We start from the raw sequence: 131,991 nt of genomic DNA, 5'->3' as shown, positions 1-131,991 counted from the left end.
TCTCTAAAACTACTCGACAGATTTCTACTAAATTTAATACAATTTTAGACAAAAGATGAATACATATACAGATAAAATAGAAACAAAATCTATCGAGTAGTTTTTTAGATATTTGATGTTGAAGATTTCACTGTTTTGTGAAACGAAACCAAAATTTAACTCTAAATATCTCTAAAACTACTCGACAGATTTCTACTAAATTTAATACAATTTTAGACAAAAGATGAATACATATACAGATAAAATAGAAACAAAATCTATCGCGTAGTTTTTTAGATATTTGATGTTGAAGATTTCACTGTTTTGTGAAACGAAACCAAAATTTAACTCTAAATATCTCTAAAACTACTCGACAGATTTCTACTAAATTTAATACAATTTTAGACAAAAGATGAATACATATACAGATAAAATATAAACAAAATCTATCGAGTAGTTTTTTTAGATATTTGATGTTGAAGATTTCACTGTTTTGTGAAACGAAACCAAAATTTAACTCTAAATATCTCTAAAACTACTCGACAGATTTCTACTAAATTTAATACAATTTTAGACAAAAGATGAATACATATACAGATAAAATATAAACAAAATCTATCGAGTAGTTTTTTTAGATATTTGATGTTGAAGATTTCACTGTTTTGTGAAACGAAACCAAAATTTAACTCTAAATATCTCTAAAACTACTCGACAGATTTCTACTAAATTTAATACAATTTTAGACAAAAGATGAATACATATACAGATAAAATATAAACAAAATCTATCGAGTAGTTTTTTTAGATATTTGATGTTGAAGATTTCACTGTTTTGTGAAACGAAACCAAAATTTAACTCTAAATATCTCTAAAACTACTCGACAGATTTTTACTAAATTTAATACAATTTCAGACAAAAGATGAATACATATACAGATAAAATATAAACAAAATCTATCGAGTAGTTTTTTAAATATTTGATGTTGAAGATTTCACTGTTTTGTGAAACGAAACCAAAATTTAACTCTAAATATCTCTAAAACTACTTGACAGATTTTTACTAAATTTAATACAATTTTAGACAAAAGATGAATACATATACAGATAAAATATAAACAAAATCTATCGAGTAGTTTTTTAGATATTGGATGTTGAAGATTTCACTGTTTTGTGAAACGAAACCAAAATTTAACTCTAAATATCTCTAAAACTACTCGACAGATTTCTACTAAATTTAATACAATTTCAGACAAAAGATGAATACATATACAGATAAAATATAAACAAAATCTATCGAGTAGTTTTTTAGATATTTGATGTTGAAGATTTCACTGTTTTGTGAAACGAAACCAAAATTTAACTCTAAATATCTCTAAAACTACTTGACAGATTTTTACTAAATTTAATACAATTTCAGACAAAAGATGAATACATATACAGATAAAATATAAACAAAATCTATCGAGTAGTTTTTTAAATATTTGATGTTGAAGATTTCACAGTTTTGTGAAACGAAACCAAAATTTAACTCTAAATATCTCTAAAACTACTTGACAGATTTTTACTAAATTTAATACAATTTCAGACAAAAGATGAATACATATACAGATAAAATATAAACAAAATCTATCGAGTAGTTTTTTAGATATTTGATGTTGAAGATTTCACTGTTTTGTGAAACGAAACCAAAATTTAACTCTAAATATCTCTAAAACTACTCGACAGATTTTTACTAAATTTAATACAATTTTAGACAAAAGATGAATACATATACAGATAAAATAGAAACAAAATCTATCGCGTAGTTTTTTAGATATTTGATGTTGAAGATTTCACTTTTTTGTGAAACGAAACCAAAATTTAACTCTAAATATCTCAAAAACTACTCGACAGATTTCTACTAAATTTAATACAATTTTAGACAAAAGATGAATACATATACAGATAAAATATAAACAAAATCTATCGAGTAGTTTTTTAGATATTTGATGTTGAAGATTTCACTGTTTTGTGAAACGAAACAAAAATTTAACTTTAAATATCTCTAAAACTACTCGACAGATTTCTACTAAATTTAATACAATTTTAGACAAAAGATGAATACATATACAGATAAAATATAAACAAAATCTATCGAGTAGTTTTAGAGATATTTGATGTTGAAGATTTCACTGTTTTGTGAAACGAAACCAAAATTTAACTCTAAATATCTCTAAAACTACTCGACAGATTTCTACTAAATTTAATACAATTTTAGACAAAAGATGAATACATATACAGATAAAATATAAACAAAATCTATCGAGTAGTTTTTTTAGATATTTGATGTTGAAGATTTCACTGTTTTGTGAAACGAAACCAAAATTTAACTCTAAATATCTCTAAAACTACTCGACAGATTTCTACTAAATTTAATACAATTTTAGACAAAAGATGAATACATATACAGATAAAATATAAACAAAATCTATCGAGTAGTTTTTTTAGATATTTGATGTTGAAGATTTCACTGTTTTGTGAAACGAAACCAAAATTTAACTCTAAATATCTCTAAAACTACTCGACAGATTTCTACTAAATTTAATACAATTTTAGACAAAAGATGAATACATATACAGATAAAATATAAACAAAATCTATCGAGTAGTTTTTTTAGATATTTGATGTTGAAGATTTCACTGTTTTGTGAAACGAAACCAAAATTTAACTCTAAATATCTCTAAAACTACTCGACAGATTTTTACTAAATTTAATACAATTTCAGACAAAAGATGAATACATATACAGATAAAATATAAACAAAATCTATCGAGTAGTTTTTTAAATATTTGATGTTGAAGATTTCACTGTTTTGTGAAACGAAACCAAAATTTAACTCTAAATATCTCTAAAACTACTTGACAGATTTTTACTAAATTTAATACAATTTTAGACAAAAGATGAATACATATACAGATAAAATATAAACAAAATCTATCGAGTAGTTTTTTAGATATTGGATGTTGAAGATTTCACTGTTTTGTGAAACGAAACCAAAATTTAACTCTAAATATCTCTAAAACTACTCGACAGATTTCTACTAAATTTAATACAATTTCAGACAAAAGATGAATACATATACAGATAAAATATAAACAAAATCTATCGAGTAGTTTTTTAGATATTTGATGTTGAAGATTTCACTGTTTTGTGAAACGAAACCAAAATTTAACTCTAAATATCTCTAAAACTACTTGACAGATTTTTACTAAATTTAATACAATTTCAGACAAAAGATGAATACATATACAGATAAAATATAAACAAAATCTATCGAGTAGTTTTTTAAATATTTGATGTTGAAGATTTCACAGTTTTGTGAAACGAAACCAAAATTTAACTCTAAATATCTCTAAAACTACTTGACAGATTTTTACTAAATTTAATACAATTTCAGACAAAAGATGAATACATATACAGATAAAATATAAACAAAATCTATCGAGTAGTTTTTTAGATATTTGATGTTGAAGATTTCACTGTTTTGTGAAACGAAACCAAAATTTAACTCTAAATATCTCTAAAACTACTCGACAGATTTGTACTAAATTTAATACAATTTTAGACAAAAGATGAATACATATACAGATAAAATATAAACAAAATCTATCGAGTAGTTTTTTAGATATTTGATGTTGAAGATTTCACTGTTTTGTGAAACGAAACCAAAATTTAACTCTAAATATCTCTAAAACTACTCGACAGATTTCTACTAAATATAATACAATTTTAGACAAAAGATGAATACATATACAGATAAAATATAAACAAAATCTATCGAGTAGTTTTTTTAGATATTTGATGTTGAAGATTTCACTGTTTTGTGAAACGAAACCAAAATTTAACTCTAAATATCTCTAAAACTACTCGACAGATTTCTACTAAATTTAATACAATTTTAGACAAAAGATGAATACGTATACAGATAAAATATAAACAAAATCTATCGAGTAGTTTTTTTAGATATTTGATGTTGAAGATTTCACTGTTTTGTGAAACGAATCCAAAATTTAATTCTAAATATCTCTAAAACTACTCGACAGATTTGTACTAAATTTAATACAATTTCAGACAAAAGATGAATACATATACAGATAAAATATAAACAAAATCTATCGAGTAGTTTTTTAGATATTTGATGTTGAAGATTTCACTGTTTTGTGAAACGAAACCAAAATTTAACTCTAAATATCTCTAAAACTACTCGACAGATTTGTACTAAATTTAATACAATTTTAGACAAAAGATGAATACATATACAGATAAAATATAAACAAAATCTATCGAGTAGTTTTTTAGATATTTGATGTTGAAGATTTCACTGTTTTGTGAAACGAAACCAAAATTTAACTCTAAATATCTCTAAAACTACTCGACAGATTTCTACTAAATATAATACAATTTTAGACAAAAGATGAATACATATACAGATAAAATATAAACAAAATCTATCGAGTAGTTTTTTTAGATATTTGATGTTGAAGATTTCACTGTTTTGTGAAACGAAACCAAAATTTAACTCTAAATATCTCTAAAACTACTCGACAGATTTCTACTAAATTTAATACAATTTTAGACAAAAGATGAATACGTATACAGATAAAATATAAACAAAATCTATCGAGTAGTTTTTTTAGATATTTGATGTTGAAGATTTCACTGTTTTGTGAAACGAAACCAAAATTTAATTCTAAATATCTCTAAAACTACTCGACAGATTTGTACTAAATTTAATACAATTTTAGACAAAAGATGAATACATATACAGATAAAATATAAACAAAATCTATCGAGTAGTTTTTTTAGATATTTGATGTTGAAGATTTCACTGTTTTGTGAAACGAAACCAAAATTTAACTCTAAATATCTCTAATACTACTCGACAGATTTGTACTAAATTTAATACAATTTTAGACAAAAGATGAATACATATACAGATAAAATATAAACAAAATCTATCGAGTAGTTTTTTTAGATATTTGATGTTGAAGATTTCACTGTTTTGTGAAACGAAACCAAAATTAAACTCTAAATATCTCTAAAACTACTCGACAGATTTGTACTAAATTTAATACAATTTTAGACAAAAGATGAATACATATACAGATAAAATATAAACAAAATCTATCGAGTAGTTTTTTAGATATTTGATGTTGAAGATTTCACTGTTTTGTGAAACGAAACCAAAATTTAACTCTAAATATCTCTAAAACTACTCGACAGATTTCTACTAAATTTAATACAATTTTAGACAAAAGATGAATACATATACAGATAAAATATAAACAAAATCTATCGAGTAGTTTTTTAGATATTTGATGTTGAAGATTTCACTGTTTTGTGAAACGAAACCAAAATTTAACTCTAAATATCTCTAAAACTACTCGTCAGATTTCTACTAAATTTAATACAATTTTAGACAAAAGATGAATACATATACAGATAAAATATAAACAAAATCTATCGAGTAGTTTTTTAGATATTTGATGTTGAAGATTTCACTGTTTTGTGAAACGAAACGAAAATTTAACTCTAAATATCTCTAAAACTACTCGACCGATTTCTACTAAATTTAATACAATTTTAGACAAAAGATGAATACATATACAGATAAAATATAAACAAAATCTATCGAGTAGTTTTTTAGATATTTGATGTTGAAGATTTCACTGTTTTGTGAAACGAAACCAAAATTTAACTCTAAATATCTCTAAAACTACTCGACAGATTTCTACTAAATTTAATACAATTTTAGACAAAAGATGAATACATATACAGATAAAATATAAACAAAATCTATCGAGTAGTTTTTTAGATATTTGATGTTGAAGATTTCACTGTTTTGTGAAACGAAACCAAAATTTAACTCTAAATATCTCTAAAACTACTCGACAGATTTCTACTAAATTTAATACAATTTTAGACAAAAGATGAATACATATACAGATAAAATATAAACAAAATCTATCGAGTAGTTTTTTAGATATTTGATGTTGAAGATTTCACTGTTTTGTGAAACGAAACCAAAATTTAACTCTAAATATCTCTAAAACTACTCGACAGATTTGTACTAAATTTAATACAATTTTAGACAAAAGATGAATACATATACAGATAAAATAGAAACAAAATCTATCGAGTAGTTTTTTAGATATTTGATGTTGAAGATTTCACTGTTTTGTGAAACGAAACCAAAATTTAACTCTAAATATCTCTAAAACTACTCGACAGATTTGTACTAAATTTAATACAATTTTAGACAAAAGATGAATACATATACAGATAAAATAGAAACAAAATCTATCGAGTAGTTTTTTAGATATTTGATGTTGAAGATTTCACTGTTTTGTGAAACGAAACCAAAATTTAACTCTAAATATCTCTAAAACTACTCGACAGATTTCTACTAAATTTAATACAATTTTAGACAAAAGATGAATACATATACATATAAAATAGAAACAAAATCTATCGAGTAGTTTTTTAGATATTTGATGTTGAAGATTTCACTGTTTTGTGAAACGAAACCAAAATTTAACTCTAAATATCTCTAAAACTACTCGACAGATTTCTACTAAATTTAATACAATTTTAGACAAAAGATGAATACATATACAGATAAAAGAGAAACAAAATCTATCGAGTAGTTTTTTAGATATTTGATGTTGAAAATTTCACTGTTTTGTGAAACGAAACCAAAATTTAACTCTAAATATCTCTAAAACTACTCGACAGATTTCTACTAAATTTAATACAATTTTAGACAAAAGATGAATACATATACAGATAAAAGAGAAACAAAATCTATCGAGTAGTTTTTTAGATATTTGATGTTGAAGATTTCACTGTTTTGTGAAACGAAACCAAAATTTAACTCTAAATATCTCTAAAACTACTCGACAGATTTCTACTAAATTTAATACAATTTTAAACAAAAGATGAATACATATACAGATAAAATATAAACAAAATCTATCGAGTAGTTTTTTAGATATTTGATGTTGAAGATTTCACTGTTTTGTGAAACGAAACCAAAATTTAACTCTAAATATCTCTAAAACTACTCGACAGATTTCTACTAAATTTAATACAATTTTAGACAAAAGATGAATACATATACAGATAAAATAGAAACAAAATCTATCGAGTAGTTTTTTAGATATTTGATGTTGAAGATTTCACTGTTTTGTGAAACGAAACCAAAATTTAACTCTAAATATCTCTAAAACTACTCGACAGATTTCTACTAAATTTAATACAATTTTAGACAAAAGATGAATACATATACAGATAAAATAGAAACAAAATCTATCGAGTAGTTTTTTAGATATTTGATGTTGAAGATTTCACTGTTTTGTGAAACGAAACCAAAATTTAACTCTAAATATCTCTAAAACTACTCGACAGATTTGTACTAAATTTAATACAATTTTAGACAAAAGATGAATACATATACAGATAAAATAGAAACAAAATCTATCGAGTAGTTTTTTAGATATTTGATGTTGAAGATTTCACTGTTTTGTGAAACGAAACCAAAATTTAACTTTAAATATCTCTAAAACTACTCGACAGATTTCTACTAAATTTAATACAATTTTAGACAAAAGATGAATACATATACAGATAAAATATAAACAAAATCTTTTGAGTAGTTTTTTAGATATTTGATGTTGAAGATTTCACTGTTTTGTGAAACGAAACCAAAATTTAACTCTAAATATCTCTAAAACTACTCGACAGATTTCTACTAAATTTAATACAATTTTAGACAAAAGATGAATACATATACAGATAAAATATAAACAAAATCTTTTGAGTAGTTTTTTAGATATTTGATGTTGAAGATTTCACTGTTTTGTGAAACGAAACCAGAATTTAACTCTAAATATCTCTAAAACTACTCGACAGATTTCTACTAAATTTAATACAATTTTAGACAAAAGATGAATACATATACAGATAAAATATAAACAAAATCTATCGAGTAGTTTTTTAGATATTTGATGTTGAAGATTTCACTGTTTTGTGAAACGAAACCAAAATTTAACTCTAAATATCTCTAAAACTACTCGACAGATTTCTACTAAATTTAATACAATTTTAGACAAAAGATGAATACATATACAGATAAAATATAAACAAAATGTATGAAGTAGTTTTCGAGATATTTGAAGTTAAAGATTTTACTGTTTTAAATTTCTTATATTATATTCAAATTGGATTTTATTAAATTATATTCAAATTATATTTCTTTTCGTATTGATCAGCTTTTCATTAATTCTGTACCAAATGGTGGAGAACAGTTAGCTCTATAACTGATATAAATCGCAATGTTTTAGTGATAATAGTTGGCGAGATTTAGATGGTTGAAGTTTGGAGGGTTTGTATTTCGTTCAAATTTCAAATTTTTATATCTCTTTTGGTATTCAGCATATTGATTTGTCCTAGATAGATATTCTAGAAGCATTTTAATAAATATATCAGGTTTACCAACAATTACCTAGTAAGATATAAAGAATTTAATATAAATTACTTATTTTAATTAAAACAAAAAAGAAATAAAGAGTAAGATCAAAGGAAAAACGGCATTTAGCAAAAAGTGCTTTATAAAAAAAAATGTCTGAATTGGAGGGTCGGAATGAGGGTTGTAAACGAACAGGTTTATAAGGGAAATTATATATAATGCTTAGTTTGAAACAAAAATATTAACAAAAAAAAAAATGGAAAGGTTATTGGAAATCTCGGAGCGCCGCTGGAAAATTAAACTTTTCCGTTTTTCCCCGAGAGTATGGAGACGTACAACTTTTCTTTCTGCGTGTTTATTTTTGTTTTGTAGTTAATTAAAATTTTCTAAACAAACTGACCTTTACGTCAATACCAAGCAGTAGCCTTGAAACAGGAAGTAGTATTTTTCAGCGTTTGGGGCGAGCATTTAGGCGTTGCGTTGCTTCAGCATCATATTTATACTGGCCACATTTCCGGTTTTTAGGTGGATTCATCTACCGGAAGTGCCAGTTTAATGAATTTTTTTTTCTCGAAAGTGGCTTTCATACTGTTGTATTACATACAATTTCATTTTGGGTAATTTTTCTTGGAAAGTGTATTTTATGGCAATTTCTTAAAAATTTGGTAATTAAAATTCCAAATTTGAAAGAAAAAGCAGCTGACCGGAAGTGCCTTAAGTTCTTTAAGCGAAGAAAATATAAGAAGTGTGGCTATTAAATAACGAGACTGATGCTGCTATGCATGCGCCAAATCCTAACTATTCGACAGCTGTGCAGTGTAAAGCCTTCTCTTTCGATTGTAGCGTCTCACGTGTTTTTGTAGTGAAATCTTTCTTACCGGAACCGTCTGTTTGTGTAAGAGGTGTTAGTTTCCGTTTTGCCGAAAACATGATGCTACACATTTAGTAGAGCAACGAATTGTCCTGAAATTTCACATCAAAACTTGGGTAAAACCGCTACTGAAACTTATCTTTTATTAAAAGAAGTTTATGGCGATCAATGTTTAATCACTTGCGCAAGTTTTTGAATGGTTCAAGCGTTTCCAAGATGGCCGAAAAGACGTCGGAGATGATGACCGCCCTTCCACATCCAGAACGAATGAAAATATCGAGGTGCTTCAAAGGTTGAGGTGCTTGCTCAACTCCGTGAAAGAGTAAGGAAAAAAAACTACCTGATTTGTGGTAGAACAAGTCATGGATTCTCTCCGTTAAGACAACGCGCCAGCTCACACTGCATTGTCTGTCGCAAGACGTTTCTAGCCAAGTACAACATCCCAGTTTTAGGCCATCCGCCTTATTCGCCTGACCTGGCCCCATATGACTTTTATCTCTTCCCCAAAGTCAAATCTGCATTAAAAGGAACAAGATTTCAGTCCGTTGAAACTGTGAAAGGAAAAGCGGTACGCGTCAAGCAGGAGCTCACAGAAAAAGACTTCCAGCACTGTTTCCGAACAATGGTAAATTCGCATGGAGTGTTGTAGGGATAGGGGAGGGGTGTATATTGAAGGTGAGAATAACTAAATATGTATAAATTTAAAATAAAATGTTTTACAGCTGTAGTCTCGTCATTTAATAGCCACACCTCGTATATCTGGTTCTCCTTTAAGTGGATTTATTGACCAATGAATGTTTGATAATGGCGAAATCTTGTGCGCGTATTGGATATTCAGTCTTAAGGACCAGGTGCATGTTTGTCACGCATTGTGCGTGCTGAATTGGAAGGTTCCAAGGGGGAGATCTAGGTCTTTACGAGAATGGGTAAGTCGCTTAAGCTCCACAGAACTTAGCCGGGTAAAGAAGAGGAAGGATTTGGAATTTAATTACGTGGCAGAGGGTAGAAGACTTATGTTGTTGGAAGTGAGACTTGCTGGATATTGGCTGAGGAAGCCAAACAAGAATTGATGGGTTTCACAAATCGAGATGAAGCTCTTTTCTCTTAGTGTGGGTCCATTGCTTGGAAGTTGAATGTAAGCTACTCTAAATTCTCTGCTAGTTTAAAAGAAAACTGAATTAAATTTCCCTGGGCACCTAATGGAAACTAATCAGGAGATGTAGACGTCTCTTACTTCTATCCTGAAGGTTCTAACTCACAAATTTCCTCTAAAAGTGGTACTGAACCCTTTCCAACATTATACAGTGAAGTGCCATTTCCGGAAGGAAGTAAGCAATCCATTGAGTAAAGAGGTAGTTTCCCATGGTGAGAAAATGTTTTAAATTCATCTTTAGCAACACATGTAACCCCTTCAACAGAGTAGCCAAGAGAATTGTACAGAATGCTACCGGAAGATGACCTTCTTAAAACGCATATTTCCGGCATAAACACGCTAAAATCTACAGCATTACAATCCCTTTTCCTACTAGTAAGAATTTTAGAAACTTTAGGAAAAATTTTTGAGAGGGAGGAAAAACTGAAAAGTTCTAGCAGTTAGTGTGATGTGAATTAAAATTGACCATAATCAAAGTGGCACATCCGGCTGGTAGCACCTAGAAGTATTCTTTCTATAAGTCCCACTACTGAAAAGTTAGTAATTTTACTAAGTTTTCAGGAAAAGCCCAAAGTTTTTTCTAGTTTTCCTTCGAGTGCGAGCTAGCTGTTTGTGGGGAAATACCACCAGTACTCAAAGTGAGAAGTGCTTACAACACCGGAAGCGGGGCCGCAATAAAAAGAAAGGTAAAAGATTTAACTTTTAGCCAGGAGCTAAGCGTGTCTCAAGCAGGTGGGAGGGGGTGGAAGACTTTATTCTCAGATAAAAACTTAATTAACCCAGAGCTTAGCTGAGAACTTTATAAGTTTTCTGTGTAAAGACCTAGAGAAACTTGTTCAACTTGTGGAAAAGTTGCAATACTTTCAATGACCGATTATTTAACCCTCAGAATCGATATTTAACACTCGATATTTAAAAAAAAAAATTGAAAACATTGCTTGAAAATTTAGCAATTTATTGACAAAAGTTCGCTAAAAATTGCTGACCTTCTTTGTTTAAGAGAGAGAGAGATCAGGATTTGGGAATTTCCATCTGGTGGCCCAATATATTTTGCTAGTGGGTGGGGCCGACCCATTTAGCAGATAGGAAACATTACGCACATGTTTTTAAAATTGAATTTAGGGCACCAAGTAAAGCGTACCTAGCCATTACTGGGATCTGTACACCAATAATAGATGGCGGCGGTGCTGCGTTCTGCTGGTGGGTAAATAAACAAGTCGGCCGTAAATCATCCACTCGCTCATGATTTGATGATGTATGTTAGTGCAGAACTAATGTACTCACACTGTCTCTCTCTATCTAAATCTCAGTCTGCCCTATCAGATTAGGCCAAGTGCCCTCCCACTTGACGCGTAGTACAGTTTTATACAGTATGTCTGTTCGTAGCCACTTGTCCATCTGTTTTTTTTTTTTTATTTCCTCTTTCTGTACCAGCCAAAAGGAAGAATAGTGATCTTGTCAAAGTTTCAGTTTCGATTTATCATTGATTTTTGAGGGTTGAGTCGAAAAAGAGTTTGTGTCTGTTTATGTATGCAGCAATACTCAAAAATAAAAATTTTGCAGCAATTTAAAATTTGATATCAGATTTAGAGGCCACTACAATCGAACCCGACAATAGACTTTTCGACAAAATCAGCCTGCAGGTAGTGAGTGCCACTGTAACAATCGATTTTTTTGGATCAGTATTGTTAAGTATTGGAGGGGGAAAAAAAACCCTGTTACATTCTGAAAAGCAGAAAAACAGCAATAAGTTGGCTGCCAGAATATGGTATTAAGTTTTCATTGAGTAGTAAAATAAACATGTCAAAACCTGCAAAATAAATTTTTTTTTTTTTTTAAATAAAGAAAACATGATAAAATCAATTTACAGACTAGGCCATTGTTGGCTCGTATGAGACGCGCTTCGGAAAAGTGCGTGCACAAAAATTAAATAAAAATAAATAATTTTCAAGACGATGAAGAAAGCGCTTTCTCCAGTCTGATGTAGTTTATATACTGGAACACTCATGGCTCCAAAATGGAGTGCTTCGCTTGTAAATAGATTTTATGGAACAAAAGGAGCCATGGCTGAATAGACAAGGAGAAGTGATGTTAACAAAGTTGAGTAGCTTTTAAGTTCCGTCTCCGACAGAGTTGGTCTCTCTCTCTTTGAATAAGTCAACTTCTATCAGTCATTAAGTTCAACTCTGTTCTAGACGCACTTCCTGTCGTGTCTGCGGCAAATCATCCATAATAACTCGCAATAATCGAAACTCTAAAGTGAGAACACTCACATGACTCTGTCTAACTTCCAGTTCCTTCATCTTGTTTAATCTGTAAATCTAGAAAAACTTAAAAAACCGTACGAACTTACAAAACTTAACATTTGCTTTATTTGCTACTGTGGAGAGCCATTGCTGTCACACTGTCCTTTTCGACTTAGTTCAACTTCTGAGTCAATACTTAATTAAGAAATTAAATAATAATGAAGTAACTTAAACAGTTTTTGAGAGAGGAAGATGATATTTCCTAAATATCCAGAATTGTTGGCTTGGCAAGCGGAAAGAAACTCATCTGGATAATTGGAAACATGTTACCTGTTTTTCCCCCCGGTCCTGCCCCTCCTCCGTGTTCCTGTTCCAGGAGCCCCCTCCCGTCTTTTATCGATTCTCTTCAAGGACAAAGGCGTCCCCCCCGCCCAGAGGCGTCTTAGAGTTGCCTACCGCTTTCAGCGCCCTTATTAGATTAAGCCTCTTATGACTTAGTCGGTGTACTCCAGAAACAAGTACTTCATTTATACCAAGCAGTGGTTTATTTAATTTGAAGTAATGAGATCATATTCAGCGGCTCGGTTCTGCGACCCAGATCTTGATTGGTATTTCCGTTTTTGTTAACGCGGGGGGAGAGGGTAATCTGCTCTGTGCCAGTAGTAAGAAGAGTATGGCTGATGGGTGTTCAAATGGGTAGAGTGAGAAGCACTCTTTTATCCTTGCTGCTTCAACCTCTGACGATAGATGTAAATACGAAGTCAGTTAGAGTTAAGGAAAACTGCAATGACGTATGAAATCGATGATAATAAATATAATTGAATGATAAACTTGCTCAAAATAGCGTAAGTTTTTTTATTTCCTGTTTCCGCTTGAGGCATTTATTAGCGATAGTTCCGTTCACGCTTTGCTGGTTTTTTGGGGGGGAGGGGGCATGAGTGAGAATATGAAGCAGAAAGTTTTCCAAAAGTACATCCCACTGGAGTAATTCTGGAATTCTCCTGTAATTGCAAGCTCTTTCTCTGTAATTCATGGAGACTTACAAACAGAATATAAAATGCGATATTAGTATGAATAGTCGATTTTAGGCTCCTCTCCCTAACTTGGATGTACGTACAAACAGACAAAAGGCAGAGTGAGTAATAATAATAATAAAAAAATTGATATTTCCCAACTTAGTATTATTTCCATAGACTTGTGGTCTCGTTTGCTCTGCTAGAACTTAGCAACAATGAATATTCTGTTATCTCAAAGCTTTACCATTGATTAAAGATTCTGATTTTGATTTCCTAGACTCTTGGTAATGTGTATTAACAAAAACCTATGATTAACAAAAAACTCCGTTTGGTCTTGTTCAGTTAGTCTATAGCGTTATTGGAACAAGACAAAGAATGTTCTATACACGAAGGAATATTGAGGTGTTGAACGGGGAAGGGGCGCTGATAATGAAGAAATTCAGGAAGTGGGAGATACCCGATTTGGAAGTAAGACGAGACGCTCATCACCGGATCTCGTACAATCAACAAAGTATCGACGTGCCTAGAATTTTCCATTTTGTAGTCAGGGTAGTTGCAAACAGACAGACAAACCAATTTATGGTAGCCACGATTTTCACGATAAAAACATTTGAAAACGTATTTTCCTTGTAAAAACTTCTTTTTTTTAAAAAAAAAAAAATCTTTTATTGGAATTTACAACTGCAACGATTGTTGCAACAAGCAAATATGGTACCTGATAACAAAAAATAAAAGAAAATCATGAGTGGAGAAGGCACCCAGTGGTGTCACTCTAGTAACGTGCTTTGCTCTCACGGTAAGAGTAGATCACGAGGCCATCTTCTCTTCAATCTCCTTAGAGGATTACCTGGCATAATGTGGAGGAAGAGATAGGTGTTCTATGTAGAGGGTTAGGGATGAGCTGCTTAGAGAGGAATTGAAATTTGAGAAAACGAGTGTTAGCAAGATCTTGGTAATGAAAGGGATTTTGAGGTCATTATCGATAGTGGAGGTTAGATACATAGAATGGAGCGTTAAGAAAGTATTTTTGGACTGGTAATGTCTGTAAGCGTAGTGAATTGGAACGCTTAGTCGATTCCCGATACTTCGATGCCGTATGACCAAATAGGTCGCAGTAACAGTAGATATAAGAGTCTTTTGTCTTGTAGGTTAAGTTTCGAACGTTTGTCAAGTAGTCGAGAAGTTTTGTAGCGTTGGTTAGTTTCTTCGTCTTTTCGAGTCTATTATGGCAGGATTCCATGACAACCGTTTGTCCCAGGTACAGTCCCAAGGTAGCGTACTTAAGTAAAAACTCAAAATAAATAATAAACCACCGGATATTTACTTCCGGTGTGAACCAAATTTTGTTTGAGATGTTCCATTTCCGGTTGTGTCGCTTTCATATTAAAAATAACTTGAGAAATCTTGTGTTGTTGCTCTTCAATAAAATTGTATCTTTCAAGTGACCGATTAATTCCACAGACTGAGTCACTACGACTTGTCCCTGACCAATCCACCAACAGTAATAATTAATTCAGTATTTGGTCATTTCGTTGACTCATTTCGCAAGAACGGATCAATAAAAAAGAAAAATGATTCTTCAGATGATTATCCATCATGGCCTCACTCAGTTCCTCATTGATGTCTCTTTTTTTTTTTAACCAATAATTTACAAAGTGAATGTCGGCCATTCATTATGTCCACCAATAACAGCTGTCGCTTCTAATCAGAACCTCCCATTGAAGTACACTGTTCTTATTGCCATCATATCGGTTACTTCTCCTTTATTACCTATAAACTTTGAGGGTATGAACTGCGCATGTCCTTGTTGCCATGGTAACACTTTCTCTTGCCTTATAAATCCAAAAATAAACATTACGTACATGTCTACTACAGGAGCCTATCTCCAGATTTTGTAACCATTGATCCATTTTTAATTTCTTTTATTGGGTTAAGAAAAAGAACCTGTGAGATAGTCATGTGAGTGTGTTTTCAGAGTTTCCGGTTCAAACTGCGGCAGGTGTTTGCGATTTAAAATAAATCCACCTCGATCTAAATGGCATTGTCCTACATTTACTGCTGAAACTGCAGCACCCTGGCTGGCTGAAAACAGGCTCTGCGTTTTTATGTGCCCACCATAGAACCCGCTGGCTCAGCAGATACCCGAGAACTGTTGGTAGTACACGTCACGCCAATAAATCTTCTACTAAGACTGGGGTAGGACTCTTGCATGAACCTCCCACTGCCCTGCCGCAGTAGTACCAATTGGATAGTCCTTCACACGTAAGACAGAGTTAACCCTTTAGAATTCTACACGCCCTTTTGCACCAAACCAAAGCGCTGGTAGAGGGGGGGAATTCCCCGGAACCATTTGTCAGTTTGAGGAGTTTTTCTTTAAGTTCAAACTCCTCCTTTCGGCTATCAACGGAAGAGTTATGGTCTTCTTCTATTGCAGGCTGCGTCAGCTACATTGCCTTTCTCTTTTAACTTTACTTTTTATCTTCCTCTTTTTACGCCAACTTACTACAGGAAATGTGGAGATCAGGTCAACTTTTGGTAAATAATTTACCAACCGGAAGTGCAAATTTTGAGGGTCGCTCTTGCATTTTGCTTCCTTTTTTTTAACCCACTCTTAAGAGCTGAACAACACAAAACTCACGAAACTCAATAGAAAACACAAAATTTGGTATTCTGTTTTTTTGTTCTTTGTAAATGCGTCTTTACAGCGACGATTTTTTCAGTTTTTCACGATTTCCCAGCAAAATCGCTGCAGCAAGTTTCCTCGAATTTTCAAGTTTCTCTTCACCACTCTGCATTGTACGAGCCTTCCATTTGTATTTATAGCTTTGTCACTTTTTAATATTTGTATCTTTGATTTAAATCGTCTGAGAGCATTTATTGTCATCGATTTTTGGATTTTCATTGTATCATTAGAGGTGTTTTTCATCCGTGTTTTTTTGTCACTCACTGCCAAGGAATAGCTCACCAAAACTGGGACAGTAAGAACGGTGGGTAAAATAAGAGGAAGGATATGGAGCAGGAAGGTTTTTAAAAGCAAAAGGAAGAGCTTTCCAGTAAAGAAGGAAGTCCTCGCATACAAGAAGGCTACAAAAACGAATTTAGACCAATTTTAACTTATTTTTGTAAGTCTTGGACTATTAGGCAAGATTGGAAAGTCAACTGCAAGTAATCCTGAGAAAATTTTAGGTTGAATCAGAAGGGATTGAGTTAGAAATAGAATGTAAGAAGAGACCTTGGTTGGAATCTTCCGTAGAAAGTATAAGGGAGTGACTAGATAAAGACTATTATCGATAGAAAACTGTGCTTTGATGAAATAAACTAAAGAAAACTAGACTAACTTTTGACTAAGTTTTCAGTAATGGTGGTGTGAATCGATGAATAGAGCAATTGTGACATCGAGCGATCGATCTGTTGGTTCGATTTGTTTGTCTCCAAAATCCTCCGTCTCCAGTCTTCTTTACGGCTAACCCCACCACAGCTTTCTCTCTCTCTCTCTCTCTCTTTCTCTCTTTCTCTCTCTCTCTCTCTCTCTCTCTCTCTCTCTCTCTCTCTTTCTACGCTATGGTGGGGGTTGAGCGACGCCCAAGAAGTCTTGGCTTCTTATTCCCGGTAAGTTTTTAAGTTGTAAGTCTGTCGTTACAAAAAAAAAAAGTATATGGTTCGTCCAAGTAAGCAGAATGTTACGAGAACTGGATAACCATATCTGTTTATAAAGTCATAGTGGAAGGAAGAAGGCCACCGGAACGGGATTTGAAGGAAAATCCGTAGACTACGCGTGGGACGGGGTAGACTACTGCGAGAAGAAGCCTGGATAGGCCTTAGTGGAGAGGACTGTAAGGCTTCTACGCAGTTAGAACGGTTCAAGTAGAAGGTATTATGTTGGTATCTATAAAGAAACCCCCCCCCTCAAGATCTCTATCGATGTAGAAGGTATATTTACCAAGCCCTTCTGGTAGTTGTACGCCAAGTGGGCGTACATTCTGCTGTCGATAACGGTGCAGGGCCAGGGTAAGATAGAGAAAACTTGGTCTCCGAGCGGGCTACATTCAAGAGGCACATGTATTTCCTGACTGGGGAAAATTGCTTTCATCCAATTTAGTGGCGTTCAGCGCGGGCACGACGACAGGGTTGAAGGTTAGACATTGTATGCAGATTCCAGTTTCCCAGGTTGATGGGTATGTGGAGGGGGAATCTTCACTAGGTTGAATGGAGACGTTAAGTGTGTAAGAGAGAGAGAATTTCCACCTGAGATATCGTTTCACTAAACGAAGCTACTCTCTGAAGCGTCACAACTACCCAGCTCGTCTAAATACTGACGTCACAGCTTCCTTAACTATCCTGGATTTTATCAGCTATCTGTAACTAAAAATAGATGCTGTTTACCCTCATCTTCTACTAGATAACGCACAATTTCCGGCGACCATTAGACTAACATTGTCTTTCGTGATTTAAAAAAAAAAATCTTATTTTGTTTTTATGTTAATAGATGTATCGCTAGATCATCTTGATCTGTTTAATACGAGTAGTTTAATAGACGTAATGGGATTATGTAGTATGATGTATGGGGAATGTCGATGTGCGGTCATCAATAAATATAATTTTTTTGCTTTATACAAACGTTTCGGTAATTTTTACTATCTTCTTGAGATACAACTACAGTTATGATGATATAGCTCTACATCAAACTTCACAAACTTTTTTACAATATCCTGAAGAAGGTAGTAAAAAATTACCGAAACGTTGGTATAAAGCAAAAAAGTTGTTTTTATTGATGACTGCGCAACTCGGTATTCCCCAAAAATCATCTATCAACAACGGGTCGAAAATAAACCAAAGCCATCATTATGTAGTATGTAGTTTGACTAGATAAAGTGAACAATTCTGTCATCATAAACATTTTATGACGGTTCATCGCCAACTGTAATTCAGTTTTGGATTTTGCATCTTCATGAGCCTTGTACTTGTCTTGAAGATGATTTGCGTGAAGATAAGCCCAGCCCATACGAATAGAATTGAAAACTGAGCAGTTGCATTTGAGGAGATGTTTGTTGGACGTTCGACATTTAAATTGCGGACATCTTAAGCATATTCAGACAGAAGAAGTAGTGCATTACGTGTTGCATGAAGAATTAGGTTTGGGGAAACCTTTAAGAGAGATGATTTCGGGTTCAGTGCTGTCCAAAAAACAGATGTGACAGATCTGAAACAGACTAGAGTCCTTGTAAAATCTTAAGAAATTAAATAAAACTCAAAACGTTGGGAGTTTGAAGAGTATTGATGAGTTCGAACCTTTAAGAATAGCGGACAGAGGAAGTCATGTGAGTGTGCTCAGCGGATGTTTTGTTCTCTGTCTCTAATTGGATGAAAAATGAAACTTCTACATGATCGCAAAGCGGCTCCTAACCAGCAATGTCCAGCTGATGAATCGATTAAAAAAAAACAAACAAAAGAAGCGGTTTGTTGACATTTAATAACTCCGGAGACGGCATGAGCGGCGTTTGTACATTGCGTCATAAAGAACATAAAGACACAGGCCGTTTGTGATGGTCTAGTTAGGACGTCTCGGGGGAATGGGATAGTGGCGTCAGCGTGCCCATCGATCCAGTCCGGCCGCCGTCTTTGGACCAGACCGACCGACGACTTGCCTGCACATGGGGGCGCCTAGACATCCCCTAATAGCGCCAGCTATCTACTAGACTAGACTGACACCAGGCCTAGTTTACTTTATTCAAGGTTGGTTTCATGGCAAAAACTGTTTTTGGAAACGGTTGGATGATTCGTTCATTTCTGACGGTTCGTTGACTTCTAAAACCACAGAACTTCCTATTCCAATTGTTTCGTTCTCTTTCGTCTAATTTTCGAAATTAGAGTTTTCACGTATAATTATGTTTTGAAACCCTCCTGAATACGCGAACCAAATGAGCGACTTTAATGAAGCGATTTCTCAGGCTATACTGAGTGATGACGTTTGTTATTGACGATTTTTACAGCGATAGATTGCCTTCTAGGGTGGTTAACCTTGAGTCCGTCAGGTATTATAATTACCTCAGGTTTTCAGCAAGTGGAAGATAAGAGGGTGCAAAATAAGGATACAAACCATGTCTCTTGGTAATTGGAGAATTGTCTTTCAGTCTGAAGTCTTTGCGATTGTTTGTAGAAATTTGGGATGAATAAAACGCAACTTATCTTCTAAAGGAATTGGCATCTGCTGGGCTACTCAGATTAGATTAGATTAGACTAGGGCGGCCTCAAGGCCTTCGCCACTGCGACCCCTTTGGATCTATTGTGGCTCCACTCACTCTAAAGCTCACCCTCCAGACCTGTCCTTTTAATCAGACTCCTAATGCTGGAGAGCGACTCTTGGGTAAAGCTCACAGGCCTTGGTTTTTCCTCCCCGAGCAGTAACATCCTTAGCCACACGAGCCCCTCATACTGACACAACACGTGCAGTGCCGATTCCTCCTCTTCCTGACCGAACCTACAAAAGGCTATCATCTGCCAGGCCCATGCGATGCATGTGTTTTCTGAGTCTGCAGTGGCCCAGTTAATAGCCCCTACAATTATCCTTATTAAGGCCCCACGGCCTTGACGAATTAATTCTACAGTCAGCCTCGGCGAATAGCTTTTAATAAACTCCTTCGCCTGTCTCTGCCCAGTGGCAAAAATGGGCTACTCAGGCTGCGATGAAGGTACTAAAGTTTTGGTGACTTCAACTTGACATTGGTGCAAGAAGGTTCCCAGACTACTGGAGGGCATTTCTTCTAGCAAGGATGTTCTTCAAGGTCTTTCGGCAAATAAGTGGTTGATAGGTTAGGCACCACTAATCCTCTCTCCACTGGCCTCTGGACTTATCCTGTAAGACTAGCTTCCAAGAAATGGACGTCTTCCGAGCATAAATCCCCCTCCCCTCGTTAATAACTGCAACAGAAAAGAAGGAAAACAAAATACACACTATTACGTCGTAACATCTGGAGTACATATTGAGCCACAGGAGGTGACAGGAGATTGTTTGTATGTAAGTCACGTTTAACATTAGTTTTCATAATGAGTTAGGACTGTTTAGAAGTTGGTCTGTCAGTCAGTCTCTCTCTCTCTCTCTTTAGAGATACCCTATCACCACTTCCTGTGCCAAACCCACTTTTGGTCCACCACTAGCTGGTACTGTTTACATATAATTCTGGTACGTTAACATCTCACTTGAAATCATTTTATCTCCAGTTGGATGATAATAGTCTTCATTTTCTTGGTTACTATCTCGTACTCCTAGTGCCAGGAAATAGTAAGATCGCTTCCGTTTCTCCAAAACAGCGTATTAAATTCACACACTCCCCCCCAAAACGAACGTTCTCCATCAAATTTGGATGTCAGCATAGAAGTAATCATGAGTTCGAATTATTTATCTGTTTTTACTTTGCGTACAGTTAGCAGTATCCCAAATTGGAGTTTGCGCAGTGATGTTTCCCAATAAGTATATCACAAAAAAGGGTTCTTCAAGACGTGCTTTATCTTTATCTTCTTTTTTTTATTCTCCTCTCCAACCGGAAGGTGTAGCTGTGTGAAGAGGAAGTTAATGAAAGAGGGTTGTATTGATGAAGTGTACAGAAGGTGGCGTCAAGCCTTAATCCACTTACCAACACCTGGTGGCTAATTAGAGCACCACCTTTCGGCGCTGTTGATATTTTTCCTCTCTACTTTCCTTTTTATTAAAATTTAATTGAAGCCAAGATTGATCAAGATTTTTGCTCTGAAACTAAAAGCGATGTGGAAAATATATCAAAATTTGAAATTATAATTAATAACTAGCTGAACTTGGAGCGATTAAATAGCACGAAAGATAGAAATAATGTTCCTCCTGCAAATGTAATGCGTTCGTGCTTTTCCGGTGGTTTCCGGTATAGTACGTGGGTAAATGTGTCTCACGTAAATAAATCATTGACTTTAATAGAAAAAGCTGGTCATCTCTGCAATTGAAGAGACGATTGCTAATCGCCAAGATATAGAAGGGGAGATAGAAGGATGATACCCATCATCCACCCGGAAGACATCAGATTTTTCACTACGCGATTATTTCAAAAAGCGGAAGTGGTAAACTGTTTCCAGCATTTGTGCGTAAAAAACTGGGATTCCAAATTTCTGGGACCAATCAATGAAGTTATTTAAAAAACACAAGCACACAGACTGTGTACTGATTACTGTTGGGTGAATGTGTCCGTGGTCAAGATTTCACAAGAAAAGATAACTGCGAGAGAGTGAGAGAGAGAAGGTGAGAGGAGGGGTCGATAACCTTAATGCTGTGCTGTGCTCCATTCTTGTTTCTGCTGCTTGATAATTCATTCATAACTGTACAAAGAAATGTATACAGTGCGGGTAAGGTTATAAAGAGACCATAGGAGCTGATGCGACTCCTTCGCTCATTTGCGACCCAAAAAGTAGTTCTACAAATCAAGGTCCCATTCATAAAAAGGACCATTCAATGATTCGCTAGTTATAACCTAAGACGTTAAGAACTGTATCAAATTTAATTTTACCAATTTGAAGAAAGTTAAATTTTCCTTAAATAAATAATGTCATTTTGCGTATTATTAAAAACGAGAGCATAACATTTAACAAAATTGAAATTAAAAAAAATATCATAATTTACAAAAAGTTTGAAATAATTTCATCTAAAGACTAACTCTTGTTTTTTTTCAGCAAAATGCTGTCAAATCTCTTAAAATATTTGACGAGGATGAAAAAGTAAATGCCAGTTTCAGTGTCATGATAAACTTTATTATGCTGGAGCTTTCGACCTAGGGACTGGAAGTTAGTCCATGAACAGACAAGACAGAAGACACATAAACCGTCTAATGATGTAAAACAGTAAATTGTAAATTAGCCCTGAAGATGACCTAGTCACCCTAGGTGGAAAGCTCGGCAAAATAAAGTTAATCATGACTGAAATTGGCAGTAATTTTTCATCCTATTGAAACTATGATTCAGTCACCAAAAATAATGAACAGTAATTACAATATTTGGTCAAAGCTGGATCTCAAATCCTCTTATTTCAAGGGATGGCTTGGGCGGGGAGGGCAAATAATTTTGAGGAAAACGTCAAATTCAGAGATTTTTCATGTAACTGTAGTGCACTCCAGAGTTTTTCTTCAGTTTTCCACCAAAATACTAGATTTTTAAACCTTTTTTTCTTGAAAAATCCCTTACAACTAGGCCTATTCCTTTTTTTTAAGAATAATTTTCCCCCCTGTGGGGAGAATTAAGTTTTTTGTTTTGTTTTTTTTTTAAAGAATTTTGCCAGGATTTGAAAAAGAGTGGGCCAGACGATTTAACAAAGAAAACTATTTCAAAACTAAATTCTAGTTTGTTTGTCTTGTGTGTTCCCAACTATATTGACATTTATCGACCCCTAAAGGGGTCAGACTAAGTGTTACTTAGTAAGTCGATAAGTTCGGGCTTTCCCAGCTGGAATTAAATATTATATGGTTCAGTGAAACCAAAAAGGAAATAGGAATTTTCCTTTGATCAGTTTTTCTTTTTTCTTTTATTTTTTTACCTGTTTTTAATCCTTGTAAGAGAAAATATTGCGGACATGACAAATAGTTAAAATAGATGCTTCTTTGGAAATCATATTTCCTTTAGCAGGAAAATGGGGATGATGTTATAGTTTTTCACGGCTCTTATTGGAAATATTTCTCCAGGAAATCCAATTAAGAGGAGCATGGGAAGTTAAACTTCTCTCCAAAGTGAATCCTACCCATAACATTAAGCTGGGATAAATATGAAGCTGCAATTCCGGATTTGAAAGAAGAATCCATGACCGGATGTTATGTATATTTCATTTTTCCATTTTTCTAGATTTTCTCAAAAATAGCTTCTATGGTTTTTCTTTAAAAATTAAAATATTATCACTGATAGTGTTGTTGGTTTAGTGGGTTCGATTCCCCGGTCTAGGTCTTGGATTTTATTTAATGGTTAATATGAGAAATTTACAGTAAAGTATGTTAGGCGGTTATAGGCTAGACCCGCAAAGCTAAGATGTATTGTTGGTTTAGTGGGTTCGACTCCCTGTCTCTAGGCCTTGGATTTTATTTAATATTTAATATGAGAAATTTACAGTAAAGTATGTTTGCTAGTCGCCTCCGTCCACGACACCTAATTTGGTAGTTGGACTTAGTAAAGCTCCTCCTTAAAAATTAGGCTTTACGTTACTCAGGATATCCTCAAAAGGGATTCCTTTCCCTTATAATTCCCATTAAATCTTCAAAATCTAAATTCGGCACGGAGTAGTAGAATAAGCAAAAATTAAAGTATAAAACGAATGGAGGCTGTATTTATTTGAAATCAATTAGCAGCAAGCAATTACTACTGGTCTGTAATTACAGTATACGAAACCAGTAATTTAAACATTTACACATAATAAAGTTGGCCCCTAATTAATGGTAATTAATTGCCTCAAAATATCTGAGCTATTTATTGTGGTCCAAAGTGAAACTTAGAATGCATTGTTATGTGCACGGACGCCATGATGATGATTTGTTGCATCCCTCTCTAGAGAGGGGGGTGCCCTTGGTATTCCACAATGCACATTAATTTAGATTATGCTAACCATAGAGTACTTTATGCATCGCCCTTGATTATAACTTCCACTGTATTCTATAGTTTTACGACTCTCCACTTCCTGCCTGTCTGACGGAAGTTTGCCCAGCAAATAGTTTGATTTACTCTATCATGCTGGTCTTTGCAGAAACTTTTACCCTTTAATATGGCTGTCTCACTTCTCAACTCGCTTCTGCATTACTTATTCCAGACTTCCTATTGTCTTAGCCAATCATGACGCTCTTCTGCTTTCAAGGACTTTCCTTTTTCCAGCAAAGGGTGGTCAAGAATTTCTTTACTTCTTGGTACTGTAGTTTTACAGGTGTCAACTTATACTTAGTTCATCTCATTTCTACTCGGGTAAAGAGATCGATCCAATGCTTGATATCTAATTCAGGAAATACGATTCAGTAAAGTAAAGTAATTGCCTATTTTTTCAGGCGGGCTTTACATCCAACCACCAATTACGTGTCGTGGACGGAGGCGACTAGCAAACATACTTTACTGTAAATTACTTTTATTAACCATTAAATAAAATCCAAGGTCTCTAGACCGAGAATCGAACCCACTAAACCAACAATACATCTTAGCTTTACAGGTGAAATACAATTCAGAATATCAGAATTACCGGCACCAGTACCTCTAATTATATTATGTTCAAAACTGTTTCTTCTTAAAAGTCACCACTAGAAAGGAACTAAGAGGAATTAGTGTGTAGACTAAAAATGGCAGCTTTCCATCTTTCTCTTTTGTAATAATTCGAGACCATGCTCGCAACACTGATTCCATTAAAAAAGCGTGAACATGAATATGCAAGCAAACTATGCTAGGATACACTTTCTGGTTCAATTGCCCAGAGATACCCAGCATCTTGATAGGCTGATAAATAGCATAGATCATACTTGATCTTTGGAAGTCAAACAATGTGTGTCCGTAGCCCTGAAAGAATCAGCATAAGCATCGCATTCTAGGTTCAACTTCTTCAGCGGGGACTTCCCAGGACTTCAATTCTACATCTTTTGGTGCATAAACGAGTCTTGCATGCAAGACTCGTTTATTATTAGTTATTCTCTAATCTAGGTTAGATTTGGAGCAAAAATGAGTTTTCTACTGCAGATAACTTTCTTTTGCTCCAAACAGAAAAGATGACGCCATCAATCAAACAAAAATGTTATTATTAGGTTTATTTAATGTTAATATTAGGTAGATATTATTATTTTTCTTTTTGACAGGCGTAATATACATATCTAACATTCGCTTCGACAAGACACAAAATGCCAACTTAAAAGCTCAAAAACAAGAAATCTGTTGATAAAGTACCTTATATGGACTAAAGTTTTACTGAAAATTATGATTTTGGTGCAAAAAAAGAATTAGCTTAACAAAATAACTTTTGCTTATAGCAAGCTTAAAAAAATGCCCTAGAAAGTTCAAATTGAGCCCCAAAAATGACCCCATCACACAATATATTAACTAATCCTTACAGCAGACACAACATAAGGAACAACATCTTAAAGCATATTTAGTCTTTTGTCCCTACTAAAAACGTTAAAAAACTGTAGATAACTCCTTTTTGCTCTTCAATTGCTGTCTCTTTTTACCCGGATTTGATGTGTCTCTTTCTGGTCATAACTGCGTAGATTTTCCACAGCCTGCAGGATCACATGAGTGAGCAGTTTTCCTTTTTTTTTTACTACAATTAGATTTATAGTTTTTATTTGACTTTTCTATGAAGCTATTTCCGAGGAATAAATATCCTCGATCCCAGAGGATGGCAGGAAGAGAGAGTCGTGTGAGTGTCGTTCCAGATGTTTTCCTTTGTGAGAGAGAATAAAAAATAATCTTCATGAAAATTGAACAATTAAAGATTTTCACTTCATTCGGATTTAACAGGTGCTTCTAGTCTACTTTTCAATTTGGGGGGAAAAGTGAAATAAAAAGGGAACCTTCCCCAGGGAGAAGGTTATGGGTGTGGTTGGTCCAGGCAGGTGAAGGACTAGCCACCATATCATTCAGGAAGTATGGCGCCCTTCTCTCTCACTCACTCTCTCTTTTTTTATTATTTTCCCTTCAACTTTATCTGCACGCCCCACAAAAGGGCTTTTTTTATGTACGTACATTTGTAAACTTCTTTATGCGCTTTGTTTACTTACCTCCTAAAAAGGGATTAGGTTCTTATTACATTTTTACGAAATAAGATTTTCATTCGAATTACATGTTCTCTGAGGGGGGGAGGTCCCCTGAATCCGAAAAATACAGCTTTTTTTAGCCGAATAGCCTGTATGTTACGTGCGTTAGTAGAATTTTGTTAAAAAAATGTTCTCTGTTCCGTTTTGGGTGTTGCTTCCCTTTTTTTTGTAGCAGAACAGGAGATTTGCCCAAGAGGTTAATGGTTATCTTCTGAAAATTGGCCCTCCCACATCCTAGTATCATGTTTCTAAAGTGCCTTTTCCAAATCTAGTAAAATTTTACCATCTTTAGTGAAAATTATACTTTTTTTTTTTAATTTATTTTGTAATTTACAATCTGTATAGATTGTATACAATAAGTAAATATGGAGAGAGTGATGAACTGGTGCGGGAGGAGAGCAGGAGGAGAGAAACTACCCAGCGGTAGCACTCTCTATACGAGAGAGGAGAATGTGAGGAGGAGAATACGAGGAGGAGAGAATGATGAACTGGTGCGGGAGGAGAGCAGGAGGAGAGAAACTACCCAGCGGTAGCACTCTCTATAGGAGAGAGGAGAATGTGAGGAGGAGAATACGAGGAGGAGAGAATGATGAACTGGTGCGGGAGGAGAGCAGGAGGAGAGAAACTACCCAGCGGTAGCACTCTCTATAGGAGAGAGGAGAATGTGAGGAGGAGAATACGAGGAGGAGAGAATGATGAACTGGTGCGGGAGGAGAGCAGGAGGAGAGAAACTACCCAGCGGTAGCACTCTCTATAGGAGAGAGGGGAATGTGAGGAGGAGAATACGAGGAGGAGAGAATGATGAACTGGTGCGGGAGGAGAGCAGGAGGAGAGAAACTACCCAGCGGTAGCACTCTCTATAGGAGAGAGGAGAATGTGAGGAGGAGAATACGAGGAGGAGAGAATGATGAACTGGTGCGGGAGGAGAGCAGGAGGAGAGAAACTACCCAGCGGTAGCACTCTCTATAGGAGAGAGGGGAATGTGAGGAGGAGAATACGAGGAGGAGAGAATGATGAACTGGTGCGGGAGGAGAGCAGGAGGAGAGAAACTACCCAGCGGTAGCACTCTCTATAGGAGAGAGGGGAATGTGAGGAGGAGAATACGAGGAGGAGAGAATGATGAACTGGTGCGGGAGGAGAGCAGGAGGAGAGAAACTACCCAGCGGTAGCACTCTCTATAGGAGAGAGGAGAATGTGAGGAGGAGAATACGAGGGGAGAGATAGGAGAATAATGATTTAGGCCTTCAGCCTACAAGGAAGTCGCGGGGCCACTGGCGATTCAGTCGGCCAGGAGTATTAGGGATGTCAGAGGAAGCGAGAGACAGTACAAGAGGATTAGAACTAGTCGAAAGAGCAGTATGGATGTTAAATTTCTGAACGTGTAAAAGAAAAATCCCCTCTTGTCTTCTACTTCTAAATGTAAGTCATACGAGTTTGCCACTCCACAATTTTTTCCAAGGCCTTCTAAATCCTCTTATTGATTTATGCAAACCATGGAATAATCGATGACCCGCAATTTAGGACGCTAAAAATGAGTTTGTTCTAATTTTTATCGATTCCTAAATGAATTGAACCACAAAAATGAACTTTTGTATTTTTTAGTTATTAATCATTAAAGAGAAAAAAACAAACACTGATAACAAGATATTTTCGATTAGCTCTATTAAATATTAATTATATTTAGGCTGTTAAAAGTGAAATTATTAGCGCTAACCGCGAGGCTGGCTGGCTGCGTGACCCCTCACGTTACTCTAATCACGTTCCTAAATATTTTGTAATTGAATGATAAACTTGCTGGCTGGCTGGCTGGCTAGGTCATGCACTTTCTGCCTCAGGGCTGTTCACTTTGAAAATTATTTAAAATATTTTCAATTTGATTTCATCCAGTATCTTTGTAACTTGTTCTATCTACGATTATGTTTGAAAGAATAATCTGGTGTACCACTTCCGGCGACTTTCTATTACTGCAACTTTCGTGGGAAAGTTCCTTTGGTATTGGCTGGAAACGGAAGCGAAGTCCACCATGTCCTTAAAAATGGCCACCATAAGTTTTAGCGTTTAAGTGCGTAGGAATGTAGGCGACTGTTAAAGTGTTAAATGTGTAAGTATAGTGACTGTAAATCCTGAGGGATCGCTGAACCCAAATAGCCTGGCTCGTGCCGTCTGTCTCCCTCTTTCACAGCTTTGTGGTAAGCCTATTTATAAAATTAAAAAGCTAATCTTATGCTTTTAAGATAGAAACCAGAGACTTGTTTGATTTTCTGTTGGCCATGAACAGTTCAAAAATTGAAGAATTTTTTTTTATAACTACACGATATTTTTTTTTTAAGGGAAATACACACACAAAAAAGCTATCATACTTTCTCTTAAATCGATTAAAAATATTCGATAGATCATGGCCTGCTACCAGATCATGTACATCACTGGCTGCACTTGTACCAACAAAAACGGAATCAAAATTTCAGCTAGCCGCCCCGTAGTTGGTGGAACTGTCCAAGATCTCTGCAGACAATATTGGACGCGGGCACTGCTAATTAAATAGTTTTGCCCAAGGGGAATATCCTGCAACCTGGCTGATTCTATCCCAGACTTGATGATAATAATCTGTAATCCAGCTGGTTACTGTGGCGGAATGGTCGTGATGGGGGGGAGGAGGAGGCAGTGTAATTAACTAGTTTACTATTGCAGCCTTTGTAATATCTATGGCCACATTTCAGTTTACACAGTTACTACACATCTAAACTGAAATGTTTTAATTGGTTTTGCTTTAGGGGTATTGATTCATTACCATTGTTTAAGAACTGATTGGGTATTGACTGAGAGACCTGTCGTAGATCTAGGGTGTACTACTGTTGCCATACCCACACAGTCTCAAAATATAATTAACCCAATTATATTATTGGGAAACCCAGGAAACCGCTGTCAAAAATATCGCAAGTCTGTACATTACCTTTATTCCTTCCTCTTCGGCGCTACAGGTCCCTAAAAGGACCAGGGCCTCCTCGACCAAGGCTTTCCACTGAGGGCCTTCAGTCTCCCCACCTTCGCACACCCATTTTCCTTAAATCCCCTTCGACGTCATCAAGCCATCTCCATTCTTGGCCAACCTCTTATTCTGACGCCTCTGGGGCCTTCCATATAAAAGGCGTTTAGGGATGCGGTTATCCAAAATCCTCTCCACATGTCCTAACCAACTTAAGGGGTTATAGGCAGTCAGAGTCATTTTTTTCAAATTTTTTTTCAAACGTGTTTACTTTTTTATTCGGGAACTTTTGCGTCATATCAGTCCATGTTTAAAGAACTTATTGTAATTTTTTCGTTACAAATTTATAATAATTGTACTAATGGCGAATATTTTAATGCAACACGTCAAAAAAATGCAACCCTCTCGTGGACATGATATCTTGAGACTGGGTCATCTGAAATCAAAATTTCGAAAAGATTTCGTTAGTAGATGACTTTATCTTGTAATTGACCGAAGGATTTAGAAAAAAATTGAATTTTTAAATTTTTGGGACAACTTTAAAGTTTGATTCACGATTTTCACTAAAAAAAATTGACCATTTTATGTTTGTAAAACAAGTTCTATTCAATGAAAAAAAAAAATCCTTCGTCCAAGTACGATTTTAATATGTGTAAAAGAAATACGTAAAATTTCTAAAAGATCGGTGCAGTAGATTTTGAGATATCGTGTCCACCGACTTTGAAAACGTAGTTTTGAGAAAAACGCGTTTAAAGTTTTCAGCGGTTAAAGGTTTGCGAATAAAACCTGGGTAATCTTTTTTTCAACTTACACAGTGTCATCGATTCCAGGCCCATAAAATAAGTCCTCCATGTCTTCCAAAATGTCCAAGTTTTCCGATTTCTGTTGTCTGCGTAGGATTCTTGCCTCTCGCGTAGCAAGTTGAGCTCTGTGCTCAGCGATGGTAATTCGAACGGTCGGGGCTTTTAAACACTTTCATTCTTACAATTTTGCTCGGATCGACTTGAAATTTTAGGACAACATTCCTGAGATACTATACTTTAATATAAAAAAATAAGAAATAAATCGATTTTTTCAAATTTCTGACTGCCTATAACCCCTTAATACATTACCTTTATACGAACATCGTAAATCATTATGTTCGAATCTAATGTCCTGCAGATTCAGGACTCATATCAATATAGACTGCTGAAATCGTCCTGTACAAAATACATACAAATAACTAAGAAGTACTCTAGAACGAATTTCCTTTGTTTTCCTTTCTGAGACACAGACTAATTTAAATTTATTTTTCCTGTTTCAGATTGAATCCACACTAAACATGGAAATAGATAATATCCAGCATCCAGAGTTAATCATCCGAGCAGTTGGTACTTCACTCACATTACTGGCTAAATCAGAAGATTATTGCTGTTTTTGCAAACGATCGGGTAAGTTGTAACATTTTATTCACTATGGTTTTTGTAAAAATACGGATGGGATACTTAAAAACATCTTTTACGTCTCTTTGATTGGAGTTATCATCCAAGTACTTGCTGCAAGGTCAGGTGATGGATAGTTGTAGTTTGATCGGAGATTTTGACAGAATAAAGAGGAAGAAGTACTGTACACATTATGTCAGTGAGAACTGATTATGACCAAGAGTTTGGCTCTTCAGAGATGAGGAAATCATGTACTCATGATCTCCTCACTTGGCTCCCAAGTCTTGTTAAACAGATACTAGATCTGGGCGCGGTGTCACAATACATGTTTGGGGTCACGATGTTGCAGGCTTTTTGTTTCTTCGTAGATGGGATTCAGATGTGATGATTTTTAGATTAAAAAAACACCGTCGCTTACTCTGGTGTATCAGTAATTTTTCCATCTCCTCTGGAAAATCCAGGTCCACCCAGTGGAAATCTAAGGGTACGTTCACAACTGAGCTGTGAGCATGGATGATAGCGGAGATGATAGCAGTGAGGCATCAGCGCTTAAAGAAAAACATAATACATTCAAATGTGAGCGTGCACAACGAAGCTGCGACTAGTGACTCATACGCGCTGCTATAAACGAGCATAGATGATAGAATTAAATATTTCATTTTTCTGCTAGCTGAACTCCAGTATCGGAGCTTCAAAATGGACGTAGAAAAATTAATTAGTGCTGTCTTTACTCATTATTTCTTGTTATTTACTTTTAAACAATATTTTGTTTTTTTAAATCGTGCTTTCATTTATTTTCATGTGTATTTATTTGTTTTTTCTCAATAAAACCTTACCTAAGAGTAATCACTAGTTTTTCTTCTATGGTTACAGGATTTCCATGACAATTTTTCCTACGTTTTCTTAATTTTGACCTTATTTTTTCTAAAATATAGTCGAATGTGGGTGGACCCATCCTCACATGTACAAAACAACGATCCGGATAATTTCTAAGTTCCTTATATAAATGGTGAAATTCACCCAAAGTACTTCGTTTTTTATTTATGGGCTGTACATGATATTTTCTAAAGCGTTTTTTCTTTAAAATATACCATTTCGTTGCTGCTGAACATAAAAACTCTTCTTCACTATTCGGACATGTTACATGTATCACAGCTTCGTTGTGCACACTAATCAGCGATTATATTTTACTCTACAGTTAGCATCTCTGCTATCATCTATACTCACAGTTCCGTTGTAAACGTACCCTAAGGATTAGAAGTCCTTGATCAGCGAAGTTGATCTGGAGTTCGGCTGAGATTGATTTCGAACATTTTTCAAACGGATCAATTAGTCGAAAATGTGTACATAATATTCAGCACATTTTTTCCTTAAAAACTGCTATTTTTATTGTTACAATATACAAAAAACTGCCAGTTGACATTAAAAACCGTTACTAAGGTCTAGAAAGGTGAGGAACTGTCCTGGCTGAATTCCCCTCCTGGGCGGTTCAGTTTATGGTCGGCCTGTAATTACTATTGATTACTGTGTGTAAGTGAGTGTTTAAACTGTGACCTATTAGTTGAAAGAGTCGTGTGTGTGTGTGTAACCATATTTATAGGTCATGCGGAAGTGGCGTGTATTCACCGGAAATACATTGGTCAGAGGAGTCTTGGTGGCCGTAATAAATAAAAATAATAAAACTAAGCCAGCACGAGATAAGGGCATTATATGGCCCTTGGAGGGCGGTTGGTTATTTTTAGGGCAACGGGAGTTATTTCCTCGTAACTCCTACACGCCGATAATCGCCCACTCTCAGATTTTCCTTTTATCTGTGATCTTGAATGGAAAATTCTAGTATTTCCTCATGCTTAAAACTGAATAATGTTTCTTTCTTCTTTTTTTTCCAGATCATTGGTTTTCTCTTCTGTGAAGTGTGTGCTGCAGAGAAGGAGAAGATGCTGGAAGGAATAACTGAGTGGAAACAGCGATTACTTCTATAGAGAAAGGAGTGTACGTGGACGTCGAATTAAATCCGCACGCGTGGTTTTATAGTTTACATTTTTTAGGCTAAGCGCGCATGCTCTGTTGAAGAAGACCATGTCCTACAGTGGTACAGGCACCGAACGAAAGCGGTTCTATTGCCGCGAGTGGGTGTTCATGAAACTGTCGCATATGGTTGAACAGAGGAAAACTGGTGGTGCTTTAATTGTCGGCGGACCAGGATCTGGTAAGTCGGCCATCTGCGCAGAGATTGTCTGCCCTACGGCCGGACATACGGGCAGGCCGCAACGTTCCTTGAACAGAAGACTGTTGGCTCATCACTCATGTCAAGCGCACGACCGATCCTCCTTGAGCGTACAGCAGTTTGTGCTGAACTTGGTGAGGCAGCTGGCCAACAAGGATACACCGCCTTTCACAGCGCTTGCTGATCAACTGAGGTCCGACCCTGAGGTTAGTACATGCGTAATGTAAGGCGATGTAGAGGATTTTGTAAAGTTCAACTTAACACATTTGTATTTTCAATTTGTTATATTATAAAAACACCTCTCACTGTAGATATCAAACACATTGCATCTAATGATTGGTTCTAAATACAGCTGATTGGTTCCAAATACAGCTGTTCAATTAAAAATTATCTTACAGACAAAAATATCTTAAATGGATCGGTACGAATTTTGATTCATCAATTAAATTACTTCAAAAAGAATTAATTAGCTATTGTTTCAAATTCAGATTCAAGCAGTGCTTAGCCCGGAAGCACTTCACCAAGATCCGGACGACTGTTTCCGTCGGTCCGTACTGATTCCATTGGCTCAAGTTCAGCCACCACCTTCACAAACCTTCTTCCTATTGGTTGACTCCGTCGACGAAGCATCCTTCGCCACAGCTGGCCGGCCATCTTGTGCAGGAAGTGGTTCTAGTAAAACTGTAGCCGATCTGTTGGCTACCAGCCATCATCTGCTGCCACCTTGGTTGCTACTCTTTATCACCGCTAGACGCCAAAGTAAACATGTTGCTAAAGCGTTCTCTTCCTACAAAAGGATATGTATAGACGACCTTAGGAAATCCCAGGTAATTACAGTAGTTTATTTTCATTCACAAAATTTTATTGTAAGATAAATAGAGTTAAACTAATTATGGTGTATAATCAAAGGTTGTCCGCGATGTGCAACAATATATCCTGCTGCGACTGGAAAGCGAAGAATGTCTACGCAGGCAGATGTGCCATGGTACTGCTGAAACTCTAAATCAGTTGCATATCAAGAGTAACGGCTGCTTTCTCTACTTAGAAAGGGTACTGGACGGTGTTTCCGATGGCTGTATAGTTCTGCGAGAAGTTCGTGATATTCCAGGTACTCTAAATGGACTGTACCTGTGGTTATGCCAACGATTGTTAACTGCGAAACATTTCGCCAAGGTAGAGTTCGCTTTTCAGTATTCATTCATTCAAACTTAATAATGATCTACTCGTCACGATCTGAGCTGGACCCCCCAACTACTTTAGAAATGTTTTTCAGTATTAATCGCAGTATGCAATTCTTTCGTTTACAGGTACGACCTTTACTGAACGTAATACTCGCATCCGAACGAGGTCTAACCGAAGCAGAAGTTTCAGCAATTTTGTCTACTTGTGACAGCGGTCTGAGTAAAGAAGATTTGAAAAGAAGGTGTCAAGTGGCGAGAAGAGTGCTTAGCACGGCACCAGATCTTACTCTCAGGCCATTCCATAACAGTTTTGCTGAATGGCTGCTGGATGTGAAACATTGTACCCAAAGATATCTTTGTTCGGCTCCTTCTGGACACGCTATGATCATTATGCACCTTACCGCCAGGTAATGTATTGTACGACCGTGCTAAGTGACTTAAATCTAGTTTTAAAATTAGTTTAACCAATCAAACTTCTGTTACAGAGGGCCAACACTGTCGCCAAGTGAAGTGGAACGTCTCTCCTATCATCTGAGTTGTTTGCCAAGCTCAGTGCTGGGACCCTTGACTCCGCTTTGGCTGTTGGCGTCTGGAGCTCCACTGGATCTCTGCGACTCTAATCATCCAACCACTATGGAGTATCTGCGTGAAATTGAGGCCACTTGTAACCAGGTATGGGATACACTAGTTCTGGAAGTAATGAATGATCAGCTAGGGACCATGGATATGTTCCTTGGTACTGTTATGCCGCGGATGGTTTTGAGGTACTCAAGAGTGTAAACAAAGTGATTTTTTTTATGTGGGCGTTATCAATACCACTCAAAAAACGGGAAATCAAGCAAAATTCAGACTCACATTTGAGCTAAGTGACACCAAGTCTTTCGACAATATGGTTTTGGTCCAAATAATTAAGCAAGACCTTTACTGAAAAGATATTCAGTTTGTTTTTCAGAAAAACGGCTCCAACTTTTCTTCTTTGAACAATTTTCATGGTCTAGATCCTGTAAATTGTATTTAAAACATTTCCCCAGGGAAAATTAAGAAGTTCTGGTCAGAGGAAGTGTCATTTTAGGGTCCAGAAGGCCGCATTACCCTGGTAACACTAATTGGAATCTAATAAAAACCCAGTCTTGAAGAACGTCGTTTTGCCAGAAGTGCCTCTTTCAGAATGAAGTTTTTTAGATTTTAGCCATTTTTGAGTATAAATTCGTAAGTTTCAAGAAAAGGGTCAATGTCTAAATTGCGGGATGAACAAGTCGTGAGAAAGTTCGAGTTCACAATAAAGTTTTTTGCCCACTAGGGTGGCGCTTCAGAGTGCTTGGCCGAAACAGAATTACCAGAAACAATACCAGAGAGTCCTGGAGAAGTAAGCCTGCACTGGTTGGCTGCCGAAGGTGACCATGACAAACTGGAAGCAGCTCTTAGAGTGGACAGATCTGCACTGGAGATAACAGATAGACACGGACAGACTCCGCTGAATCTGGCTGCCAGACTTGGCCTTTATAACATTGTCAAGGTAGTAATGTGTTATTTTTTATTTTAAGTGAAGAGTTACCAAATTCAGCTTACGTATTGCGTTAAATTGCGCAGGTCCTTCTTGCGGCAGGAGCTGACGTGGATCATGCGGACTGTGACGGTTGGACGGCGTTGAGAGCGGCTGCATGGGGCGGACATACTCAGGTGAGAAGCAAAGAGACAATGCTCGAGCCCGATCTTTTAAGAATTTCTTCCTTGCTATAAGAACAAGTTGAAATTACATATCCTTGCCAGCACATTCCTCGATCAAAACCTAATAGTATGGGTGTTGGGTCTATTTTTGCACTGCTACTAAATTGTCCCCCACTGGGGCCAGATGTACCGATTGTTGATTTGAGATTATTTAACCACCAAAAAGTTGGTATGCTAGGGAGAGAAAGTACGGCAGAAAAGATGCTGGATGAATGAGATCAGGGAAGCCTCGTAGGGGTTAATGGCATAATAGAGGATTGAACCCCGAATAGAGACGAATGGAAGCGATATCGTCGAGGAATTTAACACGTATTCTCATGGTTTCAGGTGGTAGAATTAGTATTAGGAGCTGGCGCTTGTGTGGACAGTTGTGACCGAGACCAAAGAACGGCGCTGCGGGCAGCCGCCTGGGGCGGACATGCGGACATAGTTACCCTCTTGTTACAGGCTAATGCCGATGTGAGTTCTCAGTTTTTTGCTTGTAGATTTTGTGTGACACTTCACTATGAAAATTGCCAACAGTTCACCGTTTTCAATCTATTTTGCAGGTAAATAGAACCGATTGCGAAGGTAGGACTGCTTTAATTGCTGCTGCATACATGGGCCATGCAGACATTGTGGAGAAACTCTTAGACTATAATGCGGACATTAATCATCAGGACAGCGATGGAAGAACTGCACTCAGCGTTGCCGCGCTTTGTGTCCCAGCCAGTGAAGGTTACACAAAGGTTTGTTTCCATTACAGTTATAGGTTAACCTTAAAGGAGTTTCCCACTCAGCAGGTTTCTGTAATCCACCCTGTAGCTGTGAGCTTTACAAAAAGGCAAATTTAAACCGTGACAGTAGGTTGGAAACCTTCTAAAGAATTCGCTTGGAAAGTGGGGTTTTTCATCTATAATAAAAAACGCTTCTCGACTGTTAATAATCAATTGTATTGTTTTTAATGTGGAACAGGTGGTTAACATTTTATTAGAAAGAGGAGCTGACGTAGATCATGAAGACAAAGATGGTATGACTCCTCTCTTAGTTGCAGCTTTCGAAGGTCACAGGTAATACGAATACTTACTTCCCAGAAAGAATAGTATTGATTTTTAATATGTTTTTTCTTTCATTAATTGGACCAAGTTTTGATTTTCTTAGGGATGTTTGTGAACTGCTGCTTGAAGCGGAAGCTGATGTTGACCATGCCGATTCTGCCGGAAGAACAAGTTTATGGGCTGCAGCTTCCATGGGACACGCTTTAGTTGTTTCACTACTCCTATTTTGGGGTGCATCAGTGGATGCAATCGATCCAGAAGGGAGGACAGTACTGTTGGTTGCAGCTGCACAGGGCAGCGAGCCAGTTGTTAATCTCTTATTAGAGCGAGGTAAATTCATTATTTACTATATTATAGCTTCAAAAAACCTGATTTAGTTGAATGCAAGGTAGTAACTCGTAAAACTTTTAATATATGTAACTTTTTTTCTTTTTTTTTTTTCTAAAGGAATGGACGAACAACATCGTGATAACTGTGGCTGGTCTGCCCTGCATTACGCCGCCCTAGAAGGTCATTGTGAAGTGGTACGTTGTCTTTGTGCTGCAGGAGCAAGGCCCACTTGTGCTGATAACGATGGCAGAGCTCCTATCATGTTGGCCGCACAAGAAGGTCATGCTCAACTGGTCAAACAGTTGGTAGAAGAACATGGAGCGGACGTTGATCAACGGGCGCATGATAAGACCACAGCGCTTAGGTTTGTGGCCATCAACATTGCAGGTTCTAGAATCATTTTGGATTAAAAAAAATATTTATGTGGACCTGTTTTCGAGAAAACAGGCAATAAATTCAATAAAATCTAACGAAACACCAATTTTAATTTGGAATTTCTCATTTAATAAGAGTTTTAAATCGTACAGCATTCAATATAGTTTTTCATCCGCTTTGTTTTTTTTATAGATTGGCAGCTCTTCAAGGCCATCAAAGTGTGGTACGAGCGTTACTCAGCTATGGAGCCGATGTTAATGCCCAGGATGCCGATGGCAGAAGTACATTATATATTCTTGCTTTAGAGAATCGAATGCAAATGGCAGAATTCCTTATTGATCCAGGTGGTGCTGATATAGAAGTTAGAGATTTAGAGGTAAAGTAATTTATTTTTTATCCATTTACTTATAGACTCGGTCAGTACATTCTGTCCTTATTTGATTAAGTTTTCCCTAATAATACTTGTATCTATTCAAATAATATTTGCACTAAGTGTATTGTAACATTAGGTTAGAATTAACTTATGATTCTATAAAAAAAATAGAGTAGAAGTTAAAGAAAGTAAAATTGTATTCAATAAAAAAGATAAAGTGCATACTACGTAAATACTACGCCCAAGAATATACTGTTCTGCAATTCGGTTCTAATCTTTTAAAAGCATCTTTCAAATTTACATTTAAATGTAATTTCAGCCGACAACATTCATAAAATTCTTTTTATTCTTTAAACCGGAGTAATTCTCTTTTAATGAAAGTTTAGAATGAATTTTTGGATTCCTGAAATTAGGCATTCTCAAAACTTTTATTGTACAGAATGGATTTTTAAATACAATGGAATAAAGGCAATGGTTTGGTCTCCAGGTACATACAGAGAACCGAGTTAAATAATTTTATTTCAGTTTGGAAATAAATGTGGATCATTTGAGTTTGATTTTGTAAACTATTAGGATTGAATCCGTAAATTCAAATAAAGTCTATTTTAAAAATTTTCTTAGGGGCGCACAGCATTGCACGTTAGCGCTTGGCAAGGTCACACAGAAATGGTACAAATACTTCTACAAGTAGGCCATGCAGATCCGAATGCGATTGACAACGAAAGGAGAACACCGTTGCACTCTGCAGCCTGGCAAGGACATGCCCAAGTTGTACGGGTTTTGTTGGAAAACAATGCAAGAGCCGATGATACCTGTAACCAAGGTGCAACAGCATTAGGTTTGTATTTATGATTTGTGTTGATATTAATCATCAGTTTTGTCATAAATATCATCAAATCTCCCAGAATCATGTTCCTATCGTCTCTTCATCATCTTTACACAATTCTCTTCTCAGGCCTTTTCTTCTCTTCTGTCTTCTATCTGAAATTCCTCCTTTTAAGAGTGATCTGAAACACTTATCCTCAAGGGATGGTCACATCAATGAAATCTTCGAATATAAAGGTTCTAGAAGCTGTTTTTCTTTTCTTTCTTTATTTTATTTTATTTTATTTTATTGGTGTTTTCAAGGCTCCCAATAAAATTGCTTGTGTTAATTGCAATTGGTTTTGTCCAATCTTTTTTGTGAATTCACACCCGTAAAAGAAAGCGCTTAAAATGAAAGAATTATCTAAAAACAGACTTCTCAGAAAGAATTTGCTTTAAAGAAATTAATTTTAAAAAATTTCTTATAAATATTAGAAATCATTGGGTGGAGAAAGAACATTCTCAGTTTTTTGAGACCTTTGGTTGCTTTGAATCTAAAGACAACTTACTAATTTTTAACAGCTCCTTATGGCTACATAAACGGCTGGTATTCCACTTACCACTTGTTCAAATCCTTTCCATAATTTCACTTAAGTATTTTTTTTTTTTGTCTGAAAACAGGAATAGCCGCCCAAGAAGGACACGAAGAGTGTGTGAGAGTGCTACTGTCTGTCGGAGCAGATCCTAACCATTGCGATCAGTGCGGAAGAAACGCTCTTCGAGTGGCTGCCAAGAGTGGACATCAAGCAGTCGTCCGATTGCTGGAACAAGCCACATCATCTTCTGCTAACGTTGTAGTTCCTCCAAGTACACTTCCAATACCTAATGGTAATTTGTTGTATAGTTTGTCATAAGAATTAGGTTGGAGTGTTTGACGCTTATTTTTAGTGAGAGATAGCCGAATTAATGTTCTTCTTTACATTAAAACTGTGAGTCACTTTGTTAGAGAATATAGAAATTGAGCAGGACGTAGACTTCGATTAAAGTGTTCGATATGGCAGGGCATAGCTTATGCTTTATTAATTCCATATTGAGGTTCCCTCTCAGAAGAATATCAAGAATGCTTTTTATACGTAGGAGGATCTAGAAACCAGCAAAAAGATTATATAAGTATTTATTAGATCTTAAGATGTTAGATTAAGTTGGAAAGAAGGTCAAAAGATTATTTATTTAATCGGATTAATAAAAAAAAAACATCTCTTTGATGAATCCAGTAAAATGAAAAATTATATTTTAATATTCTTAAGGTTCCAAAAAAATTTTGCAGGTGCAATATTGTGTCCAAGTGCTCCGTGTCTGCAAGAGTCGCCCGATATTGCTGGCAAAAGAAGATCTCTTGTCTCCAGTGACAGTAGTAATCTTACGAATAGCACCAGGAGTTCTCATAAGGATGTTCAGGTTAATCGATTTAATCGAAGTAAAATCTATTATAAAGATAAGAAAGTTTTATTGCTGGTTTCTTTTATTATTCTGAGCAAATTCACTTTTTATGTCAAATAAACTTAAACAAGAAAAGGTTGAAACTTATTAGTACTTAAACATTTTAAAAATCCTGCTATCTAAACTACAATCCCTCTCTTTTTCCAATAGCACCCTCCGTTGGTTCCAATCCTTCCTGTCTAATCGTTCCCAATTCGTTGTCACTCCCGATAGTAATCCTTCTTCACTTCTTCCTTTGTCACGCGGTGTACCTCAAGGTTCTTCCCTATCTCCCACCCTCTTCTCAATTTACATCAATGACCTTCCTCTTTCCATCTCTCATTCCCAGTATCACCTCTATGCTGATGATTTTCAGATTTACATATCCTTTTCCCCGTCGGATTTGTTTGAAGCTGTATTTAAACTTCAAGAAGACCTCAATAATATCTCAGCATGGGCCACGAACAATAAGCTTACCCTGAATGTAGAAAAGACCAAAGCTATAGTTATTGGCTCCAACCCACTCCTTAAATCATTGGCTCCTCTTCCTAATCTTTTCCTTTACAATACCCCAATAAAATATTGTTCCTCTGTGAAAAACCTTGGTATCACTTTCGATCAAAACCTATCCTGGAAAAACCATGTTTCCCAAATCTCTCGTCATTCCATCCATATCCTTAAGCAGTTTAATAGTTCCCGTCACCTTTTTCCAATTAAGACCCGGCAACTCCTAGTTTCCTCTCTTATATTCCCCCATTTCGACTATGGTTGTTTAGTGTATGGCGGTCTTTCTGGTGATATTGAAGCTAAGCTTAAGCGCCTCATGAACTGCTTCATAAGATTTATTTTCAGCATTTCCAGAGACTCTCGCATTTCGCACTGCTACGATGAGTTGAAGTGGCTTTTTCCTGTCTATCGCCGCCAATATTTTTTGGCTTCTTTCCTTTTTCAAGTCATCCAGTCTCAAAGGCCTTCCTATATTTTTCAACTCCTTAAGTTTAAATCCTCCATCCATTCCCGTAACACTAGATCTCGCCCATCTGATCTCTATATTCCCTCTCACCGTACCTCATCCTTTGACAAGTCCTTCCTCATACGTGCTACCTCTCTCTGGAACTCCTTGCCTTCATCTGTCCGCCATGCTCCTACCCTATCCATCTTTAAATCCCGTCTATTCAGTTATCTCCTTTCTATTCAGCTTCCTCCGAAATTCTAATTGTTTTAATTTATTTCCTTAATTTCTGCTGTTTTATTATTTTATTTTTACTTTCATTTTCACTTATTATATTTTCACTTTTGTAAATATTTATTTATTTAATTTCTGTATAATCACAGGCCAAACTATTAAGGCCTCTAATTGTACCTGTGTTTATTCTTAGGGGACAATTGTCCCAGAATAATAAATTTCTTTTCTATTCTATTCTATTCTATTCTAATTTTAACTCTAAAGAGAATTAGGCTCAATATATTTAAATAATATTAACATTGTGTTGCATTTAAATATGCAGGGCCAATTATCTTTTACTCAACAGTTGGAACATTGTTCGAGAAGATCCAAAATTTTAAGTCCACTTCAATCACAACCGCCAAGTCCTATCTACGCTTCGCCGCCCACAAGTCCTCATAATCCTTGTAGTAAGTATATATTCTTGAGATAAAATTACAATTATAATAGAAAAAAAAAACATTTATATAAATAAAAACAAATAATATTTAAAGGAAACTTGTATAATTTATTGTTATAGATGATCATTTCTCACGAGATACCCACATGAGGATCATATTAGGCAACAAAACATCACCAACTAGAGACAGGTGACCAGTTCATATCCGTTCTTATTAGTTTCTAACTTTCTCATACTAGGTAAGAGAAAGAAAAGCGAGTTCCAATTTACTCGAAGAGTTTTTAGAAAGTTTGAAACTCTCGAAAAGATGATGACATTCCATGAAATATTAACTCGCTTGGTTTTTTGCTCGAACTCGGCAGCATCCAAATTTACGTGTTAATTCACGTATTACTCTTAACTGTTAATCTTTCCATAGATTATTGTCATTCCAAAACTTGAACCTATTATGTAAAACCTAATCTTTTTTTAAAATCTGAATTAAATTTTTAAAATTTATTTTCATCATTCAACTTTCAGATCGAGTAAACCAAAGAGAAACGGAATAGTAACCAATCCAGCTTTAAGAATAGTACCAGCTATTAGAAATGGTTTAGAATTTGCGGCAGGACGTTGGGGCAGTAACAATAGTGCTACACCATCAAATAGTTTTCAGTGGAGAAAAGAGACACCGCTTTAGCAAAGGTTAGACTTCTATCTTCGGTTTTACTTACTGTTTACTGCTGATGTAGGTAGTAGGTGAAAAATTGGAGACATTGATTTCTTTAGTATATTGAAAAAATGATTTGCATCAGTTTTTCTTTTTAGTACCACTTATTAAACATTTGTAATATGTGTTACCAAAATTCTGTGTCAGAAATTACTAGTAGACCCAGAATATAATGAAAAGGGATTTTAAAAAAGAATTAGACTGGATAATACAAAGTTTCTTCTTTTCCTAAGAGCAATTAGCAATTTTATTCGCTAGATGAGCAAGATAAGACTTTTGTACAAAAGAAAAGCATTGTGTTCTGAGGAGATGATGTGAGGGAGTTAGGAAAACGGTGTGATTGCAATCTAGTGCAAAGAGCTTCACTAGCACAAGGTTTTTAGTATTTTAAAGAGAGAAGCATTCCATCCCTAGGGATTGCTTGGAAGACTGGGAGCTCAGATGTTGGAGGCAGGCTGAAATTCTACTTCTGGGAGCGAAATATTAGTCTTAGATACTGCAACTAAGGGCTCAATATTAATAAAAATTAATTGCTTAAATTATATTGTAAGAAGAAATGGTTTTTTTTGTCCCAAATCAAATTTTTATTATGATTATTTATTTTATTATCTGATTACAGGGACCTAACCTATCCTGGAAGAACCTTCATTAGTTAAATAGCTAAATTAGTAAGGGAATCAAGTCGAAAGTTTGTTTCGCTTTGCAAAACTAACGGCCATTAAATTTAATGTTAGTTGTTGTATATGTATTTAAATATTATTTTTTAATTAGTTTTCAACTTTATTTTTTGTTTCATAAAAAAATATATATATATTGAAAATATGGCCTATTATAAAAAAAATTTTAGTAGCCAAGTATTTTGGAAAATACATCACAATTATTATTACTATATTTATATAGTTTTATTTTTAAAAAGGAAAAACTATTGAAAATTAGCCTACACTATTCTTATCAATCCATGTAAATAAAATCTACTCTAAAAAGAAACACATAAAATGCCTCATTTCAGATATATATAAATATATATATATATATATATATATATATATACGTATATATAAACAAACTAAATTCCTACCAAAGATTTAAAATCTCGTAAAGGTGTTTTTTTTCTTCGTAATCTACCTGAAACTCGAATCAAAGTTAGAGCCAGAGTTAGTTAATAACTTTAACCATCTTGTGTTCTGTCTTCAGTATGTTTCAGTATTAGCTGTGTTGGTTCTTGCTTACTTTGTGTTTTACTGTTTGTTATTTAATTTGTTTCAATTAATACAAATTTACTGGTACAGAAAATCAAAAAAACAAAATGAAATCAGTAATTGAAAATTTTATTTAATATTTCTGTACTTTAATGAACAAACTCTAAAGGAAAACTTCATTAGTGTTGAGCGTACTTATTATCTCCGCTTGATTTTCACGAAAATCTATTCTTCAGAATGTGTAAATCGGATATTCATGTATTTCAACGTGAAAATGTAAATGCTTGAAAATCAAGTGAAATTTTGTGCCCCGTACACCAGGTTGAACTAGCCTTAGTAAAAAAAAAAAAAAAAAAAAAAGGAATAAGTAATTCTTTGCCTCGCTAAAATAATCATTGAATCCCGCCTAGAAATACTTTTTTCTCAAACCGGGAATATTTCAATGGAGTTGTTCAATATCTGGGGATATGTGCCCATAATTGAAAACCCCCTAATAGTGGATTAGTTACCTAAATGGAACAAAAAATTTTTTTAATAATAACTTTTAGTTACACTTAAAATCTACTGCACGATATTAACCTGAACTGCAAATATAACACTGAAATAACCCTCGCACGATTCTTCCCGTAAACCAGTTAACTATTTCAACCTTGTTGGGAAAATGTGTCCCCCTACAAACATGACGAATATATTTGTTACAAAATTAACTGCCGATGGTCACTACTGAAACACGCATGACGAATATACTCCGTCATAACACAAAATTTTTTTCACTTTTTTCATGACGAATATCTTCGTCATAAACAGTTAACTTGATTAATTAACTAACGTACGACTTAAAAACCTTTATTACTCTAGTGTACATCTATACTAGACTATTACTGACTTCCGCATACCACGTGTGCATTGGAACTAGTAAGATCGGAATGAATAAGCAGCAAGTTTTCTAAAGTAAAGTGTTGCTCATTGCCTTAGGAAGAATCTTGGTTCAAAACGAAATGAGCAAATTTACTGTGGGTGCTGCAAGTACCCCACAGTAAGTAAAAGACGTTGGATAACAGACTGATAACCGCTAAAACCTTAACTACCACAGAGGTATTTCCAAACTGACAGCTAGAGATAATTTTAAATGTAGATTGTTTTTACGATTAAAAGCGGTGCATTTCTGATCAAAATGGCACATATAAGCACATAGGTAGATGATCCGAGCTTTCTTTGGATAGAGAAAGAGCTCTTAGAACTACACACTGTGGATATTTGACGGATATTACAGTATCTTCTTAATGTTGGAAATAAATGGCACTACGCTTGCAATATTCTCTCGTATCGTCAGTATTTCTGTTTAAAGTTTCGAACAAAAACCACAAACAGTAACAGATTAACCACCTTTCAAAAGATTAAAGGTAAAAATTAGTATTTCCTGATTCTAAAAGAGGATTAGTAACCAAACTTACTCTGGGATAGATTACTAAAAATTTAAAAAAAAAACACCTTAAGAACATATTTTCCTATTGTCAACCAGAATTATATTTGTAACTAGAAAAATTCTGTTAAACAAAATTATTTGGCAAATCTTAAATCAATGTGCAAATGAATATCTCTCATTGCGCATACGAAACAGTATTAGTATAGTTTAATAATATAATAAATCATTTATTATAGGGTTACCAACCTTCATTCATAAAAAATAAAACAAAAAAATAAAGTATATTTAAGTAAAAATCAATTTGATGAAATACAAAATATATTTATGTATTTGGCTGTGCATTAAATGGCTAAAATGATCAAGAAAAAGAATTGACTTTTTTTTTTTAGAATATATAATAATGTACTATTGATAATACAAAATAATAATGAAATCTAGGATTATATGCTACCACATATTACTATATACCTAAATACTGCGAAGAAAATTAAATTAAATATATATATAAATATGAAAATGCTATAGTTTTCTAGATCCAGAAAATTTCTTAATTATATTAAAAACATATACATATATATTTATAAAAGAATGTTTCTAATTTTTTATCAATGGAGATTCAATTATTTACAAATTCATAGTTATGAATTTGCGTGAAATTGCTAGCTAAAGATACTATGAATGTGTAGCGACAGTATCCTTATGGATCCATTAAATCTTGCTGGATATTAATTATTTTTTTGGAAGGTTTTGGTTATGATTCTTTCAGTTAAGTGATTATGGTTGTTCTAAAAACCTGTTTTACTTGGTTGAGTCCAAAGTAGACGTTTATCTATCCATCAGATCAGGGCCGGATTTTCCTATAGGCTAACTAGGCTTCAGCCTAGGGCCTCAAGATCAAGAGAGGCCTACATTCAAATTGTTAGCAAAATTAAAATTACACTATTCTAAAAAACAGTGAACACTAAAACACAGTGGTGATGTATTTTATTATCTCTCATGTAATTAACAAAAATGGAAGGTGAAAGGGCCTCATAAGTGAAATAGCCTAGGGCAGGGGTCGGCAACCCACGGCTCGCGAGCCGCATGCGGCTCTTTTAACCAAATTTTGTGGCTCTTCAGCCTGTCTAAAATATACGTATTGTATATTTCAATTTTATCGAAACAAATGAAAATTTCATTTATTAAAGTAAAGATATTTTTTCAAAAAGAATTTTAAATGTGATAGGTTTGAAATTGAATAGAATTATATTAAAATACAGTACGTAATTATATAGTACTGCCGCCATTTTCATTCAAACACAGGTTTAGTTATTATTTATTTGTTAATTTACTTTGCAATATGTGAAAATAAATAAATAAAACATTTAAACGTTATTGAATATCATAAAATAATAATTTGTGAATACAAATGATCTACTACAACTTTTTACACTATCATCCTTGCGGCTCTTGGTAAGATTAATTTAAATTATTTAAGAAGAAATGGCTCTCTACTTGAAATAGGTTGCCGACCCCTGGCCTAGGGCCTCTTTTCTGCATCAGATAGATAGATTTTTAAGAGTGGACCACTGTTTTCGAGGCCCAATTGTGCTTTATTTTGTTTCTAATTCAGAGGCCAATTTCTTTTTTATGTGTCGACCAAGGCAAACTTCAGATCTCTTCCGATTATAATTGCGTTGACAGATCTCAAAGCTAAGCTCTGTTGGCGTCTTGTTCTTACTTAAAAATGTAACATTATGTTTGCTCCAAAAATAACACATTTAAAAACAAGAATTTTAAATAATTGAATCTCTATTTAAAAAAATAAATAAATAAAGTATGATTACGTCTAAAAAATAAAAAAAAATTAAGGGAAGTCCAAATTAAAAAAAAAGTTTTTAAAATCTCTGAAAGCTTTAACAAAACAAGTTCAAAAAAAAAAAAAAAAAATTCTCTACAATGCGCTGAGGCTTGTAAATTATATTTTTCACTTCCAAAAATGAATTTTTAATATACAAAAACAAGACAGTTAGTTACGAGAGTGGTAGTACTGAGTGGTTAATAATGGTGGTAACAGAACTTGCGAGCAATTGAAAGAACTGTAACCTGGTATTGAATTACCTTACCTTAGTTTTTTTTTTAATACGATAACATTTCGAATTTATTACTTTTTTTTATAAACAAATGTTAACAGTGTATAATATTTTCTGTGCAAACATATTAGTTAAAGAAAATAAAATATACCGCCGTGTACTTTAGATGATTTGATTACTGAAGATAAATTATGAAAAATTAGCTTTTCATAAGAGAGGTAAGCAAAAATGTAATATGACCATTTTTAAGTTGGCTTTAACAAAAAAAAAAAAAAAATTAAGCCTTTAATAAATGATATTAACCAGTAACTTAATAATTGTGAGATTAAAAAGAAAATAAATTAACAGGGAGAAAATGTATAGTGCTTGTATATTTATATAAAAAAAAAAGGTGATTTTATTTATATAAAACTTGTATATGGAAGACTGGAACTATTTGAAAATTTAAAAGATTGGTTAAAACGTAGGTTTTTCTTTTTCTTTTTTGTTTTGTTTTAATTTTTAGACGTGAACGTATTTAGCGAGAGGAAACCAAGCCTTTTTTTTTTTGTTCTAAAATATTTTCATATTTCTGTTTCTATTTTGGTTAGTTTGAACTTGTTTAGAAACACTGCATCTTCGTTAAATGAACTAAGCCTTGTTTACGGCCAGTATCCAGTATTGTGGAAAATTATTTTCTTGTTATTTTCTTTACTTCCTTTTACCCAGATAAGGAGGAGGAGATATGTCAAATTTTCAAAATTATATTTTCACCCAGAAAATACGATTTGAGGTCCCCAGTTGATCTGCACCAGATTATATCTTGTATCTAGCTAGCACGTCCTCTCTATTTTATAGTATTATAGTAACCCGGCGTTTTCAGGTACCCAGAACTTTTAATATGGTTGCAGTAGTTCTAAACTTAATTTTTTTGTTTTTTTAATCATTAAATTAGATATTATTGTATATGTTTGAAAGTTGATAGTGTTAAAAAATAAATAAATTTAAGTAGTATATTTAAAAAAACAAATTGTACATTTTGTGTCAGATTAAAAAAAAAAAATACTCTTTTAAACACAAGATTAATTAATATTTTATAGCCAAAATGAATCTAGTTGTACTATTAAAGCAATTAGCTAACATAATTGAATGAAAATTGGATTTGCAGGAAAAAAAGAAAAGAAAATCATGAACTTAAAACAAAAACTTTACCAAAAAAGTTTTCCTTGAATTGAAAAAATAAAAATAATACTTTGCACAATGTAGATGTTGATATATAGCCTAAAAATTAGGTGGTTTCATTTTAGGTGTATAGAGACAAAAAAAAAAAAAGCGTTATTTATCTATGAAAGAACCGGGACAAAGTGTTTTACCTATATTTATAGGAAAATGTAAATTTTCAAGGCATTCCGAAGTGTTTGAATTCTTTTAAAACTTTTTTTTTATCTGTTTTCAGTCCTGAAGAGAGATTCAAAGATATGTTAAACACATATTGGGAGACCTAATTTCAAACCTTTACCTAAATATAAAATGGAATATGTCAGCATTCTCAGATGTATGGGTTTCAGGACTGACAGCTATTTACAGGAATTATGATTTATTATATAATGAATATATTATATAATAATTTATGAAATACGGGGGGGGGATAAATATTTTTATATAATTTGGTGTGGTTTTATGAAACTGTGCTGGATTGTTTGAAATCATTTATTTAGTTCGGGTATTTTGATATTTACTAATATTTTATTCAGATTACTGACTAACTCTTATGTTCCCTGTACCAATCCCCAAACAGGAGATGAAGACCCTAAGGGCTTTCCAGCCGAATGGAAAAGAGCCATTCCCCGGTCTGCCTGCAATATCTGCAGTGCGCTGAGCTCTTCCCAAACAGTCCTCCTCCTCCTATCAGAGAGTGCCTCCTCTGTCCTCCTAAGAGTACGAGTATCGGTTTTTATGTGGTATATATATATATAGTTTCTCCCAACAACCACTTCATATTTATTGGAAAAATCCAGGAGTCCAGAAGTTTTTCCTAATTTTTTTGTAAACAACTGGCCCTTTTAAGTGTTGTGTCTACTTCTTTATAAAACCTAAATTTTATTTACCTCAGAAAATTCATCTGTGACCAACACTCGAGAACACAGAATGTTGGAAGGTTTTCTCACCTCATTACAGTTCTTTTACTGCCATTTTTCTATCAGGAATCAATGATCTCAGCCTGGAAAAAAATCGTGACCTCTCTCTGTCCAACACTGTTAGAATGTAAGTCGAAAACCAAGATCTTCATCTGATGAATTCTTAGAAAAGATCCCATGATCCGTTAATTAAAGTTTCATTTTACCGGGAAATAGCAAAATTAAACCTTATTATTATTTTTCAAGTATTTCTAAAATTCCAAATCCAAAGAGAAGTTGACTTTGTTCTATTAATATTTCCTGACCATTATAATTATAATTGAATCTTTAAACAAAAGATTGTAATTGTTGTCTATTATAAGAACAATTTATTATACTAAACTTCCACTTCATTATGGATTAACGAACAATACGTCCAATTTGTTGATAATTAATATCCTGAAAATTAAATAAAATTCTTAATTATTACTGTACTAATTAAATTAGCAGTTCTTTTTAGATATTATTTATTAATTTTTTTAAAGAACATACATTTTACAGAGGAAGTAACAGGAATTTATGTAAATAAGTAATTACTATTTCTTTTAACATCAATTTTTTTTTTGTAAATTTTATTCCATTAAAATCATTTCCTCAACTAAAAAAAAAATTAATATAATTTTAAAGTAATTTTTAATTTAGTATGATAATTTTGATTTCTAGTTGTAATTTAAATAAGGCAAAAATAAATCAATAAAATCTGGCGTTAAACGAACTAATATTGTTACCAAAATTTAATTGATAAATGTAATTTACAAACAAAATAAGTTTAAAGTAAAACAAAAATATATAATTTTAAGAAATTGCAAACTTAGTCATATACTGCCAAAAACAAAGCAAACAAATTTTTGTTTTCTATTTAATTTCATTTTTAATTGAAACATATTTTTCTATTTTATAATTTTCCTTTATTTTTTATTATTATTATCAACATTATTTTGTGATTTAATGTAATTTCTTTTTAAACTATATTTTAGATTGTATGTATATTGTATGTTAATTTTGATTTTTGTATTTATGTCCGATTAAATAAAATAGAAATAATTTATTAAAGTTCCGGATTATTTATTTATTTACCTGTAATAACTTATTGAGGTCAATAACCTTGGCTATTCAATATTTTAAAAAATATATAACGTTTCGTAAAGGTTTTTTTTTTTTAATTATTATCAAAATGCCATTATTATTCCTTTAAAACTTCAAAATCATTTAAAAAAATAAATAATAGTAATAATAATAATGGTTGGAGAGGGAAGATGTGCTCCAGTGTCCCTCGGCTCCATTCTACTTCCCCGTTGGAAGCTGTAAAGGATGTAACGAGGGAGGAGGAGGAGGTGCCCTTCCGAGTACGAGAGGTTTTTATGTAACGAGACGGCGCTAATGACCAAGCTGTCGATGCGCCGGAAAAAAAATAACATAATTAAAACTGTCCGGTAGGACAGTTGTATAAGGGTTGATCGTCAAAAACTGCACGAAAAAGCGTAACGTTGAAAAACACCCAACTTTGACAATTTTTTTCTCTTTTTCTATAAAAGATAAAATTCCCAAATTTTCTTTAAATTATAGGGCAAACCCTCCTTTATCACTGTATTTATTTGTAACGACCCAGATTTAATAGGTTTCGAGAAAAAAGTTGCCGAAAATGAGCAAAAACGGCTTTTTCAAAAAATGTTCTTGTTCTTGTTCTTGTTCTTCTTGTTCTTCTTGTTCTTCTTGTTACCTTTCTTGTAAACAACGTAGCGCCTAAACGCGCGAACCGATTTTCATGAATGAGGTGTCATTCGATTCGGAATTTCATGTAGATGTGCCTTTTGGGGGTCACGGCGCTGTAAATCGATTAGGAGAGGAGTTAGCCCCATGAATGTGAGGCCCCCTTCAAAATTATTGTTTACTAATAACTCTGTAAATCTTCGCCCGATTTTGATAAAATTTGACTGGTTGAAAGGGTTAAGGATCCCCTATATAACATAATTAAAGCGAAGTTCTGCTCTTACTCCTGTTAAGGGGAAGTATTGAAATCGTTTCATATTATCATCTCGTGAACCTTTTTCATTGAATGAATGGTCATCTATTTCGAAATTTTACATAGATTTGCATTTTAGAAGTCTTGCGTTCTGCTCTTACACCTATTAAGAGGAAGTATTGCAATCGTTTCATATTATCACAGCGTGAACCTTTTTCATTGAATGAATGGTCATTTATTTCGAAATTTTACGTAGGTTTGCATTTTAGAAGTCTTGCGTTCTGCTCTTACACCTATTAAGGGGAATTATTGCAATCGTTTCATATTATCACCGCGTGAACCTTATTCATTGAATGAATGGTCATTTATTTCGAAATCTTACATAGATTTGCATTTTAGAAGTCTTGATGCTGTGCATCATGAGGAGAGGAGTTTGCCCCGTGCTAGTAAGGCCAACACTAAAACTTATTCTAATGACTGAAAATTGTAGGCCAATTTTGATAAAATTTAGCAAGTAACATTGGTTAAATCTTCCTTACATGGTAGGACCATCATGCTTTTAACCTACTAAGGGGAAGTACTGCAAGACATCGACGCTTGAACCGATTTTCATGAATGAAGTATTCATTCTAAATTTTGGGTTAAATATTTTTTGGGTTATTCTAAATTTTACTTTAGGGATCTCAACGTCATACACGGTACAGGAGAGGAGTTAGCTTCACCAATTATTATTAACAATTAAAACTGTCCGGTATAACTATAAATCTTGGCCCGATGTTGTTAAAATTTGGCAGAAATTAGGGATTAGGGCTTCCCTGTTTAACATTAAATTGCCATCCTGCTCTTACTCCTACTAAGGAGAGAGATTGCAATCGATTCTAATTTTCGTACCGATTTTTAGGAATTAAATTACATATTAAAACTGTCCGGTAGGACAGTTGTATAAGGGTTGATCATCAAAAACTGCACGAAAAAGCGTAACGTTGAAAAACACCTAACTTTGACAATTTTTTTCTCTTTTTCTATAAAAGATAAAATTCCCAAATTTTCTTTAAATCTTACTCCAAACCCTCCTTTATAACTGTAATTTTTTTGCAACAGCCTAGATTTGATAGATATTGAGAAAAAAGATGCTGAAAATGAGCAAAAACGGCATTTTCAAAAAATGTTCTTGTTCTTCTTCTTCTTCTTCTTCTTCTTCTTCTTGTTGTTGTTACCTTTTTTGTAAACAACGTAGCGCCTAAACGCGTGAACCGATTTTCATGAATGAGGTGTCATTCGAGTCGGAATGTTATGTAGATGTGCCTTTTGGGGGTCTCGATGCTGCACATCGAATGGGAGAGGAGTTAGCCCCCTTTATGTAAGGCCCCCTCCAAAATTATTATCATTAATTACTCTGTAAATCTTAGCCCGATTTTGATAAAATTTGGTAGGATGACAGGGTTAGGGCTCCCCTACGTAACATTAAAGCGACGATCTGTTCTTACACTTGTTAAGGGGAAGTATAGCAATCGTTTCAAATTATCGAAACGTGAACCGATTTTCATGAATAAAGTGTCATTCGAATCGAAATTTTGTACAGATTTGCACTTTAAAAGTCTCGACGCTGTGCCTCATAAGGAGGGGAGTTTGCCCCACCCAAGTAAGGCCCTTTCTAAAACTATTATTACCAATATTTCTATAACGGTTAGTCCGATTTTGATAAAATTTAGTAAGAAGAAGTGGTTAAAGCTCCTCTACGTGGCTGTGAAGTGCCATCATGCTTTTACACCTACTAAGAGGAAGTATTGCAATCGTTAAAATTTTCAATGAGTGAACCGATTTTCATCAATGAATTGTAGTTCGATTGAAAATCTTTGCCTCTTTGCCTTTTAGGGAGAAATACTGTAATCGCAGTTTATTTTTCTTACTCCTCTTAAAGGGAAGTACTGAAATCGCAGTTTAATTTTGCTATTTACGTACAAATTACCTTCCTATTTTATTCAAAACGCTTTCTCAAAAAAAATTGTTATTGAGGATGGCTTGGGGACCGCAACTATAATCATTCTTTAAAAAGATCTGTCCAGTGGTAGTAACTCCGACTTATCACCTTTTCAGGTTATAATGATAAAATTAAATTTATTATTCCCAATTTTAATAAAATCTGTAAAGCAGATATGTAACTTTGCAAAACATACAAAAAAGAAAATCTGTCCAAAAGGTACAAAAATCTCTTTAACAAAAACTTACAGTTTAAAATGTTAAGTATAAGGGTTGATTAAACGCCAAAAGGTACACAAATCAGCTAGTACCCAACATTTCATTAATACTTCATTGATATTATTTTAAGTAATTTTACTACATTAATTTTCATTAATATTTTTTTGAATTTATTAGATGTTTCACAGACCCTTATGCTGGCCAGTTCATTCATTTTCTTTTTCTTTTTTTTTATGATTTAAGTCGCTTCAACAACTTCAACAATCTGCGGTTATTGGCGCTCGCAGCTTTTTTCAGTGCACTGCCGGCCTCCGGACAGTGTTCTCTCGTTACAGACAACTCTGTCCATCACCCGGACAGTGAGCTGTAAGAAGCTCTTAGAAAGAGAAAATCTAAGGGTCAGCAGCTGGATTCGAACCCGGAACCTCCACGTGGGAATCCAATATGCTAACCGCATAGCTAATCCCTTCCCTTTGTTCATTCATAATATTTTATTTTTTTGTTATAATTATGATAAAATGTATATTATATTTTCGTAATTAAATAGGTACTTTATTTTAGCTTTATTCCAAATTATTCTTCTGATTTATCTTTATTATGCTCTTTATTCTGAATAGTCACATATATCGTATGTATGTACATGCACGTTAAAGTAAAAAAAGACAAAGGCAGAGTCGGCTACTATTTAAATTTGAATCACGGATTTAAAACAATATTTCAGTCTAGAATTCGTCTTTCCGAAGTATTCGTGAGCACAAATAACGCGTAGGTAATATCAAGTAAATTATTCAGCAATAATTATTCATTTCTCAATTGTAATTTAATTTAGTCCCTCTAATTTTACTTATAGTAAAATACTGGAATAATTATGTTAGCTGTCATAAAAATATGCATATCTTATTTATCTTATTACAGTCAATCTAAGTTAAATGGTGTTCTACTTGAACAAATATTGTGTAGATTAAAATGGCCAGCATAAGGGTCTGTGAAACATCTAATAAATTCAAAAAAATATTAATGAAAATTAATGTAGTAAAATTACTTAAAATAATATCAATGAAGTATTAATGAAATGTTGGGTACTAGCTGATTTGTGTACCTTTTGGCGTTTAATCAACCCTTATACTTAACATTTTAAACTGTAAGTTTTTGTTAAAGAGATCATTTGATTTGAGATTAAATGTATAGATTTATCTTTTAGGTGTTGATGGAACAGAAGCTGTATTATATACCTAACTTCAGGCATTAGCCCCACGTAAGTGGGATCTCCTCAAATATTATTAAAACTGTCCGGTAGGACAGTTGTATAAGGGTTGACCATCAAAAACTGCACGAAAAAGCGTAACGTTGAAAAACACCCAACTTTGACAATTTTTTTCTCTTTTTCTATAAAAGATAAAATTCCCAAATTTTCTTTAAATTATAGGGCAAACCCTCCTTTATAACTGTAATTTTTTTGCAACAACCCAGATCTTATAGGTTTCGAGAAAAAAGTTGCCAAAAATGAGTAAAAACGGCTTTTTCAAAAAATGTTCTTGTTCTTGTTCTTCTTGTTCTTCTTCTTCTTCTTCTTCTTCTTCTTCTTCTTCTTCTTGTTACCTTTTTTGTAAACAACGTAGCGCCTAAACGCGCGAACCGATTTTCATGAATGAGGTGTCATTCGATTCGGAATTTTATGTAGATGTGCCTTTTGGGGGTCTCGATCCTGTACATCGAATGGGAGAGGAGTTAGCCCCCTTTATGTAAGGCCCCCTCCAAAATTATTATTACTAATTACTCTGTAAATCTTGGCCTGATTTTGATAAAATTTGGTAGGATGATAGGGTTAGGGCTCCCCTACCTAACAATAAAGCGACGATCTGCTCTTACACTTGTTAAGGGGAAGTATAGCAATCGTTGCAAATTATCGACACGTGAACCGATTTGCATGAATAAAGGGTCATTCGAATCGAAATTTTGTACAGATTTGCACTTTAAAAGTCTCGACGCCGTGCCTCATAAGAAGGGGAGTTTGCCCCACCCAAATAAGGCCCTTTCTAAAACTATTATTACCAATATTTCTATAACGCTTAGTCCGATTTTGATAAAATTCAGCTCGAATAAGTGGTTAAAGCTCCTCTACGTTGCTGATGCTCTTGCACCTACTAAGAGGAAGTACTGCAATCATTTAAATTATCAATGAGTGAACCGATTTAAATCAATGAATTGTCGTTCGATTAAAAGATCTTTGCCTCTTTGCCTTTTAGGAAGAAGTACTGCAATCGTAGTTTATTTTTCTTACTCCTCTTAAAAGGAAGTACTGAAATCGCAGTTTAATTTTGCTATTTACGTACAAATACCTTCCTATGTTTTTCAAAACGCTTTTTCAAAAAAATTGTTATTGAGGATGGTTTGGGGGAACGCAACTATAATCATTCTTTAAAAAGATCTCTCCATTGGTAGTTACGGTTCCGACTTAACACCTTATCAGATTATAATGATAGAATTGTTTATTCCAAATTTTAAAAAAATCTGTAAAGAAGATATGTAACTTTGTAAAATAAACAAAAAGGAAAATCTATCCAAAAGGTACAAAAATCTCCTTAACAAAAACTTACAGTTTAAAATGTTAAGTATAAGGGTTGATTAAACGCCAAAAGGTACACAAATCAGCGAGTACCCAACATTTCATTAATACTTCATTAATAGTTAAGTAATTCTACTGCATTAATTTTCATTAATAAGTTATTTTTTAGAATTTATTAGATGTCACAGACCCTTATGCTGGCCATTTTCGTCTACAAAATATGTGTTCAAGTAGCACTGTAGATTGACTGTAATATCTAGTTATCTATAATAATGAAACTATTAATTACAGGTTAAAAAGAAAAACGTTACAAAAAATAAAAAAAAATTATGAGGCTAAAAAATTCAAAACTTTTTTTTATAAAAAACTTACATCAATGATTTAGTTTATTTTATTTATTTATTTTTATTTTTAAATAAAAATCGTCGGTTTAAGTTCATTCTTCGATTAAATTAATTGTTATTTTATGTAGTAGTCAAACGTTTATAATAGGTAATAATTATCTGGCTTTATCGCAAATAATATAGTTTTCTTCAATTACGAGTACATTCTCAATCTAGGTATTCATCCCACAATGTTGTATATATGTAATATAAAGTAAATAAGATATGCATATTTTTAGGGCAGCTAATTATTCCAGTATTTGACTATAAGTAAAATTAGGGGGACTAAATTAAATTACAATTGAGAAATGAATAATTGTTGTTGAATAATCTACTTGTTATTAACTGTGTGTTATTTGTGCTCACGAATATTTCGGTAAGACAAATTCAAGACAGTAGCCTACTCTAACTTTGTCTTTTTCTACTTTAACATGCCTGTACATATTTATGTGATTTATCATAATTATAACAAAAAAATATTATAAATGAAGTGGCCAGCATAAGGGTCTGTGACATCTAATAAATTCTAAAAAATAACTTATTAATGAAAATTAATGCAGTAGAATTACTTAACTATTAATGAAGTATTAATGAAATGTTGGGTACTCGCTGATTTGTGTACCTTTTGGCGTTTAATCAACCCTTATACTTAACATTTTAAACTGTAAGTTTTTGTTAAGGATAATACTAGGGAAGGGACTAACTGTATTAGGGAATGCTGGATTCCAACCCGAAGATCACTGGTTCGAATCCAGCTGCTGTTCCCTTAGATTTGCTCTTCCCATGAGCTTCTTACAGCTCACTGTCCGGTGATGGGCAGAGTTGTTTGTAACGAGAGAAGAGAGTCCTAAACACGGCTGTGTGTTGATAAATACTCCGGGCGCCAAAAATAACCTTGACGCGTCTTAAATACCAAAAATAAAAAAATAATTAAAACTGTCCGGTAGGACAGTTGTATAAGGGTTGATCGTCAAAAACTGCACGAAAAAGCGTAACGTTGAAAAACTCCCAACTTTGACAATTTTTTCCTCTTTTTCTATAAAAGATTAAATTCCCAAATTTTCTTTAAAATGTAGGGCAAATCCTCCTTTACAACTGTAATTTTTTTGCAACAACATAGATATAATAGATTTCGAGATAAAAGTTGCTGAAAATGAGCAAAAGCGGCATTTACAAAAATGGTTGTTGTTCTTGTTGTTGTTACTTTTTTTGTAAACTGCGTAGCGCCTAAACGCAAGAACCGATTTTCATGAATGAGGTGTCATTCGATTCGGAATTTTTTGTAGATGTGCCTTTTGGGGGTCTCGACGCTGTACATCGAATGGGAGAGGAGTTAGCCCCCTTTATGTAAGGCCCCCTCCAAAATTATTATTTCTAATTTCTCTGTAAATCTTGGCCCGATTTTGATAAAATTTGGTAGGACGATAGGGTTAGGGCTCCCCTACGTAACATTAAAACGACATTCTGCTCTTACACTTGTTAAGAGGAAGTATAACAATCGTTTCAAATTATCGAGACGTGAACCGATTTTCATGAATGAAGTGTCATTCGAATCGAAATTTTGTTCAGACTTGTACTTTAAAAGTCTCGACGCTATGCCTCATAAGGAGGGGAGTTTGCCCCACCCAAATAATAGACAAAAAGAAAAATCTATCCAAAAGGTACAAAAATCTCCTTAACAAAAACTTACAGTTTAAAATGTTAAGTATAAGGGTTGATTAAACGCCAAAATGCACACAAATCAGTAGGTAACCAACATTTCATTCATACTTCATTGATATTATTTAAGTAATTTTACTGCATTAACTTTTTATTAAATTTTTTAGAATTTATTAGATGTCACAGACCCTTATGCTGGCCAGTTCATTCATAATCTGTGACATCTAATAAATTCTAAAAATGTGAAGGAAAAGTTAATGCAGTAAAATTACTTAAATTTTTATAACTAATTACGTTGATTTTTACTCACCTTTTATTATTATATCAAAAAACTTATAATGAATGAAATGGCCAGCATAAGGGTCTGTGACATCTAATAAATTCTAAAAAATTTAATAAAAAGTTAAGGCAGTAAAATTACTTAAATAATATCAATGAAGTATGAATGAAATGTTGGTTACCTGCTGATTTGTGTGCATTTTGGCGTTTAATCAACCCTTATACTTAACATTTTAAACTGTAAGTTTTTGTTAAGGAGATAATAATAATATAACTTACGTAACCAGAAAAGAATCCTTTACAATGCTTGCTTGTCTGAAGACAAACTTGTTTACCTAATTAGGTTACACAAAATACCGTTGGAGTGCAGTAAAAATAGTCATGAATAGGAATAGTTTCAAAAAAATCCGCTAGAGAGCAGCACTAAGCAGATATGTTCAAAAATTAAGATTAAAATCGTCAGTAGTACATATGTATGTAATCAGTGATTAATCCAGTTTCTTAATATTAAATTTTAATGTAGTTTTCTTCAATTATATTCTTAATCTCCTTTCTTCGTTAGGAAAGGTGTTCTTCCTTAAATGTTACGTATTTATTACAAGCGTTGTTTTTTTGTTATTAACTGGTGCAGTTTGTGCTTTCGTATTCTGCTGTAGCAAAAAAATTACAAATTTAAATAAAATTGGCTAATACTTTCGTTGATGTACAGTAATAGAAAATAGAAAAATGAAAAATACAGATCTCCCATTTTATTACAGGCCAAAAAGGGCGTGGTGTGACGTACATGGAAAGTAGGCGTGGTTTAATAAACAGTTCTCGCTTCTGATTGGCTGTGAACCCAACCTACTTTTCACACTTCCATTCTTCACATTGATTGGCCTATTCTTTATTGGTAATTATTTATATGAAAAATAAGAGTTAATTTTTTTTTATTAATTTTTCCTCCGTAGGTATTTGATGAAGAATCAAATAATGCAATAAAAAAATTTCTTAATAAAAGCATGAAAAATAATAGATTTGTCTCGCTTAATGTCTTGTTGTCTATGCAAATAATGTAAAGGTAAACAGAACATTGGGAATAATGGTTATTTTCTTGTGATGTAGGTTAAAGAAAATTTATTGGTTCATGTTTCATGTTCACCTATTGATCTCCACCAGTTTGTATGTTTATTTGGATAGGACTGAAATTTTCGATAAGATTTAGCAGTAAATAGTTTGATCCTCATATTACGAACAAATATTAAATGTTTGAAAATGGCCACCATAAGAGTCTATGCTATGACAAAAAGGAAGAAAAGGACTGCTTCATTTTATTAAGAAAATATTATGTAAATTCTGTCTAGCGGCATTTATTAAAACTACTAGAAAACTTTAATCTTCCGCCGCTAGATAGCACGAGATCGCTCCATTTTAAGTTTTCTTAGCCTGTTACAGCGAATTGAATAAGTTTTAATTGAGCTAATGGCTAAATTAGTGACTATTTTTTTGAATGTGAAAAAAAAATCATCAATCAGCTGGTAGAAGAAGGTAGAAGATTCATTTAATGTGATAATTTCATCATCATAAAAGTTATTTCACCGCTGTCTTTATTGTTTTTAACTAATGGTACTGTTTTATAAGATCCTTTTATCAATCGTTTGATCTCCAGAAGAGCCTAACTTTAAACGAAGAAATTTTTTTTTTCAATATAAAGCTAGATAATTCTTGTTAAACGGTTATTCGTCAAACGACCTAAATCTAGCCGGAAAAATAAGGTACGTAATAACAATAATTAGACCAATTTTAATGAACTTCCTGTGGAGATAATGTTGAAAATTTGTACACCATTTTTTTTTAAAGGAATAACAGGTAAATACAAAAAAGGGATTGACATTGACTAATTGGGTAAGGTTGAGTAATATTTGGTGCTTCGTGTTATACGCACAGCTGATCTCACCTTGTAGATAGGTTAAATCATCATCCAGATTGCTATCTGATACATGAGAACCCAGCTGCTGCTGGCAAGTCCCTGAAAGGATTTTCAATCCAACTTTCCTTATTGTTGTCCTTGGCGTGTCCAACCGACAGGCTCTACTCCAATCAATTAGTTTGTTTTCTTTTATTGGATACATAACAAAATATATTCTATAGCGACTGCTTTTTACATGTTTAAACAGGCTTAGTTAGGGTCAGGGTTTCATAGTTTCCAGTTGTTTTTTTTTAAATAGCAATTTCAAAAATAAACGAAAATCTCCTTCTTTCAACTGATTGTGGGAAAAAAGCCGAAGTGGATAAGTTAGCACGCTGAAGTTTATAGATATGGTTTTAAAGATCATCCAGTCTTGCGCGAATATCTTGTCCTTGAAAACTACACCTGCAACTTTTCGTTTAGCAAACCAGAATGTCCATCAACTTTATTGACCTTTTTCTAAGGGGAAAAAAAAACACTTTTAGTGGCTCCATCATTCTACTTCAAAGCGTTCAACCGGACGGTGGCAGTGATCACTTTTACATTTCATTTAAGTGCTACTATGATATCCGATAATTTGCTTTTCCACAACATCCGCTTCCTTAAATGCTTTGCTGGAAAACGGGTCCAATTGCCTTTTTAACTTTTTACAAACATGTACATCTATTTTTCCGTTTGAAATATACATATTTCTAAAAGCGGCGATCTTACAAAAAGGAATGGAGTTGAACTCTTCTTTAAGGTGTCATTCTAGTTCAGGTTTAAACTTGCACTATATCAAAGAAAGAGAAATGTCTATCCAACCTCACAATAAGAAGTAGGATGAACTAAGACGTTAGGTTTACCAAATAATGGCTCAATCGTTCACTTGTTTATTACCGAGGGTCGCCAATGTGATGTCTAAGGTCGGCGCCAAATAACCTGCTTGCTTTTTCTTAAAAATAATAGATTGAGTAGGTAATAGAGGGAAGGGATTAGCTATGCGGTTAGAGTATTGGATTCCCACGCGGAGGTCCCCGGGTTCGAATCCAGCTGCTGGGGCCCTTAGATTTTCTCTTCCTAGGAGCTGCTTACAGCTCACTGTCCGGTGATGGACAGTGTTGTATGTAACGAGAGAACACTGTCCGGAGGCCGGCAGTGCACTGGAAAAAGCTCCGGGCGCCAATAACCTTAGGATGTTGACGCGCCTTTAACAAAGAAAAATAAGGTAATACATATTAATGGCACAAGGAAATTCTACGCTCTGCAAAAAGTAAAATTGAACCAGAGGAAAATGTAAAAAATATTTATTGGCATAATAAATACATTACGACTGAAACTGGCGACTATTATGTCTTCATCCTATTGTAAAAAATATTTCATATTTTAATTTGGAGGTAATCTGATGCAATCTCAATTATCGAATGAAAAAATTATTTTAATAAGTAATAAATTAGTTAGAGGTGAAGATAAAATTAAGAGATTTATTTAGCTGCTTACTGGTTGGCAAAAAACTGTCCTTGCTTGTTTCCGGCGGAACTGCAAGGCCCCTTGGGAGGCTAGAGAGGTTCTGTTCTTCACCATCCCTAGTCTGCCAGGTCACCTGGCCAACTCAAGGAATGATCCTCTTGGGAAGGAGGCTCTTGCTTACAGGCGTTGTCCTTACGCCTTCCCAAAGAGGCTGATTGAGGATCTCTTATTGCCTTTATTTTGTGCGTACGCTCAGTTTGCCGATGTCTGATGTGTATGATGAGGAGGGTCCAAGACCTGAAAATAAAAAAAAAAATTCCAACTTTATACTTTATTCAGAAATATTTCCCTCGTGAGGAAAAGCACCGTAATCGGGCAGATTTTCGATTTTCATTGGACGCTGCAGCTATCATCAAGAAAATCTTTAAAACATAAATAGTCCATTCATCAACGTGGTACTTCCGGTTGAGTGGTTTTTTTTTGTATTTCAGGAGCAACAAGAAGATCCTTGGTGCTGGAGCTTTTTGAAGAGCACTGCCGGCTTCCTTGCAGTGTTACCTCGTTACAGGCAGAAGCTGTAAGAGTTCTCTAGATAGAGGAAATCTAAGAGCCAGCAGATGAATTTGAAACCACGTTGGAACTTAATACAGAGCTAATCCACTTCCTGTTCGGTTCGCAAAATTACAGTCGCTCGAGTGGAATAAATCGTCACTTAAACTTTCAAACTCCTCGATTTTTCATTTTTTTGAAATGCTGTCTAAAAAACTCGAAGCAAATTTCCTGACTCAAAAGAGATCAAAACGGTCACATTTCCGGAGAGAACTCTATTTCACGTGATTGGCAATAATTTTGACATAATCGCCATATTGTCCTTCAACGAAGAGAAGTGGAAGAACCCCAATCAGTCTCTACATTCTTGACACTTAATTTGTTAAAAACTTTAGTAGTTTCGGATCTCCAGTAATCCTTCATCAATCTTTAAAACCTGTGAATTAATTAACAGCCATACAAGCAGGGCCGGACTTAGATGAAAAGAGGCCCTAGGCTATTCCACTTATGAGGCCCTTCTACCTCCCATTTTTAAGTTTGTAAATTCCATGAGAGATAATAAAATACATCACTACTGTGATACATCACTAAAACAGGGTTTTAGTGTTCACTGTTTTTAGAATAGTGTAATTTTAATTTTGCTAACAATTTGAATGTAGGCCCCTCTTGATCTTGAGGCCCTAGAACAGGGATGGCGAACCTTTTTGAGACGTGGGTCAAATTTTGTTCATTTTTATTTTTAATACTAGCTCTTGGGTCACTAATGCTCATTTGCATAAGTTTAAAATTTGTTAAGTTTAAAAATTTTAAACTGAAAATTTTCAAAAAACTAAACATCTTTAAAATTCAGTTGGTTTAACGGATAAAAGGGGTACGAAACATGTGCTATGGAAGTCGTCTCTTTTTACAAACATAACTGAACAAAACCTTACAAAAGTGTGTTTTATCTGAAGAAAAATCTAAATATGGTTATTTGCTTTGGGTTGTCGATTTTTTTTAACAAACAAAATATGAGTAAAATTATACATTTTATTTGATATTTTGTAAACACTTTTGCTTTATTTCAAACACTACAAAAGCATTTGTCGTCATTTGCGTTTTAGACCAGTAATGATCAAACTAAATGTTATAGATAGCATTTAAATTGCTTTTGTGTCAATGCGTGATTGAAAAAAATACCGATAGAATATAAATTATCCACAACAATTAGAAAATCAAAATCAACCCGCGTAAACAAACAAATGGTTGCCTAGCAATTGTCGGCCAGTGAAAAAGCTTGCACGAGTCAGTGTCTGACCCGCGGGTCATAGGTTCGCCATCACTGCCCTAGGCTGAAGCCTAAGCCTATAGGAAAATCCGGCCCTGATTACAAAGTGTTAGCACAAGTAATATCACTACAGTACCTACCAAATTCGTAAAGAGCAGTTAGAATACCGGTAATACTGACTAAGATGGTACTTCTAGCGTTTAACCCCCTTTTTAGCACCGTTTCAGAGCCATATTAAAATTCCTAGAACGTCGGCGAAGTCCTAAGTTTGCTAACACATGTCAACTACAGTAACTGGCTGGCCGCGCAGTTTCTTCCTGTGGAAATTAAAGTAAACAAAAACGTGTGAGATTTGTTCACATAATTTATTTTCTACCCAATAGATGGATAAATAGACTGTTACCATAGAAACCCAGAAAAGGAACTTCATATTCATCATTCACAGCTTTATTTATTAATTTTTATATATAAATATAAATAAATTTTATTTTCAAGTTAAAGCCTTCAATTAATTTAAAAAACTATTTATTGAGAGATTTTTTGAAAATTTAGGAAAATATTTGTACAAATTTTATTAATTGATTATAGAAATTAACGCGGGAGAGAGGTGTATAAAAAAAAAAAAAAATAGCGCGGGCCAAAAACCCGCTGCCACTCTAGCAGCTGACCTCCTAGTGGAGGGGATGAAGGTGTGCGGTATGTCTGTACGAGGTGTGTTTACCCCGCGCGCGCGAGCGAGTTAAACCCCCGCGTCTTTTTTACTTGTCGTTTTGTTGGCGGTTCATTCTTCATTCAGTTGCACTCTCTCTGCTAGCAAGTGTGTTGATTGCGGTAGTTTCCACAGTGTTATAATATGTTCGTAACGCGAACTTTATTCTAATCTGCAAAAAAAATTAAATTATAAAATTAATACTTCCTTTACTAACTTCTTTTTCTTTTTAACGGTGTTCACGTTAGGTCGTGTTTGTGATTTTTTTTTTTTTTTTTTACTTATTATCTTGCAGACACAAAAAATTATATTGAAAGTTGATAAAAAAATAGAATACTTGATCAAAAATGTCTCCATACCAAAGGACAATGATGCTTCCATTGCCCCAAAGTCCCAAGGTGAACTTATCCTTCGCCGACATCCAGCTGTCCGTGTCGAACGGTACTTTCAACAAAGGTAAGCACTAAATTTCTTAACTTAAATTTCCTACATAAAAAAGCAAACTTGATTTTTTGGTATTCACATAACTGTTTATGTTTAAAATTTCACAATTAACTTTTTTAATTTTTTATGTAAAACTTTTGTGGTTTAAGTGTTTTCTTTTCGGTCCAAATTCGCCTAACATGTGAAACTAGAGGGTAGCAGGGTTATTTCTTTGGAGGGCTATTGGAGAATCTTCAATTATTCTCTAGAGTTAAACATCTTCATGCAACAGACAATTCTGAAGTAGTATTTTTCAGAAGTAACTCAAGTGTGTTGGGTTAATTTTTCTCCAGCTAGTAGCCGCTAAAGCTCACTGTACAGTGATCAGTGTTGCCAGCAACGTGAGAACATTGACCGCTTACTCTACAGATGTTTTCTCATCTAAAATAGAATCAAGGAAAACAAAAAAAAATTACTTTCTGCATACGAGTAAATTCACATTCCATTAGCTCTGGGAAAGTACGTTTGGTAATTTCCAGGCGAGCTTCCTTGAGGCAAGACATGGGCTGGATTTTTGTGGTTGTTTCAAAATTCAATTTTTCCCACATAATTCTCGCGGTTAATGTGATTTCATTGATATATTTATTTGTAATTAATCAAGCCATCTTTGTTACCTCGGTTTTTATAGTTTTTTGTTTTTGGAGTTCCTAACAAACTGAGTTCACCTCCTTCTCCGAATAAATGTTTTTCCGCGCAGAAAAATGTTGTAGACTGAAGGAGCGAATTCTAGACTAAGTTAGCAGGGCAAGGAAGTAGTTCAAACTCGAGTACATTAAATTTTGAGGCAGTCTTAACACTGAGTGTTCTTGCTGCTAAAGAACTTCTTTTCTGATGACCAAAGAAAGAGGTTCCTTGCGATTAGACTCTATCCAATTGTGCTGCACAGAGATCAGCTTCGGGTACTAATTCGAACTGTACCATTCCTTCAGATGTTCCACCAGAGCGGTTTTGTCTCGTTTGCGAAAAGACTGGCCAAGAAGTAGCCCTCTGTGTTTGAGTTGTTAAACTATAAACAATTTTCTTCGCTAGCTTTATAAAAGTATTTAAAAGTATCGCTTGGATTTACATTTTAGGGTTGGCCATATTTTAAAACCTATGTGCGTTTTTCTGAGGTGACAAAAGAGATTGTGCACGCGTTCAATGCCATGCAAGTTCCCATTTTGAGGTCAAGTTGTTAGAAGATCAGCTTTTACAGCTTCTCTGAAAACACAGCTGGGTCAAGGACCATGCTCGCCCCGACATTGCCTTACTTTTAACGCCTTCTCTGAAATTGCTGCTAAACTTACACTGTACAGCACGAATTTTTCAAAGCATGGACCTCTACCTCAACGTTCCCAAGTGCTTAAGCTTCAGCTATTGCTGTGAATCTTTTTGTTTAAACGTTCAAAATTTTGTACACTCATTTTACAAATTTTTTAAAATGAACTTTATGGACATAGTCGGCTAATTACTGTTACACACATGAACAGTTCATTCAACAAAAGCAGGCTTTTCGCGCAATTTATTATCAATGAAATGAAAATGAAATCAATAAAAATCTTTTCCCACGAACAGATTTTCGACATCCTTGGAGCCCAGTAGAGCTGCGCCCTTCGGTGGACCCCCCCAAGAAATTCGACTGTAATTTAGCGATCTAAATCTTTCTACCTGAAGTCCTATTTTTCTAAATAATTTTTTTCCTCCGGCAATAGCTGGATCGATTTTTCCATAAACTTTCATAGACTAATTGGCATCACTGCCTTTTTTACAAGCTGTCTGCGAGAGCAATAATGATAATTCGTACTAAATTAAAATCAATTTATAAACAAACACAACTGCAACTATGGATTCCTGATAACTGGGATATCAAAGTCAGTGTAATTGACCCTACCCACCAATCGATAATAGATATCGTAGTTATTTCTAGTTTTTTTCAAATTATTTACGATACTTTTCGATGTTTTAGATCCAATCTAATTCAACTGCTCCACTCTTATTTAATAAAATCTGTTATTTACATTTTCAATGATTACCACCGGAAAAATTCATGTAAGTGTTTTTACTTTCGTTTACTGCAGGAAATTCAAGCATTTCTGTATGCATCAGTTTTTCCTGATCAAGTTTTCATCGCTAAAATCCTAATATTTAATTGTTCCCACATCCCAAAAAAGTGTTTTTTTTTTCTCCTGTAGCGGGCAACACTGTTCTATACTTTTCATTTCACTTACTAAAACTATTTGTTGCAAAAATTCCTCAAGCAGTAGTGCCAACTTTAACTTTTTTTTAAAAAAAAAAAAGTCGAAAACAGTTTTCATAGATTTTCTTCAAATCGATGGTGCTCATCTACAGCTGAGACTTTAATTTAAAACATGTAAATTCAATTGAGGTTATTTCTGGGAAAGAAACGCCATCTTCTCTAAAGCAAAGCTTTTCCGGCCCACGTCACAAGAGGAAGTCATTGAGAGTTTACAAGTTCGTTTTTTTTTTTTTTTTTTTTTTTTTGTTTTTTTTTTTTACAGCTTTTATCGTTATTCATATTTATTCCAATTGAGACCGAAAGTGAATTTTTCCATGTTCAGAGTGCATCACGACCTCTTAATTCAATGAGAATTCAACACTGGACACTTGATCGCAACGAAGCGAGGAAAAACAACTTTACCAGATGAGTTGATCAAAACAGCTGAACAACTATAAACAGTCCCAAAAATAGATCAAACTTTCATCAATGAAATAATTTAGAGAAATTAAATTAAAGTCAATTAAACTGTTTTTACGACAAGCTAGCCCGTTTGTTGAGAAATAATAAAAATTATTACATGTTTGTCTTTAAATATGCATCTCAATTCTCATTTCCTCTGGAGCTCATCGAAAGGAGCTCAATTCACGCCTGAGGTGGTTTGACGTAATCGATTCAACAAGAACTTCGATGTTCATTAATATTAATAATATTTAATGGAAGATAAGGTCATTTTTTTACACGGTAACGGCTCCGTGTCGGTAAGCCCAACTAATCGAGTGCATGTTACAAAACCAATAGTGAACTAATTGAGGGCAATAAGAGTACTACATCTTTAAAAGGAAATTGCAAAAGTAAATAAATCGATAAATCGATTCAGTTATGGCTCTTGCAGTTGGCTGATTATGTCCCTCCCACACTATTTCCGCTTCCCGTAGCTAACTGTCCAGTGATGGATGATGTTCACCAGTAACGATCATAAGTACTTTCCCGGAGGTCAGTAGTTCTAAAATAAGGATTAATTAAATAACCAAATCTCCAAATTTTGAATAAAAGCTGTAAATTGGTAATGCCATTTTACGAAATGCATTTTTATTTTTTAGAGATTTTTAACGGAAGTTTTTAAAAAAGAAAATTCATAATAGTGTCGTCAACTTTCTATTTTTTTTTGTGTAAAAATTCAAAGTATTTTAAAAGAATTCCATTACATAATCGGCATTAAGGGAAAGTCATGCGAGTCTTCTTCACGCAAGATCCGGGAAAACCTGGGAAATATGTTTCCACAAAATAAAAATCTCAATTTAGGAAACTATTGTAGTAGTTTTCTCTCTCTCTCTAGGAGCGGTTGAAGCGAATCCTTAAGAGTTTACAATCGTCCATTCCAGTCAGATATTGCTCGAGATAAACGCCCAGATGACGGGTAATTGGGTTAACGGGAAATGATAAACCACCACAGCCCCTCCGCCTCCTCTAGCTCCCATTAATGAAAGATACTCTTTCTTTTTTGTAGTCACAACACTATTTATTATCTGATAGATATGAATTTTTATTTGTGCTAGCCTCCCAGATGGCAACTGGTCAGTTTATCGAATTATAATTGTTGCTCGTAATATATTTGTTTATCAGATCCAAGATTGGCAACAATGATGTATAATAAAAATAAAGAAAACAATGATTAACGGATTGCCTCTGGGATTATTTTGGTAATTAGGTACTTCCGCTTACACCGTGTAAAGAGGAAGTAAGCGATCGTGGCAAATTTTCTTTATTTTCTGTTTTCATCGGAAGGAAACGTGTTTTCATGTTTCCTTACTTGACTTTCACTAGCTACAATTAGGTAAATTCTAAAATTTTTAGATTTTCTTAACGGTGGTTTGCAAAATATATTTAATTTTTCCATAAAATACATTTTGTTCGCTTTGTAAAATAGAAAAATTATGCCCAAATGATACAATAATACGTTATAGAGCAATGTTTGTGTAGAGATTTGTAGATTGTATTAGGAGGGCGGTTCTACCAAAAAAGAGGGGGGGAAGGAACGCAGGCAATCCAAAATGGCCATTGTTCCCGGCATCTCATGAGGAACACCGGGGCTTTAAAACCAGTAAATCCGTCTAAGAGTTTCCGGATGGCAGTACAATGTACTAATAAAGTAGTGACAGGACACTAGGGAGCATGACGACTCAATCGCCCCAGAGTGGACTGGGATAAACCTAGTAGGTTCTGGTTAGATACCACAATCTCCGGGAGCAAAACATTTAACCTCCCGAAGACGTGGAATCTAGTTTTAGAATAAACGGGACACACCTCTACAAGCAATGTTTGTGTACACTGTTTATGTACAGGAGCTACCATTTCCAGGAAATCCTCTCAGTAAAGTGCTACTCACGAGGCTCCTTCTTCTGAGCTCAGATTTTAGCAACACGTTAATCTAAATCACAACTTCAGAGGAAAATCTTTCATTATCTTCTCATTGATGACGTCCTCTATCGAACATTCCTGGAAATCTTACGGATACCGACACAAACTTACACACTTCCAGTCTAAGAGGTACCACACAACGGATATTTCCGGTGAAATCTCAAAATCTGTACGATTAGAGCGGGGGGAATTGAGTAAATTAATTGCCCATTATTTGAGGCGGGCCTTAACGTCCCCATCTACCAATTAGGTATCATGGGACGGGAACCAAAGCACAGACTTCGCTATTATTTCCTAACCAATAATAAATAACTTCACACGAGATCTCCTACAAAACCACTCTTCGTAACCGCCCACAACAACCACCAATCAATCGATTGCAATACCGAGTAAAGATCTTGAAATCGATAAACAACCTCAAACCTCTAATGAGTCATGGTGACGCTGATCACTTTCCTATTTACGAAAACATTAACTACCTTCAATTCTTCGCAATAAAATCTTGACAAGATTTATATCCTATTTTAATGGTTTTATAAGAAATATAATTATTGTATTTGACAGAAATTTTATTGTGATAATTTTAATTTACAAAGAAGCAAAATCTATTTAAATAGTGGTTCTCCTTGACAAAGAACTAAAAATTATTATATCTATTAAACTGTCAATTCAGTTTTATTATCAATAATTTATGTGCCATTTATGTTGCGGTGTATTGACACAGTCCCTACTGGGAATGTCAGTGAAATATCTAATAATCAATTACTATGCAGGACTTAGAAACGTAAACTATGCTGACTTAGCGCTTTTAAAGGGAGCTTAACTGCATCTCTCCCTGAGAAAACCGCTTGAAAACAATAAAATATATGGAAAACAGTTTCACATAAATAACCTTTACAGCGTTCCGATCGATATTTGAATAAAAATTTAGCTAAAAATCTAAGAATTGGGACTTTCACCTATACTTACGAGGTAACAAGGCCAAGTGGTACTTTAGGTGGAAGGCTTCCCCACACTGTTCCAAAAGTTCTATCTGACGTGAACTATCCAGGAAAAATGTTACAAATCTAAGATGTAAATGTACAAATATGCCAAGTAATATGCCAAGATTTTAGAGAAACAAAAAAAAATTATATACGTTGAATACTTCAGGGTTGAAATAAACACAAATCTAACTTAAGTATAGTTTATTCACTTAATATGTAAACGCCAACGCTAACATAAAAGAAACATAACATAACCTGCAACACTTACCACCCCCAAAACGGTCATCCCTTCTCATACACCCTCAACAGTGTTGCCACTCGCATACCATACATTTAAATTTACCTATATTAGATCCTTTATGAGAATTACACAAAAATTGAAAAATCAGTTCAATAAAGTTCATTTCTGGTTGGCTGATCTTTTTTTTTTAAAAAAAAAAAAGAAAAAAAAAAGTCGATTGACGTATCGATACTAGTACCTAAAATATCAAATAAGGTTTTCTACGATTATGTTGGCAGTGCTCTCCACCAAAAATTAACACTCACATAAACATACAAACAGAACAATTTTTGCTGACCTTTTGTAAATACTTAATGAAACTCAAAACTTATTTTTAATTCTTCAAAAATTAAAGTGAAAATGAAATATGGGGAGGAGCCTTTAAATTTAAGTTCAGCCAATACAAAACAACTTAGATTGACGTAATATCTGTGTATGTTGCCTGATCAGTATGCAAACTAAGCAACTAAGCTTGCCTGTCTCTTAAAATTTATATTATCTAAAATCCATTTTTATAAAAAAAACTTACGACGAAGGCCGTGTTATTATGACATTAGCTGAATCAAAGAGATAACCACTGCGTCAATAGAACCCGTCAAACCGGGTCAAACAATATAGGGGTGCTATTTTTAGTTTTACTTCAATTCTTCTGCAAAATATGGACATGAACAGAGTTCACGTTGAAAGCGGAAGGAATTGCATTCAACATCCCATCATGGTGAAGTCTTGGGTAAAATAGTCCAGTATTGACCCAAAGAAAACTAAAAAATGTGTTATGAACACACTCACATGACTTTCCCTTGTCCCAGGTGACGTAATTAATTAAATTTTATTGAAACTTACAACATTAAAACTGTTTCCGGTAGGATAGTTGTATAAGGGTTGATCGTCAAAATGAGCACGAAAAAACGTAACGTTGAAAAACACCCAACTTTGACAATTTTTTTCTCTTTTTCTACAAAAGATAAAATTCCCAAATTTTCTTTATAATATAGGGCAAATCCTCCTTTATAACTGTAATTTTTTGGCAACAACCTAGATCTAATAGGTTTCGAGAAAAAAGTTGCCGAAAATGAGTAGTTTACATATACTTACTAAAAATTAGCTCCCTTCATTATTAGACTTATACACTTCAAAGGTACCCCATTTCCGTAAAAATCGCTAAAAACTAAACAATCTATAGCGTCACTTCCGGTCAGCTGTTTTTCTTCAAATTTTTGGTATTTTGTGGACATCTTTAGGACCAATATTTACCAATGATGAGTCCTCACTTTGCAGGGAAACCGGGAAAGCTTCCGGTTTGGGGATCCATCTTGTCCTCAAAGAGCCCCTTAATTGAGTTTACCAAGAGACAAAAAATGTTTCTAATTAAAGTTTAAATTAAAATTTGAACTTCTTGGGTATAAATTTTTAAAAACCACTATTTCCTATTCGGGCGAATCGCGAAATGATTTCCGGTGAAAATCTACACGATCTCCAACACTTCCTCTAAGCAGAGAGAGACAAAGAAGCCGTGGGACAAAACTAAAATTCCCTTTTTGAGACTAGTGTTGCCAACATCTCAATGTACTAGCCTTTAAAGTCTCCTCATTGAAGGAGTAGTTTTTCAGCTACACTCACAAAAATACTCGTAACATTATTTGTGCCGGAAGTTTGATTTAAAATACAAAAATTTATCCAAGGACTTAACAAAAAAATTCGGCATGACTCCGTACGTTAATAAAGTATTCAGTTATATTTGACAAGGTTGAATAGACCTTCTCAGATGAAATCTTTTAGGTAACCTTCTCATTAACAATTTTTTTTTTTTGAATCAGTAATCTTGTTTAAATCTATAACAAAATTTGAATGAAATAAGCGTCTTAGAACACTGCGTTCAACTTAAAAATTCTATTCAGTAAAAATCGCGAGCCTGAGAAAATTGATTTATCGATTTGCTTAAAAATTTGGAATTTCAGCAATCTTAGAAATTACTTTTACATCATATGGGCCGTGGAATACTCAATTTGGGACCTTGAAACAATCCATGTACCATTCTCTTTCCATTAGTAACCTCCCCCCAAAAAAAGATGACGTAAGTTTTAGTTAATAACCGGAAACTAACGATTCAAGTAGTCCCAATGTTAAACGTTATGTAAAATAATAAAGTTTCTTAGAACCCGCGTAGAGGATTGGGATTTGCGAATTGGCGAGTTTTCACCAAGACAATATGAACCAACCGGATGTTCTCAGTAACCGTTGAGATTTTTCCAGAAAAGATTCTAACGATTTTCTTTTGTTTAAAAGAAAACAAACTGCATCTATGCAAATCTATAGCTTCTATTTCAGTGATTCTCAACCACTCTGCCGCGAAAGTTTTGAAGTGTGCCGCCAAATTTTAGACATGCATACAATAAAAATTTGTATATTAAATTGTAGAAGACGATATGAGAGTAGCATTATCATCTATAAGACCAAATATAAACTGTAATTATCAAAAAAACATCAAGCTCAAATTTCTCATTAAAAGTATTCTTATTATTAACTTGTAATTAATCCCTTAATAAACATATACTGTTCATTTTTTGTAGTACAATATTATTTTATTTTATATTGAAAATAAACATAAACTATTTTACACTGGGTATTATGGGGATAAGTGAAATACTTTAAACTTATCTTATTGTTAGTGTACCGCCCCAAATTGGGAAATTGTTAAAAGGGTGCCGCCGCGACAAACAAAAAAGGGTTGAGAATCACTGTTCTATTTGATTATGGCACTTTTAGGAAGGGGGTGTTCTTTCCTCTACTGGTACCGTTTTAGTATATTGTACGATTCTTACACCTGAAAAATGTGTCTGAAATTTCAATAAAACAAATTTCAATTGGCTCTAGAAGAAAGTAATGTGAATGTTCACTCAAATTATTAAGTTCTAGTTACTTAGTTCTACATAGTTAATTCCTAGACAATACTTTTTTACTAGATTTCAGACAGAACCAAAGTGAGCTCTTACGTACAGCGTTTTCTGTCGACTTAGTACGGCGCTATTTGCTGTAGTTAATTCAGAAATTAACTCAGAGTATGTACGTAAGAATGTAATGTGGAAATTGCGTTACTCAGTACATTATGTAATGCACCATTTTTTGTGCACTTACCGGTCGGCTGTGTATTGTTCGTTTAATATGAACACCTGGTGCAATTTTTTTTTTTTTTTTGTGGCCGGAACTCAATGAATACTAGATTTTTTTGAATTGGATTCTAAGATTATGTACTAAGAACTTAAGGGCGATTGCAAAGGCGTTGATCATTAGATAAGTGCGTATTGCTCTGCACTGAAAGTCACTAGAAACGTCTTAGGACTAATATCAGAAGATAACTTCCGGAGAGTTTAAAGAAAGTGATGCTGCCTTTCTGCCAGGAGGTACATTGTCCCGAAATGGTGCACTTTTTGTGGGTAAACTTACTATCTCGTAAAAGAGAGCAATGAAAAAGTGAAAAAAATCTATAATGGCAAATATAAATTAAATTGAGATGGCAGTTGAAATATAAATTTTGAGTTTTCTATTAATTTTCTTTATTTTAAATTATTTAAAAACTTTTACAGACTGAGGAAACCTTAAAAAGAAGGTTACTTCCGATCAATAGTTTCCTTACCTAGACTCAGAGGAAGTTAAAATGGGTTCATGGGTAAATAATTGGTAAATTTAAGTTTTTCCTACTTGAATTTATGGCAGGCCTAATACTAATAAATAAAAGAGTTAAATAAAAACTGCATGTTAAAAAAAAAAAGTTAATAAAATCGTTTTAAAGTAGCCTAATAGAGATTTTAAGTGATCTACTAGAATTTAAATGTAATTATTTCAATGTAAAGAAATATAATTATTTTTCTAAGTCTATGTACAACTATATAACCTTACACAACGTAGTTCAATTGTAACCCCTCTCCTATCACGCGTAACAGAAGTATTCCTAACAGCTGTTCTAGAGATAGGTTACATTAAAAATAAACATGGCGTCGTTAACAATAAAATACAAAACATTTATTATAAAACTGGATAAAAATAAAAAGCTAACAAAAATATTTCAAAGCAAACTGGTTTTTTCTTTTTTGTTTTTTGGAGTGATTAAGAACAGTCTGTAATCTTAATAAGAACTGGTTTATTTTAAAAGAGAAATAACAATGTTTCGCCACATTGGCAAGTGTTCAGTTTTGATTTTTCTTATTTTAACAGGAGGGGGCTACTCTTTAGATAGGATTTAGAAGGTGTTATGTCAGCAGGCATGTGTCTGAATGACTGAATCTCACAAAGGAATCAGGAGGAATTCAGGAAGAATCTGGTTTGGATTATTTAGAAATACGATAAACAGAACTGTATTATTATTTTTCTTTTTCTCGTTTATTTGTGCAACAATCGGCGCCACTGTAGCCGAGCGGTTAGAGGCGAGACCTGCGAAGATAATATGTATTGTTGGCTTAGTAGGTTCGATTCCCCGGTCTTTGGGCCTTGGATTTTATTTAATGTTTAATATGAGAAATTTATAGTAAAAGTATGTAAGGCGGTTATAGGCTAGACCCGCAATGCTAAGATGTATTGTTGGTTTAATGGGTTCGATTCCCGGTCTTAGGCCTTGGATTTTATTTAATGGTTAATATGAGAAATTTATAGTAAAAGTATGTAAGGCGGTTATAGGCTAGACCCGCAATGCTAAGATGTATTGTTGGTTTAATGGGTTCGATTCCCGGTCTTAGGCCTTGGATTTTATTTAATGGTTAATATGAGAAATTTATAGTAAAAGTATGTAAGGCGGTTATAGGCTAGACCCGCAATGCTAAGATGTATTGTTGGTTTAATGGGTTCGATTCCCGGTCTTAGGCCTTGGATTTTATTTAATGGTTAATACGAGAAATTTATAGTAAAAGTATGTAAGGCGGTTATAGGCTAGACCCGCAATGCTAAGATGTATTGTTGGTTTAGTGGGTTCGATTCCCTGTCTATAGGCCTTGGATTTTATTTAATGGTTAATAAAAGAAATTTACAGTAAAGTACAATATGTTCGTCCACGACACCTAATAGGTAGTTGGACGTTAAGCCCCGCCTGAAAAAATAGGCGATTACTTTACTTTACATTTTTTTTTTTTTTGTGCAACAATCAGCGCATCAAGGCTATAAATAAAAGTGAAACCAAGATGCAAACGAATGAAGAGGTTATCCGGTGGTAACACTGCAAAAAACTGAACTATTAATCACTCTCTTCACTAGAGAGGAGATGCCGTACTAAGATGTAGAAAGAAGATTTTGGAGCTACAGGATTTGCAGGTTGAAGTCGTGGAGTTTCCTGTATCCGGTTTTGGCGATTTAGGTGAAAAAAAAGAATGTACAGTTCCGATTAGAGACATAAAAAAAGGAGAGTTTACTTCAGGATCGAAGTATTTTAGATTGTTGAGATTGAAGTCTTCGAAGATATGGTGCGTTTGGTTGGAACCCCACAGCTCCATTTCATACACCCAGATATGGGTTTTAAAATAGAAGTATAATAATTAGTCTTTTGTCGTCAAGAAACAGATTCGATCAATCGTCTAAGAGTTTTTTGGGTTGTCGAAAGAATCGATTGGGAATTCTAAGATTCCTTTCTGTGTAATCTACATTTTACCCCAATTAAACCTTATTTTGGGGGCATCAATTAAACCTAATTAAAGGAATAAAACATTTAGGTAGATTATTTAACTGGTTATTTAGGTTTTTCGCCAAACCTTTATGGTTAAAACCAAAATGCCATATTATACCATTTGTCTAGAAAGTACTTAGGCCATGATGTCTAATAGCAGGTTAGTCGGAAGCCATCAGTGTGACCATTAACCTGCGACATATACACAAACAAACACAGACAGACGCGTTCACAAATTTAAACACGATTGAAATGCTTCCTCTGTAACAAGCTGCAAGAAAAGATAATTAGGACATGTCGTAACATGTCGTAAGTTGAAAACAAATTACCTTTCCTAATTAAAGGCATTTTAATTTAAACAGAGATTTAAACAGGGTAATCATAGAATATTATATCTACCCTTGGGCACAAAACCTGATTGTTCTTCTTCTTTCCTGTGTATGCAGGCGGACATGAAACTTGTATAAAATATAATTACAATTACAACATTTACAAATATTAATATTACGCAATAGTTTTTTTTTTTTTTTTTTTTTTTTTTTTTTTTTTTTTTTTTTTTTTTCCTGCCGGCGCATCGACGTCTATGGCCATTAGCGCCCACCACACATTATCTCTTTTCTTATTCAATGGCCACTAGAGCTGGGATGGTACCTATTGGCCTATCGGGCTACCACATACATATCTTGCATAGCAAGGCAAGGTGGAGCCTAGGCTATCGGATATCGGACCGCGCTCCCCTCTTACATCATCGAACTGGTCGACGAGGGGGAATGCGGTTTCGCCGATGGTACCATCCCTTAATTCTTAAACTCACATTTGGTCAAGAATCAATCTATTAAAGTAAATTATTTGGGTTTAGCTTCAACTAAACATATATACTATATAATCACGATGCCTTATCCGCTTCAAGTATATAGTCTATCGTAAGGAGGCTATTTCCGTAGAATCTAACTCGAGTGTGCAGTACTTTTAACAAATGTTCCTGCACACTCTAAAAGTGGGACCTAATCCTAAATGAATTTAAACCTAAGGGGGGTTGAAATACTTTTATAAATTTCTTTCAACCCCGGATTAAAAGCCTAAATCTAACATTCGTACCAACATTCTCGCAATAAATACACTTATACTGATAAAATCATTCACACCAATAAATACATTCATGCCAATAAATACACTCACGCTAATAAATACATTCACGCCAATAAATACACTTATACTGATAAAATCATTCACACCAATAAATACATTCATGCCAATAAATACACTCACGCTAATAAATACATTCACGCCAATAAATACACTTATACTGATAAAATCATTCACACCAATAAATACATTCATGCCAATAAATACACTCACGCTAATAAATACATTCTCGCAATAAATACACTTATACTGATAAAATCATTCACACCAATAAATACATTCATGCCAATAAATACACTCACGCTAATAAATACATTCACGCCAATAAATACACTCACGCTATTAAACACAACATACTACTCAGTCATACAAGGGGAAAGTACTCGATATTCCTTTCCCCTTTAAAATTTCTAAACTAAACTAACCTAATCTATACCTAAATTTTATTATAATAATTTATGTTTTTCAAGAAATCAAATAGCCTCCTTACATAAGGAGAACCCTCTCGAAGAATTGCGCGTTTGTCATGTGGCAGGCCTGCTGATTCCCTCTGAATTCGCAGTGCCTGACACCCTTCCAACACGTGCGACACTGTCAGCCTTTCTCGGCATCGCGGATTACGCAATAGTTATTTACAAATTGCATGAGTGACTTTTTAATAACTGATTTAATTCATCATTAATTTTAGATTATTTAAATATGAACACAATTACAATTATGATAGCAAGGGAATTATATGAAGGTTGTTCATGAAATCATCAACAATTACATAGAATAATATTTATTGCAATTGATTGTCAAAGCAACTAGGCTCATTAATTTCTACTTTAACACGTTTTTATAGGAAAGAATCTCTTGAGCGTGCTAGAAATTCTGATAAGTATCTATTGTATCGAGCTTTAATAGAAAACAAGGAAGATTTCGGTACTCATTGCGGGTTGAACTCAGTGACTTGTTTTAATTTATCTGATCTGAGTTTGTGGTTTAAACTCAAAGGGGAGCTCTTAAATTTAAATAGAGTCCCGTGGATGGAGAGGGATTCGGACAAGGAGTATTGCCAGGTGTGTAATCTTCGGCAGCCTGAGACTCTTTATCACTTTCTTGGGGAATGTCCAGCATTTGTTGACTCACGAAAAAGGTTCTTCGGCTCTGATCTCATTTCTGGTGGATTTATTGTTGAATTGTTTTCCACGTCAGATCGGTTATTGCTTAAATTTGCTCGTCATATTTGGGGCATAAGAAATTTAAGATTGTCAAACTAAATACCGTATGTACTCTTCACATAAGGAATGTACACTTTTTTAGGCAGTATAATTCAGAGAATTTAATAATTTTTTTTTCTTTCTTTCTTTCTTTCTTTTGTCTCTTTTTATTTTTATGTGATCTTATTCATTTCCTTTTCTATATATTTTTTATATCTGTATTTTCTTTGTTTTTGTGTAGAAGTTTCCTAATTTATATTTTACTTATTACATTATTGTAGATATTTTAATTTTTTTTTTTTTTCTTCATATCTTTTTTTTTTTTACTTAAATTTACATATTACTTTGCTTCAATTGCAAATAGTTATTTTATTTTTGTATGTAATTATGATATTGTATTTAAGACAAACTCCGGCAGACGGTCTAGCCATGCCTATTGTACTTATTTTTATATATCAGTTTTTGTATTTATTTTCTTTTGTATAAATAAAGTACTATTTAAACTAACATAGAATAATATTTATTGCAATTGGTTGGCTGTTGCGTGCTGTACGTCACTAGTGTACCTAAGAAATGCAATTTTAATTCGACTTTTATATACAACCTTATTAATCGCGTTCGATATGTACGGAGGATGCGAGCCATCGATATGTACGTAGGCGGCGAGCCATCGATATGTACGGATGAGGCGAGCCACTCCTGGTCTGAGCGAAAAATATACATACGAGTACTTAGAACCGCTGTACTGTGACCGCTTCATTATCATTCTTTAGATCTGAAAGTGATGGTGTATGCAAATGTATTCAGAAATAAATGGACGCAAAAAAAATTATAGCATTTAGGGCATTAAATTTCATATACGTATAAGATTTACATATTTATTGCATCCTGTATTGCATCTTACGAAATGAATATAAAGAGAATATACAATGCAGTCTAACAGCAACATCCGCTGAGGCGTGATGAAAGGTGCATAGTTGGGAACACTCCAGGAGTTAGGATCTGGATTGATCAGATAAGGAGACAGTTTAAAGCCGGGTGGTGGATTATTAAGATAGAAACTGGAAGAGCTGGAATGAGTTACAGGATTAGGAAGATTTGGGCGGGAGGAATCGTAAGCGGATTAATTCTGAAATAAAAGGAATATTGAGGACTTACTGGAGGTTATTGAAAGGAAACGTAGAAACGAGTATTGTGTAAGGATTTTGGATTAGAAGTGGACATTATCCCGGTGGATGTCAGAGAGTTTGGTAGATCCACAACTTTCGCTCAGAATATCCATATCAGAAGTGATTCTGGATTGTCACAGTTTCTCTGTCGTATGACTGAACAAGTGAGGGAATGCCATTGTCCAAGTAGCGGTCTCAGTTGATGCTGTATCTTCTGCGAAAACCTCAAATTAAGGCATAATTTTATCACATATTTTTCATCAAGAATAAGAACAGTTCTCCTAAATCAATTGGATCAAATTTTCAATGACTACTTTTCACCAGTTTTCCCGAGTGTCAGAAAGTGTTTTCTTTTTTTTGAAAGTTGGTGTGTGTGTGTGTGTGAATGCGAATGACTACCTCAGAATGAAAAGCCACAGCAGGGAGCTTGAAACTTTAGATTTTGTCTGCGGATTTCCTCTGGACTTGACCATTACTTAGTGGTGAAAATTTCCCAATACTGAGTGCACCAAATCACAGTTTGTGACATTTACCACATTTTTCTCGAAATCAACTCCAAGGATCCTCCTCAAACTTAGTCCAGTTAGTGTTGTTCAATTGAGGTTCGAGCTGAAGGCTGAACGGAGTCTAGCTTCGACTCGAGCATTTACGGCTTGAGCCTTCAGAGCTCGAGCCTTATAGCCCTCGAAGCTGGAGCTGGTGAAGCTCAAGTTGGAGGACGCTCACAAAGCTGGAGTTGAAGGCTCTCACAAAGTGCAAGCCTTTTTTAAATTCTCAAGGAATGGCGGAGTAATCAATGAACAACGAACATTTTTGAAATTATTGTATTCATTTATTCGAAAAATATGTTTGAAAAATTCATTAGCTGCTGTAACTTGATTAAAACTGTCCGGTAGGACAGTTGTATAAGGGTTGATCATCAAAAACTGCACGAAAAAGCGTAACGTTGAAAACCACCCAACTTTGACAATTTTTTTCTCTTTTTCTATAAAAGATAAAATTCCCAAATTTTCTTCATAATATAGGGCAAATCCTCCTTTATGACTGTAATTTTTTTGCAACAACCTAGATTTGATAGATTTTGAGAAAAAAGATGCTGAAAATGAGCAAAAACGGCATTTTCAAAAATTGTTCTTGTTCTTGTTCTTGTTCTTGTTCTTCTTCTTCTTGTTGTTGTTGTTACCTTTTTTGTAAACAACGTAGCGCCTAAACGCGTGAACCGATTTTCATGAATGAGGTATCATTCGATTCGGAATTTTATGTAGATGTGCCTTTTGGGGGTTTCGACGCTGTACATGGAATGGGAGAGGAGTTAGCCCCTTTTATGTAAGGCCCCCTCCAAAATTATTATCATTAATTACTCTGTAAATCTTAGCCCGATTTTGATAAAATTTGGTAGGATGACAGGGTTAGGGCTCCCCTACGTAACATTAAAACGACGATCTGCTCTTACACTTGTTAAGGGGAAGTATAGCAATCGTTTCAAATTATCGAAACGTGAACCGATTTTCATGAATGAAGTGTCATTCGAATCGAAATTTTGTACAGATTTGCACTTTAAAAGTCTCGACGCTATGCCTCATAAGGAGGGGAGTTTGCCCCACCCAGGTAAGGCCCTTTCTAAAACTATTATTACCAATATTTCTATAACGCTTAGTCCGATTTTGATAAAATTTAGCATGAAGAAGTGATCAAAGCTCCTCTACGTGGCTGTGAAGTGCCATCATGCTCTTACACGTACTAAGAGGAAGTACTGCAATCGTTAAAATTATCAATGAGTGAACCGATTTACATGAATGAATTGTCGTTCGATTCAAAATCTTTGCCTCTTTGCCTTTTAGAAAGAAGTACTGTAATCGCAGTTTATTTTTCTTACTCCTCTTAAAGGGAAGAACTGAAATCGCAGTTTAATTTTGCTATTTACGTACAAATTACCTTCCTATTTTATTCAAAATGCTTTCTCAAAAAAATTGTTATTGAGGATGGTTTGGGGACCGCAACTATAATCATTCTTTAAAAAGATCTCTCCAGTGGTAGTAACTCCGACTTAACACCTTTTCAGGTTATAATGATACAATTAAAATTTATTATTCCCCATTTTAATAAAATCTGTAAAGCAGATATGTAACTTTGAAGAACATACAAAAAGGAAAATCTATCCAAAAGGTACAAAAATCTCTTTAACAAAAACTTACAGTTTAAAATGTTAAGTATAAGGGTTGATTAAACGCCAAAAGGTACACAAATCAGCAAGTACCCAACATTTCATTAATATTTAAGTAATTCTACTGCATTAATTTTCATTAATATTTTTTTGAATTTATTAGATGTTTCACAGACCCTTATGCTGGCCAGTTCATTCATTTTCTTTTTCTTTTTTTTATGATTTAAATCGCTTCAACATCTAAGGTTATTGGCGCCCGCAGCTTTTTTCAGTGCACTGCCGGCCTCCGGACAGTGTTCTCTCGTTACAGACAACACTGTCCATCACCCGGACAGTTAGCTGTAAGAAGCTCTTAGAAAGAGAAAATCTAAGGGTCTGCAGCTGGATTCGAACCCGGAACCTCCACGTGGGAATCCAATACGCTAACCGCATAGCTAATCCCTTCCCTTTGTTTATTCATATTTTATTTTTTTGTTCTAATTATGATAAAATGTATATTATATCTTCATAATTAAATAGGTACTTTATTTTAGCTTTATTCCAAATTATTCTTCTGATTTATCTTTATTATGCTCTTTATTCTGAGTAGTCACATGTATGTACGAGTATGTACATGCACGTTAAAGTAGAAAAAGACTAAGTAGAGTCGGCTACTATTTAAATTTGAATCACGGATTTAAAACAATATTTCAGTCTAGAATTCGTCTTTCCGAAGTATTCGTGAGCACAAATAACGCGTAGGTAATATCAAGTAAATTATTCAACAATAATTATTCATTTCTCAATTGTAATTTAATGTAGTCCCTCTAATTTTACTTTTTGTAAAATACTGGAATAATTATGTTAGCTGTCATAAAAATATGCATATCTTATTTATCTTATATTCCAAATATATAATACTGTGGGAAGACCTAGATTGAGAATGTAATTGAAGAAAACTATATTATTTTCTATAAAGCCAGATTAATTATTACCTATTATTATAAACGTTTGACTACTTCATAAAATAACAATTACTTTAATCGAAGAATGAACTTAAACCGACGATTTTTATTTAAAAATAAAAATAAATAAATGAAATCATTGATGAATGTTGGTGTAAGCATTTTTTTAAAAAAGTTTTTGAATTTTCTAGCCTTATATTTTTTTTTTATTTTTTTTAATAAAGTTTTTCTTTTTAACCTGTGATTAATAGTTTGTTGATTAGATATTACAGTCAATCTAAGTTAAATGGTGTTCTACTTGAACAAATATTTTGTTGATTAAAATGGCCAGCATAAGGGTCTGTGAAACATCTAATAAATTCAAAAAAATATTAATGAAAATTAATGCAGTAGAATTACTTAAATATTAATGAAATGTTGGGTACTTGCTGATTTGTGTACCTTTTGGCGTTTAATCAACCCTTATACTTAACATTTTAAACTGTAAGTTTTTGTTAAAGAGATTTTATTTTAAGAAATGAATTTATTAATTAGTTCAAAATAAAATGCTTCATATAAAAGAAAAAACAAAAATTCGAGCCTTTTGAGCCGAGCCTTGCAGGCTCACCAAGCTCTCTGTGAGGCTTCAGCTCGAGCTCTCCGGCTCGAACCTCCCGCTGAACTCTGAGAGCTCGAGCGCTCAAGGCTCAAAACTTATAGTCTTCTAGCTCAGCTTTTGAACAACACGAAGTCTAGTTCATTGAGCTCCATCTATTGATCAAAACACTTTAAAATTTAAAACCATCTTCCAGGGAAATGCCGCCGTTGAAGGAAGTGATAGTTGGCTTCCGGCTAATTCCAGAATAAGCCGCTTACAAAAAAAAATGATAAAATATGTAGCTACAATTCCTGAATTTGAAATTTAATTGTAAAACTTGAAATTGTCAAACTTGCTGTTATAGAGCTTTCTTTAAAATCCCAATATATTTATTATATTTTTAAAGGAAAATTTGTTTTACGACAGTTTGCATGGGGTGGGGAAGTGAGGAGTACGCTTCCCTCTATCTATGCGCCATTTTAATATAATGTATGCGAGGTGCAAACTGTATGAGAGCTTGCAAACTGTAATTAGTTTATCTCCATCAATTAAATTCTCTGTAATTGGAAATTTTAACTTTCTCAAGGGCAAAATTAATTTATTTCAAAAAATTTTTAGAATTCAGTTTTAATCTCCATAAATGTAAATGTTCTTAATTCACTAATATTAATAAATAATATCAGTGTTGCCATTATCAAAACTATTATTGTTTGATTGTTTGTTATTTTTCCCCCCCCCAACTAAACCTTGGCCAACCTGTTATTATACTCTTGTTATATTTCATCAGTGCCAGTTCGTTAAGAAAGAAAATACGTATTTTTAACTTTTAATTTTCCATAAATTAATCGGATGGACTCTGCTATTTATTCCAAAGTATTATCCATAATTACTGGCCAGTTTATTCGTTTATTTATTTGGTGTTGGAGGTTAAAGTTTAAAGTATTCTGAATTTAATCATGGGAAATGATAATGACGTCCATTAATGAGTTGTTATTAATAACGAGTATATGGTTTGTTCTAATTTCCTGTAATGTGCGATTATAAACAATTAAATGAAGGTAGAGTCGATTCTCAACTTTCTCACTAGTTAGTTAACTTACAATAATCTCTATTGGGGCGCCACGGTAGCCTGAGCAGTTAGAAGCGAGACCTGCGAAGCTAAGCTTTATTGTTGGTTTACTGGGTTCGATTCTCGGTCTTAGGCCTTGGATTTTATTTAATGGTTAATAAAAGAAATTTACATTAAAGTATGTTTGGCGGTTAGAAGCTAGACCTGCGAAGCTAAGCTTTATCGTTGGTTTAGTGGGTTCGATTCCCGGTCTTATGCCTTGTATTTTATTTAATGGTTAATAAAAGAAATTTATAGTAAAGTATGTTTGCGAGTCGCCTCCATCCACGATACCTAATTTGTCCCGCCTGAAAAAAATAGGCGATCATTTTTTTTTTAACAATCTCTATTGTTATCACTTATTACAATACCAGAAGATTTTTACATAGTTATCATTTAAGTTCTGTCACATGATAATTCTATAAAATTTTCTTTATATTTTATCGATAATCATGTAGCTTTTCCTAAATTTTTTTTTGTAGGAGCAGGATTTAAAATCCAATTATCATTTGTATTTTCGGGTTTTGGGAAAATACTCCATGAAAGACAATTTTAATCCTGTTAAATGTGCTATTATATTTTCTCGTGTATCTCGAGGCAGACCAATTAATACTGTACATATTAACAACTTTACTGGATAATATTATTAATCAAACTAATTTTTATGTATTATTGGTAAAAAAAACGTTTCTATAATATTTTTATGATTTAATTTTTTAAGTCCACCATTATGGATTATTTTTCGTGTACCACCAACCAGCTGATATATATAATTTATATTTATTTATACTATGGAATTGGTTAACAACCCCGCTGATGTTCTTAACCAAGTGTTAAGTCTTTTATTTTAATTTTATAATTCTATACTTTTTGCTTTCTTTTGTAATGTTTTGAATTTTGTAAAATAGAAAACTCTAATAAATAATAGAATTATAGGCCCGGACATAATGTTCAAATGGCACGTCTTCCAACAGTGCCATTAATCGATGAAGTGGAATAATTAAAAACTTAGGCAATTGTTCGCTAAGTTTAGGCAAAGTGCCTTTCTAAGTCAGCCAAATCTAATGCTTGCGCTAATTTTTTGGTTCTACGTATTTTAGAACAGAAAATCTCAAAACCTGGATATCCGGTGAAAAACTCAGAGATTTTTTTTTTTTACCCTTTCGTAGTACTTCCGCTTACGTAAAAGGAAGTAAATAAAAATACCATTAGGAAATGTTAGCATTAAAAGTAAGTCTAACTTGGTCAAGGATGACCGTACGTTTGAATTTTGTAACTTCCATTGGAATGGAGCTTGTAATTTTAACGCAAACAATGCAGTGTAAATGTATTATCTATGTAAATCTATTTTATATATATATATATATATATATAATCTAAATTATTTATTTCTTTATATAAATACGTAATGTAAATAATGGCATGATTAAATATAATGATTGCATCACTTCAAAGTGTCATCCTAGTTGGTCTTGATAGATGTCGCTAAGTCATTATTTTCCCGATCTTATGAAATCACATTTCAAAATAAACGTCACGGCCTTTACTACGTCACTCAACTTCTGATTACGATAACACTGCATACTGTCATTGCATTTAATTGCAATATAATTTTTTTTTTTTTTTTTCTAGATTCAATTATGTGGTTAAATTGCCCCATTCAGTAATATAAAATTGTGTATATTAGTGAACAATGGCGCAACCAGCATTTTTTGCCCGGGGGAGAAGTCAGTGTACAATTTACTCTTGCTCCGTAAACAATTTTCACTTTCAAAAACTTGTTACCTGTGGTTAACTTTTTGTTTTGTAAACAACGTAGCGCCTAAACGCGTGAACCGATTTTCATGAATGAGGTGTCATTCGATTCGGAATTTCATGTAGATGTGCATTCTAGGGGTCTCGACGCTATATATCCAATGGAAGAGGATTTAGCCCCTCCCATCAAGAGGGTAAAGCCTTCTCTAAAACTATTATTACTAGAATAACTCTGTATATATTAGGCCTACTTTGATAGAATTTGGCAAGAAGAAGCGATTGGTTAGAGCTTGCCTACGTGGCACATTAAAGTGCCATCCTGCTCTTACACCTTCTAAGGGGAATTAATCCCTAAATCTTTAAAAATCGTTAAAAAAAAAAACCCCTAAGAAAATAAACATTCAAAATGGCGAGGAACGATAGGCAAAACATGACCCACAATTTTCTTTTACGTATTTCCGTAGAAAATAACCATTATTCCCAATTTCCCGATGACCCTTGTACTATTAGTACAGAAAACAAGACATTAAACAAGAAAAATCTTTAATTTTTCATGTTTTTATTGAGAAAAATTTTTATTGCTTAATATGATTCTTCATCAAATACCTACGGAGGGAAAATTAGTAAAAAAAATTGAACTTTTTTTTTTTCTTAGAAAAAATTACCAATAAAGAATAGGCCAATCACAATGAAGAATGGAAGTGTGAAAAATAGGTTGGGTACAAAGCCAATCAGAAGCGAGAACTGTTTATTAAACCACGCCTACTTTCCATGTACGTCACACCACGCCCTTTTCGGCCTGTAATAAAATGGGAGATCCGTATTTTTTCATTACTAAGTATTAGACAATTTTGCTGATTTGTGTTATCTTTTATCGTTTAATCAATCCCTGTAAGTAAGTTTTTAATATTATTATTAATACGTATGGAATGGAAACCAAATTTCCAAATTTAAAGAAAATCATCTGATAAAAAACTGCTATATAACTAAATACGCCAAAATTCTAAATGTACACTAGTGATCATAGTGTTTCAGACGGAAGTTGCTGTACTTATTGTGCAGCTAAAAATTCAATTTAACGCAGTGCCTTTCCTCTAATGTGCCATTACATTGAATTCGACAAATTCACAACCAATTTAATAGTGAGAATGAAATATATTATATTTACTTGACCGGAAGTGCAAACTTCCTTAACGACTTCTTGTTCGTGTTTATCAATGGTATAATTGGATGGCATAGATTTTGTTTGGGAATTCTTTAGACGGAAGTTGGATTTGCTAGAGGCGTTCATGGACATCCGGTTTTTTCCTTATTCTATTGCCATAAACCTACTGTAAAAATGTTTATAATTCGATAGTGAAACCTTGGACTAGAAATTGTATTAATAAATTGAAAATCTTGCTAAGATAATAAATGTTCCAAAATATAATAGCGAAGTAAACTATGTCTAAATTTTGACAACACTAATCTTGCGATTATAATACATATTTTTTATTTTATTTTTGTTGTTGTTGTTGTCTCCAGACAATTATGGAGTTCCTGAGTGAGTCCGCCATATTGAAGAACCGGTTTTTTTTTTTTAGGGATCAGTTGGCAGTTGGACAACCTTTCTGGATCACGCATACCACCCCGTGATGCTCTTTAAATTCTCCCAAGATCTCATTAGAATAGCTTTAGCTAACCATTGCAGTAACCAGTTTTGTGTTTGAAAAACATGCAGACACACACACACACCAACACACACTTATATAAAAAAACTAGTTTGAACTATAATCATAGTAGAAATAGAAATGTGCGTTTCTAAAAATAGTTCCGCTAATAAAAAGGAAGTATGTTGAGATGATAGCTAAATTTAAAAAATTTAGTTTTCAACGGAAGTGAATTTTTCGATGTCCCCTGAACACGAACAAAATATTTTTAGCTCATACAATATAAACAGTATATCACCAAAACTGGTTACGATAAAAAGGTCAAACATAGTATTCTTACTTAAATTAAGAAAAACTTAAGACTTTTGGTGGCTTTGATGACTGGGCATCTGAAGGGAGACCAACGCTGTACATGGAGTCCGAGAGACTGCGTTATCATTATTTGTCGCTTAAGTTTAGATTTAGGATATTTGGTACTGGTCATTAAAAAGGAGGATCCCAGTAAATCCGGGATAATCTCAATATTGTATTAGAAACGGCAGATCAAAGAAGACTTTAGAGGGAAAGTATTTATGATAAAAGTCGTTGAAGGATTTAAGATCTCTAGTGGTTTTTCCGATCTTAGCAAAATATTAGGGCTTAGGAAAAATCAGTATCTGTCAGGTTTCACAAGCACTGCAGCTAAATGTGCCGATCTCTTATAGTTAAGTCTAAGAAGCTGAAAGCTCTCCTCTCTGCAAAGTCCAGGATTTTCCCTCAGGTGCGCTTTTACGAATTACCTACTCTGGGAGGGCTCGTATGGCTAAGGATGTTACTTCTCGGGGAGGAAAAACCAAGGCCTGAGAGCTTTACCCAGAAGCCACTCTCCAGAATTAAGAGTCTGATTAAGCGGACGGGTCTGGCGGGTGAGCTCTAAAGCCGGGGAGCCACAATAGATCCATAGGGGGTCGCGGTGGCACAGGCCTTGAGGCCACCCTGATTTAATCTAATCTAACCTACTCTGGGTTCTTTTAGTGCCAGTGGTCGTGAAACGAGCGATAGCAATAAGAGAGGACATACGATAAATGGCGGTTGCCTGTCTCGCCGAAGCAGTACCCACCTGTCATTGGTCGTATTAGAGAGTTTCCAAGGCTCATTGGGCATCGCTAAGCTTCTATGCTTCCTGAGCCTACCGGAAGCTCAATAAAAAAGATCAGATTGAGGCGGGATTAGGTCTCCTTGACCATCTAGTTATTGGAGGAAGTCTAATTCTGGCGTCTCGTAATTGATACCAGGAAAACTTGAGATACAACATTTATTTGCTCACGTTGAACAATTCTACCATTCTACGTAGCAATTAGACACTTTAATTGGCCATTATGAGACTAGGGAGATGCGACTATTCCAAGATATTGAAGCATTTAACCATGTCCTATTATAATTGAGCTGAAACATCCTAATTCTGACATTCTACATATATGCAAATTAGCCAGAGTCTTCCTCTGCAATAATCTCTGGCAACATTTTGGTTCGTAATACCTCAGACTAGTACCACCATCTATAAAGCAATTAAAATATAAATTTTAAATCAAAATAAAACGTATTATCATTTAACAAAGGAAACATTCATTTATATAAAAACAAATGTTTTTTCCTCAATTATGATAATTGCTATAAAATGGACTCTTTTCTTTTTTTTTTTTTAATTTAAGGCGCGAAACAACTCACGTCATCATTGCCCGAAGTTTTTTTTTAGGTACCCTGCGGGACTCAGTGTTCTCTCGTTACAGCCAACAATTCCATCATCCGTAAGAAACACTAAGAAAGAGAAAAACCTTTCGGCCTGCAGTTGGATTCAAGCCCGGGATCTCAGAGTGGGAATCCAGCAGGAAACCTACAAAGCGTATTTATTAGCACACTAGGCTAATCTTCTCCCTAATGGGATAATCGACAGTACTTGTGATTCGATTGTGCTCACACGCATGAGGGAAAAAAAACTTTTTTTAGCAAAGAATAGTTAGCTCTATAACTGGTATAAATAGCAATGTTTTAGTCATAACAGGGAATGAGATATAGAAGGTTAAATTTGTTGGTTTTCAATTTGCTTCAAATTTCAAACCTTTATATCTTTCTTTCTATTGATCAGAATTCAATGATTCCTTTACCCATTTGTAGAGAATAGTTAGCTCTATAACTGGTATAAATAGCAATGTTTTAGTCATAACAGGGAATGAGATATAGAAGGTTAAATTTGTTGGTTTTCAATTTGCTTCAAATTTCAAACCTTTATATCTTTCTTTCTATTGATCAGAATTCAATGATTCCTTTACCCATTTGTAGAGAATAGTTAGCTCTATAACTGGTATAAATAGCAATGTTTTAGTCATAACAGGGAATGAGATATAGAAGGTTAAATTTGTTGGTTTTCAATTTGCTTCAAATTTCAAACCTTTGTATTTCTCTTCCTATTGATCAGAATTCAATGATTCCTTTACCCATTTGTAGAGAATAGTTAGCTCTATAACTGGTATAAATAGCAATGTTTTAGTCATAACAGGGAATGAGATATAGAAGGTTAAATTTGTTGGTTTTCAATTTGCTTCAAATTTCAAACCTTTGTATTTCTCTTCCTATTGATCAGAATTCAATGATTCCTTTACCCATTTGTAGAGAATAGTTAGCTCTATAACTGGTATAAATAGCAATGTTTTAGTCATAACAGGGAATGAGATATAGAAGGTTAAATTTGTTGGTTTTCAATTTGCTTCAAATTTCAAACCTTTGTATTTCTCTTCCTATTGATCAGAATTCAATGATTCCTTTACCCATTTGTAGAGAATAGTTAGCTCTATAACTGGTATAAATAGCAATGTTTTAGTCATAACAGGTAATGCGATATAGAAGGTTAAATTTGGTGGTTTTCAATTTGCTTCAAATTTCAAACCTTTGTATTTCTCTTCCTATTGATCAGAATTCAATGATTCCTTTACCCATTTGTAGAGAATAGTTAGCTCTATAACTGGTATAAATAGCAATGTTTTAGTCATAACAGGGAATGAGATATAGAAGGTTAAATTTGTTGGTTTTCAATTTGCTTCAAATTTCAAACCTTTATATCTTTCTTTCTATTGATCAGAATTCAATGATTCCTTTACCCATTTGTAGAGAATAGTTAGCTCTATAACTGGTATAAATAGCAATGTTTTAGTCATAACAGGGAATGAGATATAGAAGGTTAAATTTGTTGGTTTTCAATTTGCTTCAAATTTCAAACCTTTGTATTTCTCTTCCTATTGATCAGAATTCAATGATTCCTTTACCCATTTGTAGAGAATAGTTAGCTCTATAACTGGTATAAATAGCAATGTTTTAGTCATAACAGGGAATGAGATATAGAAGGTTAAATTTGTTGGTTTTCAATTTGCTTCAAATTTCAAACCTTTGTATTTCTCTTCCTATTGATCAGAATTCAATGATTCCTTTACCCATTTGTAGAGAATAGTTAGCTCTATAACTGGTATAAATAGCAATGTTTTAGTCATAACAGGTAATGCGATATAGAAGGTTAAATTTGGTGGTTTTCCATTTGCTTCAAATTTCAGATCTGTATATCTTTCTTTCTATTGATCAGAATTCAATGATTCCTTTACCCATTTGTAGAGAATAGTTAGCTCTATAACTGGTATAAATAGCAATGTTTTAGTCATAACAGGGAATGAGATATAGAAGGTTAAATTTGTTGGTTTTCAATTTGCTTCAAATTTCAAACCTTTATATCTTTCTTTCTATTGATCAGAATTCAATGATTCCTTTACCCATTTGTAGAGAATAGTTAGCTCTATAACTGGTATAAATAGCAATGTTTTAGTCATAACAGGGAATGAGATATAGAAGGTTAAATTTGTTGGTTTTCAATTTGCTTCAAATTTCAAACCTTTATATCTTTCTTTCTATTGATCAGAATTCAATGATTCCTTTACCCATTTGTAGAGAATAGTTAGCTCTATAACTGGTATAAATAGCAATGTTTTAGTCATAACAGGGAATGAGATATAGAAGGTTAAATTTGTTGGTTTTCAATTTGCTTCAAATTTCAAACCTTTATATCTTTCTTTCTATTGATCAGAATTCAATGATTCCTTTACCCATTTGTAGAGAATAGTTAGCTCTATAACTGGTATAAATAGCAATGTTTTAGTCATAACAGGGAATGAGATATAGAAGGTTAAATTTGTTGGTTTTCAATTTGCTTCAAATTTCAAACCTTTGTATTTCTCTTCCTATTGATCAGAATTCAATGATTCCTTTACCCATTTGTAGAGAATAGTTAGCTCTATAACTGGTATAAATAGCAATGTTTTAGTCATAACAGGGAATGAGATATAGAAGGTTAAATTTGTTGGTTTTCAATTTGCTTCAAATTTCAAACCTTTGTATTTCTCTTCCTATTGATCAGAATTCAATGATTCCTTTACCCATTTGTAGAGAATAGTTAGCTCTATAACTGGTATAAATAGCAATGTTTTAGTCATAACAGGGAATGAGATATAGAAGGTTAAATTTGTTGGTTTTCAATTTGCTTCAAATTTCAAACCTTTGTATTTCTCTTCCTATTGATCAGAATTCAATGATTCCTTTACCCATTTGTAGAGAATAGTTAGCTCTATAACTGGTATAAATAGCAATGTTTTAGTCATAACAGGTAATGCGATATAGAAGGTTAAATTTGGTGGTTTTCAATTTGCTTCAAATTTCAAACCTTTGTATTTCTCTTCCTATTGATCAGAATTCAATGATTCCTTTACCCATTTGTAGAGAATAGTTAGCTCTATAACTGGTATAAATAGCAATGTTTTAGTCATAACAGGGAATGAGATATAGAAGGTTAAATTTGGTGGTTTTCAATAAAGCTTCATTCTTGAAACCTATATATTTCTCTTCCTATTGATCAGAATTCAATGATTCCTTTACCCATTTGTAGAGAATAGTTAGCTCTATAACTGGTATAAATAGCAATGTTTTAGTCATAACTGGCTATGAGATGTAGAAGGTTAAATTTTTTGGGTTTTTTAATACTTCTAATTTCAAACATTTATTTTTAATTTTAAATTTAGCTTGCAAGGGAGTAGAATATGAGCCTATACGGTGTTTCAGTTTAGGAGATATTAGCAGCTATCTTTTTGTTGGTTTTCAACATGACTAAAACTCAACTCTCAATATTGCCGACCACATTCATTAGATCACATAAAATTTCTTTGGTTGCAAACACTAGTTTGGTGTTATACCACTAGGGGTTAACATTTTATATCGATCAGATGATAGTAGAGCGAGGTGTTGAGAGATTAATTTTATTGTTGTTTCTAACCTAGAAATCTCTGGCTGCTATTGTGGATTCTAGTTTTGTCCAATCATTTTAAAACTGTCTTATACTGGCTCTAATTTACGATCTGAAGCATGAATGAAATGTTGGGTACTTAAATTTTTAAGCATACAAGCTTTTTTTAAGTTTTTAGTTTTTGTTGATTAATACAATAATTAATTATGATTTTACAGAATCTTTTCACCTGTTGGAACTTATATAAGCCGAGTGGATCCCGTTATTATTAGGAGTAGAATCTCCTTTCACGCAGTTGCAATTATACTGATGGCAATTGTAATTCTGGATTTCTTGAGATAGGTGGAAGGTCTTATGTAAGATCACTCGGTAATTGAATTTTGCTGTTTGTACTGAAGATTAATCTTTACTGATCTCCGGTTCCAATAACCTACTTGTTACTCCATCTTCAGAAGGTTGGTAGAATCAGATCTTTTTTGAAGTTGTACGCCGTTTGTCGTAGTAATCGCACTGGAAGGAAAAGAGGAACTGGAGTCAGGTTGTGCGGGAAATGATTTCTAATATATTTCAACTTTTTGTTGTGATTTTCTTTTATGTTGTGATCATGACGATATTGTTACTGGTAATTTTCTTTTTAGGATAAAAATCCTTCAACCCGAAGTACCACACTATTTAATGAATTTTGCAGTTTTAAGATTTTTTTTGGAAGAAAGAAGCACTTCTGAACCGTAGAAGTCAGTTTTTGAAAAGTTCTTTAAAGTACAAGCCTATGTGTATTTATGTATACATTTGTTGATCAATATCTTTTACTTGAACAATCTTCCCTGTGGATAAGGCGGGGCAAAGAACTATTAGTGTTTATTATGCGATCCTAGAGGCAGATTGTAGCGCAGTGTGTCCAACATATAACTTTACAAGTTCATAGAAAAGAAGAAGTTGGAGATGCTGTAGGTTTTTCCTTCCTTTTTACCCTGCATTCTGTATTCTTCACATCTTAAACTTTCCGTATACCATTGTTATGAAGGTTATAATGTGTATTGTTCATTGTTCAAAAACTTCATGTTTTTATTTATTGTACATATTAATAATAAAGATTTATTATCTATCTGTCGACTTTGGAGGGGCTACCTGATGACACAAACTGGAATCCCCCAACCAACTCAGTTAAGTTTAGCTTAAAAAGCTCAAAGAGAATAAGCTATGGAACGCAAAACATCTCTCAGCCCTCCTGACAGCGACCTCCAATGGCCATGATTGATGAACCTCCCATTCAATGCTGTATTCAGCCAAGTAATCGATTAAATAAATGAATAAAAATGGTAGGATTAAATTCTAATCCAATAAAACAATGTAAGTTGTATAAGGCTAAGTCATTAGGTAATTCTAATATATTGTAACTCATTACTTAAAACTAAGGCCTACTCGCAGAGAGATAATGTGCTTTTTGTTTCTATATTTTACTAACTACAATCTCCTTCGCCATCTTTTACGTTCTTAGCTTTTCTTTAAATTTCCTTTTTGTTTACCACAAGTGAGGAGTCTTCACCAGAAAACACACGCTTTGAGAGACCCTCTATTTCAAAAACAAGCTTTTTACAAAATGGTCCGCATTTGGTAAGAATCAGCTGATTTGCATTGATAATTACCGGTCAATATTAATAATAACAAATTAATATGGGCAAACTCGTTTTGACAAATTAACTCCTTAACTAGAAGTTATTAGCTTATAAAAAAAGAACTGTTTGTTATTGATTATTTAATAAATTTCACTAAGTTAGTTTCAAATGCTTAAATCGAAAAAAAAATTGCGTTATTTCTTCAAAAACTTGAAGATGGTGACATCTTCATTCCTTCTGAACTCTTGTATGGACCATCGCCTTGTTTCACTCACTCCATACTCTTCAAGAAAAAAAAGCGGCTTCATATCTTTGTCTTATTCTTGGAAAAACTCTTCACATACATATTTGGAAATAAATTATTGGTATTTTTTTTTTTAATTTATTTTGTAATTTACAATCTGTTTAAATATATACAATAAGTAAATAGGAGGAGAATGAGATGAACTGGAGCGGGAAGAGCAGGAGGAGAGAAGTTACCCAGCGGTAGCACTCTCTATATGAAAGAGGAGAATACGAGGAGGAGAGAGGAGAGATTTAGTTCTTCAGACTGTAAGGAAGTCGCGGGGCCACTGGCGATTCAGTCGGGCGAGGAGTGTTAGGGATGTCAGAGGAGGCGAGGGACTGTACAAAAGGATTTGAGCAAGTAGAGAGAGTAGTATGGAACTTTTGATATTTAGTCTTGTCGAGCTGGTTGAACGAATGGGGATGTTGAGGTCGTTGTGAAGAGTGAGGTTAGTCACCGTAGAAAGGAGCGTCAGCTATCTGTCGGAGGAGTTTTGACTGAAATGTTTGTACTGTCCTTATATTTGTAGGTTTGGCTGAACCCCACAGCTCTAGTCCTGTAAGTTCACATAGGTTTGAGAATAGTACTGTATATTAAACGTTTGAGTTCAATGGGTAATTTAGAGCGTCGTCCAAGTAGTCTGTAAAGCAGTTTCGCACGTTTCGTCATTGCTTGTCTTTTAAGTCTAGTGTGTGGGTTCCACGTGAGTCGTTTTGTCTATGTAGAGCCCAAGGTAGCGCACAAGATCTGTACTAGGAAGAGGATTGCTGTTGAAGAGAACAGGTGGACAGGAGAGCCCCGCAGGAGCATGCTGGCATTTCTGTGAGTTCATTTTAATCCGCCACTTCTTGGCCCAGGATTCTATTTTATGTAAGTGTGTCTGTAACTTGTATGAAGCTGATGAAGGATGTGTACTTGTAGCTAGTACGGCTGTGTCGTCTGCATATGTACAGAGTAGTGTAGAGGGTTGTCTGATGTGTACACTGTGTAGAGAACGGGGCCAAGTATACTCCCTTGCGGCACTCCCGCCCCCATTATTGGTACTTAGAACTGCAAAGAATATTATATTTATTACAAACGCCAAATTGCAATAATGGAATCCTTGGCCAACTAAATTGTGCACACTCATGAGTGAAAATTAAATTTGTCATGATGAAATAATTATGAATTTATGATTTCAAAATAATGGCGTGAGCTGGCAGAAATTCTAATGGAGGTGATCACGATGCAATTAGAACAAAAGCGGACTTAACTCAAAAGTCGTTGCAAATGTAAAAATAAAACAAATCTTTGCAATTACAAAAGCTTGTCTGGAAAGGACGAATTCTTATTATTTATTAATACAAATAAATTAAGTAATTTTATTTTGTAAGAATAGTTTGTAATTTTGTACAAGTGTAAGACGTTTATCCGATTAAAGTACTCCTGGACGCTCTTTATCCCTTCTTGGCGGGCATTTTCCCTTTTGATGGGGGTTGTTAAGTAAAACTTCTGTTTACTGTTTAGTTATTTGATGACTTTGGTACGCTTGCTCTACTGAAACAGAGAAAAGCTATCAATAATACAACGCTACATAAAAAATCACTTAACATTTAAAATAATATACAATATATTTTATAAAACAGGAGCCATTTGGCCAAAAGTATCAAACATGAACAAAGGGAAAAGAGTTCCAAGTTAGCAATGTTCAGGTACTCCTTGATCGTCTCGATTGTTATTCTAAAGCAAGAGCGGGAGTTTCATTCTCTGGGGCAGCTGGAAATCCAGAACAAATGCTCGATCTTGGTTATCTTTTACTTCCGACGCCTTCATGTTTCTTTTGAATTAATTCCACTATTAATAAGACATGAATTAATAATGGAGCCAAGAATTACTGTAGTGTAATAGATGGTTTAACGAGCCACAGTACAGATAAACGTTGACCCTCACTGCTGATAACTTGATCAGAGAGGGAGCCTACAAAGTAGGTTACTCTACCGCTCCAATCTGTCCGAAGAGTGGCCGACCTCCGAGGTCACATTGCGGCCGTTCAACTCTCTACACTCGAGTACAGTATTTAGATGCCCTGGATGCTTCCCTCTCACTCTTTACTACATCGCTCTTTATAAGCTTCTTCCACCTACTTCCTCTTACTCTACATGGGAAAGTATTGTGATCGTGAGATTTCCGGTTTTGAGTTTCCACCAGAAATTCAAAGTTTTGTAACTCAACAACATGAAAAAAAAAGTTGTTTTCCTCGCAGTTTTTCTGAGTGAATGATAGAACAGACAAGAACTGAACAGCAGTTACCATCTAATGCGACAATTACTTGGACCAAACTTCACACTGGCCAAGAAGGACTCTTTCTACGACCTAGAACCCTAGATGGACGTACGGAGAGGAAGTGTATGGTCCACCAAGGCGACCAATATCCAGTAAATGCAGACTCTTTTTAAACAAAAAATTCTGCGGATGTCGGTTTTCAAAGTTGAACACACCATAAAGACTTCAACATACCTTTTATTTCGAAATTAATTCGCTCCTTACGCAACCTCACAGCATCCTGTTCCACTCCCAATCCAGAAAAATCACCACGCCGCTTAAAACGGTGATCGCGGTCTCCTGATGTGATCAAGCCAGATCCTAACTCCTGGAGAATTGCAACAGTGGCAATTAATTGCAGCGGATGTGACAATTAGGCTATACTGCATATTCTCTTACAGACAGCTCCATTTATTTGTTCATTATCAATAACTTTAATCAATTCAATCGGTATAAATTTTAAATGAAACTTGTTTTTCCAAGCGTAAGCTTTGATACACTTGAACGCACATTAAAGCAAACTTTAAGAAATGTTTTGCTGCTCCATTTTGGAATTGAGGCTATTACATAAGAGTTGATTGCAGTAATGGACCACATGTGGCTAAGCTAATTGTTAAGAATGGATTACGTTAGTCTATAATGTTGTATGCATTAGTTGTTTTAGGAAACATTACTTTAAAAATTTCTGTAACTAATATGTGTTATACAATAATTTCAGACAAATGTGTATATACATATGTGCACATACCCTCTAACCTTCTTGCCTAAAACCTCTTGAACAACTTGCTTCCTACCTTCCAAGATTACCTGAAACAAAACAATTTTCTAAATAAGATTCATTGTAAAGTTGTCGCTATTGCAACAAACCAGAAATGAACAATGCATAGTACTACTTTTAAATAAGATTAGCCAATACAAACACATACTAAGACCACATAAAATACTGTCTAAATTGAACTTTGCCGTTTTATAACCTTATTTTCTAAATAACACTATCATAACCTTCTGAGCTCTACTGCTTCCCTGTGTGTAGCAATACCAGTGTTGCGTGAGTAAAGTGTTTCTTCAAACTAAGCACATTTCTAAATTATCGTACATATTTTATGTTTACTTTATTTTATTTTTTTTATCATTATTATATAAAATTGTGCGTACATAACATATAAAATTCTTTTAGCATGTAAAATATCATATATTAAGAACTTCTTTTACATATACAGAAAGGAATCTTGTCAGCAATTCCTTAATAATGATGATAAATAGTCCCTCTGCCTAACTATTCTCAATAACTGTAAATAAAGTTATTCAATCGATTCTACAATTGATTTAATAAAATTAAGCCATTGTATAATTCAATAGATTGGCAGGAATTTTTATTCAGACTAAATCAAATAACATTAATGTAACAGTCATGATTAAGCTATCTAGTCTTTTACAAACGGATTCGAAATTATTGGGACGAGGGACTGGTCCTGTACCTGAAGGCACCGCAATCAAGTGGCTCATTATAACACTACTTTGATAGTAATCAGAGGTTAGATAATAGTGATGACAAATACTAGAGAATTACTTAATTCGTGTGTAGTTTACAGTCTGTAACTCCGTTCTACTCCATGAACTCTCCTTTGATATATTCAAAATGTATGGCTACTTATAACTTCAACATTAAAATTTTTATTAATATAAATCTAACAATAAACTTACATTATTTGGTTTGTATGTCTAATGTGAAAATTAAAACTTACTAAGAACACATTAAATAAATACTTTAACCGGTGATTGCGTTTTTTTTCAAACAATCTTTTGAATTTTTTGAACTTTCTTCAATAAATTTAAAGCGATAAAGGGTCTTCAATTATCGATTGCAGAATAAAAACTTCTTCACTCGTCTGATTTAGAATATGCACACTCTGTTCTTTTAGTAGTAAGTACTAAATAAGTCGGCGATTATATTTCTACTTTCCCCTACTCTGCTCAGAGAAAGTACTGCATCAGATTTCCGGTTTGTTACCGGAAATATTCGTTTTGAAGGACTAATGGAGGTTTTTTTAACTAGCTGGACTACTTGTGTGTGCATCCATCTGTGGAGCATCAGAGAAATATGACTCAAAAACAAAGAGGAATCTGTGCAATTTCTCGCCATAATTGAAACAAGATTTGACCGCTAAATTAAGAACTTACAGAAAGTACATCCTAGTGTGGGGAATCCGCCATCAATGTTCTAATACTTTGGGACTTACATGTATTGGCAAAATGATGCACTTCTATTGTCAAGCGGTCTATGTCTTTAAAAAAAAGGGAAAAAAAAGGAAGAATAACTTACAAAAAAAAGGCTTTTTTACTGAAAACATTTTGAGAATCAACTTGTCTAAACATGTCCAGATAATATTAATCTCCTACACGAGTGTGGTTACTTAAAAGCCTGAAAATGTTAGTGGTCCAGCAGAACGCCGACTAACTTAATTTAGCAGCACTGAACAACTATGTTAATTCTGACGCAGTTTCTTTTTGGTTGAATCGATAATTCAATGCCTCCATCATCATATTAATTATTGTAAACAACAAAAAGAGATTTGACGTCATTAAGATTTGTGTCCCTAGAATCAATTATCTTTTTAATAACATAAGGTGCGCAGAATTAGATCCCCCCCCTCTCAAATGGAATCGTATTTAAAATAAATGACTTAGGTAAATGACACTTCTCTATTAGGTGGAGTGGGGGAATAGAAGAAAACAAAGTCTTGAATTGAGAGGGGGAATGCTGTCATTCTTTTGATTTATTGATTACAGTAAATTAAACTTAAAGGCATCGTACAATAGGCTACTACCTCACTGCCTATTCAATAAATTTTAATTCGATATAGAGAACAAGGTAAGTTAGTGACCATATGTGACGTCAAGGCTCTACCCGTTGCTGTTAAGAGTTTGTGTTACGTTCTTTACACATTATTTTTACGCACTTATCAAGTGTAATTCAATTCTGAGCTTAATGATTAACAGCAATAGACAGTGGTAGGAGTGATGGTCTGGCAGAATAGTGACGAGATCCATTCGTACAAAACACTTCATGAAACTAAAATCCCCAAAAAAATACATACTTCATAAAGTAGCACACCTGATTAAGAGTTCACCGTGAATAGAGTCCCGTATACGTAATTATTCAATCCAATGCTGCCAACCAAAACCAGTATTTCTAGAAAATAATAAAAACCTCTTAAGGCCCCCCCCCTCTCGAGAAATTTTAATAATAAAAAATAAAGTGTCCAGTTCCAGAATTGCGTAATATTTGGCGTAGTTTTTAGTCGTCTGCTGATTGGTTAAAACATTTATTTTTCAGCAGGAATTTTTAGAGGTATTTTCCTTGATACGCAGACTATTATAAATATTTGGTGCCCTTGACATTTACTCTTACTTTTTAGTCTTCGGTACAAGCGGAACTAGGCTAGCGACACAGCTTTAGTACTATTATTTTGTCATTTACTCACCACTTTTTGCACTTTAAAAAATGCGTATCATTCATTAGGCTAAAAATCAGGTAGATAGAAACATGCTGCATCTAAATAATGGTTATGTTTGGCAGTGCTGGATTACATCGTTGATTTTGTCCCTCATAGGACGCACGATGATTGCATCCCTGATGGGTTTCCGACTTTCATCCATCAGAGGCAGGTTAATCTGTTTGTTGTCGGGATTTCGACTTCACGTATGTTCCTATCTCGCACAAGACTCGTTGATTATGAAAAATCTCTAAACCAAACCCAAAAATCTATCTCTGACGATGAATGGAAGTGCGCAGAGGATACGATAAACGTGTCCGCTAATGACGGGGAAGGTCAATGATACTGTATTTACTTGGAGTACGTGTTACGTGGTTCTGGGACTGGCGCTTAAACAAAGCTAAATTATTTTCTTTTCAAAAATTGACGGAAATCATTCCATTCTTGCCCTTTAAACTAGAAATTTTTCCTTTTTTTTGTGGAAGTCTGTCACACCCACAGAATGATGTTCAGATAATCTTTCTTAGGATTAAAGAAAAGGCGAAAATATTTTAATAATAAACACAATAATTAGTAACCAAAAGTGATAACCACAAAACGCGTAACTTCCTTAACGACCTGTTCTCATTCATCTGCTTGACAACTTGTCACCTGCCTCTTCACCTGCACGATAATTTACTACGAATCTAGCAGCCCGTAAGGTGAAACAGATTAAAGGAAAGAAAGGAAGCGAAAAAGTATTAAGTTGAAAATGAGACAGTAAGAGACAATCTACAAAGTGACCTTGAGGCATGCAAGGACAGGCTATTAATTTTTAGGACCGCCAAAAAGAAAAAAAAATGAATCAACAAAATGAATAAAAAAGTTGAAACATTTCTTTTACTACAAAGAAACTTATAATTTCTTTTCAAGTTTTCATTTTCCTTCGACTTTTAATTTTCCTTCAAGTTTTCGTTTTTCTTTAAATTTTTAGCTTCCATAAAAAATAGAGAACATTTTAGGTTGTGTGTTTGGTTTAGGTGTTGTTTATTTCTGAGAATTACACTGTATTAACAACTACACATTGTAACCAGACATTAAATATTTTGCTAAAATACCAAATTTGCTCAAAAGTGCACCCCCCCCCCCCAAAAAAAAGAGGGCACTAACATTGTGAAAATTGGATTAAGATTTAAGTTTTGTAGAACGTTTTCCGGCAGATTTTTTTTTTTTTTGGAAATGCTAACAAATTAAATCTACTCTCATTTGTTTACAGAAAGGAAAACTGTCCTGAGAGGGGTCTCCGGCACGTTCAGATCCGGAGAGCTGACAGCAATAATGGGTCCATCTGGTGCCGGAAAATCCACGCTACTCAATATCCTCACAGGATTCTAGTGAGTACCCCGAATTATTGTTACACTTTTCTTTGTTTTTTTTTAATGGCTAATACTCTGGAGTTTTGGATTGGATCGAACTTTTGAAGGGTTAAATACTTGTGGCGATCCCACAGCGGTGAAAGTCAAGGAAAAACGGGAAGCTAGTTTGCTAACTGAATAAAGATGGAAGAGTTGAAACGAAGGGTTGTATGAAATCGCTAACCAAAATTCCGAATTGAAGGAATACGAGTCCATAAAAGTACCACTAAGTACAGCGGCTTTTTTTCTTTAATCTTCCATCAGCGCTCCTACTTTAAAGCTTTGCTACAATCTTTATTTCTTGTTTACAAAGAAATCCAATCGAATTAATACTGGATTACTTCACAAGCTGGGAATGTTGCAAGCCTGGTCGACTCCTATTTGCCTTGAACTTCTCAAAATACAGCTTTTTCTGGTTTTTGTTTTGGCAAATAGTTCTCATCTTTTTATTATGTTCTTTTCACTCTTACTACACGCGCTCACTGTGTGAGTAGATTACAGAAACATAGTGGTAGTCAAATTCTTCACATCAAACTAGTGAATCAACCCTGATGATAGAAGAAAATTCGTAACCACTTATAAACAAAAAAAAAAAAATCTGCGAGATAAACATTAGAGGGGATCCCCCCCAAAAAAATTAGAATGTTCAAAATTTGTGTCAGGTTGGCACTACTGCCGCTTCTGATAATATTCTTCAACCTGAAGTGTACCTCCACGAATTCGATTTGTTTCGAAAATATCTTCAACAAATTTTCTTTCAACTTCCTTTCTTAATGATCAAAGATCATTTCTCCATCCTGCCGGAAGTTCCCAATCAGAAGAAGTGGATATGCCACTGGCAACAATTAGAGAAGTACTGAAACAAGTACCTGCTGTTTAATTAAGGCCAGAATCAAGGATAACAATTTAGGCTGAAATTAAGTTAAACATTTATAAATTGTTTAGGTTGAATTTAAAGAGATCCTAATCAAATTCCAGGATACTACAGCCAACTTGACATGACCGCAAAATATTTATCCGCACGCACGAATTCATGTATAACAATTATAATTGTCAAGGTCTTTTCTACAATTCTTGCGAATTCCCAAACCTGCTTACTTAATCTTTTGGATTTTCCACAATGGCCTCTGTCATATTTCATGCTATTAATTACAACCCTGGCAACTTCCTCTTTCAGGCTGAACACTTCTTCCTCTACTATAAACAGACTGGCAAATCACCACCGTAATCAACCTCGTGTGTAATTTTCGTAGCGTGCGTGTACGTTTGTTTGTCGACCGTTTCTAATTGATAATGTTGTCCTTCAAGAAAATTGAGGGAAAGATATAATATTAGTTTTTGATGACTAACAATGATATGGATTACATCGCCGACTGACCTACTTCTTTCATGGTTTGTAACTTAAGTTTTGTTGGTTATAAAAAAAAGAATCCTGTACGAGGTAATCTAATCGTAACTAAACAACCACTAAACTGCACTAAGATCTGGTGCAGCACACCAAGGTGATGAAAAAACTCGCTCAAGTTCTCCGGAAAGTACCAGGAAAGCGGAAGAAGCAAGGATAACCACTCCTTTGCGGCAACTCAATCCACAGCTCCAGTGACCTCTCTAGATATTCTAGTCGAGTATTCAAGATTTCCCTGTTAACTATCTAGGGAAGCCCGTGGAAGTCGGCAAATAAGGACTTCCTGGTGCATCTTGAGCGCCACACTAACGTTCCTTAAGGAATCATAACTTGCGTCAACACTGGCCAGAAACTGTCCAGGCACGCTAGAGAAGCCTCACAAAGGAAGAAGAACCGTTAATCAGGAATAACCACTCATTCATATTGCCAAAACATTCCATATTGCAATGCCCACTACAGACATTCCAAATGAGGAAGTTGGAAGGGTTTTATACACCCAATCAACCCCAATAATCTTCCAGGGTCTTTTGGCAAATCCATGGGAAACCAGGTAATTGGAAGGAGCAACTCAATCCCTGTAGGGAGGACAACCCTTATACAACTGTCCTACCGGACAGTTTAAATATATTCCACTTCAACACTTGGTGACTTACCCAGGCTCTTTCCCAGGAGAGGGAAACCAGAACAATCACTGATGCCTAACAACATCTTCCTTTCCAAGAGAAGCTATGATTTCTAACAATGGCTGGCAAATAAGCAGTCTTTCCGGAAAATGTACAAAAAGATTCTTTAGATGTTCATAAAAATTTATTGGAATGCTCGTTTGATTGGCCAAAACCAGAGTTGGGCAAAAATTTAATCAATTAAAAAACAATTGAATTAAACCGAAATTTAATTTTAATCATGATTAAAATTAAAAAATTTAATCGGCCAAAATTAGTTGATTAAAATTAAATTCACTTTTAATTTAATCGGAATTTAATCAATTAAAATTTTTAATCATAACTAAAAATTAAGATTAAAATTAAAATTAAATAATCATAATTTTAATTGATTGAATTAAATTCCAGATTTAGTTTTAATCACTTTGGACGATTAAATTTTTTAATTTAATCAAAATTTAAGTGATTAAATATTTAAAACCAAACATTGCCAATGGTTAAACCAGAATCGGACCAATGCATCTTTATTCCGCCTAGCTGGTGCCTCTTTTCTATCAATATTATCACTTTTCCTAAACTTGGCACCTTCATTCTACCAGTCTGGTGTCTCATCTATACCATGTTGGTGACTCTCAAGACTTACATAGGACCACCTTACACTCAGATTTAACCATGTTGGCGACTCACTAGACTAAGATAGGACCACCTTACTCTCACATTTAACCATGTTTACCATTCACTAGACTTAGATAGGACCACTTTACAGTCACATTTAACCATGTTTACCACTCATTATACTTAGATAGGACCACCTTACTCTCACATTTAACCAAGTTTACCACTCACTATACTTAGATAGGACTACCTTACACTCACATTTAACCTAGTTGGCGACTCAATAATGAACAGGGTGACCAGAGTTATGTGTTCCACCCATTTTTATTTTAAACGGCGGAAATTTCAAAAAATAGAAAACACGTATTTAATCAAATCTAGTTTTCTTCAGTAATTGACCCATTTTTTAAACCCTAACTTCCCCAGATACAGTATCGTAAGTTTTTTTCAAATGGAACAAACCAGATCTAGGCAGGCTAGAGCTATTCGATATTCCGGATCTTCGATTGAAGCCAAGGGATTAAGGTTACTGTACACTTTATTTTTTAGATATCCCCTCTGAAAATAGTCTATGGGGGTTAAATCCGTAGTTCGAGGTCAAAATCGAGCTCTTCTTGAACCGGATGATAACTGGGGATGAAAAGTAGATTACCTACGAAAACATCGTAAGGAAAAGGACATATTATGAACCCGGAAAACCTAGCCCTTCCACCTGTAAACCTAATTTCACTCTGAATAAGAGAATGTTGTATATATAGTGGGACATTCGAGGACCTACACATTATGAGCTCTAAAACCGAACGAACAGCTAAATTCGGAGAAGTATTGTTAGCAAATGCATAATTTAAAGACAGCAGTCCAAGCAAAAAGGCCGGCGATGTTCAATAGTAAGAAATCATACTGCATCATGATAATGCCAGGCCAAATGCTGCTTTAAAGACTCGTCTAAAAATTGCAGAACAAGGCTGGAAAATTCTGTCGCATCCACCATATTCCCCGAACTTAGCACCCTCCGACTATCACTTGTTTTTGTCCTTACAAAATTTGTTGAAGGGCGAAACATTTAAAAATGAAGTAGATATCAAACAAGCACTGGTCCAATTTCTCGCATCAAAAGATAATACATTTTTCAAAAATGAAATACATAAATTGCGCCCACGCTGGCGAGATATCATTAATAATAATGGCAATTATATTATTTAATAAAGTTTATTTATAAAGTTTATTGGTAAGAAAAATTTGTATTTTCTTTTATTCCAAAAACGGACAGAACTTTCCGGTAGACCGTATATAAGTCTAGTGAGTGGTAAACATGGTTAAATGTGCTTGTAAGGTAGCCCTATATAAGATTTTTTTTTTTCTTGTACACTTTGTTTTTCTCAATTATAAACTATAGTTATTTTGTGCACAGATCTAAAAAGGTAGAAGATATAAAGGGGTTGAAAATGTTTTGGGTCATGAAATTCTGTAAATTTATGGCCGTTCTAAATTTCCCACTGTGAACCACGTATTTGTATGAAATTTTGTTCTCTTGTACACTTTGTTTTTCTCAATTATAAACTATAGTTATTTTGTGCACAGATCTAAAAAGGTAGAAGATATAAAGGGTTAAAAATGTTTTGGGTCATGAAATTCTGTAAAATTATGGCCCTTCTATATCTCACACTGTGAACCACGTATTGATATGGAATTTTGTTCTCTTATACACTTTGTTTTTCTCAATTATAAACTATAGTTATTTTGTGCACAGATCTAAAAAGATAGAAGATATAAAGGGTTGAAAATTTTTTGGGTCATGAAATTCTGTAAAATTGTGGCCGTTCTAAATTTCTCACTGTGAACCACGTATTTGTATGAAATTTTGTTCTCTTGTACACTTTGTTTTTCTCAATTATAAACTATAGTTATTTTGTGCACAGATCTAAAAAGGTAGAAGATATAAAGGGTTAAAAATGTTTTGGGTCATGAAATGCTGTAAAATTATGGCCCTTCTATATCTCACACTGTGAACCACGTATTGATATGGAATTTTGTTCTCTTATACACTTTGTTTTTCTCAATTATAAACTATAGTTATTTTGTGCACAGATCTAAAAAGGTAGAAGATATAAAGGGTTGAAAATTTTTTGGGTCATGAAATTCTGTAAAATTGTGGCCGTTCTAAATTTCCCACTGTGAACCACATATTGATATGGAATTTTGTTCTCTTATACACTTTGTCTTTCTCAATTATAAACTATAGTTATTTTGTGCACAGATCTAAAAAGATAGAAGATATAAAGGGTTGAAAATTTTTTGGGTCATGAAATTCTGTAAAATTGTGGCCGTTCTAAATTTCCCACTGTGAACCACGTATTGATATGGAATTTTGTTCTCTTATACACTTTGTTTTTCTCAATTATAAACTATAGTTATTTTGTGCACAGATCTAAAAAGGTAGAAGATATAAAGGGGTTGAAAATGTTTTGGGTCATGAAATTCTGTAAATTTATGGCCGTTCTAAATTTCCCACTGTGAACCACGTATTTGTATGAAATTTTGTTCTCTTGTACACTTTGTTTTTCTCAATTATAAACTATAGTTATTTTGTGCACAGATCTAAAAAGGTAGAAGATATAAAGGGTTAAAAATGTTTTGGGTCATGAAATTCTGTAAAATTATGGCCCTTCTATATCTCACACTGTGAACCACGTATTGATATGGAATTTTGTTCTCTTATACACTTTGTTTTTCTCAATTATAAACTATAGTTATTTTGTGCACAGATCTAAAAAGGTAGAAGATATAAAGGGTTAAAAATGTTTTGGGTCATGAAATTCTGTAAAATTATGGCCCTTCTATATCTCACACTGTGAACCACGTATTGATATGGAATTTTGTTCTCTTATACACTTTGTTTTTCTCAATTATAAACTATAGTTATTTTGTGCACAGATCTAAAAAGGTAGAAGATATAAAGGGTTGAAAATTTTTTGGGTCATGAAATTCTGTAAAATTGTGGCCGTTCTAAATTTCCCACTGTGAACCACATATTGATATGGAATTTTGTTCTCTTATACACTTTGTTTTTCTCAATTATAAACTATAGTTATTTTGTGCACAGATCTAAAATGATAGAAGATATAAAGGGTTGAAAATTTTTTGGGTCATGAAATTCAGTAAAATTGTGGCCGTTCTAAATTTCCCACTGTGAACCACGTATTGATATGGAATTTTGTTCTCTTATACACTTTGTTTTTCTCAATTATAAACTATAGTTATTTTCTGCACAGATCTAAAAAGATAGAAGATATAAAGGGTTGAAAATTTTTTGGGTCATGAAATTCTGTAAAATTGTGGCCGTTCTAAATTTCCCACTGTGAACCACGTATTGATATGGAATTTTGTTCTCTTATACACTTTGTTTGTCTCAATTAGAAACTATAGTTATTTTGTGCACAGATCTAAAAACGTAGAAGATATAAAGGGTTGAAAATTTTTTGGGTCATGAAATTCTGTAAAATTGTGGCCGTTCTATATTTCCCACTGTGAACCACGTATTGATATGGAATTTTGTTCTCTTATACACTTTGTTTTTCTCAATTATAAACTATAGTTATTTTGTGCACAGATCTAAAAAGGTAGAAGATATAAAGGGTTAAAAATGTTTTGGGTCATGAAATTCTGTAAAATTATGGCCCTTCTATATCTCACACTGTGAACCACGTATTGATATGGAATTTTGTTCTCTTATACACTTTGTTTTTATAAACTATAGTTATTTTGTGCACAGATCTATAAAAGTAGAAGATATAAAGGATTGAAAATTTTTTGGGTCATGAAATTCTGTAAAATTGTGGCCGGTCTATATCTCCCACTGTGAACCACGTAATGATATGGAATTTTGTTATCTTATACACTTTGTTTTTCTCAATTATAAACTATAGTTATTTTGTGCACAGATCTAAAAAGGTAGAAGATATAAAGGGTTGAAAATTTTTTGGGTCATGAAATTCTGTAAAATTGTGGCTGTTCTGAATCTCACACTGTGAACCACGTATTGATATGGAATTTTTTTCTCTTATACACTTTGTTTTTCTCAATTATAAACTATAGTTATTTGGTGCACAGATCTAAAAACGTAGAAGATATAAAGGGTTGAAAATTTTTTGGGTCATGAAATTCTGTAAAATTGTGGCCGTTCTATATTTCCCACTGTGAACCATGTATTGATATGGAATTTTGTTCTCTTATACACTTTGTTTTTCTCAATTATAAACTATAGTTATTTTGTGCAGAGATCTAAAAAGACAGAAGATATAAAGGGTTGAAAATTTTTTGGGTCATGAAATTCTGTAAAATTGTGGCCGTTCTATATTTCCCACTGTGAACCACGTATTGATATGGAATTTTGTTCTCTTATACACTTTGTTTTTCTCAATTATAAACTATAGTTATTTTGTGCACAGATCTAAAAAGATAGAAGATATAAAGGGTTGAAAATTTTTTGGGTCATGAAATTCTGTAAAATTGTGGCCGTTCTAAATTTCCCACTGTGAACCACGTATTGATATGGAATTTTGTTCTCTTATACACTTTGTTTTTCTCAATTATAAACTATAGTTATTTTGTGCACAGATCTAAAAAGGTAGAAGATATAAAGGGTTGAAAATTTTTTGGGTCATGAAATTCTGTAAAATTGTGGCTGTTCTGAATCTCACACTGTGAACCACGTATTGATATGTAATTTTGTTCTCTTATACACTTTGTTTTTCTCAATTATAAACTATAGTTATTTTGTGCACAGATCTAAAAACGTAGAAGATATAAAGGGTTGAAAAATTTTTGGGTCATGAAATTCTGTAAAATTGTGGCCGTTCTATATTTCCTACTGTGAACCATGTATTGATATGGAATTTTGTTCTCTTTTACACTTTGTTTTTCTCAATTATAAACTATAGTTATTTGGTGCACAGATCTAAAAACGTAGAAGATATAAAGGGTTGAAAATTTTTTGGGTCATGAAATTCTGTAAAATTGTGGCCGTTCTATATTTCCCACTGTGAACCATGTATTGATATGGAATTTTGTTCTCTTATACACTTTGTTTTTCTCAATTATAAACTATAGTTATTTTGTGCACAGATCTATAAATGTAGAAGATATAAAGGGTTGCAAATTTTTTGGGTCATGAAATTCTGTAAAATTGTGGCCGTTCTAAATTTCCCACTGTGAACCACGTATTGATATGGAATTTTGTTCTCTTATACACTTTGTTTTTCTCAATTATAAACTATAGTTATTTTGTGCACAGATCTAAAAAGGTAGAAGATATAAAGGGTTAAAAATGTTTTGGGTCATGAAATTCTGTAAAATTATGGCCCTTCTATATCTCACACTGTGAACCACGTATTGATATGGAATTTTGTTCTCTTATACACTTTGTTTTTCTCAATTATAAACTATAGTTATTTTGTGCACAGATCTAAAAAGACAGAAGATATAAAGGGTTGAAAATTTTTTGGGTCATGAAATTCTGTAAAATTGTGGCCGTTCTATATTTCCCACTGTGAACCACGTATTGATATGGAATTTTGTTCTCTTATACACTTTGTTTTTCTCAATTATAAACTATAGTTATTTTGTGCACAGATCTAAAAAGATAGAAGATATAAAGGGTTGAAAATTTTTTGGGTCATGAAATTCTGTAAAATTGTGGCCGTTCTAAATTTCCCACTGTGAACCACGTATTGATATGGAATTTTGTTCTCTTATACACTTTGTTTTTCTCAATTATAAACTATAGTTATTTTGTGCACAGATTTATAAATGTAGAAGATATAAAGGGTTGAGAATTTTTTGGGTCATGAAATTCTGTAAAACTGTGGCCGTTCTATATCTCCCACTGTGAACCACGTATTTGTATGAAATTTTGTTCTCTTGTACACTTTGTTTTTCTCAATTATAAAAGTGGATGATTAAATTAGTTTGATTAACGATTAAATCTGAAATTTAATTGATTAAATAATTATCATATGATTAAAATTACGATTAAATTCGCTGATTAAATTCTGATTAAAATTAAAAATAAATTTAATCAATTAAAAAATTTAATCAATTAAATTTAGATTTTTATTTTTTTTTTAATCAGTGCCCAACTCTGGCCAAAACAGATGCGATTAAAATGTGTTCTTCGAACATTCTTCCGCCATTACCCGGCCTACTAGTTTGCAAGAGCGTTCTATCAGAACATTCTAAAAACAGTACTTGCTTTTGCTGATTTTGCTAGGACACAGCTTTAAAGGAGTGAGCTCTCTTCCAACGGAAAAAAAGCCATATTCAGTGTAAGCACAGGTTTGGGCAAGTGCCCACTAAATGTACAATATCCAGAGATAAACTAATAGCGCCACTAGAATGCGTGACTACGGCCCCAGACCGCAACAGGTGATTTACACAGCTGTGTGTCCCTATTACAAATGATACTGGTTAAAAAAGAAAGAAAAAAGAAGCACTATTTCGTCACAGTTCGCAACGTATACATTGTAATATTTAAATCAGCTGATTCATTGCGCAAATTATTGTTAGAAACGATTACTTGTTCGACCTGCAAGTCGAATGGCTAAAAGTTAAAGTTAATTTTTATTTTGCAAGTTGGAAAAATTAATTACTCTCAAATGATTAAATATTAAATTTTTTTATTGCCTACAATTATTTAGAAGTTAAAAGGTATGTACAACATAATGTCAGTTTGATTGCGAAACAGTGCAATGACAATCAACAGTTAAATTTTGAAGTTAACTAACATTCTAACCAGGTAGTTTACCTTGTACAAAGATGGCCTGGACCGTATGTGGATATGTTGGCTAAAAAAAATAGCCTGAAATATTGGGAATTTCATTTACCTTCTCCAACAGAATTTATAATAATTAAATAATCAAACAGAAGCTGAAAAGAACAGCTGATGCGCGAGATTCGATGCGCCGAAAAAAAAACAGCTGATGTGGACTTTTTCTTACGTCACTTTCTCCAACTTATAACCTAATTTTTTTTTTAAATTCCGAAATTTGAAATATGTTCAATTCTTCCTAAACATTGAAATGTTCCCCTCTCCAACAGTTATCAGAATTGATCTACGTAGTATTTCCAAAATTTTAAGAAAAATCGTAAGAGCCATTTTGCGAAAATGAAGAAAAACCATTCATGAAAGTGGTACTTCCGGTAGAACACGAAAAAATTAATTAAAATGAATAAAGACCATTTTCCGGCCAAGGGATTTTCCATTCTTTAAAAACCACTCTTTGTGACTCAAGGAAATTCACCTCTTTCCGGTGAAAACGAGGAATAGAAAATTTGACGCTATCGTAACACTTCCCTTCTTTAGTTACAGGAAGTGAAGAAGTACAATACGAGTATAGTAGCTATGTTCAACCAGCCTTCAGTACACCTGCAGCGGAAATACTCACTTACGTAACGTGCTTTTAGTTTTAGTACTTGAATTACTAAAGGAGAGGGAAGTTAAACTAGTTAACTACTACTTAGTTGGGAATTTCAGTGTTACGGTGGCAAACCTGTACCAAGATACATACTTCAACTCTGCTTGACCCAAATACCAGCAGCAAACAATCTAAGCCATAAGAGTGCTGTCCAGCTGACATTGACTGCAATGGCTAACTAGTGCCTAGTTTGGGGTGAACACACGACCTTCTGTGAGCCTTCTTAATGCTGTTTCTTTTAAACTTGAACTTCTTACTTAAACGTGGCTCCAACTTAAATTCTTCTTCTTCTTCTTCTTCCGCAATCCTCGAAGAGGAGCCTTCGTACCTTTTCCATTCTGCAAACTTATTCAAACCATGTTTTAGATGCAATGGCTTCGAGGTCAGACCATTCTTCCAAGTCTCCTCTCATCTTTAAGGTGGTCCAACTCACTGCTCCATAGATAGTGCTCCCCTAAGACAACTTGTCGAACGCCGCTTTAAGATCCAAGAAGACCAATCAATGACCATTCCCTCAGTTCTAAAATTTCTTAATAAACATTAATTTTCTTGTGATAGTACTGGGAGAAAAAAAAATCTACTTTATTTTTTATGCAATCGCTAAATAATGGGCCCTTGGTTGTAACTAAATTTGCATGATTGCATAAAAAACGGACGGCGTCTTTAAAGGGAAGGAACACATGCAGATATTTTACCATGCTAACCGCCCCTCACACAAAAACAGTTCAACCAATCATGAAGAAGCTGAAGGGTTATGGCGTACCGGGATTCTAGTTTGGAGCAAATACTAAATTTAGTGAAAGAACTCCAAATTTCCGTCACTAGTAATTAAAAATTTTGCAATCCCTGTTTGTACGCTACATGAATGCTTAATTAGTCAAATTTGTTTTTTTAAATTAACTGTACTGTACAAAATAATGAAATATTATACATTTATTGTTAAATTCAGTTTAATAAATACAAATTTAAAGTAAATAAATTGGCAATGCTATTGGAATAACTTTACTTAATAAACATTATTTTATTTAAAAATTTAGCCTGCGTGCGTTCACCAGTAAGAACTGCCTAAAAATGCGTAAGCGACGTGCGGGTAACTACCCTATCGTTTGAGACATATCGATCTGGTAAGTTGATTTAGGTCACTCGCTGACATAATTCTCTCAATATACGCCTTGACTTAGAGCAGCAAATACTATTACTGAGTAAGGATGAAAACATTCCTGAGTCTGCAGGAGGTCACAATCGACTCGAAGACGATTAGGCCGTAGTTGTAGCGGCAGCAGCCTTGACATAGTATTGCCTGGTCGAGATCACGGACAGCTCTAATTGCCATATAATTGCCGCTCCACAATGTGCACTTCCAATGACTCCTTTCGGCCATAGATATTATTAAATGGAAATACTAGGCTACACACCTCTCTCTCTCTCTCTCTCTCTAACCGCAGAGCGCGTAATTGTTCCTGAAACTTGGAATTTGTACTGAAATAACAGGTGATTTCAATTCTGTAAGTCCTCATTAAGTGGTGAAGCTCTGAAATACACTTAAAAACCATTTTATTGGGAGCCCTGATCACCATCCCCTAGAAGTGCCCGGAAATGATGTTCCCAGAAAATATGTTTAAAACATAGATCGTTTCAGCCGTTATCGGGAAAATGGATAAAACCAAAGTCGACGTCTTAAAAAAAGGCACTTCCGTCAGAGTTGTTCCGACTAATATCTAACACGTACCACAAGACCCCTCCTGTTACGAAACGGCGTATCAAGATGAATAACTAACAATAAGTTTAAAAGTATTTCACTTATCCCCATAATACACTGTGTAAAATAGTTTATGTATATTTTCAGTATAAAATAAAATAATATTGTAATACAAAAAACAACAGTATATGTTTATTAAGGGATTAATTTCAAGTTAATAATAAGAATACTTTTAATGAGAAATTTGAGCTTGATGTTTTTTGATAAATACAGTTTATATTTGGTCGTATGATAATGCTACTCTCATATCGTCTTCTACAATTAATATATAATTTTTATTGTACGCATTTCTAAAATTTGGCGGCACACTTCAATACCTTCGCGGCACAGTAGTGTATCTTAAAGTAATGCCCACTAGTCCCCCCCCCCACTCTATGCGTCCAGCAACATTCCATCAAGGGCACCCCTATTTTGGCGGCGATGATGTTGATGTGGACGGAGGGTGAGTTAAGCTCTCTGCTGTAAAATGCCCTTTACGCTTTCATGGTTGCAAGTCCAGTTCCAACATGCATGAGTGTCAGTGTGGACAAAATTCCTCGCATTGAGGGTTTTTTTCGTGTTTTTCAATTTGCCGGAAGTTTGACCTGTACAGAATGACTTGTTGAACTTCCTATACTGGCGCCAAACGTTTTTCATTTGAACTTAACGCATTTTGGGCCAATGTTTGGTTCTTACAGGATTACTGATTGTAGTGGGGGAGTCTGTAGGAGCTGTTACGTCATGTTTCCTGTATCACTATTTTATTGCATTGAAGCAGGTTAACCATCTTATAATTCTAGCTTGTTATCGTCAAAAACTATCTTTTTAGTTGAAAATCTGATAATATTGCGTAATTTTGTTTCTTGATTTGTAAAAACTTGTAATGTGATTAATATCTTTTAATTTAATTCATTACCTATGCAGTACTCATCAGATTTTACGAACATTTATAGAATGGTTGACATTTAGCGTTTTGTAAACAACACGTACACTAAAATAAAGAAAGTAAAAACCTCTAATTAAGGAAAATTAATGTTTTTAAAAAGAAAATTTTTATTGTAAAGCTATTACTGTTGGAGAAAGATGGACAGACAATAGAAAAGTGGTCTAATAACAGAACTTCGACCAAACAGAATGTGATATGAGACACGTACTACATGGGCTGTAAATAGTAAGTAGATGGTTGTGTTGGTAAACAGGCCAGGTAGATAAACATGTAGGAGGTTATAGTGTGCGAACGAGGGTAATTAGTGTGATCCAGCAGACAGACAGCTGTTATTGTCGTCATACTCTCTATTGTCAAGGTCAACGCAGTTATCCATTACTTCTTTATTGCACCCGGTTATTATGAGAGCTATTTATGGCTCTATTATATTGACATTCCTTTTGTTTACTTTCCCTTTTCTTTTGCGGAAATACTGCAATCGAACGGCTTTTCATTTCCAGTTTGCACCGGAAATAACTTTTCATACCTTCTGAGTACGTAAAAGTGATTTTTAAAATTTGATCTCGAAATGAAAAATTGTCAAGCGTTCAAATATGGCCGATATTTGGTGTCGGGGCACTAAACTGATAGCAATCTTTAGGGCAAGGCCATCAGCCAATCGGAAGTCCCCCTTCGATCGATCTAAATCTCAGAGCCGGAAGTACCATTTTGCTGAATGAATTCTTCGCTGTTTTGTGATTTTCTTTAAGCTGTGTGGGACTCACTGTACTCCAGGAGGTCTACAACTTCGATTTAGAACATTATCCCAGGAAACTCAGGCGTTAAGGGCCACAACAAAGCGGAAAGTTGTTGGAGGGTTCAAATCACTTTATGTCCTTTTCTTCTGCGCCGCCTGGCTGGAGGTGTGATAATTTTGGAAAATATTCATTGGAAATGATTGTTTCAAAGTCACCAGAACTTGGATAGCCAATAATTACAAATTGGTCACGGAATGGCCGAAAATTCAAATTGGATATTTCGTGCAGTTGCCACCCACCCTGTGACAACACGCCAGGGTTTTTGATCTTCAGCGCCAATGATTTTCTGTAAAGTTGGAAAACTGATTGCGCATGCGTAGAGATCTGTAAACATTTATTTGAAAAATACGATGAAGTGGTTTCCTAGGGGAGAGAGGTGGTGCCGTTCCACAGATATTGTATTTGTCACCGGAAACTCGTTTTAGGGCAAATCCCTACGGAGGAATCCCTCTAACAAGGATCATTTGTAAAATCACGTCCAGGTTTAGGATACGCTTGTACGATGGGAAGTGACCAGAAAATGGTCTGTAGAGAGGTAACTGTATAAAACTGACAAAGACAGAAAGGTGTGCAAGGGTTGAAAAATGGGGTTAGATCCGGCGTGTTGGATAATGTCTTTAGTCAGCAAGTGTAATGCGTGACGGAAACATTAATGACGTCATAAGTTGACGTCACACTAGTCTACCTCTGACGATGGTTGAAAATCCGTAACCTAAATATACCATTATATTGTATTTAATTACCCCCACACAATTCTTAAATTTGATCTCATCTTTGGCAGCATCTTGTGCTTGTTCACAACAAGGGTTTTCTTTTCGTAATTCTTATGAAACACGAGTGTGGAAACGGAAATAAAATAAATAAGGGCAGGATGTGGTGAACGATATGACAAAATTTAGTTGTTTAACCTTGTACAAACATTTGGACAAAACTTAAAAGAAAACTTTACAATTTGAACACACACACACACACTATTTACTTTAATTATAGTTAAATAAACACGCTACGACCTTGACTTACATTTCTACAAATAATTGAAGTAACCTTGCTTTGTAATGCCGGCAACTTGGGAGCATTGATAGAAAGGAGTCTGTGACCCGCTCGGATGTCGTCATAAACTTTCAAGATTCTACTTTAGATGAAGCAATAATACTTGGCTAAATGCTATAAAGTACTACAATAATCTGTAAGTAAGTAGATAATACTTGCAAATGAGTTCAACCACTTCCATTAGTTGATATTGAAAAATTCTAACTTAAAAAAAAAAACTGTGATTTCCTTTAACGAAAGCACAGAGGAGGTTCTAACTCCACTTATGGAGTACGGGAAAATCGCAGCCATCAGTGAGGAAAACTCAGCAAAATGGACACTCCTCCCGAAAAAATAAAAACCGGTTGAGGGAAGTCTCCCTCAAAGTGTCCCTAAACGAATTTTCCTGGCCGGAAGTTTCATCATGAGTGCAATGGGTTCGCAAAAAAAAAAAAATAATCTTTCATTTTTAGAAAAGATATATTTCTGGGTGATATTGATTGCTAAGCAGAGGGAGCTCAGACCAAATATAAGTCTGGTCTTCCTTTAAGAGCTGCAGTATTGACCATATCGCAATCACATGTTCAAGAAAGCACCAGCTGGTTTCCTCTCCAGAATTTCTTGTCCACAAGACCTGCTAGAACGAGTAACTGGGCAGTTCGCATTGAATTCTCTTAGCTAGTTAAAAGTCTATTGCATGACTATGTACTTCCGCTAATTCTCTGCTTTACTTTGGTTCCAGTGTCACGGGTATGAGCGGCGAAGTGAAAATGGACGGCCAGATCATTCAGCCCGGCCGGGGAGGATCCAGGAAACAGTCCTGCTACATTATGCAAGAGGATCACCTGAACCCGGTGTTCACCGTACTGGAGATTATGACCATCGCTGCCAATCTCAAACTGGGACAGCCGTTGCCCAAGAAAGCAAAGAATTTAGTGGTAAGTGCCTTATGTTGAGGAGTGTCCATCACAACATAATAAATTTTCAATGATTTCTGCGTGGGATTGGTGACTTTCCTTCAGGCAATGACTTCGATTTATCGTGGAATTTTCTTTCAACGTCTAGTTTCATACCACTAAGTCAGATCATCATGAGGCGTATCTACAGAGGGAGCGCGGGAGGTACGCGACGGACTCAACGCGGCAATATTATTGCCAACATCGTTTAAAATCGACAAGAGTACTGAAATGAAGTGAGAAATATTTTTGATGTAATGACAGTGAAGTCAATTCTATGGAACAGTAACTTTATCAATAATATTGACAATCAGTTTGATCGTTCAAAAATCTTATTCTGCATTCGACGAAAATACCGTTAATTATTAACTCTATAATGGCGCAATTAATCAAGGTGAATTCAGAATTATTATATATTTAACTTCTATTAATTACAAGTGATGAGACCGTAAACTATACTTAAACGGCACGTTAGAGGAAAGCACATCCTACATTTCCTTCAAACTCACTCAAAATAAAAATGTGCTCTAGTGCAACACTTTCGCCCACGAGAAAGTGTGGAATTAAAAAAAAGGAAAATAATTTCGTTCCCGAACAGTGAAGACGTCACTGCTAGTTCATTAGCCTGCCGCAAAGGTCACCAGAAGATCAACTGTCAACCCCTCCATACTATACCCGTATTCATGCCTAATTGGATTGCAGTTAGGGAAGGTTATAAAACATTTGTTTACCATTGTCAGCGACCCATACCAATAAGAGTGTAACTGTAGTAATATTGCCACATGCATGGGCCGAATATATTTTGAATAAGATTTTTGAACATTGCTCAATGTTCAGTGGAATGTCTGTAGTAAATGGAAATGCCGTGTTTCCAATAGCCCAAACTTTCTTGTTCACAATTCATTTTGCGCCCCCCTTTATTTTTGTCAACAGTTTAAATTTAGAAATACTATTATTGCAATCGATTTATTAAATCGATAATCTGTATTTTGAAAAGTTCACATCAGATATAGATGTTGTGAAGTTTCCTTTGCTGTAATTCCCACAAAAATGATCTTCAAACTCGAAATTTTCAAACATCTAACTCACATTATACAGTTCGTAAAACCATACTTCATAACGATGACGCTACAGGGAAACTATGGCGGACTTTGTAAGTAAACAATACGTGTAATTTTCTTAAACTCATTCTTTCTTTAAAATAACCTGTCTTCCAAACTTATTACTCCATAAAACACGAATCATAATGCATGGAAAATAAGATTTTGTATGATAAAAATATTTCATTGCTTAATTTTGAGAATCCATCAAATACCTACGGGAGAATATTAGCCATTATAAAAAAAAGTATTTTCATTAGAAATAATTAATAATTGTCCAATAGAGTTTTTGAGCAAAATAGTCCCCCTCCATCAAAAGATACTGTAAAGCGATAGGACTTCTAACTTACTACGTGGATAACACTTGATTCAAAGCTCAGATCTCTGAACAACCTCTGTCACATCAGTATTTTTTTCCATTACACACCTTGCAAAAATTACATAAAAGTAGCTCCAATTCTCGTATTCTTGGGAAAACTTAGGTTGAAGGTTTGGGAGAATCAAAAGTGGAAAAATCTGATTATTTATAAATAAATTTCATAATTGGGTATGAAAACAGTATAACCTTCGCATAACCTAGCATCTGCGGCTTGTGAATGTCAGCTGAAGAGCACAAGACCTGCCTGCTTCTCACACCTCACATGAACGCCATCAACAGAAACATTGTGTGATCCATAGAAATCAAGCAGAATATGAATCCAAGGTTTAACTCAAAAGAGTCAAAAGAATCTATAGGTTTAACTTAATAAGGAAAGCTGAACTGTGTGTAGTCTATTTTGTGAACAAGGAAGTTATTCCCTTGTGGTTTATCAAGGTACAGATTTGTATTTCATCTTTATTTCCCACATTCTTTAAATAATTTCTTGGGTGTCTAAGCCTACGTCAAACGCAAGTCTCTTGATTATGACGTCAACAGTTCTTAAAAGTAGGTCAATCAAAAAAAGGAAGGATAGGTTCATTTAGAATTGCTTTATTAAATTAAGTTCGCCCTTTTTTTTTTTTTAATCAAAATAACCTTGTTTCCACTGCCGAAAGCTGAAATTAAGACCTTGACAGGTAGTACCCATCACTGAATGGCTTTCTCACTTAGGATTTCTAACGGAAGTGGTTTAGATGTTTTTTCTCTATGATTCATACAATCATTACGTGACACAGATCTAAACTTTTATATTAACCAATAGGATTAAATTTTACTAGAGGCGAAGTGAGGTAGGTTTCCCTCTAAAGTGACATTGTTTAATGACGTTTTAACTGTATGTCAGTTTCAAAAATTGTATGAGTTAAATTCCTAAGAATTGTAATAAGCGAAGATTTAGCCGATAGTAGTAGTGCTTTACATATTCCTGAAGTAGGTTTGAACCATAGTATGATGCGTCTGACGTGAACTTAATGTATCGCCTGGAGTACGGCTGCATGACATTAAACTGCGCCGAACATCTTAATGCTCATCGTATATCCATATAGGTTTCAGTATTGTCTTATAGTTCGTTTTCGGTGAAAGTGCTTACCTATCATCTTCCTAAGATCGTTTGTAGTCTTCCGTACAGTAGGCATCAAATACAGCAGGGGAAGTATCTCATCTCAAAGTAAATGCCTCATGAATAGTACGTTCTTTTTCTAGAGCTCAGCCTTGCTAGTAAGACAAGATAAGATCGCAGAGTCAGTTTGTAAATCTTGTTTTGAGTGTGGTGAAATGTGGTAGAATGTTTGCTATGTACAAGGGCATAGCGCACATCCTTGAACATCCCACACTTGGCAATGAGGAAATTTGAGGCCCTTGAAAACTCTGTATACGAGAGAACAATTCATAAAAAAAAAGCTGGCGAGGAGAGGATAAAAATAGCAAACATTATTATGAAAATTCTGCTTCTTTCTAGGTGGAAGACATTCTGGATTCACTTGGAATGTCAAGCACTAAATATACGAAATGTGGAAGGCTATCTGGAGGACAGAAGAAGCGACTGTGCATAGCCTTGGAACTGATCGACAATCCGCCAGTCATGTTCCTGGACGAACCTACCACGTATGTAGTAGTATCCTTCAGTGAAAACTTATTTTTAAACCAAGATTAATCAATCGAATATCATTACTAGAGAATTCTAGCACCTAATAGAGATAATCTATAACTATTTATCGGAGGAGAATGTTTTCTATTATAACCGACTCTATTGTTATCCATCTTGTTAAATATTTTGCCAAACTTTTACTGATATCTAGGCGGTGCTACCTACGTCAATGTCCATCGCTTCGGTATGTCATTAACACCGGCAACGTCGTCATTCGAATATCTCGTTGGTGTCCCAAGGATAATTAGTACTTCCGCAGCATTCCGGCGGAAAATTGTACTTAAGTACACTTGTGGCGATTAGCTGCTTTACTTCCAATAGTTTGTTAGGCTTAACAATAATATAATCAACAATGAACACTAGGGAAGAGGTTAGCGAATACTGGATTCTAGCGCGGAGATCACTGGTACGAATGCAGCTACTGGCCCTTAGATTTTCTCTTGTAGGAGCTTCCTACTGCTCACTGCGTGGTGATAGATAGTGTTGAACGTAACAAGAGAACGCTGTCCAGAGACAGGCATGGCACAGAAAAAGCTCCGGGCGTCAATAACCTCAGATGTTGATGCAAAATTTTAAAATGAAACGTTAAAAATATTCGCTTCAGGGTCATCAGAGGATGTGACAATGAGGTTTTTGTCTATCGATCGGTAGCAAGTACCACTTAATTGAAAAGTTTCCACAAATTTCTTTAAATTTGCTGAACTAGTTGCATATAAGTAACTTTTACGAGTATTCGCAACATTTGTCTCGGAGAATGTGATTAGGACACTTCTAGGAAAAGGATTGGGTAGATTCCCTCTGAATTGCCATTTTTGTGTGCTATAATATGGTCTTATCTCTTGTATACTGTTAGCGAGGGATAAATGTGTTGCTAAAATCGAGTTTAAAGAACGCCGTTCTCGGGGAGAGGTTGGAGTAGGCTTTCCTGTGAGTTAACATTTCAGTGTAATCTACGGTTACACAAACTGTACAATATTATTAGCTATGTTACAAATGTGCTTAGTTTGAAAAAACAGTATTAGTTAGAACCTTGACAATTTTAGTAGGAAAAAGCCGTGTGGGTCCATACATATTTTCTTTCCGAATTGCAGGGAACTATGAAACATATAGTTTTGATGAAAGTAGTATCTTAGCAATGAGTCAGATGCGTGAAAAAAACCAATAGATCTGGGTGAATGAATTGCTTTGATCTATCAGATTATACCTTTTGATCGCAAATGCGATCACCTAATTCAAGCCCTAGATCGATGAATCAACTTAAAATTTAAAAAAAAAAATTATATTCGTTGTTTTATAGCGGCCTGGACAGTTCATCCACAGTACAATTAGTGACATTATTGAAAAGGTTGGCCAACAGTGGCAGAACCATCGTCTGCACAATACATCAACCAAGCGCCTCAATTTTTGAATTATTTGATCATACTTATATGTTGGCCAATGGACAGTGCGTCTACCAAGGAGCTAGTAAAAATGTTGTACCATTTCTTCAGACTATCGGATTGCAATGTCCAGAATATCATAATCCAGCAGATTTTTGTGAGTACTTAGTTACAGTTACATTAGAACCATAATATAACCTCACCTTGCTATTCTTTAAAGTTTAAACTTTGAACTACAGAGCTATCTGTAGGCCGCTTCGTCAACCAATACTTCTTGAATCGGCAAGTAATTTAATGTCGGCCTAATTGGCCAAACTGACGCCACATAAATTTGAAAATTTTGAGGATCATGTTTTCTTTCCATTTTTATTAGGGCTAGGGTTATTTTCTCTTATTTAATAATGGTTAGTAATTAACACTAATTAAGAAAAAACAATTAATAAATTTCAATGAAAAATTGTAGTCAAACTTTAAATTAGTATATTAGATTCTATCACAAGACCTAATGTATCCTAGTAGACAAAATCTCTGAATTAGAAGTAAGACTTGACAAAGAGAGTTTATCACATCATTGAGTGGGCTCGATTTTCTTTAAACTAGGTATTCTAAGAGGATCTACAACTTGTATTTGATTCAAGAAAATTCAATTAAGCGCTCTTCCGGAAGAGGGGATGTTCTAGTTTTTCTCTTAAGTGCCACTTCAGGGTTTTATGAACGATCCTTCCACCAGGATTGAATATGTTGCCAAAAATTTTAGCAAACTGATGTTTAGTATAAAAAGAACGAAGTTTAAGTAAAACCATAAGAATTATCATGTGAATGTTATCACCATAATTATTATATAAAGAGGATCTATCATATTAAAGACAATTACTTTTTGTTTACAACTTAAAAAGCTATCCTTGGATAAATTCTCGAAGATAAATTTCTAAAACACATCTACTAACAAATTACTAACCAAAAGCTTCGCGAACCTTAACCTTAATGTAAAGGTTTCCTACACTGTCCACTCAACTGTATCCAACTTGAGCTGTAGAAGTTTACATTAGACATCTAAATTCCTTTTTGAAAATATTAAAATAAAGTATTTCTACATAAAATAAAAATCTTAAATATGACTAAAATTAATATCTCTTTTCTTCTATAGTTTTAGATGTAGTGAGCGGAGAATTTGGTAGATTTAACGAACAATTAATTGTGGCAGCAAAAAATCCAACATGGCGGACATTTACATCGACTCCAAAAGGTAAATATTGTTTGGCCGGGGGTAGTTTCAAAAGGTTAGTTTCAAATTTCAAAAAATTTAAAGAACTACATTTGATTTGGATAAAACTGGATTGAAACTAACAGAAAGTTGTGAGTCATATTTTCTCTTTATAAACCAATAATCGAAAGTATCGATTTCTATACATTGATTGAAATGGGTATTGTGTAGTAAAAGTAAGCGATCTAACAAGCAGGTTCCAGCGTCATGCATGCACTAATAGATACTTGAGAAATCTGAATAATAGAATTTGGCCTTAAGTCACACAAAAGTAATTATCTCGGCGCTCGAATTTGTTTATTGAATTCAAACAATGTAAGCCTCCTTTAAGACTTGAAATAAATGTTAGCTGTACGGCCCAAATCTAAAAAATGTCGATAATTTGAAAAGGTAGCTACTTCTCTCCAAATTAATTTGTCGCAGAGAAAGGCATCATTGTTTTAAAACTTATGACTATCCGAACTCTAAAATTAAAATCCAATTGGATAAATTATTAATTAAAAGTGTTAATGTGTTTTAATGGATGCTTAGTTACAGAGGAACTAAAACTAAAGCAAATAGACGAAAATTATGGTAAAACCTGCGTGTTCATTTCTACGCCAACCGAATGGACCAGATTTTGGATACTTTTTCGCAGAAATGTAGTACAACTTCATAGAGAATGGGTGAGTTTAGTTAGAAAAAATATTGTTAATAAGAAATTTTCTTTTTTTTACATAAAAGATCATCCTGAATAAACCATTAAAAAAATACTTTTTAGACTGTGTCGTATTTAAAAGCATTCCTGCATATCTTGGTTGGTGTCGTGATGGGACTGCTTTTTAAAGATGCTGGTCACTATGGGAATAAGAGTATATCTAATGTCAGTTTTTTCATCTGTGCCCTCGTCTACCAGAGTTTTACTTCAGTTATGCCTGCCGTACTTAAATGTAAGACTTAAGTATTATTTTTGTACTTTTTCTTCCTTACTACATTGTTGTAGCTGCCATTAACTTGGTCTCAACTCGCAACTTAGAGGATTGACTGTAAAATAGTCAAAATACTGTAACCTATAGAATATTAGTGACATAGTGTTGTGGCGTCAATTAAGTGTGATGGTGAGAATTAGCGTGTTCCTATAGGGTTTTTTTTTTTTTGGCCTCTCGTGCCAAGCGAATCAGCCAGATACATATTTTGAATTATCGTGCTAATCACAATGTTGTCTTCTGTTATTTGTAGTTCCCATGGAAATCAGTGTGCTTAAAAAAGAACAGTTCAACAATTGGTACCAACTTAGGACTTACTATGTAGCGTTCTTGTTGGCTAACATCCCTTTACAAGTATGTGATTTACATTTTTATCTGCTAAATATACAATTTTAGTTTGCATTGGCAGTAGCGTAGCTTCATTTTGGCAGGCTATAACCGGTGCGACTCGCCTGGAGTTCAACAGTATAGCGGATAATTTTTTTTATTTGTAAGATTTATGTTTTTTAATTAACTAATATAGAAGAAAGCAATTAAATTAAAATACCTTTTTTTTCAATTACTCTTAATACCTATCGCTACAAATCAGTTAAGATTAATTTTCATTTCCCATCTTAAATTTGAGTCACGCTTTTGCGGTAAGAAAACAATGACTCACTTTTTCGGAATTGAACGAATTTCTGACTGGAGAGATAACAAAGCACTTCCTACAGTTTTTCAGTTCAAAGTGCTCCTCAATGAGCGCCTCATCCTTACCGAGGGCTTCTGGGGTGGATGGAAAGAGGCCTCAAATATCGCAAACAGTAATCCAATAGGTGTAGAGTATTGCACGAGTTCAGAAGGCTTGGTAAAATCAGCAGCTTTGGGAGTACTTTGTGAACCTTCAGGCTTCTTTTATTTGTAAATAACTCTAATTAAAAAATAATATTAATACGGCAAAAGTTGTATTTATGTACAGAAATTATAAAACACTAATAAAAGCAATGTTTGATAAAGTCAACCTTGAAAGCCTATTAGGAAGCTACGCTACTTCATGTTGGTGATACTTTAGTACAGTACGCAATATTATGTATCTAATCAAATTATTTAATTTGTTTTAGATGATTTTCAGTTTTATGTTTGTGTCTATATCGTACTATCTGTCAAGTCAAGTTTTGGAGATAGAAAGATTTCTGAAATTTGTAGCAGCATGTGAACTGAGCGTGATAATCTCTGAGTGCTTGGGATTAGCCTTAGGGACAGCCGGAAATCCTGTGGTATGTAAATGTATGCTCCATTAATTCCACATAACTGTGCTCCCAAAAATGCCATAACCCCTTAAGTTATGCCGTTCTTATTTTTTCTTTTAGAATGGAATATTCTGGGGATCAGTTCTGTTGGCTATAAAAACGTTGTTAGCTGGATTTCTGGCCATATTCACACATATGCCACGCTTTCTGTATTATACCTCTTACGCTAATTTTATGAGATATTCACTAGAAGCGTTGACAATCACCATGTACGGCAATGGACGTGAGAAACTTCCCTGTCCTGAGGATATGCTTTATTGTCATTTTGCGTAAGTATTCAATCGTAAATATTTGGAACTTTTAAGGACTGAACCTGTTTTGAGATTTCCTGAGTCCCAAAAAGTGTTGTTTTTTTTTTTTTTTGGTGTGTGTGGACACAATATCTTGAAACCTAAAAATCGGGAAGCTGAAACAGTTATATTTAAATTATTTCCCACAAGGAAACTGACTGTAATGTACCTGCGTCTTGATCCCTCAGGCTGAAGTACCACTTTACTGAATGGATTTTTCCACTTTTCGAAAATGGCGTAAACGATTTTTTTCTAAAATTGCACGTTTTCTGCAATCTCTAGGAGATTGCTTGAGATTACAAAGCATTCTGTGCATTTCAAAATCTTGCACCGTTTCACTAGGGACGTACAAGAGCTTTTACAAGGAAGAAAAGAGCTTTTTGAATTCTGTGCGAAATCAGATCATGCTCGTACTGAGGTCTGAATCTCTATCTAAGGTAAAAAAACGGCATTGCACAAGGATTGAGAGCTTCTATTTGTGTCCCAATCTCTAATGCGGAGACCAAACATGGTCACCAACCACTCATCATTTGGCTGACTCCCACCATCCCCTTCCGTATAGAATATTCGGCAGTTCTATTGGGTAAGATAAAGGAAACATCCCCACCAAATAATATTCTTATTGTATTTTATTAAAATTGCGAGTTTTTATAGTTAATGGCAATTTTAAAATTTTGACGAGTGTACACGTCGAACGCATCGTAATACGAGATTTGGTTTGACGTGTATACCCGTCAAACACACTTAACAGGTTAAAGGAAGTTTAATTTATTGTTAAAATTCTGAGACTGTTGGTAATTTCCCAACCCAAATTATTAATTATTTTTTATTCGAACAGTAGAGTCAGTTCGATAAACTGATCACTATTATAATCAAAATTTTACTTTTATCGAAAACTCAGTAATTTGAAAAAGAATAATTTGGTTTTTAACAAATTTGTTCATTTATATATATATATATTTTTTTTTTACAGCTATCCTGAGAAATTGCTTTCAGAAATAGGAATGGAAAAAGTGGATTACTGGACAGACGCTGGTGTACTAGGAGCATTTTTTTGCTTTTTTTGTTTCAATGCTTACTATTTTCTACATAGAAAAGTTAAATCTAGATAGTAAACAAAAATTAGGCGAGAAGGGAAGAATATCTAACGAGAACAGATCTACTGGCTAGGACAATTCATCAAGTTACTCTACAAGAACTTGTTGATTTAATTGAATGAATGATTCTCAGGAGAATGGTGTACAAAAATAAAGATCGATAGACTGAGTACAAAATAAATGGAAAAAATGTTAACTACGTTATTTGTTTGTGCGTTTTTTTGTTAATTATAACGTAATCTCTTCTATAATTTATAAACTGTAGTGTTAATACTAAATTTGAAAAAAAGGGAAATGGAATTATAATTTAATGTTTTAAAAATTAATCACGATTTTGAAATCATTGTATATATTATAAAATTAAGTTTGCACTTCTAAATAGCGTTTTTGTTGTTTTCTTTTAGTGAGAAAAATAAGATTTTTTTTAGGAACATTTATTTTTTGAACGACGAATGCTCATTTCTTGTGTTAACTTAACATGTAAGTTAAACAATATCATTAGATTTAAGAAGTAGGTACCTCACTAGCATTATTATATTAACGTAGAAAATATGTGATTTTTTTTAAAACTTTAATTCACGATTTCTTAATACTTTTTCCTACGAAAAGTCTCTTTAGTTATAAGTAAATTGCACTTGTAGTTCGATTTTTATATTTTATGCTATTTTCTTTTATTTTTATTTCCTTTTATTGAAATTCACAACTGCAACAACTGTTGCAACAAGCAAATGTGATAATGTAATAAGATAACTATATAATGAATATTGATAGGAATGGCACCCAGTGGCGTTACTCCAGTAGCAAGCTAGCTATACTGCTCTTATGTTATGATGAGAGTAGATCGTGGGGCCATCTTCTCTTCAAATTTCCTTGGAGGATTACCTGGTAATGTGGAAGAAGATTGGTGTTCTATTTTTAACGAGCTTAATTTCATAATCATTCCATCTCTACTAAAAGATACAGAACAGAGAGCCGGATATCAGAACCAATACATTACTCTCTTCCAATGCTATCACTGAATATTGTACCTTTTTTTGCCCAACCAACAGACAAGAAAATTTTATTGCCACAGAGTGCTCTAAAGCTGTGGTTGGCAAGCCAACTGGTCTAAATATTCAATAGAGTTCCTGAAGTCATCTTTGGCACAGCCTGAACAAGGAAGAATATTCTAGACCTTTTTATTCTGTTGAACCAATAATTCTTTCAATATTAAAATCACAGATTTCTCTTCTATTGGCCCCGGTGAGGAGGTATCCAACTTTTCCTCGGAGCTCTTCTACAGAAATATCTCCCTTATTGTGAAAACCTTTTTAATAAGTACTTTTTATTTATTTATTTATTTTATTCCTATGAAGTTCTAAACGTGAGTACTTATTCGAAGAAAAGAAAAGATATATGAACTGAAACACAAACTGAACGATAAACTTTTATCGAAAACTCTTTTTGTTTACAGTAGACATACGGCTGTGAAGCGTTGAAATAGCACGATCTATCTCTCAGATGAAATTTAGAGGCAATTATTTATTTTAAATAAAGTGATATTTTTTTTGGTAACTGGCATTGGGCAAGTAGTAATTTTTTTTCTTTATCTCTCTCTCACTCATTATACTTTCATACTTAAGAATAAATTATCTCAATAGGTCGATGTTAATCGAAACCATCTATTTGATTTTATCGATTTTGACATTTTGTGCAACAAAGCATGGCCGTTTATGTTAGGTCACTATAATAAAAAAAAAATCGAACAAATTGCTCACCTAAGTTCCTATAACATTGAAAAAAAAAACATATATACATATAACTTCGTAAATACTTTTTGCATAGGCCTGCTAATTATTTTTAAAGTAGTTTTAGTAAATTAAACAAACAAAAATCACATTACAAGTATGTAGTTTATAATTTTTTTTCTTATTATTTTTGTATAAAGATTATTAAATTTATTAACTATTTAAATATAATGTAAAAAAAAAAAAAGTGATTAAAATAAGTTTTAGAGTGGGCATTGCCGTTGTGATTTCATTTTTCTTCTTTTGTTAGAATTTATTTTTAAAGTTAGCAATTGAAAAAACATTAATAATAAGTATTACCTGAACTATTTATTTTATAAGTAATTTACGTACATCTATTTTAAAATGTTAATAAAAAAATTATCATTTATTTTGTTTACTTTTTGAATACACCTTGTACATGTTGATGAGAAAACTTCCACGGCTTTATTAATTACAATTTAATTGAAAAACTTTCAAGAAGGGAGAGAAGTTATCGCCCACTTTAGTTCTAGATTTTGGCCAGGCTTTCGGCCATCTTCAAATTATGAAACTTATTTGCCAGACAATATTACTTCAGAATTTTGGATTACCCAGCGACTCATAGAACCAACTTTTCCAGACGGGATTAGGACGCTCTGCGCTATCGCAGTCTGTGTCCCCTTCAAAAAAAAAAAAAGTCCCTGAAGATCGTGAAAGTACATCTTCAAAAGCTTTGGCATTAAAATAAATGGAAACAAAATTTTAGAATAAGTAATCACTTCTAACCTACACTGGGCCAAAAAAGTCTGTGAACACTAACCTAAATTTTATTACTTTTATTATTATTATCTTATTAGAAACTTCTTTTATTTTCAAATGAAATATACTATTCGATAGAGAGAAACCAGAGTTTTTCATTTTATATTCAATCTTTTATTTTTGTTCAGCAGGAATATCACAATTAAATGTTTAACAAAACAACACCCCAAACGAATGCAAAAAAAGTCTGTGAACACTTTGCAGAAATAAATCATTGTTACACATTGTACGTGAATTATAAATTTTAAACACTTGTAGGACCTCCTATGTTCCTAATCACTTCCAACAAACGAGCTTTCATCGATCCTAATAATTTTGTGGTCGTCAATGTTGGAATTTTATCCCACTCTTCTAAAATAGCGTTTTTTAGTTGTTCACGGTTTCTTATTCCTCGTTTATTTATTTCGCGGCTGATTTCATCCCACAAATGTTCTATTGGGTTAAGGTCTGGCATTTGTGGAGGGGTGTTTAGGCGCCAGAGTGTATTATTTAAAAGCCATTCCCGAGTTTTTGGTGCGGTATGTTTCGGGTCATTGTCTTGTTGGAAGACAAACGTTCCCTCCAACCCTAATTTTTTTGAATTTTCTTTTAAATTGCGTCTTAATATATCCACATACACATATTGGTCCATCATACCATTAATTAGATCTAACTTGCCCACTCCTTTAGCACTCATGCACCCCACACCAGAATGTTGCCTCCCCCATGCTTAAAAGTAGGCTTCATATTTTTCATTTTCATAGCTTCATTTCTTTTTTGCCACACTTTTTGTCGTCAATCAGACCCACATACATTGAATTTCGACTCATCTGAAAAGATTACGGTTTCCCAGAAACTAGAAGGCTTAGAAACATATTCTTTCGCGAAATCCAATCGGCGGTTACTATTTATTTTATTGATTAAAGGTTTTTTCCTCGGGACTCGACCGCAATAATCGTATTCATGTAATTTATTTCTAATTGTATGTGGTGTTACGCTTACACATAACCACTTGATAATTCTTGACTGATTTTTTGAGCGCTTGTCCTGGGTTCTTCTCGAACAGACTTCAGAATTTGCCGTTTATGAAAGGAATTAAGTTTTGGTGGCCGTCCACTGCGTGGCCTACTAATCACATTTCCGTACTTTTTAATTATATTATGCACCGTTGAAGGGTTTTTTTGAACTATCTTCCCTATTTCTCGAATACTTTTTCTTTCATTTCGCAACGTCACAATAAGTTCTCGAATTGGTCTGGGAACTTCCATATTAGTGGTTAAATATGTACTAATTAGATTATTTATTCACAAAACTGACTGCAGTGGTTTCTACAATACAATAGAGAACTTTGAAACTTTATTCAATCGTTTTTCTGTTTGTTATCTTAATGTTTTTACATATTTATACAGCTGTTCACAGACTTTTTTTGCATTCGTTTGGGGTGTTGTTTTGTTAAACATTTAATTGTGATATTCCTGCTGAACAAAAATAAAAGATTGAATATAAAATGAAAACTCTGGTTTCTCTCTATCGAATAGTATATCTCATTTGAAAATAAAAGAAGTTTCTAATAAGA

General features: G+C 34.2%; 2 protein-coding genes and 2 long non-coding RNA genes across 10 annotated transcripts; 3 read left to right on the top strand and 1 right to left on the bottom strand.

Annotated features, from left to right (window-relative positions):
• Positions 1-30,813: 30,813 nt before the first annotated feature.
• LOC141457557 (uncharacterized) lies at positions 30,814-44,387 on the top strand. 3 transcript variants are annotated; one of them, XM_074134712.1, is made up of 21 exons: positions 30,814-30,962; positions 32,843-33,386; positions 33,669-34,007; positions 34,090-34,353; positions 34,488-34,768; positions 34,847-35,033; positions 35,662-35,877; positions 35,952-36,041; positions 36,417-36,548; positions 36,638-36,817; positions 37,044-37,138; positions 37,230-37,456; positions 37,574-37,820; positions 38,024-38,207; positions 38,826-39,042; positions 39,690-39,896; positions 40,336-40,466; positions 41,996-42,122; positions 42,233-42,302; positions 42,632-42,796; positions 43,441-44,387. In XM_074134712.1, exons 2-20 carry the CDS (start codon positions 33,033-33,035, stop codon positions 42,789-42,791), a joined length of 3,708 nt encoding a protein of 1,235 aa, XP_073990813.1. In that variant the 5' UTR covers positions 30,814-30,962; positions 32,843-33,032; the 3' UTR covers positions 42,792-42,796; positions 43,441-44,387. The 3 variants fall into 3 exon arrangements, with proteins under 3 accessions (XP_073990813.1, XP_073990814.1, XP_073990812.1); XM_074134713.1 differs by having other exon boundaries at positions 37,215-37,456; positions 42,020-42,122; XM_074134711.1 differs by having other exon boundaries at positions 37,215-37,456.
• LOC141457560 (ATP-binding cassette subfamily G member 4) lies at positions 43,913-130,026 on the top strand. Of its 2 annotated transcripts, none has more exons than XM_074134719.1 (12): positions 43,913-47,736; positions 102,661-102,778; positions 118,206-118,401; positions 121,397-121,542; positions 122,883-123,121; positions 124,112-124,210; positions 124,760-124,893; positions 124,989-125,157; positions 125,447-125,547; positions 126,294-126,449; positions 126,543-126,751; positions 127,746-130,026. In XM_074134719.1, the coding sequence occupies exons 2-12, from the start codon at positions 102,723-102,725 to the stop codon at positions 127,882-127,884; spliced, it is 1,644 nt and encodes a 547-aa protein (XP_073990820.1). In that variant the 5' UTR covers positions 43,913-47,736; positions 102,661-102,722; the 3' UTR covers positions 127,885-130,026. The 2 variants fall into 2 exon arrangements, with proteins under 2 accessions (XP_073990820.1, XP_073990819.1); XM_074134718.1 differs by lacking the exon at positions 43,913-47,736 and adding an exon at positions 64,640-65,101.
• Positions 93,290-94,812, top strand: LOC141457562 (uncharacterized). Of its 3 annotated transcripts, none has more exons than XR_012460419.1 (3): positions 93,338-93,840; positions 93,924-94,160; positions 94,344-94,812. It is a non-coding gene; the product is annotated as an uncharacterized lncRNA (long non-coding RNA). The 3 variants fall into 3 exon arrangements; XR_012460418.1 differs by having other exon boundaries at positions 93,660-93,840; positions 93,924-94,074; XR_012460417.1 differs by having other exon boundaries at positions 93,290-93,840; positions 93,924-94,812.
• On the bottom strand, positions 96,897-98,938 carry LOC141457561 (uncharacterized). Of its 2 annotated transcripts, none has more exons than XR_012460416.1 (4): positions 98,835-98,938; positions 98,657-98,715; positions 98,104-98,236; positions 96,897-97,143 (listed from the first exon to the last, which is right to left on the bottom strand). It is a non-coding gene; the product is annotated as an uncharacterized lncRNA (long non-coding RNA). The 2 variants fall into 2 exon arrangements; XR_012460415.1 differs by having other exon boundaries at positions 96,897-97,140.
• Positions 130,027-131,991: the final 1,965 nt, after the last annotated feature.

The sequence above is a fragment of the Rhodnius prolixus genome, unplaced genomic scaffold (assembly GCF_049639745.1).
Source record: "Rhodnius prolixus isolate KJV_2025 unplaced genomic scaffold, Rpr scaffold_22, whole genome shotgun sequence".
Classification (NCBI taxonomy): domain Eukaryota; kingdom Metazoa; phylum Arthropoda; class Insecta; order Hemiptera; family Reduviidae; genus Rhodnius; species Rhodnius prolixus.
Note: the sequence above shows the minus strand (reverse complement) of the source record. Positions and strands in the feature narration are given on the sequence as shown.

Coding starts and splice junctions, on each gene's coding strand:
- LOC141457557 (XM_074134711.1), top strand. CDS start 33,033: ATGTCCTACAGTGGTACAGGCACCGAACGAAAGCGGTTCTATTGCCGC. Junction 36,549..36,637: donor TGTTACAGGCTAATGCCGAT/GTGAGTTCTCAG, acceptor TCTATTTTGCAG/GTAAATAGAACCGATTGCGA. Junction 42,303..42,631: donor ACATCACCAACTAGAGACAG/GTGACCAGTTCA, acceptor TTCAACTTTCAG/ATCGAGTAAACCAAAGAGAA.
- LOC141457560 (XM_074134718.1), top strand. CDS start 64,993: ATGTCTCCATACCAAAGGACAATGATGCTTCCATTGCCCCAAAGTCCC. Junction 102,779..118,205: donor AATATCCTCACAGGATTCTA/GTGAGTACCCCG, acceptor CTTTGGTTCCAG/TGTCACGGGTATGAGCGGCG. Junction 125,548..126,293: donor TGGCTAACATCCCTTTACAA/GTATGTGATTTA, acceptor AATTTGTTTTAG/ATGATTTTCAGTTTTATGTT.